The sequence below is a fragment of the Pseudorasbora parva genome, chromosome 13 (assembly GCF_024679245.1).
Source record: "Pseudorasbora parva isolate DD20220531a chromosome 13, ASM2467924v1, whole genome shotgun sequence".
NCBI lineage: Eukaryota > Metazoa > Chordata > Actinopteri > Cypriniformes > Gobionidae > Pseudorasbora > Pseudorasbora parva.
In genome coordinates this window covers 19,125,051-19,250,065 of record NC_090184.1, presented here as the reverse complement: position 1 = coordinate 19,250,065, position 125,015 = coordinate 19,125,051, and the positions used below count along the sequence as shown (strand labels likewise).

The 125,015-nt window shown below is 38.2% G+C and overlaps 12 protein-coding genes across 16 annotated transcripts; 8 read left to right on the top strand and 4 right to left on the bottom strand.

Moving 5' to 3' along the window:
* The first annotated feature begins 1,836 nt into the window (after window positions 1-1,836).
* Window positions 1,837-11,634, top strand: prkab1b (protein kinase, AMP-activated, beta 1 non-catalytic subunit, b). Of its 2 annotated transcripts, none has more exons than XM_067413379.1 (8): window positions 1,837-1,994; window positions 3,314-3,461; window positions 3,605-3,756; window positions 5,086-5,179; window positions 7,830-7,944; window positions 8,026-8,159; window positions 10,449-10,517; window positions 11,164-11,634. In XM_067413379.1, exons 2-8 carry the CDS (start codon window positions 3,321-3,323, stop codon window positions 11,239-11,241), a joined length of 783 nt encoding a protein of 260 aa, XP_067269480.1. In that variant the 5' UTR covers window positions 1,837-1,994; window positions 3,314-3,320; the 3' UTR covers window positions 11,242-11,634. The 2 variants fall into 2 exon arrangements, with proteins under 2 accessions (XP_067269480.1, XP_067269479.1); XM_067413378.1 differs by having other exon boundaries at window positions 3,314-3,464.
* A 2,063-nt stretch (window positions 11,635-13,697) lies between these two features.
* LOC137038133 (phospholipase A2-like) lies at window positions 13,698-24,744 on the top strand. Its single transcript, XM_067412577.1, has 5 exons — window positions 13,698-13,818; window positions 15,259-15,311; window positions 17,157-17,301; window positions 17,402-17,535; window positions 24,332-24,744. The coding sequence occupies exons 2-5, from the start codon at window positions 15,263-15,265 to the stop codon at window positions 24,544-24,546; spliced, it is 543 nt and encodes a 180-aa protein (XP_067268678.1). The 5' UTR covers window positions 13,698-13,818; window positions 15,259-15,262; the 3' UTR covers window positions 24,547-24,744.
* Window positions 24,745-25,042: 298 nt separating this feature from the next.
* On the top strand, window positions 25,043-29,895 carry pla2g1b (phospholipase A2, group IB (pancreas)). The gene is made up of 4 exons (XM_067413377.1): window positions 25,043-25,157; window positions 26,896-27,046; window positions 29,156-29,289; window positions 29,747-29,895. The coding sequence occupies exons 1-4, from the start codon at window positions 25,109-25,111 to the stop codon at window positions 29,863-29,865; spliced, it is 453 nt and encodes a 150-aa protein (XP_067269478.1). The 5' UTR covers window positions 25,043-25,108; the 3' UTR covers window positions 29,866-29,895.
* Window positions 29,896-31,454: 1,559 nt separating this feature from the next.
* Window positions 31,455-41,238, bottom strand: asgrl1 (asialoglycoprotein receptor-like 1). Its single transcript, XM_067413376.1, has 8 exons — window positions 41,127-41,238; window positions 40,561-40,644; window positions 35,260-35,343; window positions 35,040-35,132; window positions 34,888-34,926; window positions 33,679-33,818; window positions 33,480-33,592; window positions 31,455-32,257 (listed from the first exon to the last, which is right to left on the bottom strand). Exons 2-8 carry the CDS (start codon window positions 40,640-40,642, stop codon window positions 32,092-32,094), a joined length of 717 nt encoding a protein of 238 aa, XP_067269477.1. The 5' UTR covers window positions 40,643-40,644; window positions 41,127-41,238; the 3' UTR covers window positions 31,455-32,091.
* A 4,063-nt stretch (window positions 41,239-45,301) lies between these two features.
* si:ch211-170d8.8 (early activation antigen CD69) lies at window positions 45,302-51,106 on the bottom strand. Its single transcript, XM_067412576.1, has 7 exons — window positions 50,939-51,106; window positions 50,623-50,713; window positions 49,392-49,469; window positions 49,214-49,297; window positions 48,951-49,090; window positions 47,685-47,797; window positions 45,302-45,672 (listed from the first exon to the last, which is right to left on the bottom strand). The coding sequence occupies exons 2-7, from the start codon at window positions 50,690-50,692 to the stop codon at window positions 45,510-45,512; spliced, it is 648 nt and encodes a 215-aa protein (XP_067268677.1). The 5' UTR covers window positions 50,693-50,713; window positions 50,939-51,106; the 3' UTR covers window positions 45,302-45,509.
* An 11,256-nt stretch (window positions 51,107-62,362) lies between these two features.
* cox6a1 (cytochrome c oxidase subunit 6A1) lies at window positions 62,363-64,764 on the top strand. The gene is made up of 3 exons (XM_067412575.1): window positions 62,363-62,521; window positions 62,863-63,002; window positions 64,407-64,764. The coding sequence occupies exons 1-3, from the start codon at window positions 62,425-62,427 to the stop codon at window positions 64,494-64,496; spliced, it is 327 nt and encodes a 108-aa protein (XP_067268676.1). The 5' UTR covers window positions 62,363-62,424; the 3' UTR covers window positions 64,497-64,764.
* Window positions 64,765-65,163: 399 nt separating this feature from the next.
* Window positions 65,164-79,458, top strand: hps4 (HPS4 biogenesis of lysosomal organelles complex 3 subunit 2). Of its 3 annotated transcripts, XM_067413373.1 has the most exons (13): window positions 65,164-65,359; window positions 66,282-66,323; window positions 69,078-69,165; window positions 69,619-69,762; window positions 69,924-70,031; window positions 72,196-72,312; window positions 74,175-74,269; window positions 74,384-74,456; window positions 74,551-74,684; window positions 76,857-77,589; window positions 77,733-77,859; window positions 78,031-78,142; window positions 78,712-79,458. In XM_067413373.1, exons 2-13 carry the CDS (start codon window positions 66,289-66,291, stop codon window positions 78,881-78,883), a joined length of 1,938 nt encoding a protein of 645 aa, XP_067269474.1. In that variant the 5' UTR covers window positions 65,164-65,359; window positions 66,282-66,288; the 3' UTR covers window positions 78,884-79,458. The 3 variants fall into 3 exon arrangements, with proteins under 3 accessions (XP_067269474.1, XP_067269475.1, XP_067269476.1); XM_067413374.1 differs by lacking the exon at window positions 66,282-66,323; XM_067413375.1 differs by lacking the exons at window positions 65,164-65,359; window positions 66,282-66,323 and having other exon boundaries at window positions 69,080-69,193.
* Window positions 79,459-80,108: 650 nt separating this feature from the next.
* Window positions 80,109-82,622, top strand: si:ch211-170d8.2 (uncharacterized protein LOC571755 homolog). Its single transcript, XM_067412573.1, has 3 exons — window positions 80,109-81,114; window positions 81,662-81,806; window positions 81,951-82,622. Exons 1-3 carry the CDS (start codon window positions 80,691-80,693, stop codon window positions 82,315-82,317), a joined length of 936 nt encoding a protein of 311 aa, XP_067268674.1. The 5' UTR covers window positions 80,109-80,690; the 3' UTR covers window positions 82,318-82,622.
* Window positions 82,623-85,202: 2,580 nt separating this feature from the next.
* On the top strand, window positions 85,203-105,348 carry hnf1a (HNF1 homeobox a). Of its 2 annotated transcripts, none has more exons than XM_067413370.1 (10): window positions 85,203-86,182; window positions 88,759-88,958; window positions 89,060-89,240; window positions 89,654-89,856; window positions 90,022-90,170; window positions 91,340-91,481; window positions 91,869-92,051; window positions 92,151-92,266; window positions 92,946-93,030; window positions 104,935-105,348. In XM_067413370.1, exons 1-10 carry the CDS (start codon window positions 85,884-85,886, stop codon window positions 104,970-104,972), a joined length of 1,596 nt encoding a protein of 531 aa, XP_067269471.1. In that variant the 5' UTR covers window positions 85,203-85,883; the 3' UTR covers window positions 104,973-105,348. The 2 variants fall into 2 exon arrangements, with proteins under 2 accessions (XP_067269471.1, XP_067269470.1); XM_067413369.1 differs by lacking the exon at window positions 104,935-105,348 and adding an exon at window positions 98,011-98,289.
* On the bottom strand, window positions 98,327-103,325 carry c13h12orf43 (chromosome 13 C12orf43 homolog). Its single transcript, XM_067413372.1, has 6 exons — window positions 102,766-103,325; window positions 102,629-102,659; window positions 102,452-102,550; window positions 102,260-102,339; window positions 101,959-102,046; window positions 98,327-98,846 (listed from the first exon to the last, which is right to left on the bottom strand). Exons 1-6 carry the CDS (start codon window positions 102,863-102,865, stop codon window positions 98,507-98,509), a joined length of 738 nt encoding a protein of 245 aa, XP_067269473.1. The 5' UTR covers window positions 102,866-103,325; the 3' UTR covers window positions 98,327-98,506.
* Window positions 105,349-108,308: 2,960 nt separating the features above from the next.
* LOC137038644 (phenazine biosynthesis-like domain-containing protein 2) lies at window positions 108,309-111,984 on the top strand. Its single transcript, XM_067413368.1, has 10 exons — window positions 108,309-108,590; window positions 108,718-108,822; window positions 108,937-109,033; window positions 109,114-109,212; window positions 109,293-109,402; window positions 109,527-109,556; window positions 109,639-109,727; window positions 110,549-110,724; window positions 110,821-110,883; window positions 111,017-111,984. Exons 1-10 carry the CDS (start codon window positions 108,528-108,530, stop codon window positions 111,127-111,129), a joined length of 945 nt encoding a protein of 314 aa, XP_067269469.1. The 5' UTR covers window positions 108,309-108,527; the 3' UTR covers window positions 111,130-111,984.
* Window positions 111,985-116,416: 4,432 nt separating this feature from the next.
* On the bottom strand, window positions 116,417-121,718 carry unc119b (unc-119 lipid binding chaperone B). Its single transcript, XM_067412572.1, has 5 exons — window positions 121,397-121,718; window positions 120,914-121,027; window positions 119,199-119,307; window positions 118,647-118,819; window positions 116,417-117,209 (listed from the first exon to the last, which is right to left on the bottom strand). Exons 1-5 carry the CDS (start codon window positions 121,620-121,622, stop codon window positions 117,097-117,099), a joined length of 735 nt encoding a protein of 244 aa, XP_067268673.1. The 5' UTR covers window positions 121,623-121,718; the 3' UTR covers window positions 116,417-117,096.
* Window positions 121,719-125,015: the final 3,297 nt, after the last annotated feature.

Sequence of the window (125,015 nt, the reverse complement as noted above, 5' to 3'; positions counted from 1 at the left end):
ACCTCGGTTGCCCCCTCGCGGGAGGGACCGCCCTGAGAAGTCCTGCCGAGGCTAGGACTTCTTTGCGGCAGCCTTTCGCGCCTGAAGGACGTTCCTCAGATCGCCCTTCGGAGCGGAAGGCTGCTGTTGAGCGCGCCGCCTCTGTTGCCAAGCTCCCGGAGGAGGGGCTCTAGAGGCGACGCTCTCTTTTTGCATCTGACGATGCGAGGAGGAGCTGGTCGGCGGCTGAGGCTGCCCGCTAGGGCCAGCCTTCCCGGGCTTAGAGCGGCGAGGGAGGTACTGCTGGAAGGCCGCTGACTGTCTCTTCGCCTCCTGGTGTCTGGAGACGACGGAGTTAACCGCGTCCCCAAACAGACCAGAAGGCGAGATCGGGGAGTCCAGGAGGAAGGATCTGTCCTTCTCCTTTATCCCCGACAGATTCAGCCAGAGATGTCTCTCCGTTGTCACCATAGCTGCCATGGAGCGGCCGATGGCACGGGCCGTCTCCTTGGTAACACGGAGAGACAAATCCGCGACCTTCCTGAGTTCCAGTACGTCCTCCGGAGAGGGACCCTCGCCCTCATCCAGCTCTTTTAGAAGGTCAGCCTGGTAGGCCTGCAAGATCGACAGAGTGTGCAGCGCACTACCAGCCCGCCCAGCCGCCATATAAGCCTTGCCCACCAGCCCTGAGGTGTCCCGACAGGGTTTGGTGGGCAGCACCGGGGTTTTAAGGGACGATGCCGATTCGGGCGAAAGATAGCTCGCGAGAGCATCCTCCACCCGCGGCATCGCCCCATAGCCCGCCTCGCGTGCCCCCAGAACGTTGGAATAGTCCAACAGTGGGGGATTAGAGACACGCGAGGAATAGGGCTTCCTCCACGATCTACACACCTCGGTGTGCAGATCGGGGAAAAAAGGCAAACCCCGGCGCGGTGTTTGGACCCGGTGTGCGAGGAACCGGTCATCCAGCCTACTGGGTGGCCGAACTTCCTGTTCCTCCTGTGGCCACTCAATGTTGAGTTTAGCCACAGCCCGGGTCAACACCTCGACCAATTCCTCCTGGGCGGGCGGATGAGGCGATGGAAAAACCTCATCCCCCGCCCCGATGCCCGCGCCCTCCGGCTCCTCAGAACCGGAGAGAACGAGCATCGGACCCTCCGCCCCGGGGGAAGAAGCCGCAAAGCGGGCTTCCACACGGGGAGGAAGATCATCGGAACTGTCCGAGGAGGATTGGGAAAGTGCCGCAGCAGTCCCAAAGCCCTCGGACAGATCCCGCTGTGAGCCCCATGATCTGCGACGCCGCGACGCCTCAGCGACCGCGGGTCCAGAACCCTGGGGCTCACGAGGCTGGCCGGTCTCATCGAACACGGCCAGCCTAGAGCGGAGCAGCCTGAGTGTCAGCCGCTCACAGTGCTCACAGGCGGCTCCCTCGAGAGCCGCCCGAGCGTGCTGCACACCCAGACACTGCACACATAACAGGTGTGTATCCGATCCCGAGATGAAGCGGGGACACGGATGCACACACTGTCTAAATCCGCTCTTTCCTTCCATACTTTTACTATAAAGTTTTCACTCACACACACACTCGCAACTGGACAGACAACAGTAAATAGACAGACCAAACAGAGAGCGCTATGCTGAAGAGCAATAACTGCCGCCATTATGCGCCGGCTCCCCTTTTATACTTCCGGGTACGCCGTCACAATGACGTCATCACGCACGACCAATCGGATTGGACTAGTGTTTATTCAGGCTTCAGATTCGCTGATGCTTAGGGAGCATCCCCAAAGCGTTTCGACGCAGTGGGAAGTTCCCTCGATAAGGGAACGCCGAGTTGCAGGAGGTGTAACAACACTCCCCGTCTCCCAGTGGTTTGATTCTATACAGAGCTCGATAGTCCCGAACAGCGGGCGGAAGAGGTGTGCTTAACATTTAACCTTTTTGTGGGGCAATGTGAAAATGGCGTTATGAAAAGAAACAAAGTCGCGTGCTACGGGCAAATAAAGTTTTGAAAGGTAAGTTAGTTCTTCATAAGGGAAATTACCACAGTCCGCGTTAAAACGGATAGACTGCGGTCGATATGTAGGCGAGACCTGCACGCAAGAACAGGAACAACAAAGTAAAAAATACGACCAAAGAAACAACATCCAAATGTTTACTTCCTTTGTATTTTTAGGTTCGGTTCCTTAATCGTATATCGGCTATGTAACTCCAAACTGATAAAACTACACAAAAACGCAGTTATTAGATGTATCGTGTTATGTGATTACCAAAACGAACAGCGGTCAAAGCTTAACGTTAGATTAACGTTACTTCTTTAATCGCGCCTCTTGCATTGTTTGTGAACAGTGCGATTCATAACGAGTGTTGCAGACCTGTTGTAATGAACTTTAAACCCAAGTTGAATTATTTAATGTACACTTAAGGTAGTTTTAGGCTGCAGTCTGTTGCAGTTTGAAGGAACCTAAATGTCCATTTGCGCCTCTGTAATTTTAGCTAACCGACAATTATAAATACTTATATTTTTGTTATGTAACGTCGGTCTTTCATATTCATAAACAATGACTTGTCATGTCTAGGGCTGGGAATCGATTCCAAAAATTTCGGAATCGACCAGCCCTAGTCATGTCATCGATTACCATCTGTTGCTAACGCTAGCGTGCGCGTAGTAACAGTTAAATTACCAAATGGACGAACGGATTATCTGGTAACGAACGGTTACCAGATTAGTTCGCTCCAGTTTATTTAAAAATTTAAAGTGAATATCAGCCTTGTAACTAGTTAGTGGAAATTCGGAAATACTGTGAAACATAAATAAAATTGTTCTCGAACAAGAAAAAAAAAAAATTCTTATGGTGGGATTTTGATTTTGCCAATCTGGAATTGATTGGATCGTTGCTACTGATGATGTGATGTCATGTGATTGACAACTTTTCCCGCCCTCGTTACAGTAAACACGTCATCAGATAAGAAGTGTTGCAAGAGGGAGAAGACATTATTTTGGATTAAAGATTATTAAGAAAGAGTATCTGTCGCAGTTTGACTTTTGGAATGCAAACTGTCCTTTTGTATGCATTTATCTAAAAAACGATTATCTGGGGAAAATAAAATATTTTTGACATATTTGCCGTATGTGACGTCATGTGTATCTTTAATAAAATCATGAATAATGACAGTAGGCTTGTCAGGTTGTTCGACATCGGATAATAATCACAACAAGTATTTTATTTTAAATCAATGATATGCACAGATAAATAAAATCATTTTCAGCAATATTCCATTAAAACAAGTATTGTAAAGTTTGATTGCATGGTGACTTTAACATGAAAATAAGGAGCAGCATGGGCAACACCAGCAGTGAGAGAAGCGGAGCGGAGAAGACAAACAGACGAGAGACCCGTGGTGGTAAAGATGGAGCTCGACCCAAAATCCTGATGGACAGCGTGGAGGACGGAGACATCTTCCAAGCAGATGATGCCAAGGTGGTGTGTTTACAGTGAAACATTGATTGTAACAACATGTTCCTTAACCGTTTTTTTGTTGTTGTTGTTTTTCTGCTGAGATATCGCCGCTCTACCTCTATTTGCTGTAGACACCGCATGAATCTTTCTCTCTGTCTTTCTAGGAGTTTCTAGCCTGGCAACAAGATCAGGATTCAGATACTAAAGCCCTGCCAGAGGAAAGGCCCACTGTGTTCCGCTGGAGCGGTCCAGGGAAAGAGATCTACATGTCTGGCTCCTTCAACAACTGGGCCAACAAAATCCCCTTGACTAAGAGGTGAGTGTCGACAGACCATTAGATCATTAGCATGACATGGGAGACTGTGTTAAAACAAGAAACACAGCAGGAGCCAGGAGGTATCTACATCAGCCTAAAAATCATAGAGCTGAGCGTTCTACAATGTCCTCTAAACCAGCTGGACCTCAGTAGTAGATCTGTTCAGAGATTTGCAGACAGCGGGGGGTGGGGGGTTGAAAGCTAAATGCAATTATTAAAATACATTTAAAGGAATATTCCATGTTCAATACAAGTTAAATGGATAGTTCACCTAAAAATGAAAATTACTCCATTATTTACTCGCCCTCAACCCATCCTAGGTATATGTGACATTCTTCTTTCAGACTAATATTAAAGGGTTAGTTCACCCAAAAATAAAACTGATGTCATTAATGACTCACCCTAATGTCTTTCCACACCCGTAAGATATTTTATATTTAGTCCGAGAGCGTATCCAAGTGTATGCACACTATACTGTCATCGAAAATACATTTTGGTCCAAAAATCACAAAAACGACGACTTTATTCAGCATAATCTTCTCTTCCGCGTTTGTTTTCAATCCTCAAATAAAGATTCAAACGGTTATGAAATCAGCGTATCGATTCATGATTTGGATCGCGTGTCAAAGGCTCTGTCCCAAGTGGCACTCTAAACCCTCACGATCTTCCTCTGAGTCCGCACTTCCACGACGAAATGCCGCTTTGACTCCTGGGTAGAGGTCCTCTGCGTAGCTCGCAAACTTGCAGGCTCAGCTGAAGTGCGCATCGAGGGCGCATAGCAGCCGCAAAAAGGAGGAAACGTGAGCAAATTTTTTTAAGAAACCGGAAGGAGTATCTTGGACACAGAAATACTCCATCAAACGTCCATTTTTGTTCATGTTATGTCCATGTTTAGGAGTCTTTAACCGTGTAAAAACCTCAGTATGCATGAAACAGCATTTCACCCAACCTTTAAATTGTGTTCTGAAGATGAACGGAGGTCTTACGGGTGTGGAACAACATTAGGGTGAGTCATTGATGATATGCATTTTTGGGTGAACTAACCCTTTAAAAAAAGTCCTGGCTCTTTTAAGCTTTAGAATGGCAGCCCAAAATCTGAAGCCCAAAAAAGTACATCCATCCATTACAAAAGTAATCCACACGCCAAAAGATGGTTTGCGCTAATGCATGCTGTTAGTAAATCTGGCCCTTAGTGCTTGACACTTGCTGTTCTTTTACATGTTCAACACTAGGGGTCAGTGTGTGTTTAAAAGCAACTTAAAAGTAAACACAGGAAACATCCTTCTAATTGTTTTGCCATATTGTTTTTTCCTCCTTCTCTTTTAACAGTCATAATAATTTTGTGGCAATAATTGACCTGCCTGAAGGAGAACACCAGTATAAGTTCTATGTGGATGGACACTGGATATTAGACCCTAAAGAGGTGGGAGAGCATCTCTTAAAGTTTTCAGTTTTCAGCCATCTGATAATCCTCATTTACCACTACAGCCTTGTTCAGACTGTCCGTCCAAATCCGATTCTTGTGCATATCTGATTGAAATACCCCGGTCAGATTTAGCAAGTGTGAATTAATGCGATTTTTAAAAATTAGTTTCAAGCAACATTTATGTGGTTTGAAATCCTATTTAAATCTTATTTCTGGAAATCCGTTTCAGTCCGACTGCTCTAATTGGATTCCGCATGATTCTCACAGCACGCCAAGCGTAAATGGCAGATATTGTTATAGGAAACATGCTGAAAGTCATAAAATGACAATAAAGGAAACTTGTTTTGAGACCGACGGAGACGACAGCACCGAATAAAGCCACGCATCCCAGCCCCCTATGGTTCTAATAATGCAGTGCGGCAGCTACACATTATTATATTGTAAAAAAAAAAAGCCCTATTTACATCTGGTATTACGATACGTTTTGGTCAATCAGATCACATATAGACGACTTGAAGGGGGAGACATACACATTTACACCTGTTTTTTTAATCCTGGTGGGTGAATAAACAGACTTTCATTTCTATTGCTTCTGTTACACTTATGCGCAAACTAATCACAGACTGGCTTATTCATCTGACGCGATATTGGCGGGTTTAACACAATGACAGAGAGAGAAGCGATAGGTCATTGCCCGTTGATCACGCCTCTTGTGGTTTAATTGTTTGAAGGACGATCTAATTGCATACAGAGTCATTTGAATTATGCTCGTTTATCACCCCTCTTGTGCAGTACCAAGGGAGGCAAGCTTAAAACATTTTAGACCCTGTTTACACCTGTATCAGTGGGTGCGTTTACATGCACACCAGTAAGCTGAAAACAAAAAAAAATCAGCTTACTGAAATAATCAGTTTTCCCCGTTTACATGCAAACCAGTAAACTGACAATGCAAGTAAACCGCGTTTACATGACTTTATTAATAAACCGGGTTATTTCCTTGTAGTGGCGTCAAAAATAATAATTGGATCTAAATTTTTCAAATGTTACGTCAGTTGTGATGTTAAATAAAGCATGTCAGCGGGAGATTTACGCCTCATATTATCCCTCATGCAGTTCCAGATGCAGCGTTTTGACTGAACCTCTTCTACTTTTGCTAGATGAGAAAACTTCTTTAAAATTTTCTGGGTCTTAAAAAATATCTGCGTTTGTGATTATATGTCCTTATTTCATGCAAAACGCTAGCTCGTTCTGTCTGGATGCATTTAAATCTGCTCTAAGTTTGCGTTTTTGTCACCTATCACACATGCGCACTTCAATAAGCCGACAGAAAGCAGGTTCATTTGTTTACATGCAGCATGAAATCAGGGTAAGAGGCAAAAAACTACCTGTCCCGACCGGTTTATTTTTACGCACCCATTGTTGTCCACTTGTGATCCGATCGACCAAAACACATTTTAATACCAGAGGCCTGTTGCAAAAAGCTAGTTGAACAAACTCAGAGTTTCAGAGTAGGTTTAGAGTTGACAAATCCAGATAAATCCAACCTGGTTTAGATCAAGTTCAACCGTTTCTCAAAGCTTGGTATAAACTTTCTCTGTCAACTCGGGTTTAATCCAGAGTTAGCAATTAAATCTGAAGCGCGTACACCTGAAAGTGTGACACGTGCGGCAAACAGCCAATCACAGTGTCCGTTTGATTCACTTCTCTTCTGAAGATTGAGAGATCGTTTTGAAAATTATCATGAAATTAAATGCGTTTACAAAGTAGGAATAAACACTGCTGCTGTAGCGACAGTTTGAGAAGCAGCATAAAGGATATCTGAATATCAATGCATGACGTGAATCAAAGAAATATGCCTAATAATTATAGGTTCACAAAGAGCTCAAATGAATACACGTTGTTTAAAAGAATTATGACATGTATTATATTTACTTTTCGGCTACTTGTCAATCAATATAATATTTATATGAACATTTTATATTAATTCAAAGTGATTATAATTCATATAATATAAATATAATAAATAATTAGCACCAAAAGATTTTAGAGAATTTAAAGAATTAGCACCACAATTTTATTTCTAAAGTTTTTACATTATAAACTGCTTTCATTTGGAACGAGAGATACAGGGGGTGTGGCTTTATTGTGTCTTTACTTGTAGCTGATTGGTCCAGTTTGGGTTTGCGATCTCAAACCCAGCAGAGCAGGTTAGCCGTGTAGTGTAAGTTACTATGGTGATAAACACAGCTAAAAACCAATCCATCTTCTTGAGTCCGAAAAACCAGAGTTTGCTCAAACTAATCTGGAATTTACCTGGGTAACAACTGAAACCAACTTTGTGCAACAGGCCACAGGTGTAAACAGGGCCAATAACATCTGTGTTGCAAAAGCCTCCAAGTTCCGGATGTTGTTTTTTTTGTGTATACCTACCGGACGCAATGTTATTCTGACTGAAACCATTGCATATATTCCAGAAAACTAATCTGAACAGTTGCAATACATAATGTGGACATTCAATTTAGATCAGATTTCAATCGGATACACAAATAATCCAAATAACCGGATTTGGATTGACAGTGTGAATGAGGCCAACATGTTTTGAGATCTGTTCTTTTGTTGAGTTTAAGTATGAACATTTTTTTCCTAGCCTGTTGTGACCAATAAGTCAGGTGTGGTGAATAATGTAATTAAAGTGAGGAAAACAGACTTTGAGGTTTTCGACGCACTGAAGACAGACTCTGAGAAATGTGCCGACATGTCAGGTAACTCAATCAATATTAAGCTCTTCACTGTTACACAATTCAAATATACCACAGGTTCTGATCTTAAACTTCTTCTGTCAGACTTATCCAGCTCCCCACCCGGCCCGTACCATCAGGATACCTACTCGACCAAATCAGATGACCGACTGCGCTCTCCACCCATACTCCCTCCACACCTGCTGCAGGTGCTCCTCAACAAAGACACTGGAATCTCTGTAAGTACTGCTCTGCCACGTCCTAGACGCAAATCTTATGACAGCAGCTGATTTACCCAATTGTCTGGCTAGAATAATTTTTCCATCTTGTTCTCACCATTTTCATCCCACTTTATGCCCATCTCGCACATTTCTCGTTTGTGAACCGGCCCTGCATCCACCAAAGTGTTTTTTTCATGCGGCTGGCGTGTTTTTCCAATTGTTTTTAATCGGAGCACTGCGCTTTGACAACACCAGGAGGCGCTGAGCATCTATTTCACCCTGAGCGTTTCGACATTTTTTACTGGTGGCAGAGAGTTGAAGAATGTTTAACTTTGGGTAAAACCAAGCGGCAACCTCCCACGGTCTCTCTTGAAGCCAATACGGATGTAATTTAAACTGCAATTCCTCGACAGGCTCCAGAAGGGAGCAGGATCTCATTGAGCCCCATGTTAAAATTCCCAACTGTACAGCAGAAAAAAACATGTTCACAGCCTGGTGCAAATTGTGGTTTTGGTCTATACGGCTAATTTTACATTATATAAACCCCTAAAGTTCTGCATAATTAAAGGTGTGGTTACTTTGAGTGGCAGGTTGATAGTCATTTATCAGCCGTCTATAGTTATTGTCACAAGCTCCGCCCACATCCCGCCTCTTTGCCCATTTTCTGTTCGGAGGCTTGACTCGGGCTTGACTCGTGATGGCAACGGCCAGCTCGTCTCTACTTTACGCTTCACAATGGCTTATCGGAATCCTATGGGTGACGTCACGGACGCTACATCCATATTTTTTTACAGTCTATGGGTAAAACGCTCACATCATTGTCACTTTTTACCTAGCCATCCAATTACAGTGGAGGAGGGGTGGGACAAATTCAACTCAGGCCAACTGCCACATTCTGCTTGTACAACAAGCATAATAACGGAACAAAACTCATTTAAAACACGAGCCAGAGCAAATACTTTACATTGTATTGACATTTTATGTAGAAACAATACAGAAACAAACTACCTGTGACATGAAATACTAGTAACACTTCCACGAATATTCCATATCAAATCAAGCAAAGCGCCTCAACACTAAAAACTCTCTCAAACGCCCACAGCCAGGCGTTTTCAGCAGAGCGCCTAGTGTTTTCGGCGTTTCGGCAATAAATCAGAAATGAAATATAAATATTAGAAATTTTGCCTTTGCAACTAACTAAAGTAAAATAAGTTTGTTGAACTACTAAAATTGCTCATATCAACAAATCTAAATAAAATAATAAAGCTGTGCAGAAATATTTATAAGAAACAAAAAATATTAAAAATGACAAAAGCACATTATAAAAGGACTAAAACTTAAACTACAATTAAAATAAAAACAAAAAATATATGCAATTCATAAATATTGTATATATTTGTTGGGTAACACGTTCCAATAGGGTCTGATTAGTTAATGTTAATGCAGTAACAATAGATAAACAATAGATTTACAGTATTTTCTTAATCTTTGTTAACGTTAGTTAATAAATATAAAACTTTGTTAGCTCAGGTCCATAACATAAATTAATATAAATAAATACAATATTTTATTTCAATAATGCATTAGTAAATGTGGAAAGGGCATTTAGACTAAATGCATTTAGTCACTTAACATTGACTAAAATGAATAAATACTTTTTTAGAATTATTTTCATTGTTAGGTCATGTTGACTTATGTAGTTAACTACATAATCAAATAAACCTTTTTGTAAAGCGTTAATTAAAGCATTAAGATAAAGCATTACTACTTTTTGCAATTTAATATATATATATATATATATATATAATGACATTAAATTATTACTATTACTTAAACACAGGATATTAAAGCATTTTCATTCGGTTTTCTAAAGCACACAAAAGCAGATGGATGGAAACCCAGCAAGTGACTTGAGAGGAGGTCGAATTTTTGTAAATACTGTTAAAGCAGTTCCTTTTTTGTGGTAGCCGTGGCCTAATGGTTAGAGAGCCGGACTGTTAACCCGAAGGTTCAATTCTCAATATGAAATGACTGAGGTGCCCTTAAAAAAGGCACCTAAAACCCAAACGCTGCCCACTGCTCCGGGTTTGTGTGTCTACGGTTTGCAGTGTGTGTCACTGCTCCTAATGTGTGTGCACTAACTTGGATGGGTTGTATGCAAAGGACAAATTCCGAGTATGGGCCTTCACATGTCACTCTTAAAGAGATAAGAAAAGATAAAGCCCCTCTGAATGGAAACTGCTGAGTGTGGTCAGTTTTAGAAAGCAGTGACTTTCCCTAATATGTTCATATGTCTGCTTTGAACAGTGTGACCCAACCCTGCTGCCTGAACCAAACCATGTGATGCTCAACCACCTGTACGCCCTTTCCATCAAGGTTCAGTAACAGACTACACACACTTTAAGAAGATACTCATAGAAGGAAATTATCTAATAATGTCCACACCCTCAGTGATAGTTCACCCAGAATGACACACTCAATGATAAAAGCACAATAAAAACATCATTACTTTGATAGATATGACTTGTGTATTACATGGGGGTGAATAAATGAGTAAATAAGCTTTCATTTGAAAATTCTATCGTTTACTCTGCTTATGTTGTTCCAAACCTGTATACGTTTCTTTCATTTGTTGAACACAAAAGAAGATATTTCGAAGAATGTTGGTAACCTGACAGTTGACAGTAGCCACTGACTTTCAAAAATTAGAAAAAAAAAATTAAAAAAGGAAGTCAATGGCTACCGTCAACTGTCAGGTTACCAACATTCTTCAAAATATATTCTTTTGTGTTCAACAAAAGAAAGACACTTATACAGGTTTGGAACAACATAAAGGTGAGTAAATGCTGACAGAATTGAGATTTTTGTAGCAGAATTGAATTCTATCTGCATCATTGGAAAAGGTTATTTTCATGTTTATCACCGTAAAGCTTGGAAACAAAATGCATTGTATAAAGTGCTATTTAAATAAAGGTGACTTGAGTTGACTTGACGTGTAAATCTGTTTTCTTTCCTCACACAGGATGGTGTGATGGTCCTTAGTGCGACACATCGCTACAAAAAGAAGTATGTGACCACATTGCTGTACAAGCCTATCTGATCACAATCCAACTGTGGGACCAACACTATTCTCTCTGCCATATACTGTATAATTTTGCCCATCAAAGAAAGGGACCATACCTATCAAACATCACAGAATATGCGGTGTCTGTGTGAGTTTATATTTGTGTTTCTGAATGTCAGCTTCTGATTCATAAACTAGTATCTACAGTGTTTCTGTTTGCACACACAGTGTGATATGCTTGGCAAATCGAAAGATGTTTCTTGTCAGGCTTGCAGATATGTATAATTGTTTTGTGTGTGGCTTTTCAGTTTTTGATCATTCTGAGGACATCTGTGATGTCTTCTTTCTTTGAGATCTTGATTCCAGGGATGTCATTTAATATAAACTTGCACATCATCTTGCTTAATAAATATCTGCAAAACAAATGAACCGTTGATGAATGGACCATTGTGTAAATACAATCATTTGTGTATCATTTAATTACATGGAACAATCACACACTGAACTTTAAAAGTGTTGGATCAGCTTTGTTTTTTGATATATGTTTTTTATATTTTAATTTTGCTGCAGCTTTAATAGGACAATATGAGAATTGCATATAGTCTATAAGGGTGTGATGCATTATGCACATGTTTATCTTTCTGTCACATTTTGCTTGGAGGTAATTGAAGGTTTCTCCTGCAGATTAAATCATTTTTATTAAAAAAAAGTCTATATTTTCAAAATCCCGACACAAGTTTAATGGCAACAGTTTTAGCCAGTGTTAAAACATGATTAGGGTTGGCTGAGAGTGTTATGAGTGTCATGTGATGTAACCAGGCGACAATGTTGAAAGTCCTGCTGAACCGAATCAAATACGTGGTGTTTTTGTAGTGGTTTGCAGGAAAGCACTGATATGCAACTTATACAGCAGCCTGATTATTCAACTATTTAAGAGTGCAGAAAAAATATATATAATCATAATTTGTATATAATCGCAAATTTGTATGTATTAAATTTAATTTTACAGTAAAAAAAAAACTAATTTCATTAACAATGTTAATATACAAGCCTACTGAAATACTAAAATCTGTAACTTTATAACACTCTGACATCCAAAAAAAAACAGGTGGTAATGAAAAATCGACATGATGAATCAAAGTTCATCACAAGTAGATTTTTGAAAATATGAAATAAACGCTTTTCTCTAAAAATCATTGGCCATAATTATTTTCACCCTTTTATAAAGGGGACTGGGACAGACATGGCATTTTTGTGTTGATTTTGATGTTTGTTTTGAATCATTGTTCTGGTGGAAGATCCAACATAGACCCATTGTAATATTTCTAGCAGAGGCCATTGGGTTTTGATGTTTTATCTGTTGGTATTTGCTAGAATCCATGATATCATATATATGAAGATGTCCAATAAAAAATAGGCCCAAAATTAAAGATCCAGTAGTGTATTTAACCGTAGGCATTGAAAACGTTTTATCCCTATTTGAGTTTAATCCTTTTTTTCAGTAATTTTTTCTTAAAATCCTCCCAAACATGTGGTCATGTAGGGGTTGTTTCATTTGATTAGATTTTTTTTCTGACCCCAAAACTCAACTAATATTTGCAATTCTCCAGCTGTTACCTTTGAGAGTCTTTGGCCACTCAAACTCTCCTTCGTGGCATGCATAAAGACAATATGGACACACATCCTCTTCCAGGCAGACTCATTACATCTTTAGTTGACTGAAACTTCTTAATTATTGCCCTGATGGTCGAAATGTATATTTTTAAATGTTTCAGGTATTTTCTTACAGACACTTTCTATTTTGTGAAGCTCAACAATCTTTTGCTGCAAGTCAGAACTATCATAATGTGACCCCCCCCCCCCCCCCCCCCCCCCCTCTTTTACACTAATCAAAGGTTAGATTTTTTTATAATGTTTTGCATGTTATAATGCACATTTATTTTTACACCCATCTTTGACCATATTTACCAGGGGTGCCAATAATTCTGATCACAACAGTAGAAGATGAACAAGGTCTCATGCACAAATACAAAGCACCATCATGATAACTCACATAACACTAAAATAATGCAATAAACATTCATGTAAAATATAGGATGTAATATTAATATTAATCCCTATGTAAATAACTGATAACAAAAATCTAAGAAAAACTATCAAATTTGAATTATGGTTCTATGTTTAAGTGTAAACTGCTTTTTATATCAAAAGTTAAACGCATGGAGAGAGAAAGAAAAACACCACCTGTTACTGAAAGGACCCCAAATCTGCTGATAAATTTAGCAGCAACACTGTAGAATCTTTCTTCCTTTGAGATATGACGTTCAGTCAAAGTCATTTTTCTCAGTCATAACAGTATGTGACAGATTTAATGAAGAATGCAAAGTATGTTCTGCAGTTGACAGACTGGTTGATTGTACTAACAAACTGCTTGCATGTAAAAGAATATAAAAAAGTCAACAAAAGGAAGGCTGTTAATAAGAGAAGAGAGTGATTTGGTGCAAGTCTCTTGACATAGAGCTTTAACTTGCTAGTAAAACTGTACTACGTTGGAAAACCACAGCGGTTATTTCTTAACTGATTTAGAGGAAGCCCTTGGATAATTTTATTAGGGTAAGATGAAATAATCATTGTTTTATATTGACTTTAACATTACAGTGACAAGCAAAGGGTATAGCGTGCATTGTATGAGTATAACAGCCAAAAATAAATGTTTTTTTGCATCTGCTGTTATTAAAAGTCAGGCACTCTGATCATAAAATAATTAGCCAACATTTCGGTCATTTGTAAAGATTAAAATTGTAGAAAATGATGGTATTATGTAAATGAAAGGGAATTTTAACTTTTCCAGAATTTATACCACCTTGTTTTCAATGTGGCTACATTTAAATTACTGGTATAGATACGTACTCTACACTCTTAAATATGAGGTTCCTTTTTAGTATTTTGATGGTTCAATGAAGAACCTTTAACATCCATGGAATCTTTCTTTTTGACAAAATATTGCGTTTTGGAACCAAACTCTTATCTCTATATATATATATATATATATATATATATATATATATATATATATATATATATATATATATATATATATATATATATATAAGAGATAAGAGTTTGGTTCCAAAACGCAATATTTTGTCAAAAAGAAAGATTTTATATATATATATATATATATATATATATATATATATATATATATATATATATATATATATATATATATATATATATATATATATATATATATATATATATATATATATATATATATATAAATTTGCAGCTGTAATTTATGGAAGCCCATTTCTGCCACATAAGGGAAAAAAAGTCAGCTTTCATTATATATTTTCACACATATATATATTACTCTGGGTATGGGCCAAAAGTCAGATCTAGGAGCCTTCCCCTCGGACACACGAAATATGCATACATTTTATATCTCATTATTTGCGGACCATGTACACCCTTTTAAGGAAACGCTATTCCCTGGTGGCTGTGACCGCTTTCAGCAGGATAATACGCCCTGCCACATAGCAAAAATGGTTAAAAAGTGAACAGAGTAGCAGTATTTATTTGTTTAAATATTAAACAAATGAAGTGTATTTTCATTGTGAGTAGATGCCTCAAGGGAAAGGTGTGTTTTAGTTTACATGTGAAGCCATATCACACCCAAGCAGCCTTTATTTTCCTGCATGCCTTCATCAACATTTCATTCATTCAGAAGACACCTATACAGAAGGGTGAAATGTGTGAAATAAAAACAACATAGAGCACAGAAGTGCCATTTGACACAGAAGGTTGTAAGAGATGTGAAGTTTAGAAAATGTTTCATAATTGCAGGACAGCTTCTGAAATGAACATTTGGGCTGGTATATTTTAGGTTTCATGTAACTTTTTTTTAACTTTCTGCTAACAGCATCTCAGAGAGATATACAATAATATAGTATATACACTATAATTAACACTACTGCAAACTATTCAATATCTTTTAACAGAATGACAGAATCTGAACATATATGAAATTACTTTGCTTCTGTCTCACAGAGGTATGCATGTCCATCTCGCACTTCTGATCCTTACTGTCACTCTACCACCATGTAAGTATTGTTCATGATTTTATTGGCTCTGACAGTATAGTAAACATTGACATATATCATCTAGATACATCACAGCTTTTCCTTATTTTATCTGAAGTGATTATAAACCAAAAAGGTAATGTTTTTGAAAGAATCATCAGATGATCATCAAGGCTGCATGTATTCAAAATAAAGTGAAAACAGTACATTTGTGAAATATTATAATTAATTAATTAAAATAGCTGCTTTTTTATTATTATTTGCTTAATAAAAAGGGAAAAGTTAAACAAAATAAAAAAATTGTTTTGTTCTTTTTTATTGTCACTTTTGATTATTGCATCCTTGCTGAATCTAAATATTAAAACTAAAGATAAATTGTAATGGTAGTGTAAATAAATAAAAAAATGCAACAAATTCTAACATGCTAAAAATCATTATGCCTACCAGGTGATTTGTGTATTTTCACAAATTGATCCAAAACAGAAACAATGTAATTGAGATACATATTTAAAATTATCTGCTGTTGAATTTTGATTAAAAATCTGAATCTAAAGTAATATAAAGTTTGATTGCAAAAATACTATTTGACTATTATTAGGTAGAATTGTGCTCAGCATTATGCATAATTATGGTTAAAGTGGTAGTTCATGATTTCATTCATTACTCACCCTCATTTCGTTGGACACCCGTAACACCTTCGTTCATCTTCGGAACACAAATGAAGATATTTTTGTTGAAAGCTGACGGCTGAGAAAGGCTTCAGAAAGGCCTCCTTTGCATTTAGTACATTCCCACTGACCCTCTCTCAAGACCCATAAAAGGCACTAAAGACTTTGTTACAAAGTCCATCTCACTACAGTGGCTGCACAATAATTTTACAATGCAACGGAAATAGTTATTGTGCACACAAAAAGCAAAATAACAACTTTATCCACTAAGTTATTGACGTGAACTCGACGCATGCACGAGAATAGGAAGCAGCTCCACCGTTCGAATACATGACCCGGAAGAGGAGGAGTGCCGCTATCGCGAGTGGCTTTGTAACAATGTCTTGTGAGTGGGTCAGTGGAAATGTACTGAATGCCAATGGAGGCTTTTTTGAAGCCTTTCTCAGCCATCAGCTTTTAACAAAAATATCTTCATTTTTGTTCCGACGATGAACGAAGGTAGCCTAGAAATCTAGACGCACCCTAGCGGCAGCAAATTTAATCTGCCTGCAAGTGTCGTCTAGGAACTCTCAATACCCTTCTGAGCTGTATTCCCCTAACTCTTGCCGGACCAATCACATCGCGTATAGAGTCGGTGGGCGGGGCCATAATGACGACGGCCGAGTTGCGTTTGCGTGCTTCTAGTAAACACAGAAACTGGCTAACGGCGGCGGTCTTTCGAATCAGCTTTGACCGCGACTGGAAGAACAAAGAACGGCACTGAAGTCATTCTTAAAAAGGGAAGATGTGTTCGGGGTTTTGCCGACCGGATACGGCGAATGTTTAATCTATCAACAAGCTCTGTTTCACCTTCGTTGCTCTGGTTGGTGGTAGCGCTATCCTATAGCATGCAGAGGGAGTTTGAAAGACAACCGTTTATCCCGCCCCTCGGATTGAGCCCTGTCTATGGTGAGTTTCCAGACCAAACATCTTGATGTGGGTCTGGCTTGTCAGGCTAGAACGAAGGTGTTACGGGTGTCCAACGACATGAGGGTGAGTAATTAATTAAATCATTTTAATTTTTGGGTGAACTAACCCTTTATGTTTGTGTGTTATGTAAAGGCTGTCCCTCTATTCATAGATAAGAGTGTGTTTCCCTAAACTGTGGCCTTATCATAATTTAGCACTTGACTCTCTAACAGTAATATTTTCTCTGAAGCGCATCTGTACAATATGAAAAACTTGCTGCAATTTAAGAACATGATCGAGTGCATAATACCGAACAGTTCGGCACTGAACTTTGCAGACTATGGCTGCTATTGTGGTTTTGGTGGTCAAGGGTCGCCAGTTGACCAGCTCGACCGGTGAGTTGATTTTATTGTTGGAATGTGCTACATTGTTTTAATTGTGTTAATTAATAATTATTTTTGTTATAAGAATGTTTCCTCTCTTATGACCTGGTAGGTGTTGTTTTACCCATGATAACTGCTATGCCAAAGCCGAGACTCTTGAGTCCTGCACGTCATTGTTTGACAGTCCCTACACAAACATATATGACTACCAGTGCGATAAGAACACCAGAACGATCACATGTCTGGGTGAGTGAAAATTAATCTCAGGATTTCATCCCATATCAGTGACTCCTAAAAGGCCAAAAGAGGCATCCATTTTCAAAATTGCTTGTTTTTTGTAGGGTTGTAAGCAACATGTATCATTATAATTTAATTGGCTCTAGGCACTGAGAATAGTTCATTGTCAGCTCCAGCCCCTGAGTCCGCTCCATTGTCGGCTCCAGCCCCTGAGTCCGCTCCATTGTCGGCTCCAGCCCCTGAGTCCGCTCCATTGTCGGCTCCAGCCCCTGAGTCCGCTCCATTGTCGGCTCCAGCCCCTGACTCCGCTCCATTGTCAGCTCCAGCCCCTGAGTCTGCTCCATTGTCGGCTCCAACCCCTGACTCCGCTCCATTGATGGCTCCAGCCCCTGAGTCCGCTCCATTGTCGGCTCCAGCCCCTGAGTCCACTCCATTGTCGGCTCCAGCCCTTGAGTCTGCTCCATTGTCGGCTCCAGCCTCTGAGTCCCCTCAATTCTCAGCTCCAGCCCCTGAGTCAGCTCAGTTCTCAACTCCAGCCCCTGAGTCAGCTCAATTCTCAGCTCCAGCCCCTAAGTCCGCTCAATTCTCAGCTCCAGCCCCTGAGTCCGCTCAATTCTCAGCTCCAGACCCTGAGTCCACTCAGTTCTCTGGCCCATGAGTCCACTACATTGTTGGCTCCAACCCCTGAGTCCACTCTATTGTCAGCTCCAGCACCCGAGTCCGCTCCATTGTCGGCTCCAGCCCCTGAGTCCGCACCATCGTCGGCTCCAGCCCCTGAGTCTACTCAGTTCAGTGTCCACTCCGGCACCATGTTCTAGCTCCAGAGTCCGCTCCGGTTTACAAGCTCCCACCAAAAACATTTTGGGGAGAAAGGATATATGTCCTTTGTCTCTGTGGCCACATATAGTGTAGTTCAGTGCTGTAAATAAAGCTCACAATTATCTGCATTTCTCTGTCTGAAGGCCCTTTCACACTGGACGCGATTTTGACATGCAAATAATTTGTGCAATGGTTGTATTTTTTGATCAGCTCTGTTGTCTTCCACCGAACGCGAATGTGCTGCGGCAAAAAAACAAGATTTATTTTTTCCGTTTCGATGTCGATTTTTTTTTTAACTCTAGTGGCGACAGAAACGGCTTCAACCAATCACATACAAGGAAACAAAGGTGATGAAATGTCCAGTTGATGTCACGAGCTATTCACTCTACATTAACCTTTGCCAGGTAAGGCATTTCTCATGAGATTACAGCTGTAGGTCTAGTTAAACCTGTACACCTTCAGCTGTGTTTACCCACTGTATGCTACAGACAGCAATAACCTTTTATAAATCGTTGATTTTTTTTCTAAACCTTGTGTCCGCGATTATGGAAAGTGAATGTGTTGCCATCAGTATGTCTGTGGCACTTAAATGTTTACATTGTGACTCAACTGGAAACATCTGCTCCGGATCGATTGGTTCCCTGAAGTGCGCGGTTAGTCTTGTCAGATGCGCTGCTAACGTTACCAACCTCTGGAGGAGCTCCTCAAATTGTCCCAGAGACTTTAGAAAGTAGGTGCAGAACCGGCCACGATAAAATTTTAGCTCCTGTACAAGATTAGCATACTCCCCTTCAGACTCTCTTTTCTTTCACGACTGGGTGCACCTAAAACCTTTTCTGTCTTTTAAATAAAATGAAAAGCTCGTCTTCACTGAATGATGAAGTGTCCATGTTTTCTCAGCTATCACCGTGAACGTTTCGGAATGTCCCTGAAACGTCGCAAATTCGTGTCGCGGCTGATGTGAATGGTTTTGACGCAAAATATTTGCATACGAAATATTCGCTTATTCGCTACGATTTGTCGTTGCGCGTCCGGTGTGAAAGGACCTTGGGTCTACATTCTGTAACACCAAGGATGTTGAAAATATGGAAGACTTATTTTCAGCATTGTATTATAAGAGTTCCCTAAAAAGTAAATAATATATTGCAGTAAATATATTAACTTAAAATGTAATACTGAATAACAAATAAGTTAATCATAATCATAATCAAATCATAATCAAATACTTTAATTGTGCTTTAGTAGATTAGTCAACATATCAAAATAAGTGTCCTTCTTGAAACAACAAAATTTTACAACAATGATTTAAAATGTCCTTTAAGGTAAAACTTTTTATTTCAAGAAAAGTTGAATTTAGTTCACATTCAAAGGTGCACTATAAAGTGTATTTAAGCATATATGAAACATTCATGGAAGTGCACTCTCTTAAGTGACTTTTGATTCATTATTGTATTATCAGCAAGTAGTTTTGTTTAAATATACAAACCCGACACTGTACAAATTGTGAATAAAAACAGAATGCAATGAAAAAGAAATGCCATGTATTGCACTATACACATGTACAATGAGACTGAGAGCAACTCCTTTCCAATACCAGCAAGAAACATAACAACATAGAATTAAATAGTTGTGCAAAGGGAGAGATAATTAATTATCAATATTATTAAAAATATCACTGTTAAATATTGCACAGTAAGTCCGAGAGTTACGGAGTTAGACTGTGAAATCAGTCCATATGTGAGTTTAATGTGATTATGGCTTGTGGAAAAAAAACTGTTCTTAAATCTGTTGGTCCTTGTTCTAATGCACCTGTAGCGCCTCCTTGAGGGCAACAGGTTAAACAGATCAAAGCCAGGGTGAGAGCTGTCCTTGATAATGTTTTTCGCTCTGCTAAGGCAGCGGGAGGTATAAATATCCATCAAGGAGGGGAGAGGGCAGCTGATGATCTTCTGCGCTGCCTTTACTACTCTCTGAAGCCTCTCCCTGACTGCCTCAGTGCAGCTGACGTACCATACTGTGATACAGTACGTCAGTAGACTCTCAATAGACGAGCGTTAGAAGGTCAGCAGCAGATTGGAATCCAGGTTGCACTTCCTGAGAACCCACAGAAAGTCCAGCCACTGTTGAGCCTTCTAAATAGCCGCTGTGGTGTTGTCTGTCCAGAAGATGTCAGCAGAGATAAGGACGCCAAGAAACCAGAAGGTGAGGGCATTCTCTACACACTCACCGCTGATGTAAAGTGGGTCTAGGTTGGTGCTGCTCTTCCTGAAGTTGACAATGATCTCTTTAGTTTTATTGGTATTCAGAGCCAGGTTATTCTCTGAACACCAGACTGACAAGTTCAGAACCTCCCCTCTGTAAGCTGCCTTGCCTCGCTTTGAGATAAGTCCGACCACTGTGGTGTCATCAACTTGACAATCAAGTTGTTGTTATGGGCTGGACTACAGTCATGGGTGTAGAGACTCTACAGGAGAGGGCTCATCACACAGCTTTGTGTCCCCAGTGCTCAATGTGCAAGTGGAGAAGAGGTGGGGACCAAGTCTTACCATCTGGAACCGGTTGTGAGAAAGGGCTTTATCCAGACACATGTAAGAGGGGGGAGGCAGAGAATGAAAAGTTTATTTATGAGAATGTCCGGGATGATTGTTTTAAAAGCTGAGCTGTAATCCACAAAGAGCATCTGGACGTAGCTCTGCTGCTGCTCTAGGTGGCTCAACGCAGAGTGGAGAGCTATGGCGATGGCATCCTCTGTGGATCTGTTCGCACAATATGCAAACTGATGGGGGTCGAAGTCTAAGGGGAAATAACCTTTGATATGATGAAGAACTAGTCTCTCAAAGCACTTCATGCCTACCGGAGTGAGGGCAACAGGATGATAATCATTCAGGCTGGTAATGGGAGACTTCTTCGGCATTGGGATGATTATGGATGTTTTTAAACAGGACAGGATGACTGCCTAAGCCAGGGAGCGGTTGAGATTCTGGTGAAGAGGAGGGTGAGCTGGTGGGCACATGTTCTGAAAACCTTACCAGGAACTCCATCTAGGCCAGAAGCCTTCCTTGGGTTCACTGCTAGGAATACTTGTCTGACATCATGCTCCCTCACAGAGAGTTGAGTGGTGCCGAGACCAGGCAGTGATAGGGGCAGGGCTGGATTAGTGCAAGAACCAGATGGAGGTGAATGCGAATGCAGGGTTGGAGCAGATGAGTGCTGCTGTTTTAATGTTTCAAAGCGAGCAAAGAAGTAGTTTAACTCCTCTAACAGCGGCGCACTCAGATCTCCTATTGTTCCATCACAGTCTCTATAGTTTGTGATGTCTTGTATGTCCTGCCACACCTCCTGTATATTATTCCTGGACAGGTGGGACTCTATGCTCCTCTTGTGGTCCCCCTTGGCTTTCTTAATTCCACTTTTCAGGTCGGCTCGAGCAGTCCTGTACAGACCTGATGGCAGAGTCGCAGGCTTTGAGGAGTCACTGTCACATTTCCAATACAGAACCTGATATAGTCCAGTACTGTTCCTGCAAATGTGTCCAACTCCTGATGTTCAAATAAGTCCCAATCCATCTGGCTGAAGCAATCCTGTAGTTTGGAAAGTGGATTTCAGGCCAGGTTGTAACAGTCTTAATGGTAGGTCTGGCTCTGCGTCTAAGGGGAGTGTTGTCTGGGAAGAGTAGGAGAGAGAGATGGTCTAAATGCGCTAGATTGAGGAGAGGTATGGCTCTGTTCACGTGCTTAATGTTCTCACCTCTAGTAGGACACTTGACATGTTGGTAGAATTTCGGGAGTACAGACTCCAAGTTGGCCTTATTAAAGTCTCCTGCAATTTTATGAAAACCATCGGGTTGGACCTGCTGTTGTTCGTTTATCATGTTCAGTAGGAGAGCGGTGTGTTTACACTGGCATTGGGTGGAATATACAATCAATACTGTTAGCTCTCTGGGTAAAAAAAAGCAGATATCTTACATACATATACTCGAGATCAGGGGAACAGTGTTTATCTATAATTGTCCCATTATTACACCAGTTCTTATGCACGCACATACAGAGACTCGTACCTCTACTCTTACCAGAGTCCTCAGTCCTGTCCCATCGAAGCAGTGTGACCTGCTAGCTGCACACTAGCATCGGGTATCCCCATGTGAAACCATGTTTCAGTGATAATCAAAACACAGCAATTATGGTCATAGCGATTTCAAGCAAGTTGTAATTCCAAGTCATCCGTTTTATGCACCAGAGATCTGGCATTGGAGAGATACAGGCTCGGTAGAGGTGGCTTGTGTGGTTGTTTTCTTAGCCTTAGCATAACACCAGACATGCAGCCCTGTTTCTGCTTCCTCTCCCTCCTCCGTCTCTGGCGCCTCCTAACCCCGACAACAATCCACGGGGAGCTTGGCGGTGTTGCTATGTCACCTGGGATGCTGTGCGTGGAATTAAAAATACTCAAAATAGATATCTGATTCTTGTCACCAATGTCCAAGAGGTTCTGATGGGTGTAACGAATGTTATAAGAACTGATAGTGCACAAACAAGAAAGACAAAATGACAAGAAAGACAAAAAGAAGAACTGAAAAGAAGAGCCGTGTGCCGCTTCTTTTTATCTGTCTGCAAATGTCTGGGGACTGAGAAGACAATTTGCTTAAGTTTAGGAATAGGAATGTTGTCCCATTTATGTCTAACACGGGCTTCTAGATGCTCAATTGTTTTAGGTCTTCTTTGTCGCATCTTCCTCTTTATGATGCACCAAATGTTTTCTATGGGTGAAAGAGCTGGACTGCAGGCTGGTAATTTCAGTATCCGGATACTTCTTCTACGCAGCCATGATGTTGAAATTGATGAAGTACATGATCTGGCATTGTCATGTTGGAAAATGCAAGGTCTTCCCTGAAAGAGACGATGTCTGGATGGGAGAATATGTTGTTCTAGAACTTGGATATTCCTTTCAGCATTGATGGTGCCTTTCCAGATGTGTAAGCTGCCCATGCCACACGCACTCATGCAACCCCATACCATCAGAGATGCAGACTTCTGAACTGAGCGCTGATAACAACCTGGGTTGTCCTTGTTCTCTTTAGTCCGGATGACATGGCATCGCAGTTTTCCAAAAAGAACTTCAAATTTTGATTCATCTGACCACAGAACAGTTTTCCACTTTGCCACAGTCCATTTTAAATGAGCCTTGTCCCAGAGAAAACACCTGAGCTTCTGGATAATGTTTAGATTTGGCTTGTTTTTTGACCTATAGAGTTTTAGCCAGCAACGGTTAAGGGCACGGTGGATTGTGTTCACCGACAATGTTTTCTGAAACTATCCCTGAGCCCATGTCGTGATTTCCATTACAGTAGCGTTCCCGTAAGTGATGCAGTGGTGTCTAAGGGCCCCAAGATCACATTCATCCAGTATGGTTTTACAGCTTTGACCCTTAAGCACAGAGATTGTTCCAGATTCTCTGAATCTTTGGATGACATTATGCACTTTAGATGCTAATAACTTCAAACTCTTTGCAAATTTTCTCCAACAAACTCCTTTCTGATATTGCTCCACTATTTTTCACAGCAGCATTGGGGGAATTGGTGATCCTCCGCCATCTGGCAGAGACACTGCCACTCTGAGATCGTGTTGCCAATTGACCTAATAAGTTGGTCCTCCAGCTGTTCCTTATATGTACATTTAAATTTTCCGACCTCTTATTGCTACCTGTCCCAACTTTTCTGGAATGTGTAGCTCTCATGAAATCCAAAATGAGCCAATATTTGGTATGACATTTCAAAGTGTCTCACTTTCAACATTTGATATGTTATCTACATTCTATTTTGAATAAAATATAAGTTTACAAGATTTGTAAATTATTGCATTCCTTTTATTCACAATTTGTACAGTGTCCCAACTTTTTTGGAATCAGGTTTGTACTTTTAAGGTTTGATGTACACTACAAGTGCACATTCGATACAATTGAGCACACTTCTTTACCCCTTTCTCTCTTTTAGGCAGTAATAATGACTGTAATATGTTCATCTGCAAGTGTGACAAGGCTGCAGCGGAGTGTTTCGCTCAATCCCCATATAACGCCTCCAACAATCATCTGCCCTCAAGTGTTTGCAGTTCATCATCCAGAGAGATCAGCAGCTTTATCACCACCCTTGTTGCATTCATAGTGACTCTCACAATCCTTTACGGCAACAAAATAAGCTGCAGTCAGTAAAATGTGCATGCATAAAACAATGCAACATTAACAACATTATTGTTATTTGGTCAAAAAAAACCTTTTGTGCGCTGACAGCTGTTTTGTATGTACTTAAGAGTTTCGCAACGTTTCCAGCCTTTATGAAATTGTCATACTTTTTAGAGAAAACTGATTTCTTGTACCAGCTGTGCAAATTTCCAACACATGCTCATATTCCCAAAGAACAACCACACACACACACACACACACACACACACACACACACACACACACACACACACACACACACACAAACAAGTGAACATAAACAAATTCAACTTGCACAAAGCTGTAAAGGTCTCAACAACGTTTGTTTGTGTGTGTGTGTGTGTGTGTGTGTGTGTGTGTGTGTGTGTGTGTGTGTGTGTGTGTGTGTGTGTGTGTGTGTGTGTGTGTGTGTATGCGCATACTGTATACTAACATATCTCACATATTCATAATATTCACAAAGTTGGCTTATCAGTGAGCCCTGCCCATCAATGTTATGTAAATAATTTCTATAAATAGTCGCCAACAAACGCCTGTTCATCTGGTCTTCACCATGCACACCTTTCTGTCTCTAGTGGTCCTGAGTGTGAGTCTGCCCGCCTGTGAGTATACTTCAAATGTGATTTATTATTCAGCTGTACAGGAACTTATTGTTTTGATATAGCAAATATTTAATACAGATACATGAGATGAATTAATATATATTTAAAATAATTTGAAAAATAGTATTTACTAATTAGTCAAATAATTTTATGAGAATGCTGTAATAACGCTTAAAGGGCTACTCCACCCCAAAAATAAAAATTCTGTAATTACTTATACACACCCTCATGCATGCTGTCCCAAAACTATATGATTTTTTTTTCCATCTGTCATACATAAAAGTAGATATTTTGATAAATGTGTGGTTTTTTTTTGTTTCTGTTGTTTTGTCTGGACAATTGAAGTCAATGGGCTCCAATGTTTGGTTTCCAAAGGTTCTTCAAAATATTTTATTTTATGTTCCACTGAAGAAAGAAATACATACAGGTTTGGAACCACATGAGGTTAAGTAAAAGATGACATAATTTTCATTTGAGTATTGCTTTATACAAACCCTAATCCCAGAAAACTAGGTGTGTTAAAAGTATTATAGAGTGAAATTTGTGAAAGAACTTAAGGAAGCGCAGGGAGTGTTCTAACACATTTTGTAACTCAGACTTTGTTTTTTGTCTTAAAATGATAAATTGAAGTTAAAGTTCTTTTTAAACTACAACTCATCCCTGCGTGTACGTCAAATAAAAAGTGCTGTCATTACCAGGGTGAATTGTACTGACAGAAAACCATAAAAAACATAAAAACTGACATAGACACCACTATAATGTGGATTGACTGTTACATTTGACCATCGGGCACTTACAAGTTCACCAGGAGACAGATCACAAGATGTGCAGCAGAAACAACATGAAATTGCTATACACCTTTCATAAATATTATGCAAGGCAGGCGTTAAAATATATATTTGTTGATAAATGTATGCTACACTGTACAAAAAATGACATTGAATTGATGCAATTGAATTCACAGAAATTCAATTTGGCCAACAGAAAAATTTAGATGTGATCAGTCACTAGAAAATGTTCAATTGGAGACCTTTGAGATTTTTTTACAGTGTATATGATGCTTTTATTGAATAGTGAAGTGTACACTGCAAAAAAGTAAAAGAAAAGAAAAAAAAGTGCTTTGTGAATTGTAAACAATTGCTGCCTTAAATTAAGTACAGTCAACTTTAATTGTTAAGTAATTTCAACGTTAATCACATTATAAACTAACTTTAAAAAAAGAGGTGAATCTTGTATAACATAAAAAAAGACATTGTCATTACTTATTGTCATATCTTATAGATTTTTACAGTGTTGAATGGTGATCAGATCAGGTAAAAAATGTGACTGACAGATCATCCAAAAAAATTACATTTACCCTTATGTCATTCCAAACCTGTATGAGACTTTCTTCAGTGGAATACAAAAAGTAATATCCTGGCCTTTATTTTCCAATCAGTGCCATTGAATGAGGGCTGTCAAGCTAAAGAAAATCACTTTCAATGGTTCATATGAGCTTTGTGCCATATCTTTTGAATCCATGATATCTTTGTGTGAAACTGAAAACATGTTTTCCCTTCAGTAAGTATAGAACAGTGGATATATATATATATATATATATATATATATATATATATATATATATATATATATATATATATATATATATATATATATGATTACACAGTGCAATCTGTTGTTTGCATACTATTTTGATGCTAAGCGGTATTCGCACTGATAAATTGTCATTATTTAACAGTGCTGGCGACTTTAGACTACCGTGCGCTGTGGCAGTTCAGGTCCATGATCCTCTGTACCATCCCTGATAGCTGGCCTGCGCTGGATTACGCAGACTACGGATGCTACTGCGGCAAGGGAGGCTCGGGCACCCCGGTGGATGAGCTGGACAGGTTAGATTTACACATTTTTAAAGAGACACTGCCTGAAATCAATCATTTGACACAGCTTTGTCTGTCAAACTTCGGCCTGCTCAGACTGAAAAGTGAAAAGATTATAACTACAAATAGACCTACTGAAAAAATTGCACATTGCACAAATTAAAAATTGGCATGAAACAGAATGCGATGTATAATCCAAGTGAAGCGACTAATAGGGTGCGTCCTAATCAACTCCCTAATTCAGTCAGGGCCCTGATCAGGGAGTCATCCCAATGTTTCAACATTTAAAATTAATAATGTATTAACTAATACATTATTAATATCTTGTTATAGTTAATGAACTGTGAACTAACATGAACAAACCAGGAACAGCTGTATTTTAATGAAATAATGTTAATAAAGATGAACAAATACAGTAACAAATTTACTGCTCATGGTTAGTTCATGTTAGTTAATACATTAAAGGGTTAGTTCACCCAAAAATCTAATTTATGTCATTAATGACTCACCCTAATGTCGTTCCACACCCGTAAGACCTCATTCATTTTTATCTTCATCTTTCATGTTCATCTTCGGAACACAGTTTAAGATATTTTATATTTAGTCCGAGAGATTCTTTCTCTCCATTGAAAACGTATGCACAGTATATACTGTCCCTTTCCAGAAGGACCAGAACTCATCAAAGTAGAAAAATCATCAAAGTAGTCCATATGTGAAATCTGTGGGTTAGTTACAATCTCTTGAAGCATTGAAAATACATTTTGGTCCCAAAATAACAAACTACGACTTTATTCATCATTGTTTTCTCTTTTGTGTTTGTTTTCAATCCTCAAACAAAGATTCGAACGGTTATGAATCAGCATATTGATCCATATTTGGATCGCCAATGTCACGTGATTTCAGCAGTTTGACACGCGATCCCAATCATGAATCAATATGTGGAAAAGGTGGAAAATTCTCACTCAGCCTCAGCAGTTTCTGTGTGAACATAAAGCCCACCTACTCTGATTTGATTGGGTTTATCAAATATATTGACATTGATGAGCGACCAATGAAGCTCAGATTTACGCACACACTTCTGACGTGCGCTGCGCTCTGCTCAGAGCTATTGCGGATTAAGAAACACACAGACTAAAAGACGGGACGAAGCCAAAGCCTCCCGCCAGTTTCATGTTTTAAAAGTTACGTAATCACATATTTTTTAGGGGGGCTGAGGCTCCCCTAAAAAGTTCATGCGTGAACATAAGGTAGATAATTGATATACAAAATTATTAGATGAATTCTCAATGTAATTACTAAATCATGCGCAATATGCTGTGACATCACAATCAAGTTGAATTGTGGGATATAACTGCTTGAAGTTAGCCTGACAAGTCAGACCCACATAAAGATTTTGGATCTGGGAACTCACCATTGACAGGGCTCAATCCGAGGGGCGGGATAAACGGTTGTCTTTCAAACTCCCTCTGCACGCGATTGGATAGCGCTACAACCAACCAAAGCAACGTGAAGTGGAGCTAGTTGATAGATTAAACTTTTGCCGTACCCGTTCGGCAAAACTCAGAACACATTATGTTCTTAATGCCGTTCTTTGTTCTTTTCTCAGAGAAAAGCTTAACTTTGAAGTCTTCCAGAGTCGCGGTCAAAGCTGATTCGAAAGACCGCCGTTCGCCAGCTTCTGTGTTTCTATTAGCATGCATGTCTGCCGTCATTAAGTTAAGCCCCGCCCACCGACTCTATACACGATGTGATTGGCCTGACCAGTTTGGTTTTTACAGCTCAGACGTGTATTGATAGTTGCTAGACGACACTCACGGCAGATTAGATTTACTGCCGCTGGGGTGAGTTTAGATTTCTAGGCTAGCTTGAAGTGCACATCGGAGTAAATTCAGTCGGTCAAAACCGAAGTGACAAAGGCCACATAAACTTCTCTCGCCCTCTCGTGGAATTCACTTCAAAATGGTGGCAGAGATTCCACCGAGGGAAAGTACATAGGGAAGTTTGCGAGTGTATGTCTAAAAGTGAAGTACACACCCAAAGATTATGAAGGAACATTAATTTGTCCAGCAAAAAAGTGAGGGTGACGCACTTCATAAGCATGTCCACTCTATTCCTCTCTAGGTGCTGTCAGGTTCATGACCAGTGTTATTCAGACTCATGGCAGCATGATGACTGCTGGGGTATCTTAGACAACCCCTACACTGAAGTATATTCATTTGCATGCGACAAACCGGCAAAGAAAATCACCTGCAATGGTAAGTCCCAGGCCAAAAAATATATATTCTAAGAACGGTTTTCCAACGTTCCCATTATGTTATAAAAATGTTGTTCTCTGTCCAGTTTTTATTTCAGGGTTGCGAAATTTAAAAGGAAAATTGCATTTTTACAAACATATAGGAATGTTACCTTTGAATGTTCTTTTGAACATTATAAAACAAGTAGATATACATCCAACTAAAATGTTTTAGAAAAAAGCTTTCATTAATGTGTATAGATGTTTTTTTTATTAAAGACCAGATAACTTTGAACAAATGGAAGAGCATTTGTTCATTATTCTGAGAAAGCCTTCCCAGAACATTAGGGAAGCTCTAAGAATGTTCCCTGTTAGCTGAAGGACAGACTATCGAAAAAGCTCTGTTAGTATTTGAGACCTGAGCTGCATCTGGATCGTGAAACACAGTTAGACTGTTGTTGTTTTTTTGTCTCTTGCAGCTGACAAAAATCGCCCCTGTGAGATGTTCATCTGCGAATGTGACAGACTAGCAGCCGAATGCTTTGCACAAGCGGGTTACAACCCAGAGAACGAGCACTACCCTAGTGAAAACTGCTAATGACCTGACACTTGTTTCAAGACTGTCCTTAAAGTCTCATTAAACAAAGCAATGGTGTATCATGTAACTGTTTATTTTGCATTGATTCATTTCAGACAGTGGCTTGTGAATATTATTGCAATTAAAAAAATTTTTTTACTATAGTTTTATATAGTTATAGTTTACATTCTTAATATCTTTGTCTGTTTTCCAGTAAAAATGTCCAAGTTAGATATTAACCCTTGTATGGTGTTCCGGTCTGCTGGACCCGTTTTTATTTTTTATCAAAAGAAAAATGATATGATTAATTATTTTTTCAAACTGAGACTCATTGGCCTTGGCTTATTTTCTGTGAGGAATATTTATAAGAACACATTTTCAATGACCACACACTGTACACCCCCCCTACGCATTTATATTACACACAGGATGTTCGGGTCCACTGGACCCGGGGCTAAAAAAAAAAAGTGTGGGAATTGTTGGTCCTGTGTACCTTTACTCTGTCCTCCTCCTGTCAGGGCCTGCTGTTAGTGTGTGTGTGTGTTCATGTATATGGTTTATGAGGACACAAATGTGTATAATGACATGAGTATTACAACGTAAACATGGTTTATGACGATATCTGTGTCCTCACACTAAAACATACTAAATGGTGTTTTTTGAAATTCAAAAAATGCCAAAAGTTTTCTGTGATGGGTAGGTTTAGTGCTTGGGTTAGTGTCGGGGGATAGATTATACAGTCTGTACATTAGAAAAACCAGTGTGCCTATGGAGAGTAACCATACACCACATGTCCAAGTGTGTGTGTGTGTGTGTGTGTGTGTGTTTTGTGTGCGTGTGTGTTTGTGTTATGTGTGTGTGTGTGTGTGTGTGTGTGTGTGTGTGTGTGTGTGTGTGTGTGTGTGTGTGTGTGTGTGTGTGTGTGTGTGTGTGTGTGTGTGTGTGTGAGCCTGTTTATGTGGTTTATGAGGACACAAATTTGCATAACTACATAGGTATTACACTGGTATTACCCTATAAATGTGGTTTATGAGGACATATCAAATGTCCTCATAATTCAAATGGCCTTAAAAACATACTAAATTATGTTTTTTTGAAAAAGTAAAAATGCAGAATGTTTCCAGTGATGGGTAGGTTTAGGGGCAGGGGCAGTGTAAGGGGATAGAAAAGACGGTTTGTACGGTATAAAAACCATTACGCCTATGGAGAGTCCCTGTAAACCACATAGACCAACATGTGTGTGTGTGTGTGTGTGTGTGTGTGTGTGTGTGTGTGTGTGTGTGTGTGTGTGTGTGTGTGTGTGTGTGTGTGTGTGTGTGCATGCGTGTGAGAGAGAGATTGTGTGTAAGTGTGAGAGAAGACAATAATGAGTTTTGTTTCTACCCCTGCCGTTCCCACACGAGGTTGCAATTCTTAAATGTGATCTAACAAAGGTAAAGAAAAAATATTAACCACATATGCTGTTTATATTGCTTGTATTTGGGATGGAGTAAACATCTGGTGAGTATTTTAACATACATTTTTGATTGTGTTGAATTAAAAACCCAAAAATGCAGCGGGTCCACCAGACCCACGAACACTGGCTGAGTAACAAAAATATGAACACCACACAAGGGTTAAGTGTTGTTTATTAAGAATGGTTTTTAGAGGATATATGATCATAGAATTACGTTTATTTTCCTTCTCATTGGCAGTTATTCTTGTTTTATGAGGTTTATGCTTAAAACTAAAACATTTTGCCAATGAGGAAGAACTTAAATATTCTCTGAAAATAAGTAATATAATCGTATTTGCTTCTCAAGATTGTTTAAAAAGACATTGTGATAAAAACATTATTTTTTGCAAGATAAGTACATTTACATGCCATTATTGTCACAGAATCATTGCATAACCTTTTATAAATTAAACATTTTTTTTAAAGATTTAGTTGTAATACAGCATAGATACTAGTTGCCAAATTCATAAAAAAAAAACCATCTAAACATCCTTAAATTCACTTAAGAAGCAAAATGTCCTTAGATATTAATATTACGTTCATAGAGAATTTATCATAGTAAGTGAATGTTTTTTAATCTTACCCCATTGGAAAGATAATTTAAGCACAAATCTGACAAAGTCCATTATCTATAATTGTGCACCTTAAATAAGCATGTTTAGATATTTATTACTGGAAAAAGAGGCAAAAATACGGCTTAAGAAACTGCTTAAGAATTTTGCATTGTTTGAGGTTAGTTCTGTTAGTATTTATCAGTGGCTCTTGGGTTTGCCCTCACAGATGTAAGGGTAAGCGAGCGTACAGTCCGCATCATTCCACAGCCTCCGTGCTCCCGGAGTTATCCGAGTGTGGAGCTGCCCACAGTCCTCACCATTCACACGGACATCCCAGTCATCTGGTTGACCTATATCCCAGTGGCTGAAACAGACGTCAAGATTCAGATTAAAGTGCCCCTATTGTGCTGTTTTAAAGGTTCCTCGTTTTTTTTTTTGTTTCATATACAATCATTTTACAATACTATGTCGGTCAGTACAGAACGTAAGACTGGAATTACTGACGCCTCATTTCAAATTGGATCTTTAAGTTGTAATCCTGCATTGATACTAGTTGGCTGTTACATTCATAACTCATTTATTGATCACATTTTAGGGTCCAATTATCACTATTAACTGACGATTAACTACTTTTGCCTCAAAAAACTCCCAATTACTGTTATAGTTAGTATGATAGGTATTGGGTAGGATTAAGGGAGGTAGAATATGGTCATAAGGTAAACAAAATTTAAAAGGTAAACAAAGGTCAAATAACGTAAGTATACACTGGGACTCAGTTGTTTAAAAATGTTTTACATGAAATGACATGTATAGAAAAATACATGTATGATAGGATTTTTTCCATTCACCTTTTTTAAGATTTTTTTTTTAACCAAACTTTGTTTAAAAATTATTCTCAACTATATAGCGGAATTAACATTTTACTTCATGCAATATGTGGGTAATGACCATTCATGGGTTTTCCCATTCTGTGCAATGTATCTAATGTAATTTCTTTCTCTATTCTCTTGTTGTGTCTCCCAAAATGCCTGATAAACATGCTTCAAGTCGCGGTGTCCTCTATAGAGGACATGTATGAAATAGATGCCCTGTTTTGTAACAGAAAGTCATATTTTGATAAAAGATCCCATAACATTTTCCTGAGATGTTCATTTATAACAAATAATTTAAAAATGATTCAGATTTAAATGCAATTACAAAATATAATATTTCCATAAGAGTGCTAAATTTGATAATTGCGTCATTTTAAAGACTAAAGAGAAGCTGTTGTCTTGGTGAAACCTCAAAACAAATGGTATCTGTAAAAAGCCCTGAATGTGCTCTTTAAATGACATCGACTTTAAAATCACTATAATATAATGTCCTCGTACAAGGACAGCACCCAAGAGGTTAATATGTGCTTTATATAAGTACTAATAAACGTCATTTGCATGCTAATAAGCAACTAGTTTATTGTGGGAAGTGGACCTAAACTAAAGTGTTACTTGTAATATCCCCCACCAAAAAAACATAATAAGGGCACCTAATATGATACTTAGTGCATGTAGAATTTTGACCATCTCTTATTATTTTATGTTCATTCTTACTGTTCTGTAGCACTAAAGTCTGTTCCATCTACCCAGGACCATTTTCCCTCTTCTTTCTCAACAAGCCCAATCCAGTAGCTGTTCGAAGTCTTCAAGATTGAGGATAAAAAGTCCTGGTTTAAAAAGAGACCAAACAAATATATAACCTCACATAAGACTCCTACAAATAATTGTGATGCTGTGTGTGTTTTTGTCTTACAGTTTCAGCCAAGTCATTGACAACCACTAAGTGTGATCCTTTCTGGATACAGTTGTTCTCAGCATTTTGCCAGTTCTTCTTTACTGAAGACTGAAAGTAGCATGAGTCTTTATAAAACACCCAGCCTTCCTGGCAGGGACCTGTACAGTTAAATATGCATATAGTCAAAATCAATCATAACTTAAATCAGGCGGGTTTCACTGCCAAGCCAAATAGAAACATTTATCTAATGAGTATAGGTCCAAAAGTCTGAATCCACATTGGAAATCCGGGATCCGTTATGTTATTTAAAGCCGCAAAATGTAATCTTTCACCACTACACTGTAAAAAGTCCGTGAAAATAGGGCACAATGTACTGTATAAATATGAAGGAATTTTCTGTATTGTTTTTTTTACAGGTGCTTTACCTGTATTTTGAATTACACATTGCATTAGGTTGTGTTTTAAGGGTTAACGGAAATTTCCGTAAAATTACTGGATAATGTACTGGCAGATTTTTTTTTTTTTACAGTGTATAGTTCGCTTATTCAAAACAAATCCGTTTGCTTAATGATGCCTTGTTTGTGTGGCACTTTTGTAATACTGCAGACGACCGCTTCCACTTATTCCGATCATGCGTATGTAGGGTAACGCAGTGCTATTTTATCATATTAGATACATCTGAGTGTGTTGAAAGTTATGTAATAATGGCACTCTGCAATCGCTCGGTGACTACTATGAGAGGTTACTAACAAAGGTTTCTGTCCATAAAGGTATCCAAACAGTTGCACACATGTCTAATAAAACACATCATATATTAAAGCGTCTTTGGTGTTTCCATTGTTTGGGAAATAGAGGGTAAACAGATATGTCATTGATAGGCGACACACAGACACGGTCCTGGTAAAAAAAGACTTATTTCTCTGGATTTAAACATTCTTGGAAACAATTGGGACAATGTAAGTACACAAGTCAACAAAATATATAACACTGTTCTAGTGGTTTTGGGATATTTTAATCCAAAAATCTTACATATTGTCCCTTAAACCTGGAAATAGACCCATTATTCATTTTATATATATATGCATTTCAAAATGCATGTACATTTTTCAATTCAAACTCAAATTGTTATGCTGATGATATACTCGAATTATTAAATGATGCAAAGCATAGATGCAAAGAGACTAGTGGTCTCTGAATTTTGGACCCCACTGTCATGAAGAACCTCACCTTGCTCCGGCATCACACGCTCAGAGAAATGAGCATTTTCTGGGAGAAATAAAAATCACAAGTTAATATTACAGGCATTGTTAGTATATGCATACATCTATATAAAAATGTAATTGTACAAACATTTTTTTTTTAAATGGTTCTTTATTTACCAAATTGCACAGTTTTTGGGGCCTCTTTAATAGAGCCAACGAGGGACTCCACAGAAAGTCTAACTTCAGCAACCTCTTGGCTGATCTGAGAGACTTAAAAATCAGAAACAAATTCAAATTCCTTGGTTAAAAAAAAAGCCATGCAGTGGAGTTTTTTTTTATTTTATTTTTATTTGACATCAACAAATTAGTGGGTGGAAGAAAAATGCTCACAACATACTTTTAATTCCTACAGCCAGTGTCAGTATAAACACATAGAGGATGAGGACGCCATATATTATGTACATCTTTCTGTTCTGTTTACCTGTAGGGAAAGACTTAAAGTTATAGCATAAGATTATGGAACAGACACAGACTAAAACTACATTCTGAATTCCCAGCAAACAAAAATATGTTTCGCTAACAAAACATGTTATGAAAACGTTATTTCTGAATGTTCTCAGAACGTTCAAATCATCCAGTTATTTTGTATATTTAAAAAATGTTTTTTTTCTTGGTTAGTTTTGTAAACGTTAAAGAAAACATTAAGGGAATGTTCTATTTTATAATTTTGCAAATATGAAAGGAATTACATTCGGATGTTCTACAGAGAGTGCAGAATTATTAGGCAAATGAGTATTTTGACCACATCATCCTCGTTATGCATGTTGTCTTACTCCAAGCTGTATAGGCTGGAAAGCCTACTACCAATTAAGCATATTAGGTGATGTGCATCTCTGTAATGAGAAGGGGTGTGGTCTAATGACATCAACACCCTATATCAGGTGTGCATAATTATTAGGCAACTTCCTTTCCTTTGGCAAAATGGGTCAAAAGAAGGACTTGACAGGCTCAGAAAAGTCAAGAATAGTGAGATATATTGCAGAGGGATGCAGCAGTCTTAAAATAGCCAAGCTTCTGAAGCGTGATCATCGAAACAATCAAGCGTTTCATTCAAAATAGTCAACAGGGTCGCAAGAAGCGTGTGGAAAAACCAAGGCACAAAATAACTGCCCGTGAACTGAGAAAAGTCAAGCGTGGAGCTGCCAAGATGCCACTTGCCACCAGTTTGGCCATATTTCAGAGCTGCAACATCACTGGAGTGCCCAAAAGCACAAGGTGTGCAATACTCAGAGACATGGCCAAGGTAAGAAAGGCAGAAAGTCGACCACCACTGAACAAGACACAAGCTGAAACGTCAAGACTGGGCCAAGAAATATCTCAAGACTGATTTTTCTAAGGTTTTACTGTATAGTAAAACAGTAATTGCTAATAGTAAATGTTACAAATAGCCATTGGTAACATAAAAAATATTAGCATAATGTCCAACTTAAATGATTCAGAAGAACGTTCCATGAACAATGTATAAATCATGTTTTTGTGCTAACGTTATTAAAGACCACACAGCTTTAAACATAAATTATATTAATGTTAATGGAGGAAGATTTGGTCATAACTTTGAGAGAACCTTTCCAGAACATTAGCCAAAGTTCTGAGAACATTCCTCTCTGAAAACAAACAAAACAAGAAGTACAATGTACTTCATTTCTCTTTGTAAAGTGTTTGCATGCATATTTTACGTAATGTTAGTAAATTTCACATATGGAGTTAAAGGGGCACCGTGTAAATTTGAGCAGCATCTAGTGGTGTGGTTGCGAATTGCAACCACCCACCACTCACCCCACCCTTTCGGAGCATATAGAGAAGCTACGGTGGCCGACACAGGACAAAGATGTTATCGTCCGAGACAGCAGAGAGTAGCTAGCGCTCTGTAGAGCAGTGTGTGTGTTTAGGGCTACTGTAGAAACATGACAGCTCAAAATGGTGACTTCACTGTAAGGGGACCCGCGGTGTATGGAGATAGACATGGCTCATTCTAAGGTAATAAAAGCATAACGGTTCATTATGTAAGGACATTATACACCACTGAAAACAGAGTTATGTATATTATATTGCATTTCTGTCAATAGATCATCATTAATACTACACACTGCACCTTTAAGTAAACTCTACTTAACTAAGTTGAGTAAAATTAACAAAGAAAATAAGTCTTTTTAAATTTAGCCAGTACAAGGTTATTAAAGTAATTTCTACTTAGTTGAAGTTTCCTTTGCAATACAATTTACTCAACTTTTCTGATACTGGTGTTCCCACCATTCACCATTCCCACCACTGGGGTTTGAATAATTAATAATGTTGTTTTTTTCAGCTGTATTTACAATGTTTTATCACTGCTTTTGTTGTTAGGTCTTGTAACTTGCCATTTTGTGATATTTAGAGTTCTTTTTCTACTCAAAATGACACATTAATACTGAAAAAAACAATCCATCGAATGTTATCTCTGTGTATTGTGTAGGCTACTGAGCCTATTGAGGTCACTGTTCAGCTTTCACGTTACTATTATGTGGATGTATATTGATTGTGTTATTAAGATGTTTCTAAGTGGAACATACACATTAAAAGTGTAGTTTAGTTCAGTTTTACTTAATTTTATAACTGTGATATTTACACTTTAATTTCTACAAGTTTGAATTGAGTACTAATAGCCTAGATTTAACTAGTTTTTTTTTCATTCTTGCCTGAACTAACTTTTGCATGTATAAATTACATTTGTTTTATTTGTAGTATTTACGTCACCACAAAATCATTTTTATCAGTGCTTGTTAGTGATGCAAAGTCCGTTTCATTTCCGCGAACCGGTTCTTTTCGGACAGTTCAGCTCAATGAACCGGTTCAAAAAGCCGATTCATAGGTTCCTGACGTCATCATGCAATGATGCCACTATGCATTTATTTTATGGATTTTTATGCATTTCTCAGTGTCATGTTATATCAAGGAAACATTAAAATAAAGTAATCTGTGTCAATGAAACAATCAAAGTTATTAGCGTGAGTGCATTTGCTGATGATTGTTTTTCTTTCACTTAAAGGGATAGTTCAATTTAAACTGAAAATTCTGTCATCCTTTACTCACCCTCAAGTTGTTTCAAATCTGTATGAATTTCTTTCTTCCGCTGAACACAAGGGAAGATTTTTTGAATTTTTTGAGAATGTCAGTAACCAAACAGTTAACTGGAGCCATTGACTTCCATAGTAGGAAAAAAAATACTATGGAAGTCAATGGCTCCAGTTAACTGTTTGGTGAAGTTGAAACAACTTGAGGGTGAGTAAAGGATGACAGAATTTTCCTTTTGAAGTGAAATATCCCTTTAAGTTAATGGTGTTTGTGATCACAATCAATTAATTTATCCTTCACGTCGGATTCGACAGTAAATTGCACAACAATTTGGATGCCTGGATGCCAGCCGAACTTAGCCCCGTCCACAAAATTTTTAGGTCGGGCAGTTCGGTCTGGCCTCAGTCCATAGAGGAGTAATTATCCCCGAACAGAAACTGTTCGGACCAATGAAATCATCAGGGCGGGCTTCAGACGATGACGGACAGATGATCAACAGTAACGTAATCATCCACGTCATCAAAGGGGCTTAGATTATATTTGTTCGAATGGAGAGCTTGTTTGTATATGCATTCACCCTCACAATTTCTCTCAGAAATGATGATCATGTTGGGTAAGTACTCTGTGTATCATTAAATTATTTTATTTTTTTACAACACCGACAAAGATCGTTTATTTCAGCGCACGTGCAGACAGGGTTGCCAAGTTTTTACAACAAAACCCGCCAACTACTAGCCCTAAACAATAGCTTCTCGGGGGGGTTCTCCGGGGGAAAAATGCTGTTTGGGGGGTAAAATGTGTGTTATTTTGGCAAGGTTGCCTGCTAAAATTCGCACTCCATGGGTCTACATATCACATAATAGTCGCTTCATCTCGCAGACATAGAAAACAGCCTGCGGGGGGAAAAATCACGGACTTGGCAACAAGTAGACTGGTTGTAGGTCTATCCAATTGATGTCTTTCCTGGTTGGGTTGAAACACGCCCCATTATCACAGCCCAATGGAGCAGTTTCAGACTCATATTCTGACTAGAATTGAGTATGACCACGTCAGGCTAGGTTCAACCGGCTCTTTCGGTTCTTTTTTAGTCGGACGTAGGCTAATCGAATTGCTTTAAAGCTACACTGTGTGATATTTTCCCCCATCTAGCGGTGAAAAGGTATATGACCATCCAGTGAATATTAGTTTCTGTTCCTCTCAATTTCGATTTCGTTTCAACTCCTACGGTAGCCGATTTAGTCATGGCTTCCAGTTCGACCTCTTCGGTGAATGTTGCTTTAAGTGATGAGGTTACTTTTGAAAACTATTATAATTTGCAGTTATTTAATTTGCCAAATGATCTATGATCAAATTAATCTATGTAAAATGAATAATAGTTTTACGTTTTCGTTATTTTTTACCATTTCATTGCTAACATCAGCTATCAGGTTCCCAGACGAATGCAAGCTAATCTTAGTAAAGTAACTTTTATCAGTGCTATCATTATTCTGTATATTGTACGACATCACTAGCGTAAGGCAAACAAATTGAAATGCAATTAAAATATTTTTCTCATGTTATCCGTCACAGAACACGGATTTATGTTATAAGGTAAACAATACTTTTTCATCATTGACGCGAGGAAAACTATATCCTAGACGTCGTTCTAGTGTTATGCACAGCACACCATGATACAATTAGCCAAGCAACAATAAAACTTCCAATATACACAAATAGGCTGAATTAATATTACCTGTCGAGAAGAAAGCAGGCAACGTCGGCGTTCTTTTTAAAATCGTTGCTCCTCATGAGCTCTTTCCATCTTGGAAAGGCCACTCCAATATTTACTTTTGTCTTGTTGATTTGCCCGTTGCGTTGCCGTCTTAATTCTCTTTTCCGCTTCCTTGGCGACTCTGATACATATCCCGCAATGTTACTAGGTCCCCGACCCGGGTCGAATTCGGTAATCAATTCCGGGACGTGGTTGCTTTCACACAGAAGGCGACCCGGCAATGTTCCGGGAATATTGCGGGTCCGACGTGCAGTGTGAAAGGGGCTTAAGATCCTCCATCATCATATAGCAGCCTCAAGCAATCCCCCTCTTCACATTCGACACAGTGCCATCAAGTGTAAAAACGCGAAAAGCGAAGCTTGAATTTACGGGTATGTCCCTCTTTGGCTAATGTACTTTCAAGATGGAGGAGCAACATGGCGACCGCCATCCGAACCCTCACCCGTATGTATTTTCAATGGTATATTATAAAATGACGAGAATACATTATTACTTGAAAGAAGTAAATATACATTAATGAACACATTTATTTTTGAAAGAACTAAGTGATTTTAGCTAAGAATAAACAAAAAAAGTTACACAGTGTAGCTTTAAACCGGCTTAAAAGAACAATTCGTTCAAGAACCGAACATCACTAGTGCTTGTTAGCTGAGTTGTCATGGAGTGTCAACATTAATTTATTAAATAAGGGTTCACCATGGTATTTCGGTTACATTTTTTTTGGTTACTAAAATGTTTAGACTTTTCTCGATTATTAGAAGAGCACAATTTACAAACATTTCTTTTATAAATTGAAAGAAAAAACATCTTTCTCACCTGATTCAAGCATAAATTTCTGGCCAGTGTGATTTATTTCTGCCTCAGGTGTAGTAAACCGGTCATATGATACAGATTCCATCTCTGAAGATTACAGCAATGATGTGTTCAAATTAAATAATTCAAACAATTGAAATGATTTTCTCTCATTTAATGACTTTTGTCCCATATAAATATCGGTATAAGTAAAGAGACAGTCTGAATCCACTAATCACAAGAGATTCAAGGTCATGTAACAAAACAGTTGAATATTAACCTCTAGACTGACAAACTATTACTAAACTTATCTATCACAAACATGGAGAAGAGCAAATTAAAAAATGTCTCTCCACATATAGTTCAAAAACACAGCAGAATAAAGAGACTTTTGTATATAATTACCTGACAATATTATATACACCTGTTACCTGAAATTATTATTACCTGACAAAATTACTGTTAGTCAAAATACACAAAACTAAATCAAACACGTAAAACTTTCTCCTTTCTCAAAATTAGGATTTTACCATGAAGCTTCATACATTGAGGACATTATGCTCTCATGTGGAAATGCAAAAAAAACTTACTGTCAGGTGCAGTAAATGTACTGTTTAAAGCGAGTGTTTCTGTCGAATCTCCCTCCTCTGCTGCGGTCAGTGTCCTGATGGCTGTTCTCTGTCATTCTGTCCTTACGTAACTCCTAAACCACTTCCGAGAACGGAATTGACAGTCCTAACAATAACATCCTACTGGACTTAAAATTTGCATCCTCATGTATGTGAAATATGACAAAATATTCAGTCAATAAATTACTGTTAAATACACTGGCCAAAATTCTATTGTTCAGATACAGCTGGATGGGTACTCAGCATAAACTCCTATGAAAGTTAACAAGTATTCTTTATGTAGATAACATATTAGAGTTCCTTGAAGATATAATGTTCCAGCAAGTCTGCTTGATCAATTGCCAAAGAAGCATGTCAATATTAATCAGGAAAATAAGATTTTCTTACCAAATTTATAACATGTTGTGTTGTAAAAATGAGTACACTCTCCTGAAAGTTATGGAATAAAACTAAATAACAATTTTCTGGTGCAAGTTAAAGGCAATTTATGATCAACAGATGATTAAGTTGAGCCTTCAAAAAACAAAACGTAAAAAAAATCTTACAACTCCATGTTTTTGAATGCTAGTGTATGTTGTATGTCTAATGCATATGGCACCCAAAACTGTAAAGTACTTTTTTTAATATGAATATTTTACTGAATTTGTAGCTCCTCCGTTATGTTTATGAAAGAGTTAAAAAAAAAACATGCATACTTTGCAAACATTAACACCAATAACATGCAATGAATCCACTCTGTTTAATTAAAGAAAATGTCTCTTTTTGAGTAGACAGGCCTAGATTTATTGAAGTAGATCCACTGAAGTCTCCATCGTAACATCTGCAGTTATTCCAGCTCAACACCAAAAGGTCATCATCACTTCAGTTCTAATCGTAAGCTGATGATACACGGGGCAACTTGTTGAGCAATGTTGCCAGGCAATGTAGCTGAAAGATGTTGCTGTGGGCACTTTCCCATTGAGAATGGGCAACAGATTTCTATCTGGATATCCAAAAAGAAATGTGTTGGCCATTCTCAATGGGAAAATGCCCACAGCAACATCGCTTGGCAAAATTGCTCAAAAGGTTGGCCCGTGTATCATCAGCTTTAGTTGTGGTTAATTTACTTTCTTTGTCTTACCTGTATTATATTGTTTAGCTTGACTGTTGACTGTTGCTGACTTTGTGAATTGTTATAACAGTAACACTTTATTTTGATGGTCCCTTTTGAATGTTCTTTTGACTATAAGTGACTTTCCAACTACTTGTCAACTAACTCTCATTTGACTATTGACTAACTCTCTATCTGCTATTGTTCTCTTTATTGTGAGGTTCCCCAAACAGACATTCTACTGACAATAAATAGCCTTGCAACTACATGTCAACTTATTCTAAATCTACCAGTCTACTAAATACTAACGTTGGTGCAACATTGATAACACTATTTTAGAGTTCAATTCTCACTATGAACTAGTTGCTTATTAGCATGCATATTAATAGGGTACTGGCAGTTTATTAGTACTTATAAAGCACATATTAATGCTTTATTTTGCAAGAGCTTATTCTACATGCCATAATCAGTGTTGGGAAGGTTACTTAGGTTACATATGACCCTATTTAAAATGTAATAAGTAGTGTAATTATTTCAATTACTTTATTAAAGTAATGTAACTGATTACATTTGAGTACTTTTCTAAATTCCAGCACTGAAATACGGGGGTAATATTGTTGCTTTATTCCAAACAAATTTATTGTTATCCACAAATAAATGTAAAGCGATTCACAAAAATGAATTAGAGTCACAAATCAATAGAAGGACATTTGTGAATAACAACAACAACAACAACAAATCCACACATTTTTATGTCAAACACACACAACTCTGCCTTGCATAAGTTGCATTCATTTGTGAATCGCTTCCTCTGCATTTGTGGATCTCTTCTTGCACTAGGTAGGCTCCGCCCACCGTCTACTTAAGCCAATCAGATTACAGCCATACCGTGCTGACCAATCGTAGCACGTTCTCGCTCTAACCAATCACGTTTTGGCCAGTGCCGCTGAAAAACAGAGTTACGACCACTGATCTATATAAATCTATATATCTATAACTCTACATATCTATACAACTCTATATATCTATATAACTCTATATATCTATACAACTCTATATATCTATATAAATCTAAATATAGATCAGTGGTAAGGACACTTCCATAAGAACTGAGGAATGCAAAGCGTGTGTCACGGAGCGACCAATAATTCCAGCATTAAACACCATTCCTTTAACTGTAGGCACTCGCTCAAGTGCATTCGCTGGAAAATTGATTAAATGAATGCATATTTCAAAAAGAGTTGTAAAGAGTTGAATAAATTGGTTGCTCTGTTTTTTAAACACTATTTAAAACTCCTTTCTTGGGTAAATTATGTATATTCTAGCATCATTCCTTTATATTCATCGGTTGTTTAGCCTATGCTTTGAGTATCAAAATAACATTAGGACGTTAAAAACATTAAAAATAAAAATAAAACAGAATAGGAACACTTATTCGTTTATTAGCCTTTTTTTCTATTTTGAATGAATTTTTATAGTTAATCAAATTTATACCACTAAAATAAAAAATGTGTCACTTTTTTACTGGAATGTTAAGGCTAATTATAGGGAACATTACAAAGTCTAATGAAAAACAAATATCTGACTACTTCACGATAAATCTTTATTTAAATCATGTCTGTGCTGTTTGTTATGATGAGAGGAGTTGAAGATAGTGGGAAGATTCGTGTAAAAACTTGCACTAAAATTAATTCAGCGTTTTGAGACTGTATGAAACTTAAATGAAGATACTGAGAGGATTCTCATTCACGGTAAATGACATGATTGGCTATTATTTTCAATAGTAATGAGAATAAAAATTCAGAATAAAATGCTACTGTAAAGCCTTGGCGAAGTCAATGCACATATTGTGTTAATATTTGCCAAACATTGTTGAAAATGTAGTGAAAACGCTGTCTATCCTGCTTAATTCTATTTAAACAGATTGACAGCGTGGAGTTGTTTGAAACTATTGAGAGCTCTATGGCTCTGGTCAGCACAATACGGCCGTTATCTGATTGGCTTAAGTAGACGGTGGGTGGAGTCTACCTAATTGTGGATTTGTGTGAGTCTAGAGTAGACGCTAGAAATGTTTCAAAATCCACGCGATTTAAAAATGTGCAAGAAGAGATCCACAAATGCAGAGGAAGAGATCAACAAATGAATGCAACTTATGCAAGGCAGAGTTGTGTGTTTGTGACATCAAAATATATGTGTGGATTTTTTTGTTATTCACAAATGTCATTGTATTTATTTGTGAATCTAATTCATTTTTGTGAAACTCCCTCATATATTTGTGGATCTCATTCTATTGATTTGTGAAATAATTAATGTTTTGTGAATAGCTTTACATTTATTTGTGGATAACAATATATTTGTTTGGAATAATGCATCAATATTACCCCCATATTGAAATGCCTTTTTATCACTTGCCATGGTGGCAACTCTCAGACAGGCTGTAGCCTAAAGCTATCAGCAGCAATGTGGATGGATGTAATTGGCAGATGTGGTGTTCTGCGTCAGAATAGCATCGCTTTACTAAACAAAACAAAAACAGATAAAGCAACAAATTCTTATTATTTAACATATCTTATCTTTTTACAGAAAATATTCTGATGTAACCTCCTGTGTAATAAAGTAACTGTAATTTAATTTATATTAATTAAAAACATTTCTCAGTTATATTTAATTTGTAATTAAAATACATAATCTAGTTACATGTAACTAGTTACTCCTCAACACTGCCAATAATCCTACTTAAACCCACTTAACTTAAACACTACAAAAACCACCTTACTAACTATATAAGCAGTAAATTAGGAGTTTATTGAGGCAAAAGTCGTAGTTAATTGTGAGTATTTGTCCCATACACTAAAGTGTTACTGCAACATTGCATATAATCAACGGAATGTGTTAAAGGGACCATCAAAATAAAGTGAAACCGTGATTACTAATTTAACCCCTACTTATGTAACTTAGTCCTGTGACTGTCAGATACTTTATAAATTACGTTTTATAAATATATTTAGTCACACGGTATATTAGGTGTCTTTTAGTGAAAATTTATATAACAGGACTTTACACTTGAACACTATAAAACATGAGGCTTAGAGGAATAGCAAATATACATTAAATATGCATCAGTCAGGCAAGTACAGTTTAAAAAATAAAAAGAAAGAGAACATCTACAGTCATGTAACAATGTCAGAAGATGTGTGTCCAAAGCAGGATTTTGGGAGAACAGGCTATTGCAGCTGGATTATGGGTGAAGTTTCCTACCACATGCCTTTATCTAGTTTGTGTTCACAAATGTGATAGTGTTCGCTGTAACAGTCAGCATCATGGAAGTGCAAGTGTTTGCGAAGTGCTGTGTCGGTTCCTTTTAAGTGGATGCAGGACTCCATACCACCATGAGCAGATTGATTTTCATCCCAGAAACTGAAAAGAACACGAAACACAATGAATGTTTGTTCAAAATGCTGTTTCTTAATAACTTTTCAAAGCAATCACACAACATAAACACATGTTTCAAATGTATGGAAGTCAAGAACACAAAACACAATGATTATACACCGATCAGGTAGCCTGACGTGGTCATACTCAATTCTAGTCAGAATATGAGTCTGAAACTGCTCCATTGGGCTGTGATTATGGGGCGTTTCAACTGAACCAGAAAAGACCTCAATTAGACAGACCTACAACCAATCAGAGTAACGAAGCGACGTCAACAGAGCTCAACTGCACTGTGTTGCCAAGTCCGCGTTTTTTTTCCGCAAGTTGTTTTCTATGTCCGCGGGTTGAAGCGACTATTATGTGATATATAGACCCATAAGTGTGAATTTTAGCAGGCAACCTTGCCAAAATAACACACATTTAACCCCCCAAACAGCTTTTTTTTTTCCGTAGAACCCCCCCCGAGAAGCTATTGTTTAGGGCTAGTAGTTGGCGGGTTTTGTTGTAAAAACTTGGCAACCCTGTCTGCACGTGCGCTGGAATAAACGATCTTTGCACGGTGTTGTAAAAAAATTAAATAATTTAATGATACACAGAGTACTTACCCAACATGATCATCATTTCTGAGAGAAATAGTGAAGGTGAATGCATATACAAACAAGCTCTCCGTTCGAACAAATATAATCCAAGCCCCTTTGATGACGTGCATGATTACGTTACTGTTTATCATCTGTTCGTCATCGTCTAAAGCCCGCCCTGATGATTTCATTGGTCCGAACAGTTTCTGTTCGGAGATAATTACTCCTCTATGGATCGAGGCCAAACTGAACTGCCCAACCTAAACATTTTGTGGGCAGGGCTAAGTTCGGCTGGCATCCAGGCTACCGATCAGGCATAACATTCTAATATTGTGTTGGTCCTTTTGCTGCCAAAACAGCCCTGACCCTTCGAGGCATGGACTCTACTAGACCCCTGAAGGTGTGCTGTGGTATCTGGCACCAAGATGTTAGCAGCAGCTCCTTTAAGTCCTTTAAGTTACGAGGTGGGACCTCCATGTATATGACTTGTTTGTTCAGCACATCCTACAGATACTCGATTTGGATTGAGATCTGAGGAATTTCTGAATAATTTTTGTTTTGTTGCAGGTCGCATTATCTTGCTGAAAGAGGCCACAGCCACCAGGGAATACCATTTCCATGAAAGGGTGCACATGATTTGCAACAATGCTTAGGTAGGCGGTACGTGTCAAAGTAACATCCAAAATGGATGTCAGGACCCAAGGTTTCCCAGCAGAACATTGCCCAAAGCATCACACTGCCTCTGCTGGCTTGCCTTCTTCCCATAATGCATCCTGGTGCCATGTGTTCCCCAGGTAAGCAATGCACACGTGTCCGGCCATCCACGTGACGTAAACGAAAAAATGATTCATCAGACTGGACCACCTTCTTCCATTGCTCCGTACAGTTCTGATGCTTACGTGCCCAATGTTGGCACTTTCCGCAGTGGACAGGGGTCAGCATAACCTCTTGAGCAATTTGAGCTACAGAAGCTCGTCTGTTTGATTGGACCACACGGGCCAGCCTTTGCTCCCCACGTGCATCAATGAGCCATGACCCTGTCGCCAGCTCACTGCTGTTCCTTGTTTGAACCACTTTTGATAAATACTGACCACTGCAGACTGGGAAAACCCCACAAGAACTGCAGTTTTGGAGATGCTCTCTGCACAGTCGTCAAGCCATCAAATTTGTCCCTCGACAAACTCGCTCAAATCCTTATGCAACTTTGAGGACAAAATGTGCACTTGCTGCCTAATATATCTCACCCACTCACAGGTTCCACCATGAAGAGATAATCAGTGCTATTCACTTCACCTGTCAGTGATCCCAATGTTATGCCTGATCGGTGTATATTCAAAATGCTGTTTCTTAACCTTTAAAAGCAATCACAGATGACAAAAAACACATTTTTCAAATGTATGTAAGTACATGCTTTCTTACTGTGGAGGTGAATGATAATCATCTCCATTAACCCAGGACCATTTGCCCATGTTGTCCCTCTTGAGGCCTATCCAGTAGTCAGTCCGCTTCTGGGCAACTCTTGTAATGAATTCCTAAAATAAAGAGGTGGCAATGTGCTTTAATTATATGATTAATAAATAATTAATTAAATGAATAATGAGCGAGTATATCATTCTGAATCAATGAATCTATCTTCCAAACAGTGTTTTTGTCTCATCCTGAATCACTACAGTACACCTATAAGCGTTCATATTCTGACTATTTTAGACCAGGTGGGACGACAACCGCTGGGAAGGAGCTCACGCTGTTAAAAAAATATATACTTTTAAGTTCAATCAACTTGGTTGTTTAAGTCATTTCAACTTAAATTACATTAAACTGATTAGTGTAATCTTGTATAACTTAAACTGAAATTGCTTAAAGTTGCAGTCCATAACTTGTTGCAGCGATTAATAAACCCGAACTGCATGCGTCTTGCAAAAGAATATCGCCGCTGGAGCTACTTCTCTCTGTTTATGTCTATGGTGAGTCACTCAGAGACTGTGCTCCTCCGCAGCGGTTCCTACCAGACCGCTCTGAAATAGTCCCAATATAAACACTTATTATAAGTGTGCCTTAATGATTCAGGGTAAGACAAAAACACAGTTTGGAAAATGGATTCATGTTGTACATTCTAATTCTATCATTTTTGTTATCATCTTGAACAAAATAACTTAATTATTTAACTTATTTTGATGAATTAAAGCAATGTAAAAACATATAACTTATTGACCATATATATACATTTTTACAGTGCCTGTGTGACTAGTCATAGACATAAACTGAGAGTTAACAAAAAGTACTAAGCTTCAGCTACAATGTTCTTCCACAGTTCTGCTAAAGTGTGAAAAGTTAGATGTACCTTTAAAATGAATGTTTTCTATTTTAATATATTTTAAAATGTAATTTATTCCTGTGGTTCAAAGCTGAATTTTCAGCATCATTACTCCAGTCTTCAGTATCACGTTTCTTCAGAAATCATTATAATATGCTGATTTGCTGCTCAAAAATATTTCTAATTATTATTATCAATGATGAAAAGTTGTGTAGAAATTCTTTGTAACATTATAAACCTATTTACTGTCACGTTTGATCAATACAAGTATTCGTTTCTTTAAAAAAAGTATACTGACCCCCCACTTTTGAACGGTAGTGTAAATGAGGATAGAAATATATACAACAATATGTCAGTGTCCATGTCCTTACCAGCTCCTCCTCGCTGTTCACAACCATTAAGTGCGCCCCATGGTTGCGGCAAAAAGATTGTGATAATTCCCACGTCCCAAAAACATTCACTATCAAATAACAGGAATTCTTATATGAAACCCAACCGTCCGGGCAGTGCCCTGTATTTAAGAAAACAGAAGACACGACTATAGACAACACTTGCTTACCAATGTTAAAAAGGTGTTTATAATTATATAATTCATTAGAGCTATGACATTTTCTTTAAATTCAACATTTCTTACCTCTTTCACCTTTATACTGGAACGGGATAGGTGTAATATCATCAGAAAGAAGACCTCTCTGATCTTCTTGTGAATTATTCTTGACTTCAGCATGTTAAATTTAATTAAAAACAAGCCAATTACACATCCATTATAAACACATACAAAATTGACAGTTGACATCCTAAGTCTGACTTACAGTTGACGCCTGTTACGATTCCTATTACCAAGAATGAAAGGATGAGGAGAATCGTGAACATGACACAAGCCACTTTGCCTGAACACAGCATGGGGAAATAATAAATAGTAAATAGACTTTAAATGCCAAAATCAAACAGTTTAGAACAGACTTTAAATCAGGCATCTTAGGCAAGCACTATATATCATATGAGCTGACGTAAAGCCTGCAAAACCATATTTTACTGCAACTTGTCATTTAGTCACCCTCCTTTTGGAGCGTAGATCTGAACTTAAATGGTTGTAATTTATGAGTGTTTAGGAATACAGACCTACGGTTGGTCTCTTTTTAAAGGAATAGTTCACCCAAAAATGAAAATGATCCCATAATTTACTCGCCCACAAGCCATCCCAGGTGTACATGACTTTCTTCTTTCAGCCAAACACATTCTTTCTGAGTTATATTATAAAATACCCTGGCTCTTCCCAGCTTTGAAATGTTTTTAAAGTTTTTAAAGCTCCAAAAAGCACATCCATCCATCATAAAAGCAATCCATACGACTTCAGTGGGTAAATAAATGCCATCTGAAGTGAAGCGATGGGTTTTTGTAAAATAAAAAAATAAAAAGATAATAATTTAAAAAATAAAAATCCATATTTGCCTTGAGGGTGAGTAAATTTAATTTGGGATACATTTAATTTTTGTGTAAACTATTGCTCTAAAGAAGGACACGCTGAAGATTATTATTGGAAAACTGAAAGCTATTGACTTTTTAAAAAAAATGAAAGAGTCAGAAAGTTATAAAAGTTTAAGTATACTGTAAAGCAAATGTACAAAGCTAAAAAAAAATATACAAAACATATTTTATAAAATAATTCTAAAATTGCCATGTCTGACCAAATTGTGTTCCAAATGTGAACTTGTTATTGAGCCAGCTAAAATGTACCGTTACCCACAGGATGAATTTTAAATGTTTAAGCTATCAAATTTTTTCGAATGGTTAATAAAATATGTGATGAAAGGCAATAGAAAAGTGTGCCAAGTATCCCGTTACCAGGACAGCTAACAGGTAGCAATTTGTTATGCAATTAATAAATGCCCAACATACTCATAGGTACAGATGACGTCTTTTTCAGTTTTTAGATAACCCCTACCTGGATGGGACTTGAAACCTTTAACCAGTCTATGAGCAGCCAACGCCCATAGCCACTGCCTCTTCTATAATAAGCTACAGTGATACTACATTACTTGCCTTGCTGGTAGAAGGGATCCACCCTGTCAGGATTTCCCTCCACATCATCTGAGCGTTTGTTGGCCTGCATTCCTTGAGGTCAGCCTATAGCCTGAATGTAAAAAAACAACAAACAAAAAAAACATATTCAAGTGATTATCTGATAATATGCAAATGCCACTTCACAACGCTGAAATACTACAGAATCGCAATAAATCCGTGCAACATTACATTCAATACAAATGATGCAACTGTTATGAGTAGGCTAGCTACAAACACACGAGAAAGTTGTTGAATCTTCAATGCGTAAATAATCTTTAAGAAAACTTCGACTTACTGATCAACTTGTTTCCTTGCACAACACATAGAGTTTTCCATGGCACACAACAGGGAAAGTGGAGATTCTGTGGAATGGTTGGATGACGCCAGAGGGGCTGGTCCTCTCCAGCAGCCAAACCGAAGCTCTGGGCTTTCTGCCAAGAACATCCCAGATGCCAGAAATGCGTGACAAAGGACCTATAAAATATAAATATCATAGTAAGTCAGAAAAACAACTGAGCACGAGCAATTTACATGCGTTGCCCTATTAAAAGTTTCAACTCTAAACTAAATGACAGCAGTAGAATCACATAATGTGTTTCCGATGGGAATCTTATATGTTATGTTATTCACATAATTCTTACATGGCCACTGTGACTGGATTCGTTACAGCCACACACACACACACACACACACACACACACACACACACACACACACACACACACACACACACACACACACACACACACACCCCTATACAGCTAATTGAAAACAGGATGCGTTCTGCGTGGGCTACTGGTTGTCATGACAATAGAAGTGATTCATATATGCACTAACTGCAAGCGGCCAACCTCCCGCGATCTCTCTTAAAGCCAATACGGTAGTAATGTAAACTGCAATTCCTAAAATGGCCACTAGGGACAGGCTCCCCAAGGGAGCAGAATCTAATTGAGCCCCAAATGTTAAAATTCCCAACTTTACAGCAGAAAAACAACATGTTTATAGCCTGGTACAAAATGTGGTTTTGGTCTATACGGCTAATTTTTCTCTTCATGACAACTCTGAGGAAGGTAATTTTTTTATAACTCATTCATTTACATAAAGCCTTAAAGTTCTGCATAATTAAAGGCGTGGTTACTTTGAGTGACAGGTGGGCATTTATCCCCGGTCTAGTCATTGCGTCAAATATGCTCCGCCCAAATCCCGCCTCATCCCTGGACTGATGACGCGCTTGAAAGATGGCAACGGCCAGCTCGCACCTACACTTCAGAACGGTTTAACGAAATCCGGGTGACCTCACGGACACTATACGTCCATATTTTTTACAGTCTATGCTCTGAACACATCTTCCCTTGTTAAGAATGACTTCAGTGCCATTCTTTGTTCTTTTCTCAGAGAAAAGCTTAACTCCAAGTCTTCCAGAGTCGCGGTCAAAGCTGATTCGAAAGACCGCCAATCGCCAGCTTCTGTGTTTACTAGTAGCACGCAAGCGCAACTCGGCCGTCATTATGTTAAGCCCCGCCCACAGACTCTATACACAATGTGATTGGCCTGACCAGAGTTTGGTTTTTACATCTCAGAAGTGTATTGAGTTGCTGCCGTTAGGGTGCGTCTAAATTTCTAGGCTATAATCGCAGCAGCACGAATTACCTGACCAGCAACATATTTCTGTTCAAATATTGTGTGTAGTTAGCAGTGTGTTGTGGTTTTTTAGATTTTCTTAAAAATAAAATTGCATTTGTCAATCCCGCACTCGTATTCTGCCTGACAGAATGAAAAGCTCGCACTGAAGCGGTTTGACCAATCAGATGAAAGGGGCATTTCTGCGTCGCCCACGCATGGAAATTAAATATCGAACCCATAAACCAATTTGTAAACCACAAACGAAAATGAAAAATCTCTTTTTTTTAAACTAAATAAAAAAACGAATAAACATGCGATTTATCTGTTCTCGTTATTCAATTCCAAAGAGGAAATTAAAAGATCAAAACGTACACGGACCATTGAGAGTTGCTAGACGATACTCGCGGAAGTTTACATTTGCTGCCGCTAGTGTGCGTCTAGATTTCTAGGCTACTAACAGCCAGAGGATGGATCCAAAAACTAGATAACGTAGGCTACTTGGATAGGCTACTTGTTTCCGCCACGGAATAAAACTATAAAACAATTTAAAAGAAAATTGTGAATTGTTATCTCACAATTGCGAGTGTATGTATGTATGAATGCATGCGTGTGTATGTATGTATATGCATGCTTTTATTCAACCTGCCATATGAAAACCAATGCAGGCTATCTATAATTGTATATATAATAGATATCTATTATTTTTCGAAATTATTATTTAGATGTCAGGGAATGCAAAATCTAGTTTAGTCTTTATGGGTGAATCGTTAAGTAGACTATTCTTTTTTCCCTTCAGTTTTCCCTATGAGTTTTCCGCAAAAAAAAAAAAAAAAAAAAACCTTGTTGTTTCCCCTTTTGTTTCACTTGACCAATGGCTGTCGAGTGCGGGCTGTGGACACTAATTTAATTGGTTGGTCATACTGAATGAATACGCCCCTTTTACAGAATGATCGAAGGAGTCGAAGGCTGAACTGAAATCGCGGAAAAGACTCAAATAAAATTGAGTCGGAAAAGACTGGAAGCAACACAGCAACATCAACCAATTTAGTAATTGTCCCTTAAAGGGGGGGTGAAATGCTGTTTCATGCATACTGATCTTTTTACACTGTTAAAGACTTGGAATCCCATACTAAACATAGACAAAGTTTCAAAAGTTAAGGTGGACGTTTGATGGGAGTATTTCTTTGTCAAAAATACTACTTCCGGTTAGTCATACGTTTCGGCAAGTTTTTTGAGATCATGCGTCCCCTTTGACGTTAATGGGGGCGGAATTTCCTTGTATGGGCCTTACGGACAATTCTACCGGAAGCGCGTGAGAGAGAGAGAGAGAGAGAGAGAGAGAGAGAGAGAGGGAGAGAGCGAAAGTAACAGGCTACGCCCATCAAAGCGCTGGCTTGTAGGATGCTGGACAGGTGATGTGCACATAACAATGTCACCAAAAAAGTGCGTTTTTGGTTGCCAGACCAAGACAGTCCTGCACAGATTCCCCAAAACCCCGCGTTAAGGCAACAGTGGATGGAATTTGCTTTTCCGGATCAGCAACTGAGTTGCGCGAATGTTTATATCTGTTCGCTGCATTTCGGTGCCGACTGTTTCATAAACAAGGCCCAGCTCGACGCCGGATTTTCCCGATCGCCTAATGCTGAATGATGGAGCAGTCCCAACGTTAGAACCGCAGGCGGTGAGTGAGACTGCTTCAAATGTCTGTGTTTTTGCCTACGCTCATCAAGTAGCCCAAACATGATCACGTATAGTTAATTGATCAATGGAGCATGCGATGTGTAGTGCGTGTACATTTGTTTAGCTGGCCACTATATGTGTAACTTTATGTTTGTGTATTGTAAAAGCACTCCAAACAACAATACACAAAGAGGGGGGAAATATGTTGAACTAAATAAGCACGCTTCTTCATTCAAATGCGCTACTATTCCGTGTCTTTCTATGTAAACACTAACTTAACCTGCCGTGCAAAACCAGTCCGCTTACTGTCTACACAAACCACGCGTAAACACACAAACACACGTGCACAACTGCACTTCCCACATGTACACCTTCAAAGACAAAAATACGACGATATAATTCAAGTATAAATATGTAAATAACACAAGCCGCTAAGCATATTATATAGTTAGTGTATAACTTGTACCACATAGAGACGTCCTGCTCTAGTCGTTTTTGCTGCTGCTCCTGTTCAACTGCAGCCTCTGGGTCTGATTCCGGATCATAGATGTATGGCTGTATCTGATTAAAAGCCATATTTTTATTTTGAATAAAGTTTTTTTCCCGCTGTTAGGGATGACACAGCTTTACGACGCACTCGACTCAACACAATAGCAGCAGCGAGCACACGTCATTATTTAGCTCCGCTCACACGACACGCCCCCACCCGCTCGGCTTTTTTCGGAAAGACTCGGAACAGCGCATCTTTCTTATATAATTATAAAAAAAATAAAGACTTTTCGGAGATATGCAGGATGCAATGCTACTCTATAGGTACTCAAGATTGACATGACACTGACTGAAACTGAGTGTTTCACCCCCCCTTTAATTTCGTCACGTTATTCGATGGTGTTCCCAAGCTAGACATTGACAAAATGGCTAAAGAATTAGCCTACATGTGTAAAAATTTCACAATTAATAAAATAATTCAAATAACATAAATTACACAATTTAACATTTTTTGTAGAATCAATTTACTCACTCGTAACACCAAAAACGTTTGTGGTCCTTGGACGTTTCCGGTTAGTTAGCGCACATTCTAATTATTTCGCGACTTTAATCTTTAAGTGAGATTAAAATTACAGCATATTATAGGCCTACCTGTTTATGTGTTGATGTTAGCTGACTTTGTTTGTTCTGGAATACTGGACTTTGGATGAATAATCAGTTTATCCTGCCGTTTTAGAATTCATAAATGTTGTAAAATGTTAATTGTTCATGATAAATAAAACATTTACTAATTTAAGACCCTTTTTAAAGTGTTAGGGGGTAGTATGCAGTGATAATGCTGATAGCTAGCTAGTTTATTTATAGATATTTAAATATACACTCAACTGTTTGCATGAAGTTGCTAGAATGCCAATGAAGCTTTTATTATATGTTCATCATTAACCAAAGATTCTCTTGGCCAATGTCACCATCTGTCTTTAACCACTGATGTGTGAAATCTATAGCCTATCCCAATCAGGTTTTTCTATGTTTGTTTTTAGGAAACTAGGAACCCTCTAAGTCCAGACTACATTCCATCAAAGCTTCCTCACAGACCTGACACCTCCAGAAAAATGGACCGATATAAGAGATCTATGAAACAAGCATCAGAGGTCTCTGAGATGAGCATTAGAGCTCAGCATACTGAGGAAGTAGCAGAGGACATGGACATAGATGTTACAGAAGTTAAGTCTTACAATGACATGTGTGTTGGAACAGATCTCACTATGAGGGATATTGAAGATATGCAGAAACTGAACACATCTTACAAAGAGCAAGTAAGAGTCAAAGGTGCAAACACTCAGCTGTGAGAGGAAACAACTGAAATCTGATGTGGATTTAAAGGATAATCATGTCATTCACTTCTACACTGGCCTTCGCTCATCCAAAGTGTTCTTCACACTTCTGACATATCTCACCACTGCATGGAGTCCGAGAACACAGAGTCCTCCAACAGCTCTCAAATTTTACATAGTCTTAATGAAACTGAGACTTGGTCTCACTCATAAAGATCTTGCCTTCAGGTTTCATTGCAGTTGTGCAACAATCTCTGCCATATTTCATGACTCGTTGAACGTAATGGCACAGCGTTTCAGCTCTCTAATTCGTTGGCCTTCTAGGGAAGAGATTAAAAAGAATCTTCATGCCCTGTTCAGTGCCCCCCCCCCCCCCATTCAATTCAGTGAGGTGCATCATAGACTGCAGTGAGATCTTTATTGACTGACCAACATCACTCAATGCAAGAACAATGACTGACTCCAACTATAAGTCCCACAACACCATCAAATTCCTGGTTGGCATCAGTCCTACAGGGTCGATCGCATTCCTTTCCAAGTCTTGGGGTGGGAGAACTAGTGACAAAACAATCACCAAATCCTCTGGTTTGATTGATCTTTTGGAAGAGGGAGACATTGTCATGGCTGACGGGGGGTTCAGTTTCCCTGAGTATTTTGCTGCGAAAGGAGTCCGGCTACTCATACCAGCGTCAACTCGTGGAAAGACACAGCTTTCAGAACAGGAAGTGTCTGTGTCCCGTCACATGTCAAGGTTGAGGTTTCAAGTGGAAAGAGCTATTGGTCGCATTAAAAAATACTGCATTTTGCGACAAACACTCCCCATAAACTTGGTGAAGCGAAGATCCAAAGACACAGTGGCAACTATTGATAAAATCTTACTTGTTTGTTCTGCATTATCTAATTTGGATAAGTCATTAATTCAGTAGAAAAATACATTAGACAATGACAAGTGATTGTAAACCTTTTATTTTGTTATTGATTGAATGACTGTGTACAGTATTAACATTAGTGGCAGGTTTAACAAATGAAATTCTTATTACATTGTGTATTTCCGTTGTATATAGATTGTTCTTGGATTTGTTTAATCTATTTTTTTTTCTAACTATCTAGAATTTTTTAACAAAAACATTTGCTGTCCTGCTAATTAAATTAACTTTTAACAGATTACTAAGAAGGCTGTGTATGAGTTCATATTTATGTGGATTATGGTGAACACTGGTCATATAGTGACTAGATCCATAAATGCTTGCATGTATGAATAACAACATGCATGCAAACAAAATTCATCCTTGACTACTTTAAAGGGGTCATGAACTGAGAAAACAAATTTTCTTTGAGCATTTGACATATTAGAGGTCTTCATACTATAAGAATATCCTGTAAGTTTCGGAACTGAAAACTTCCTTGTTAGTCCAATAAAAGCTTTTATTGACGCCAGGCCCACCAAACGACACAGGTTTTTCAATTATGTCAAAGGGAGGCAAGCACCGCCTCTGCAGAAGAATATCAATGCCTACTTTATCACTGCCTGTTTAGCTCCGCCCACTGATTCACGCATGACATGATGCAATAGATCAATTGAGAGAACAGTACCAGGAAAGGTACATTTCACTGAAGGGGAAGGCCTTCATGACATAGTGACAATGAGAGAGAAGACATCACAAATTATACAATCTTATTTCATAGAACAAGAAAAGGATGAGGAACCCCAGAAACAAGCAATCACTTCAACAGCTGTGCGATTGATAAAAAGTGATATCAAGTCCAATGTCCCATCCGTTATGGATCAGTATCTGAGCACAAAGTCCTTTAAGCTTGACTCTGCCCTTTTGTTTGTTTCTGAGACTCTCTGTACACTTTGAATGGTCTTTTTGTGGGTAAGGAGACAAGCCAAAAGGTTGCAGGAATTGGACAGGCAATTGTCCAGGCAGCATGACCACATGCTGTTGTAGCTCCATTACAACTTGGCCTTGCAGTGCAGGCACGTCATATGGATCGGTCACAATTCCTGGTGGATACCCTTCATGGAATGGGATTTGCTTCATCAGGAAATTTTGCGTTTTGAAAAGAATGCAGCAGATTCAGTTGCTCCAGATATGTTACAGGATGACATAGATATGCTGGACATGGCACTTATTTTGCAGAGGACAATGTTGGACTATGTTGACCACAGCATCCTAACTATTGATCAAAGGTCTTCAACCATGCTCCTGGGAACCCACTGTCCTGCAAAGTTTATTTCCAACCTGCTTAATACACCTGCCTGTGTAATTTCAACAAGTGATCCTGAAGAGCTTGATTAGCTTCACCTGTCTTTGATTAGGTTTGGAGCTAAACTCTGCAGGACAGTGGGTCCCCAGGAGCAGGGTTGAAGACCTCTGCTATTTATGGTAAGGGAATGGGAAAGGGAATGGGAATATCCACCGAAGTAGCAATCACTCCAGGGTGAAAAAAGGACCGTGACAAACGGGTTTCTGCTCCCACATCAAGCAAAGAATATCATAGAGGACCATGGGACCAAGGAAATGGCAGTGTTGTTTGGCAAAAGGAGTACCAATTAACTTGCCTCTTTGCGCTACAACCTTTTTAGCAATAAAATAGTTACCACTAAATAATTTGTTACCCCAGAATGTCTGCCTCCAATTGAGTCTTAAACCAAATACCACTGCCAAAGAGTTTACTTGAAGATCATGGTGTGGATTGGAAAGGAAGGTGACATGAACACAGTGGATTGGGGATCGAAACTGTTGGACAGTAAGACCGCTGCCCCAGAAAGACTCCTACAGATAAATTAATGAGGCATTTATATAGCGCTTTCATAAGTACTTTCATTTCTCTCCTCAACCACCACCAGTGGGCAGCTCCACTTGGATGATGTGACGGCAGCCACATTACAACAGCGCCAGTGCGCTCACCACATACCAGTAATATGTGGAGAGGTGAGAGTGTGATAGAGCCAATTCAGTGGATGGGTTTTTTTTTAGGAGTCCATGATTGGTAAGGGCAAATGGAGGAAATTTAGCCAGGAAACCAGGCTTACTTCTCTTTACGAGAAGTGTCATGGGAGATTCAATAACCACAAAGAGTCAGGACCTCAGTTTTAATGTCTCATTCAAAGGACGAAGCTTGTTACAGTACAGTGTCCCATCTGGGGTGTACTGGGGTGTATACTGGGGTGTTAGGACCCATTCAGACCACAGGCCCAGGGTGAGCACCCCCTGCTGGCCTCACTAACACCTCTACCAGCAGCTACCTAGTTTTCCCAGTTGGTCTCCCATCCAGGTACTGACCAGGCTCAACCCTGCTTAGCTTCAGTGGGAAACCAGTCTTGGGCTACAGTGTGATGTAGCTGCTAGCAAATGATCCACTGTAAATGCACAACTGTCTGCCGAAAACAACGGTGCAGTTGCAGGGCATATGGACTACCATGCATGAACCACAGAAACCACCAACACTACACATTAAAAACCCCGATGTTAAATTAGCACTCCTCGGAGATTGAGTCCACACCCAGGAGTGTTAAAAGTAACACTTAAACAGTGTTAAAGTCAGAGATAATTAAGTGATTAATTGAGTAATGATTGGTTATGAACACCTGCTGTTAACAAGCAAAATCACTGAAGGGAAGAGTCACCTTTTTAGGTCACCATTATGTGTGCTTTAGTTTTTAATATAAGATTTTTTCTGTGACAAACCAAGAGAAAATCCAAACCAGGTGTTGTTGGTTATGTTGTGACATAAATATAATAAAAGATTGGGCTAAGAATAGTCCCAGTTAACTACATGATGATTATGTCACTATCAAAATATAATGACACCTGAAGACATTTTCTCTGTGCTTGCTTTGCCACAACACGTTTGTTTTTCTAAACACAGTTGAAGCATTCAGGAAAAAAAGAATGTTTTGAAAGTAAAAGTCAAAAGCTCAACTACAGCAAACTAATTACTATAATATGTGAATCAACTTGTTAACAACAGGTGTTCATCACTAATTGTCAATCACCACTCATCATTTAATTATCTAATTTACTTTTAGTTATTTTAACACACTTGAGTCTGGAGTTTGCTGTGTATGCTAAATTATATGAGAAAAGGAGAAATATGCAAATACTTAGTGGGAATTTTCGCATAAATATGCTTGTAACCAATTGCCTTAATATATAATTGTACTTGTAATCACTTATCTATCATGCAGATATGCTAATTAGAATATTACATGGCCAAAACATGTATCATGCACCAGTATTCCTGGTCTAGGAGGAATACAAATGAGTAATGGTCATTTTATGGACCGCCATTATGACGGCCGCCATTTTGAAAATGGAGACTTTCTTGGAGTCAAACTTTGGTAAACTTTTAGTATGTTTTTAAGTACATCTGATACTACTGTAAACCACTGAGAAACCTTTTGTTAGAATTTTTTGGGGGTCAAACCATATTTGCAGCTGACTAACATGCCATATTCGATCTGTGCCACAAAAAACCTTAGATAATGGCATGTAATGACAGTGTAATGTTTAATGAGGATTTGTGCTATTTAAAATATTTATTCTATATTTTATTTGTAGCCTATATTATTCTTAATATTTTATATTACTGTTGCTCTCTGCTATAGGTAATTTTATTTTACATATCTGATTGTAGGCTATATAAGCCTAGCCTAGGCTATTTTTGGCACATTTATGTGTAGTTTATATTGAAGTTCTGATAACTGATACTGTCATATTTTGTGCATAATTGTGTTCATTGTCTTTTGGCAATGTTGGAGGTGGAGCATGTGCACCTTAAAAAGTGTTTTTTTTCTGTTGGAATTGCACTAGTTAAATAACTGGGTTTTCTTAAAGGGACAGTTCACCCAAAACTGACCCACAGTGCAGCCAACATGTAGGTAAAAAATTATATAAATACGGCTCGATTTGTCACACAAACTGATTGTTTTGTGTCTTAAGATATCATGTCGTCATTAGCCACAGAGCTCTTTTTGCATGTGGTCTAAGCATGTATTTTTTTCTCTCTCTCTTGAATAGTTACCCATTCACATGCATTATGACTGGCACACAGCAACGGTTGGAGTTAAAAATCTTCATTTGTGTTCTATTGAAGAAACAAACACACCTACATGTTGTATGCACGGGGGGGGGGGTGTCTAAGCAGATGGGGGGGGTAAGCAGATTAAACTCAAATTTTCTTTTTGGGGTGAACTATCCCTTTAAGTGTGTTTTAAAAATGTTCTAAAGAACGATTCGTGGAATTGAGAAATATAATTGTTTTCAATTTAGAACCGCCACTGCCTTTATCGCTTCTCTCGTGTACGCACTCGGTCTCAACCAGATAATGGTACTGGATAAGTTACTTCAGGTAAAGATTTTACATTTTGAATGAAAAGTTGTCGCCTCAAAGTCTGACTTAAAGGGTCCAGTAGTTCCACGTTATCGTTTATTTTTAGTTTCTGTAAATACCTTATCTACTGTTCTGTTTTAACTAGACTTAAAAAGTATGCGCTAGTCAATTTGTTTTGAGAGCTCTGTGGCGCCACCGGAATTGCTTCAGGACCAGACATGCGCAGTAGCGTTCCAGCGCTTTGTTATTGTTTATGTGCTTGAAATCATAGATATGTATACGATAGAAACAGCCGCTAATGAGGCATCTACGGTATACATATATGCGTCAACGTGCCTGGAGCATTCGAATGAGGCATATGCGTATACAAATTAGAGCTGCGCAATATATCGAAATTATCGAAATAGCGCAAATGTATATTACAATATGCATATCGCAACAGCACGCAATATTTGAATGATTTTATAAGGCTACTTCAACATTGTGAAAAAGTGTATGTTTTTGAAGCTGCGACGCAAAGAAAAGACTGGGCTAAAACGCTTCTGGTAACTTTCAGAAGTAGTAGCGATGCTTTCTTTTCTCAGAAAGAATGTGAAACACAAATGGTATCATTCTCAGTTTTTTAATTTAAATAGATTTTACACACTAATTGCAATATCGTATCTGATATCGAATATCGCATTATTTAACATGGTATCACATATCACATTTTTCTTCAATATCGCACAGCCCTAATACATAGCTATACTTGAAATGGTCTGTCTGTGTGTGTGTGTGTGTGTGTGTGTGTGTGTGTGTGTGTGTGTGTGTGTGTGTGTGTGTGTGTGTGTGTGTGTGTGTGTGTGTGTGTGTGTGTGTGTGTGTGTGTGTGTGTGTGTGTGTGTGTGTGTGTGTGTGTGTGTGTGTGTGTGTGTGTGTGTGTGTGTGTGTGTGTGTGCCCTTGTTTATATTACATTGTGGGGACCAAGTGTCCCCATAAGGATAGTAAACCTGTGATTACCTACATTGTGGGAACCAGCCAACGGTGCCCACTCTTCAAAAGGCTTATAAATCATACAGGATGAGTTTTTTTGAGAAAGTGAAAATGCAGAATGTTTCCTGTGATGGGTAGGTTTAGGTGTAGGGGGATAGAAAATACGGTTTGTACGGTATAAAAACCATTACGTCTATGGAGAATCCCCACAACGATAGTGAACCAGACGTGTCTGATTTAAAGCCGTTGTTTATCCTCCCTGTCGCTAGATGGCGGGCGCGTCAATCTCCAGCACCAGCATTAAAGCTTCTTCCGCCCCTGTATCCCCCAGTCTCCGCGAAAATGGCCGCGATCGGACGATTATCCCAAAAGCTCCTCAAGTCCGCTGCGCTGAACCAAAGCCGTCAGCTTTCGGCTGTAGCTCACGGCGAACAAGCGGGTTAGTAACAACTGTAAACATCTTACAACAGACGCTGTAATAAAAGAGACCAACCGTTACGAACAGCCGTAACGCTACCTTTTGACCTTGCGGATGTGACACGAAAAGGCTGTGTAATGTTGTGTTGTTATTGACACAGATGGTAGTTTGGCATTTCGTTTAACCGTATTTATGGTTATTTAACGAAACCTGAATCAAAGACGTCTGATAACGATGTGTACACCAGATATAACGTTACACCTAAACGACCAGCCTGTCCGCCGGTTGATGTAATATAGAATTGTCTTACACGTGTAAAACAGATTTGTTTACAATGTCTCCTTTCTCATATGTTCATGTAGCCAAGACCTGGAAAATCCTGACGTTTGTGGTGGCTCTCCCGGGAGTCGCGGTGTGCATGTTGAACATGTACCTCAGGTCCCAACACCACCATGAACCGCCGGAGTTTGTTCCCTACAGCCACCTGCGCATCCGCAGCAAGGTGAAAACTCACTTTTCACAAATAAATACACCTTCATACTGGATTAGTGGGTATTTATGTTGTGTCAATAGTTACAGTGAAATCTGGTCATGTACATGGAGTCAGTTTTGTTTTAAATTATTGCAAATAGCGTTACCCCATTTTAAATTGGTCTGGTTATTATATGATTATACATTAACACACTTCCATTGGTCTCAAAAATCAATGTCATTCAAGATCAATGGGTCGTGCAAATGACCTCTACAAGAATAGCCATAGCGTGACATAATGGTAAAAATGTGCATTATTTTTGAAAGCCAAGAAACATAAAATGATTTCTCAAGTAAATGTGAGAGTTGCTGGTTTATCCTGACATTGGAGCTCTGTGGATCGTAATTGAGACCTTAGAGGGCCTCCAGGAATGAGGCTGTGACATCACACACTATAACCATATGCAATGCATACAGCAGTACAGAGAACAGTTGATCTGTTCCTAGTAGCACTGGGAAATCTAGCTAAAATATATATTGATACTTTTCAGCCTTTGATCATCTATATTACTTTATTCCTTATGTTGCACGAGTGCTCACTACTGGTGAAACCCTTGACATTTTTTCAAATGGGACACTAATGCTGCGTTCAAATTTGCCTATTTATACTACATACTAAAAGTATGTACTCTTTTGTGAAGAAAAAGTACATACTTTTGAGTGTGTAGCAGAAGAGTATAAGCTTTGGGACATACTACTTTGTCATTTATAACAGACTCTGTCGCTTCATTACGTACATCCCGTCACCGTTTAAACTGCCCTGTCAATCATCATCACAGTTCAAATCCTCCACATTCAGTTGGAGGAATACCATGTCAGAGAGAAATGTAGTAGCACGTTGATCTGGCATTTGTGGGTATAATGCAGAGACTCTCCTCATGTGTTTGCAGTTTAAATATAATGATGCATTTTATCAAAGTAATAAATCTTTTTTTAAATGGACTGCAGCTTTTAACATTTTGTCGGAACCTCTTTTAATATCTTTTGTTGACAACAGTTTTATAAATGTATTCTGAAATGCATAGCTGCCAGTTATTGGCCAGCTGGCAAGTAGGACCTTTTCAGAGCTATGTAAAAGCAGCCATTTTTTCCTCTAGATTTGTATTTCTATTTTTATCATTAAAATGACAAAATAAACAGGTTGTTGTATAGTCATCATTGAATGGGAAAAGCTGGTCACATATTTATACTAATAAAACAAGTTTTCCTGCATATTTTTAGTAAACCTTTTGAATATATGCAAAATGCCACATGGTGTCTCTTGTTAACCTATTTATGTATTAATAATTAAAGTATATGTTTGATTAAATTTTGTTATTCAAGCAAAACATTTCACTTCTATGCCTCTCTTCTCTCTTCCACACATTTGCATTAGCGTTTCCCATGGGGTGACGGCACCAAGTCGCTCTTCCACAACCCCCACGTCAACGCCCTCCCTGACGGCTACGAGCATCATGATGAGTGAAGGGTGTCAGGAGATCTCCCATAACTCCCCTGCAGGGACCAGAGGGCCCTCTCTATCCTCTCTCTCACATCCCTGGACGTCTGCCCAGGCCTGGACCACTCCTCAGTTTCTTTCAGTTTACATGACGTCTGTCCAGTTTTGTTGATCTTACCTCTGTGCTTTCCACACCAAGTGGAAGTACCATATGGATACAGTTACATTTACTCAAAGGACCATTGTATCACCATGTCAGCTTAAACTGAAAAATAAAAATCTATTAATTAAATTATTAACTGTCTGAAGTTTCATTTTTGGAGGAAGTTGTCGAAGTTTTCATATCCTAAGATGTTTTGCTTGTATTTGAACATAGCATTTAAGTAGCTTTTATAAACATGCCTTAGAACAGTTTATTGGTGGTCCTCTTGAGACAAAACAATAACGGTGACATTTTAATGTCAGTTTAAACAGCTTAAACGGTCACTTTAGTCTGGGACTAGACTTAATCCTTGTTTTTGAATTCGGGGAGTTTAGGGAAAAGTTAAAGGAAATATTTGTAAAAGCTGGTTTAGGGTGTATTCGAACAGTTGACTTTAAAAATACATAATCTATAAAATGAGAATATGGTGCCTTCCCAAAAAAAAAAAAAAAACCCGCTGAAGTGGAGGAAGTTTGTCCCTCTAGGCTTTCCGTACTGACAAGACTCTCTCACATGACTTTACTCTTGTGACACATTCCTTCTCAAATACGAAATATAATGGTTAAATGAAACGAGTTCTTTTTTTAACAGTATGAGTAATTACATGAGCGTGAGTGGGATTCAGTAAGGCAGCTGAAGTTTAATGACATGCGTGAAGTTTATCTGCTCTCCATTCAACACACCGAAGGTGAGTCAAAATACTGTTTGTATCGGTTCTTGTTTGGACCATGAACATCGAGGACCGGTGTGTTTGTCGTCTCATCTGAGTGTTTTATCAGTGACGTTTACACGCAAACAATGTCTTGCATATGATAAACGACTTTTAAAGTAGTTTCTTAATTAAAACAGGTCAGCAACACTAAACCACTAGTGCATGTTCATTATCCACCATGATTTGAGAACGATACAAATAATTTACTCAGTAAAAAAAATGCAAATGTGTTACTAAATATTTACCTATATTTCTTATGTTACTATTGACACTTAAGTGCAGCAATAAATGCTTTACTGTATTTACAGCTAGTATTAAAGGCGGCATGTCTGGCTCTGTATTTTCTCCGTTGACTTTGAAGTAACTACGCAAACCTTGTAAGGCATTAAGAAATCAGAAGTTAAAGTGAAAGCTATGTTTAATTAAACACCTTGTTTTTATGACCTGCAAAAAGTGTACCTTGTACTTTGGAGGCCTAACTGAATGGTACAGATTAATGTTTGCGTTGAAAATGTTGTAAAGTTTAAGAAGCCTAGGAGTATTAGTAGTAGCACATAGTGAACTAGATTACGCTCGTGTGTCTTTCAAAGTAATCAAGTACACGTGCAAAGCAGTTACAGTAACTCGGACAGTTCATTCAATATTGACCCAGACATGCATTTTCACATCCCAATGTTTTATTTATTCATCTATATTTGTATTTTTACATTTTATTACCAAGTTTAAATGGGAAAAAAAAATGTTCCAGATTTTTAATGTGGTCTCAGACCAATTGAAGATCATGCAGTGCTTACGTTTTTCCATGCACATTATTTTCTCCATTTATTCTCCCTTATAAACATAGTTAATCATGATTTGTGGTGTACCAAAGTTAACCAGATTGCTGCTCTCTTAACAGATCACCAATGGCTGCGACTGCAGCTTTGACTGAGTCCAGACGGTGAGAATAACATCCAGTTTATTAGCAGTGTTGGGGAAATGCTTTAAGTAAAAAAAATACACTAAAAAAAGTATTCTGACTGAGTAATTGATATTGCATTGTGTAATTAGGTTACTTTTTGTGTAATACATTTATTTTTATATTTACACATTCATATTTGAGCGCCTTAATTTAAAAAGTAATGCATGTTACGTTTCAGCTTTAGTTAATTTTTTTTTTTTTAAATGCTGAATTAAAATTATCTTCTCCATAACAGTCACTTACACAGACTTTCTCAGGAATAGACAAAAAGCACGAAAGTAGGCATCAAAGCATTACTTTCAGCTTTTAATACAGAGCGTTTTAGAGTTGGTAATATAACCTGTGATGTTTGGTTAGTCTTGAAATTAATTGTTTCTACTATGTATCACTATTTTTTACTCTCATTTTGTTTAAATTCACTTGAGGTTCAGAGTATTTTACTCAATTCCTCAATTCTACAAATAATACCCCATAAAATGAAGAGAAGTTTGTTTGAAATCTTTGCTTATCTTTATATATATATATATATATATATATATATATATATATATATATATATATATATATATATATATATATATATATATATATATATATATATTATATGGTATATCATATGTAGATAAGTATTCACAGCCTATGCTCATTACTTTGTTGAAGCATCTTTGGCACCAATTACAGCCTTAAGTCTTTTTGAGTATGATGCTACCAAGCTTGGCTTATTTTTAGGCAGTTTCTCCCATTCTTCTTTGTATTGTATTTTGTACAGGTTGGATGAGGACTGTCAGTGCACAGCCATTTTCAGATCTCACCAGAGATATTGAAGTCTGGGCTCTGGCTGGGCCACTCAAGGACATTCACAGAGTTGTCCCGGTGATGGGGCCAGGTTATTGGCCAGGTGATGAGTGGTGCCTGGTTTCCTCCAGACATGACGCTTACCATCCAGGCCAAAGAGTTAATTCTTTGTTTAAAAAAATCTGAATTTTGCGTCTCATGGTCTGTCGGTACTTCCGGTGCCTTTTGGCAAACTCCAGGGATGTCATGTGCCATTTAGTCACTTTACCATACAGGCTTGATTGGTGGGGTGCTGCAGCAGAGATGGTTGTTCTTCTGGAAAGTTCTTTGTTTTTCACAGAGAAATGCTGAAGCTCTGTCAGAGTGACTGTCAGGTTCTTGGCCATCTCCCTGACTAAGGACCTTCTCCCCCGATCACTCAATTTGGCAGCTCTAGGAAGAGTCGTGCTGGTTCCAAACTTCTTCCATTTGCAGATGGTGAAGGCCACTGCGCACATTTGGACCTTCAATGCTGCAGAATTTTTTCTGTACCATTCCCCCAGATCTATCTCTCAATACAATACTGGCTACGGACAATTCCTTGGACTTCATGGCTGGGTTTGTGCTCTGACATGCACAGTTAACTGTGGGACCTTATATAGACAGGTGTGTGTCTTTCCAAATAATGTCCAACCAACTAAATTTACCACAGGTGGACTCCAAACTAGTTGTAGAAACATCTCAAGGATGATCAGTGGAAGCAGGATGCACTTGAGCTCAATGTTGAGTGTCATGGCAAAGGCTGTGAATACTTATGTGCATTTTCTTTCTTCCCTTTTTTATATTAAATAAATGAGCAATTTTAGATTTTTAACAAACTTCTTTCACATTGTCATTATGGGGTATTTTTTGTAGAATCAAGGAAAATAATAATAAATGGAATACATTTTTTGAATAAGGCTGTAACATACAAAATGTGGAAAAAGTGAAGCGCTGTGAGTGTGAATACTTTTCGGATGCACAGTAAGATTAAAATATTATTAGATTTGTCTAATTTTAAATAAACACAAAAAAAGAGATTAAAAATTAACTTAAGAAATGTAGTTTTGGTCAGGTTAAATAAATATTTAGTGGTATCTTCCAAAGCTTTTTTTTTTTTTTTTGGCACAATTTTTTCTCTCTGTAGTGTTGATATGGCAACTAGTAAGTACACTAAGATTCGTCATCCTGGCATGAGTGTAAAGTTCTAAACCAAGTGTGTTAACTAAACTAGCTAAGTAGTGTGTTGGTTGTGCCCCACTCAACACCATACTTTCTTGGAACAGATACAATTAAAAAATAGTTAATATATCTGACTGCTTTTGTATTCATTGACGAAAATGTAACCAAGTGCAGTTTTTTCCCCCCATTGTGATACTGAATCAAATTGTTGGCATGATAATCATAATCATAATTGGTTTGAATTGTGAGACCAGTGATAATTCATACCCCTAATAGCTCTAGAGGTCAGGAAATATCCTAAATGATGAATAGTGTTGAATAGGCTGTGTTGGTGCCTAAAAGAACTTCATAGTAAAAATATACTGCAAGGACTGGAAGAGCCTTATCCTTATACGGGTAGCATAATTAGTTTTTGGGGGGAGTAACACAATATTGTTACATTACTTTTAAAGGACCTTTTCCCAACATTGTTTATTGTGTACTTTTTTGTTACAGTGATATTTTGTGTTCTGTACAAAACACAGCTTCTTAATCTGTCTTTAGAAATGCATTCCTTACAATGTGAACCATCAATGAAGTCACTGATAACAGAAAGGTCATTGTTTAGTGTATTATCATACTTTACGTCAATGGAAAACACTTCAGCATCAATTTCTTCAAGTTTTATCAGTAAGACTGGAAGACAAGAAGTTTGGTATAGCAGCTAGTTTTACCATGCATGTTTTGTTATATTTCCAGATGCTGTTTCTTCTTGTACGATAGTTCAAAGGTGCAAGAGGAGGGTGACCTGACTAGAGATGGGATATACTACTTCTATCCTGAGGATGTAAGACATAACACGCTGGCAGTGCTGGGTAGATTACTTACAAATTGTAGTTTTTATTAGATTTTTTTTACTGATTCTAAATTACATGACAAACATTGTAGTTTGTAACATAATCCATTACATTATCAGACTATTTCTTGACTATTTTAGATAGATTACCGTTGACCTAACTCTCTCATTGATTTTGTTTTGTAATTGCAATTTTTTTTAAAGTTCATATATGGTCAAAGAGGTTCAGCTGACAAAAAAAGACATCTGAGTAATAATTCAAATAATAATTCATGTGTTTGTCAGGAGCTGATTTGATATGCAATGTTGAGAAAACACTTCATAAAAATAGGCTTTTTTAGAAAATTTTACTGATAAAAAGAAAATAGTAGGAAGAATCAATGAATTATAAATCATTTATAGCCATTGTGAGAATAAAGTAATCAAGCAAGTGTGCTGTTGCAGACACCGATAGACCAACAGGAGCTGCTTTGTGGACAGCTGGCCGGTGTGTGTCGCTGTGTGTCAGAACTGTCCTCGTCTCCTGTACGCCTGCTTCGCCTGCGTAAAAGCAAATATGCAGTCCGCATGAAGGATAACTTCATCTGGGTAAGAGCAAATTTGTAGTTTTTTGTAACATGGGCTCTGTTAAAAAACCTAGTGTTTTGGTGCTTCCATGGTTTTCGAACAGAGCACTACAGACTTGGGTTTGACTGACTTTTTTGTGGTTTTTACAAGTCTATTGAATGGAATCTTTCTCTGACTTCCAGGCATTAAGCTGTGCGGTTGACATTCCTGACGTCAGTATATGTGACTTCCTAGATCAGCTGATTGCCCTCTTCTGTTTCTACAACGGACCAGTGCGTCAGAGCTACCAGGTGCATCATCACGGTCTACAGTACTCTTATGATTCACAGATTATGATTTAAAGAGGCCATTATTTTGTTTATTTGGTGTACTAGAAAAGGTTAAAATTCTTTAATGGTCAAAAAAACACATTATTTTTCACATGCTGTACATTACAGCACCTCTATTCAGCCAGTCTTTCAGATTGTGTTCCAGTTTCTACAAAACGCTCCTTCCGAAAAGCCTAGTGTGCTCTGATTGGCCCATCGAAAACGTAACGCCACTTACCATAATTGTGAGTTTCAGCTTCCCAGGCTTCTAGAGCAATTATAAATATAAATTGTTATTAATGTTGTTGGTTTTACTGTATCATTTCAAGCAGATTGTCAGATTCTGAATGTTGTCAAGCAAATCAATTGGAACCCACTTTTAGTTTTGGGTATCTAGATTGATACTTTTTAGGTACTGACCTAATTGCCTCGATAATATAGAGTATCGTAAACGTCTTGACATTCGATACCTAAGGGGTTCATCTTGTCAACAGCATGCAGCATGATTGGCTGTGGTGGAGCAGAATCTCATTGAGCCCCATGTTAAAATGCCCTACTTAAAAAAAAAAAAAACATGTTTACAGCCTGGTACAAATTGTTTTTGGTCCTATACGGCTAATTTTGCCCTTCATGACAACATTCATTTTTTTATAACTCATTTGTTTACATTATATAAAGCCTTAAAGTTCTCCATAATTAAGGGCGTGGCCACTTTGAGTGACAAGTGGATAGCTGTTTGTCTGCTGTCTGTTAGTTATCTGGGATTGACTCACGATGACGCGCTGCCAAGATGGCAACGGCCAGCTCGACCCTACTTTACACATAAATTATCTGAAACTCAGCCTCACAGACAAATAAATAGACCTATAGAAAGCTTGAAATATCTATGTTTAAACTAATTCAAATCAAACACAAATACTTTGATTATGTAATCCGTATGGAAGGTGCATTTCCCTATATAGGCGCGCGTTCCCTGCTGCGGAGATGACAAGTCAGCATCGTCAACAATTAAAAATTATGTCTCCATGCTTTTACATTTATAGGCTACTTCTGTCAGTGCTTTAACGGCTAGCTTTATGTGTGCGCTCAAACGCGAGGCAAATATTCCGCCCTCCAGTACCTATACGAGTCTGTAAAGAAAGATGACAAACTGAAAAAATGAAACCAAAGGTTTTTTTAGGTAATATAGTCTTGTTAAAACATAAAAATACATTTGGTTTTGAAAAAAAGTATTGTTCAGGAACCAGTATCGAAGTCAAGGTATCGTATGAATGAGGCATTTATTTAGATCTTTCATATGTACTACTGTAGCGCTTTACACTTATGTCAGGAGTCTCTACTCAACCACCACCAGTGTGCAGCTCCACTTGGATGATGCGACGGCAGCCATAGTACAACGGCCCCAGTGCGCTCACCACACACCAGCGATAGGTGGAGAGGAGAGAGGGTGCCAATAGAGCCAATTCAGTGGATGGGGATTATTGGGAGGCCATGATTGGTAAGGGCCAATCGAGGGAATTTGGACAGGACACTGAGGTTACACCCCTACTCTTTATTAGAAGTGCCATGGGATTTTTAATGACCACAGAGAGTCAGGACTTCGGTTTAACGTCTCATCCGAAGGATCACATTGGTATCGATATAGAACATTTTGAAACAATACCCAGCCCTACCCACTTTGTAAACATGACTTTAGCAGAACGTTTAAACACAGCATCTCAAAAACATGGCCACACAACACACAATTCACCGAAGCCTCGACTTCTTTCTTCGCGTATGTCTATGAGCGAGCATTATGCTAATATTTCAAATTGTGATTTTAGACATTTGTGGAAGTAATATGTGGACTTCAGTTGAGGTGTTTTGGGCAGGTCTGAAACACTGTTCTCTGTTAGCTCGAATAAATCCCTTAATGGGAGACTGTGAACTTTGTAACAGATTTTATACATGCACACACAGATACATTACACACTAAAGGTAAATGAAAACATTGAAGCATCATATGGACTCTTTAACATTATTATATATTTGTTTAACATATACCATGGGGCCCAAACCTTTGAACATACTGTACATATTTTTTTCATAAATTATTACACATTAAAAATGAAACATACATGTTGTGTTTTGCCCTTTTTCACCACAGTTGTTCAGTCGGGAGGAGTTGGCTCTACGATGGGGCAGATATCTGTGTCACCTGCAGGGTGGCTCCACTGAGCTCCACAGCATCTTCAGCTGCCTGAGGACGATTGACTCCACACACGTAAGAACGAGTGGAAGATGTTAAACCTGCTCTTCTTATTATGTTGACAGGTTGCCATGATTCATTCAGTCAGTACCGCAACAGCAAGCGGTACATTAAGTTCCATGTGGAAATGGACTTAGCTTTGTGATGTACTTCTCTACAAAGCTCACTAGTTTGTGGTTATGTATGTTTTTAATGTGCTTCTAGTTTACTGAACAACACTTAAATGGATAGTTCACCCAAAAATATAAATTGTCTTATTATTTAAATTTACCCACCCTCGAGCCAGCTGTATTTGACTTTCTTCATTCAGCCAACCACAATCGGTTATATTTAAAAAAATATCCTGGCTCTTCCAAGCTTTATAAAGACCTGCTGCCACCTACTGGAGGTTTAGTTTCATGTTTAAATATACTTTCCATCATTTCTTATTCGTCTATTCAAAACTACAAATCTCAAAACATTATTTAATGCAGTTGTAATTTTTCAGTGTAAATTATTTAATTTGATTGGTAACAGCCATTATAGTGTCTTTTTTAATTTAATGTATTGATCAAATTTAACAATATAAAATGAAACATAAAGCATAGCCTATATTTAATAAGATTAGGGTAAAATGCCCTTTATAAAAGGTAAAATATCACAAAGCTGTCAAAGCTGGTTGAACACTGGTGAGAATATTGCTTCAGAATAAATATCTACAACACACACATATATACACACACACACAAAAAAAAATATATATATATATTTAATTTATATATATATATATATATACAAGCTCATACAAGTAGAAGACTGATCAGAGATGCAGCCAAGAGGCCCATGATCACTCTGGATGAACTGCAGAGATCTACAGCTGAGGTGGGAGACTCTGTCCATAGGACAACAATCAGTCGTATACTGCACAAATCTGGCCTTTCTGGAAGAGTGGCATTTCTTAAAGATATCCATAAAAAGTGTTGTTTAAAGTTTGCCACAAGCCACCTGGATGACACACCAAACATGTGGAAGAAGTTGCTCTGTTCAGATGAAACCAAAATGTAACTTTTTGGCAACAATGCAAAACGTTATGTTTGGCGTAAAAGCAACACAGCTCATCGCCCTGAACACACCATCCCCACTGTCAAACATGGTGGTGGCAGCATCATGGTTTGGGCCTGCTCTTCTTCAGCAGGGACAGAAAAGATGGTTAAAATTGATGGGAAGATGGATGGAGCCAAATACAGGACCAATCTGGAAGAAAACCTGATGGAGTCTTTAAAAGACCTGAGACTGGGACGGAGATTTGTCTTCCAATAAGACAATGATCCAAAACATAAAGCAAAATCTACAATGGAATGGTTCAAAAATAAACATATCCAGGTGTTAGAATGGCCAAGTCAAAGTCCAGACCTGAATCCAATCGAGAATCTGTGGAAAGAACTGAAAACTGCTGTTCACAAACGCTCTCCATCCAACCTCACTGAGCTCGAGCTGTTCTGCAAGGAGGAATGGGCAAAAATTTCAGTCTCTCGATGTGCAAAACTGATAGAGACATACCCCAAGCGATTTACAGCTGTAATCGCAGCAAAAGGTGGCGCTACAAAGTAATAACTTAAGGGGGCCGAAATGTGGCAAAAGGTCTCAAAGTTCAAGGGGGCCGAATACTTTCGCAAGGCACTGTGTATATGTGTATATATATATATATATATATATATATATATATATATATATATATATATATATATATATATATATATATATATATATATATATATATATATATATATAATATCCTTTCATATTTGAAGGACCTTGCTTTATATGGTTATGTTCATTGTAAAAATGTGTTATTGGCCTATAATACCCTAACTGTGCACTTCTCACTCCTGCATCAGATTGATCATCTGCTGTTGTTGAAGGCTGCCCTCATTCTACAAGCATGTCAGCGATGTCCTCTGGTGCTGGCAGGTTGTATCCTCTACAAGGGCAGGTGAGCTTTCACTGCAGAAGAAATTTAGTTTACTATAAATATAATCCATATTTATAACAAGCATTGATATTTCCTGAGTTCATGTTAATTAGGGGACATTTCTGTGTTATCCAGGGTGGTGAGTACTCAGATGCCTCCTGCACTGACAGTGAAGGTGATGGTGTACGAGACGCAAACTTACAGCCAGGTAGAATCAAGTTCATAGTTATTCCTGATATTGCATATGCGCAACATACGCACAATCTTACATTTGTTGGGTTTCTCCTTATATCTCGATAAAGGATTACCGGGTGATGACGAATGGCCTGAGTTCTTCTGTGGGCTCACCCCCCTCATTCCCAGTCACCACACAGGTGTTCCTGACACCCACTGAACTGCACATGCTCCGTCGCCCCCCGGTGGATAGATCATGCAGGTACAACTCCAAAAAGCATTCAGAACTCTATTTTTAAATTTTCTGGGAAAGGATATACATCAGGGTCATAAATTATTGTGGGACTGTGGCAAAATGCCACTGAAATGAACAAAAATGTTCCCCAAATTCAAGATAAGAGGGCAAAAAAATGTCTGCACAATAAAGTTAACCCTTAAATGCATGACTTTTTCGCCAATCATTATTACATATTAAGGTCTTTAGCGACCCGGATCTATTTCTAACATGGATAGATTTCTACCTGTCGCGATAATATATAAAACTCCTGATATTAGAGTAAAGATTACAGAAGAATAAAAGCAAGCATATTTCGTCACCTTTTGGAGCTTGGAAGGGTTCAGTTTGAGCAGATGTTTTATACCATCATCATATGTCCTCATCAGAATTCGTTTACCGGTACATTCAGCATCTGGTTCATGTTCACGATCTCACGCGTATTCTCTAAAATTATTTTCAACATCTTCGAAATCAATATTTTGATAGCTGACAGCTTCTTTACTAGATCCATCATCAAGTGACGGTGACACTAATATTTGATTGTGTTCAGTATTTGCTCTGCAGGAAATCGCTGGGCCATTTCAAGTTTTGCAGATTATAATTATCATAGTTTATTTTCTGTCTGCAGTAACAGTGAGTGAAACGTCACTTCATCATTGCGTATCAGACATTGCCACCTTGGGGAAAAGCGCTGAATTGCACTTATTTCTTAGATTCATGTATTGTTGTGCAGAAAAAAATATATGTACAATCTTCCACACCTCGGGTCATTAGCAACCCTATACAATTTTTACAAAAAACCTAGTTAAAAAAACGGCATTCAATTATAATTTTGAGGAATACTAAGAAGATTGATGTCTAACTTAAAAAAATTAATGAGGAGGAGGGTAGTGAATGACGTCCCGGGTCACTAAAGACCAGAGGTATGCATTTAAGGGTTAAATATATTATGGCTTTTACAATTAAAATTAAAATGTATGAAAAGTGTTGATCGCAGCATTAGATTTAGATTTCCTCACGTTGCATCAGATTTGGTTTTCCATGTTATTTTGCAGCATTGAGTATTATATCACACATGTTACTGTTGAGCTTATGAATGCAATGGCCAATCAGAGGCTTTCAGATGCGTTATTTATTTGATTGGTAACAGTCTATAGTATTTGACATAAAAGATAAGTTATATTTAATGAAGTAATTCTAAAAATTATGAAATTTCGAAAAAATGTTTGTCCTTTCAATTCCGGGGGGTTAATTATAGAAAAGTTCTAATAGAAAAGAATAGAAAAGTCAATTTCTGACCCTAATATACATTACCATTCAAACATTTAGGGTCAGAAAATAAAAATGTGAAAGTCTCTTATACTCACCAAGGCTGCATTTAATTTGATCAAAAATACAGTAAAAACAGTGATATTGCGAAAACATTATTAAAGCTACACTGTGAGATATTTTCCCCCATCTAGCGGGGAAAAGTATATGACCATCCAGTCAATGTTAGTTTCTGTTCCTGTCAATTCCGATTTTGTTTTAACTCCTACGGTGGCCGATTTAGTCCAAGATTAACATGGCTTCCAGTTAGACCTCGTCCATGAGTGCCATCGAGTGTTAAAACGCGAAAAGCGAAGCTTGATTTACGGGTATGTCCCTCTTTGGCTAATGAACTTTCATGATGGAGGGGCAACATGGCGACCGGCATTCGAACCCCTCACCCATATGTATTTTCAATGGCATATTATAAACTTACGAGAATACTTTATTACTTAAAAGAAGTAAATATAAATTAATGAGCACATGTATTTTTGAAAGACCTAAGTGTTTTTAGCTAAGAATAAACTAAAAAAAAGTTACACAGTGTAACTTTAACAACTAATTTTCAGCATCATAACTCCAGTCTTCAGTGTCACATGATCCTTCAGAAATCATTCTAGTATGCTGATTTGCTGCTCAAATAACATTTTGTATTATCAATATTGAAAATGGTTGTTCTTTTTTTTGTAAACCATTATTATTTTTCCGGGATTATTTGGTAAATAGAACATTTTAGATATAAATCTTTTGTAAGATTATAAATGTTTTTACTCTCACTTGTGATAAATTTTGTGCATCCTTGCTGAATAAAAGTTTATAATTCATATATATATATACTTTCACTCTTAGGTCTCACTGCTATCAACCCCCCTGCCAACCCCTCAAGTCCCGCCTCTTGTCTCGCACTTTATCCGACACCCCAACCACAGATACTGACTCCTCAAGCTTAGACCTCACATGTCCCCCAACATCCTATCAGACGATGCCGTCGTCTCCTCGCTCCTCCCTCTCCGATGAAGCATGTCTCAGCTCCTCTCCCTCACGGGTCAACACTCCCGTTCACTCCAATCTTATGAACCAATCAGAGTATTTCACTCCTGAGTCAAATGACCAACACGTATCTAATGGAACTAACTTGTGTGCAGTAAAAGAAAACATTTTGACCGGGAGTCTGACAAAGCAGAATACAGATGCAAACTCTGAGTCAGAAACCAGAAGCGAAGGTTTAAATTCCAACCAGAGTGAAGAAATAAAAGCCGTCACTAATGGGTATCATGAGAACCACTCTGACCATGACAGCCACATTCAAAGTGAAGAAGATAAACTGGACAATCATGTGAATGGCAATAAGAATGGCAAATTCCAAGGAGAAACAGATGAAGAGACAAAAAAAAAGAGCAAGCAAGTGGAAGGAAGACTCAAGGAGAAACCTGAACCCGCAAGCGCACCTCCACCACATGAGACACTAGTAGACAGCTCTCTAGTGCCTTCATCATTATACCAGCATAGAGTCAGTAAGTTGGTCCTGGCCCTGCTGGTGGAGCCCGAGTTCAACACAGACCCTACGGCCGGAGAAGAAGTGGTGAGAAGCATGTGTGTGTGTGTGTGTGTGTGTGTGTGTGTCTACTGGAAATATTTTGTACATATGAAACTAATAAGAGCAGTCTAAGTTAAACAACATCTTAAATTAATTAAATGTTTTAAAAGCGTCTACTGTTATTGCAGCATCACAGCAGCTTGGCATCACTGAATGGGCTTGAGGCTCACCTGAGGAACACCTCACCAGGGACCCCCGGCCCACCGGGGCCCTACACCTTTGCCCACTATGACTGCATTCAAAACACACTAACTAGTAAGTCCTGTCTCATACATATATAAACGTACACACAGTATCCCAAAGGAAATGATTAATTAATGTAAACATTACTGAGGATCTCTGCCACATGAGTCTAAATGGTGACAGACACAAATGTTTGTGCATTGTATGCATGTTCCTGAAATAGTGACTTTTATTTTGTTCTAGCTAATGTATGTGGGCGCTCCAATGGACCCCAGGATCGTGCCTTTGTGAAGGCCACTGCACTGCTCCATTCACACTTCTCACACTTAGACACACTACAGGAGGCCATTGTCAGGTTAGAGTGTGTTTCACACACATTTTCTCTTGGATTTATTTTCCGTTTCCACCGAAATTACCCAGAACAGTTTGTCCCAGGAACAAACCTGTCGCCGTCTCATTTCCATCGCGGTCTAAAGTACCGTGAAGATTAGGCAAATATAATGATTTGGGACTGTGCGCGACTTTCCAGATCTTGCTGGATTTCATCCTCTGCATATAAGCTTAATAAAGCCTGAAGCTCGTTGTCTGTCCATCGTCACATTTTTTAAGCTACTTTGTTGATTCATATAGCAAACAACTCACTCATTGTACGCACCGCAAAATACTTGCTGGTTGAAATAAAATGCTGCGTGAACTCAACCAATCAGCATGTTCGTCACCCAAGTCCCACCCCCGAAAGTTCCTGAACTTTGAAAAAGTACTTCCTCGCCAGCAGGGATTTTTTGAAGGGGGAACGTTTACCCGGAATTTCATGTGGATCCTTGTCCCTGCGGTGGAAACGTGGTTTATGTAATTATATCTGTATGTGAGTTCAATCAGAAAACATTTCAGTAATGTTAACACTGTTTGTGTGCTGAATTACAGGAACGCTGGTGTGGCAGTGTATGGAACCCGTAGCACAGCCCAGGAGACGTATTTTCTCCAGCAGGGAACACCTGTCAGAAACTCTGGAAGTCCTGATCCTCAGGATAGTGCCTTCTCCCTACCCAGAAAAGCCCGTCAGCGGCTCCTTAAACATGGCGTTAACTTACTTTAGCTGTTTTGTTTTTTAAAGTTTTTAACCCATCTTATATCTCTTTTATTATTTCATAGATATCCACTATATTTATACTATATACTTTCTTATACTGCTCAGAATGTAATTAATGCTTTTTATATAATAGGCTGCTATTTGTTCATTTTGTAATAAAAAAGTAGAGGCTGAAAGTGTAAAATACACTGTCTTGCCAGTAATACTCCACATTTGGGACTAAAATATAGAGGAAGTGTCTCCCTCCTGAGAGACTTGTCTGCTGTAACCCTTTGTTATTTAGAGAACTGAGACCATTCAGTGTTACAAAGCTAGATATGTATAGTTTTTACCTTTTTAAATGTAAATTATGCTTGTGTTAATAAACGCCCTAGTTTGATATTGTTGGGATGGTTATATATTGCAGAAATATATTTATACTACTGTTCAAACGTTTTTACTTTTATTCAGTCAGGACACATTAAATGAATCAGTAGTGGCACTGAAAATATGTAAAGACAATGTTACATAGCTATCTATTGCAAATAAATGCTGTTCATTTATTTTTCCTTCTATTCATAAAAAATCTTGAAAAAAATGCATCACGGTTTCCATTACAAATATTAAACAGAACAGTTTTTTACATTGATAAGAAGAAATGTTTCTTGAGCATTAAATCAGCATATTATAATGATTTCTAAGGGATCGTGTGATACTGAAGACTAAAAATACTGCTTTGCCATCACAGAAATATAATTAAATTTATGTACATTAAACAAAAAACAACAACAACAAAAAAACAAAAACAATATATATATATAACTATATATATATATATATATATATATATATATATATATATATATATATAGAGAGAGAGAGAGAGAGAGAGAGAGACATTTATTTATATATATAAATAATTTTTTTTAATGTAATTTAATTTCTGTGATGGCAAAGATGTTCAATCTTCAGTATATCTAAACCACAATATTATTGTTTTTACCATATTAAAATAAGTGTTTTGTCTATATATTAGATTGGCCACTTTTTATGCAAAATATTTCAGAAAAAAATTGTTATAAAACAATACATGTTCAAAGTAAAGATGTTTAGACACTCTTTGGGTGCCACATGTTTATTTTTGAGAGGAACTACACCTGTGGTGAACCCCTTCTGATAGGACACCTGTGTGAACTTGAGAACTGAGTTTGTACATTTGCTAAACGAAACATTAAAACTGTACCTGGTTAAAAGTAACTTAAACTGTAAAGTTAATTGTGAGAAAAGCAATTTAGTTTGATTGTTTGTTATCTATGCAATTAAATTCATACATAAGCAGGCTATTAATGAATTACAAAGTGTAGCTTAAGTGTCCAAAATACTACTTAGGACCAGAGTGTGTGCATCCAGATGAATGGTTTCTATACTGCATCCAGGAAAGCTGCAGATTACCTCTCTGTCGGCTGTGGAGCTATTGTCAGGGTAGGGCACGTAGAGGAAAGTTTTATGCTTCCCTTGGTCCAAGTTGTTTCTCTTGCAAATGAGCAGCTCGTTGGTGATGGTGCAATGTTCTGTAATGAGGGTCATTAGGAGTGAGAATAAGAATGGACTGAACTGGCAGGGCTCTAGGCGCCTCATTATGCAGACACATTTAAAAGGTCGATGGGGGTGCCGATGGCTGCTTAAGGGTCCCAAACAAAACCAGGGGGAGGAGAGTCAGAAGCCAAAATTCAAATTTCACTGAAGAAACTGAGATTATTGTCAGAGCCGGGAGATTTACCCTTAGTCGTATCGTGGAGAACACGAGACGAGCATCTCCGGAGCGCAATATCATATGTGGATACTTGAGATGGCCACGGTTACGCGCACAAGGGTTCCACTGCTGGTCCTTGCTTTCATGGCCATTACTATAGGGGTACAGTGCCGATCGCTTCGGTCACAGCTTCGCAAGGTGACATCTTTTCAAGGAGAACGTAAAATCCGTATTGTACACGTGCATAGACGGAGCCGTCGCGAACCGGGATTCGAGCACGACCAGTGCGCCCTCCTAAACGCACCGTGGACGGAGAGCACCAGCCCGCTTGGTGACTGGGGCCAGATGTACCGTCTGAAGATATTATCGACGATGAGTGCAAGTCCACGTCGTGCTGTTTTTCCAGAACAGGCCCTCTTCAGATTCGTTAGACGGGTGTATCGGTGTTGTCAAGTGGGGTACCACTGTGGAAGTGTCAAGGGAATACAAGGCGGAAAAATTGGGGGTAAGTAGCTCTCTGTGTCGATAACCTGCTGAAAAACTGATGCTCAACATGGGATGCTGGTGTCCCTACCCATAAAACTCACGAGGAAGTTTTTTCTTTTCTTCGACTAGATAAAACTTCACCAGCTACAGTTTTGATGGTAAAAAGTAAATTAGGTAATTAAATCCCCAAATGAAGTTAAAACAAAAGGCTATAGGAGTTTAAATAAAAGCAGTGTTGTTCAAATTTAGTGAAACAAGAAGAGTACTTTAAGTAGCGTATTGTTAAAGTAACGTTAGCAACAGTATCATCGAGCGATATTATGTAGGCCTAAGGTGCTTTTGACAAAAATTGTCATTATAACTTTTATTTAGTTTAAAAATATACCTCAAAATTACTGTCAGAAATTCGCTTAAAAGGTAATTGAAAGACCAGAAAACCAGCCGTGTCTTTTCAACAGGTTAATACATAATTTGTATAATACTCCATATATTTTACAGTAGGTATGCCTATATTTACTGTGTGACAGCACTGTCTCTAACATAATGTCTTTTTCTGACTTGCGAAGACTCCAACATCGAGTTTCTGCTTGGTGACGATGTGCTGTCAGCGCCGCTGGAGAAGGCGGAAGTTCATTTTCACTTTTCAAACCCCCAAAACCTCAACATCCAACCTGTGCTCCCCTCGCTGGAGAAACGAGGGTTCCCTACTAGGTGAGGCAGAGGAACTTGATAGATGAAGTGAAAATGTTGTTATTAATTAACACTGTTCTCCAAGAAATTACAGATAAAAAAAAAAAGAGTTTCTGAAAAAACGTCTCCGCTAAAAAGTCCGCTATTGTCTCTTCCTCTCTGCAGGTACAGTGTCTGGTTGAGAGATGGTGTTGTGGAGCTGAGAGTAGATATGCTCGCCCTCTTCCAGGCTCTGCAGCTGGTGATCGGAGGATCCAGTAGAGGCCCGAGCCTGATGGAAATGCGTCGGGTGAGGGGCTTGACCAGACCAGGGGTCGTTGTCCAAAAGCAAAGACCCCCATCCCTTCAAGACACAGTGCCTGCATTGTGGGGGGAGGTAAATCAGGGCATTGATGATCCGGCCCCCCTGCAGCCCACTTTAGAGCTGGGACTGGCTTTACACTGCAGCTTAGTGGACCATATTGCACAGCCCTGTCAAAATTATGGTGTACATCTAGAACATGCACCCTTCATCGCTCTGACGTACAGATAGCAAGACCATATTGATCAGGGATTTAAGCAAATACATTTAGAACTGCTTCTGTGTGAAACCAAAGACTGTCAATCCCTAGCGCTCCCCCTTCACAAGTTCTTTGTGGCCATAAAGTCTCCGTCCATTCAGTCCACTAACACCTGGTGTGAATGTTCCCTGGATGGTTCGCTATTTTGTAAGAATTGCTAATGATTCCCATTGTATTGTGACAATGGTGCTTCAGCTCTAGAGAGCTTACTGTAATTCAGAGTGGCCTATGTTATATGGAACACTATGCACTTCAGCATGTAAATTGAATTTATTAAATTATGGGTGTTATTTGTGAGATAAATGTAAATAGTGTATAATTACAGTTCTATATATAAAAACGTTTTTTTGAGTTGTATCTAAGCGTCTAATAGTTTGTTTCTCTCTGTTCATGTTGCAAGTGTATTGTTTTGTCTCAATTCTAGGAGACATTTTGTCTCAACAAGGTGTTGAAAAGGATTGGATTTTAAAAACAGAACCAAATTTAAATACGAAAAAGGTCACACTGACATACTGAACATAAGAACTTACGGTCGGTTTCAGGTAAGAATGAGAATTCAAGAGAATTTTTGTCCCCCAATTTTTTTTTTTTTTTTTTTCGTATGTTGAGCATCCTATGCAAGTTAACTACCGATTCCTGTTCACTGTTGTGTAGTAAATACACTAGGAAATAACTACCAAATGCTTGTAGTTTTGTTTTTGAAGAATTGATAGTTTAATTCAGCAAGGGTGTGTTAAATTGACCAAAAGCAACAGGAAAGTCATTTATAATGTTACAAAGGATTTCTATTTCAAATAAATGCTGCTCTTTGTAACTTTCTATTAAAAATTGCACCAGTTTCCACCAAAAATATTAAGCAGAAAAAACTGTTTTCAATATTGATGATAATAATAATAATAATAAGCAGTAAGGATCATGTGACACTGAAGACTTGAGTAATGATGAGGGAAATTCAGCTTTGTCAACACAGGAATAAATTACGTCACAATATGTTAAAATAGAAAACTGTTATTTAAAATGTTTATAATATTAAACAATATTACTGTTTTTAGTTACATGCTTTAATTAAATAAATTAAGCCTGTTGCTGGGTGAGGCTTCTTTCATAAACATTTAAAATCTTACTGACCCCAAACAGTCATGTTTTATGGTTTATTGCAGGGAATATCTTGGCTTATGGGAGTTTTTGTCTTGAGTTGATGTTTTCTCTTTTTCGTTTGAATATATTTGACTCCATTTTCTACTTGTACTTTATTTTTACAGATTATGCCACTACTATAGCACCTTTTAAAGCACATTTTTATTGAGTCAGTCTTATTTTCACTAGCACAGTTCTGGAAACTTTATAAGTTTACTGCAGTAATAGTAAAATGATCATATATTTTATGGAACTTTGATGTGAAGGCCGAATTTGACCACAAACAAATACACTCATAAAAAATAAAATAAAAAACAGGATGGAAAATTGTATAATTTTTTGGTATTCCATCGGTTATGCTTTTTTAAGTTTAATTTGGACGTGATAGTTGCAAGTGAATAGTTATTTTTAAATGGAGTGGAAATGTGTGGGTTGTGATATTAAGCGAGAGATGAAGTGGGAGGACTTTTTAAAGTTTACTTTACCCCTCCTCAGCCTCTGATGTCACATGCTTGATGCAGGCGTAAAAGCTCACCGACCTGCGATTTTTGCTTTCGACAACCATTTATAAGGTGAAGAAGTTTCATAATACCCTTTAATCACCAGAAAAACTGACAGAATCTTTTGAGCTGGTCACATTTTTCAACTTATCTGACAGAAAATTACACATTTTGTGGGGAATAAAAGTTTATTTATAAACTATTTATGTAAAGTAAAAGGCGTGATGTCACGCAACTGCTTTTTCTGCTAGTTTCAGCCCAACGCAGTAATCATGTTAATTTAAAGGGCGCCTTATGCGCCTATATTTGGGAGCACAACAAGCATACACTGCTTATTACATACACAGAAAGGCGCAGCAGCACATAAACATGCCAAATTTTAAAAATAAAAAGATTCCTCTCTGGAAAAGCAGATTTCAATTTTTCCGCTTTCGAAATCCGTCATGGTGTAAGCGCAATTGGCTTTTAAAGGAAATGGGAGATGAGACTCTGATTGGTTTATTGCACGTTATGCTCAAAACACACTCATGACTCATTAAGAGACTACTCTTTTAGACTATGCACTGTGCACGGTGATTATTTTTCCCGTCATTAAAATAACAAAAGTGGAATCAGACATGCCCTAAATGCACTTGCGCCAAGCGCTCAAATTAGGTCCCTTACAGTGTTCAAATTGTTAGTCATGGTAAAAATTTGCATAAAAACTTGAGGGAAACCATGATTTAATTTTTTTTTTTTTTTTTTATTCTCTAAGATTAGCAGTTTTAAAAAATGGAACCAATGGAATCATTTCTATGATACACTCTAAAAAATGCTGGGTTAAAAACAACCCAAGTTGGGTTGAAAATGCACCGACCCAACAATTGAGTTGTTTTAACCCAATGGTTGAGTTGTTTTAACCCAGTGGTTGAGTTGTTTTAACCCAGTGGTTGAGTTGTTTTAACCCAATGGTTGAGTTGTTTTAACCCAGTGGTTGAGTTGTTTTAACCCAATGGATGAGTTGTTTTAACCCAGTGGTTGAGTTGTTTTAACCCAATGGTTGAGTTGTTTTAACCCAGTGGTTGAGTTGTTTTAACCCAGTGGTTGGGTTAAATGTTGCTTAAGACAACCCAATTGCTGGGTAAGAACAAATCACCCATTGGGTTAAAACAACCCAATTGTTGGGTCGGTGCATTTTCAACCCAACTTGGGTTGTTTTTAACCCAGCATTTTTTAGAGTGTAGATTTTCATGGAGTCTGGAACAAGGGTGAAACAATAAAATCTATCAAATAAAATTGAAGGGCTCCAATAAATGTAATAAATAGCATAATGAAAAGTTTCCACGTTTTAATGTGATATTTTTTTTTTAAGTTGCAAGTTTTCAAGAAAAAAGAAATCATGCCCTAGTACATAAAAGTGCACTTTTTAAGAAACGCCATATAACAGTCTCAAATGTTTCATAATAAAGACTCTCAGGCAAGATGACAGTGTGAGTGTTGAATGTGTTTGTAATGTTAATTTTCACTGAACAGTTAGACTCTACACTTTGCCCTCGACACAGGCCGAGGCCAAAGTTCGCAGAGAGAGGGGGAGAGAAAGAGAGAGAGAGAGCGACAGAGTAAGGAGGAGGGGATGAAGGGAAAAGCAAGTAGCAAAAAATCAGAATTCAAAGCAAAAGGACAACAGGTGTCTAGACTTAATACAGGAGCAGAAACAGAGGAACGCTGGAAAACAAGGAAGAGAAAAGGATAATGAAAATGAAAACAAGGACTGTCTCCTGAACTCAAACCCTGAAAATCAGGTGATTACAGAGCACGTCCGATAATTGTTTTGCCTTGTGTGTGTGTGTGTGTGTGTACGTCTGTTTGCACACGAAGTTAAAGAAGAACACAGGCTGCTAAAACACCTCCGAACACGAGAGATGGAGGGAGGAGAGGGGAGGAGAGCAGGAGGAGAACGAAGCAGCCGGCTGTCGGCCTTGCAGGAGCAGCTGGTGTGGTCTCTGCTCGGCTCGGGATTGTCAAAAGAGCTGCTGATCCAGGCCATGGGAGATCTGGAGCGGGAACGGGCCTCGGCCGGCGCAGAGAGGACCGACCGGGCTGACGGCGAGAGCTCAGAGGAGGGAGAGACGGACAATCCCCCTCCCATCTTCCGTGATTTGGAGAGGCTTCCACCAGAGGAGGCCGCTAGGCAAAGGGCTGAAGTCGACCAGCTGTTGCAGTAAGTCTCCAGGTGTCTTCTTATGCACTTTCAATCAATCCAAACTTCATCCAAAACACACATGCTGAACTATCTAATAACACTTCAGTGCCTCAAATGTTGCTCTTCTAAAGAAACATCATAAAAATCTACCTTCGTGGTCTCAACTTAGTATTTCACTCCACAAAATCCTGTTTAAACCTCCTTCTTTTCACTGGCTCACTCAGGTCTTCTCTCTTCTATTCCTTTTCATTGGCTTCCTCTCTCCACTAATGCTCAGCTTTCCAACTGATGGGGTGAATATAAAGGAGGTTCCACCTTTTTTAGTTACTAATTACCCACCCTATTCATTATTCTCTGGCCATTTCTATCTTTTTAATAAATGAGCTACATCGACTGGTTAAAATTAACAGAGTGACATCGCTCTGTGTGTGTGTGTTTGTGTACACATGACTGTGGTGACATTGTAAAGATAGTGCTGTTGTGAAGCGAGGTTTGTTTGTTTCCAAATATGTGGCTCTTTGAACAGTGATAAAGATGGATTTGTAATGCACTTTATTTAAACATTCAAGGGGTGCTTTATATGTGCGAGTGATTTGTATAGGTCAAATGCATTGCAGTTGGATATGTTTTTGTTGCGTTGTAAGGCTTTGTGTGTTTGTGTAGCTTTCACAAGGGTTATTCTTTTACTGGACTTTGGCCCTGTGTCTCTTGCCTTATCTTACAGTGTAAACATTGCACCCTCTCTACCTCTATATTATCCTTCCTCTTCCCCCTCACCCTTCTCTCAAAACATTTTTTAAGTGTTTTGTCTTAATCAAGATTTTATTTTATTTTTAAAATAAAATGTTTTGAATATTTCATAGGGTAATTTACAGGCAACAGTGCCTTCAGTGCATCAGTTTCTTCTCTCCACAAATGCTCTGCTTTCCAACTGATGGGGTGACATACATACATACATACATTTTGGAAAGATTTTTATTGTTTTTGAAAGGAGTCTCTTATGCTCCAAGGCTGCATATTTGATCAAAAATACAGTAAAAAATACTAAATAATGTAAAATTAATTTATAATTTCCTGTAAAAAGATAATTTGTTATTATTATCAATGTTAAAATTATTATTGTTATCAAACTTTACAAAAATTGAACTTTTATTTAGCAAAGGCACATCGAAAGGGCATCGATAAGAAAGAGTAAAGACATTTATTAAATTAATAAATATTGCAAAAACATTTTTTATAGTTCTACAATATATATAACAATACTGCAATTTTGAACTTTCTATTCATCAAAAAAAAAAAAAAAATCATGAATTAAAAAAAAAACATTTGTCTTGGCCATTATAGGAATAAATTATATTTTTAATATTTTTAAAACATTAAAACAGAGACCAGTTTATTTAAATTGTAATATAATCACACACTAAATACTTATTATATAGTATTTATTTTTAATGTAGAGTTTATGTATTAAAAACTGAATTTTAACTGGTACTAAAATGACAATTTTATGCATTCACAATAATGTTATATCTAATGTTCTGAGAAATATTAAAATATTAGACAATTTTCTGTGCATGAGATAATATTTAATGGAATGATATCAAAATAGTTTGACCACATGGTCCATAAAGAGACACCTTTCTCTTTACAGTCTTTATCAGTATTAATTATGTTTATTGAGCATTTTATGTAACATTGAATGTTTGCATTTGCAAGTTAATGCCATTATAAGATTTCTTTTATACTTTAAACATTCTTTTTACATAATACTAATACTGATATCAGAATTTTCTTGTTAGTTATAAACTACTATTATAAAGATTGGTAGATTTATTTATATTTTTGGGAAAAAGTATCACCAAGGCTGCATTTATTTGATCAAAAAATTGTGAAATATTATTACAGTTTAAAATAAGTGTTTTGTAATTTCATATATTTTAAAATGTAATGTATTATTGTGATGTCAAAGCTGAATTTTCAGCAGCATTACTCCAGTCTTCAGTGTCACATAATCCTTCAGAAATCATTCTAATATGCTGATTTGCTGCTCAAGAAACATTTATTATTATAATCAATGTTGAAAACAGATGTGCTGCTAAATATTTTGGATGAAACTGAGATAAAAAAAAAAAATCAGGATTCTTTGATTAATATAAAATCCAAAAGAACAGAATTTATGTGAAAATATTTTGTAACATAAGTCTTTACTGTCCCTTTTCATATATTTTATGAAATTAAATGACCTTTGAATAAATGTATTAAATTATTATTATTTTTTATTTTGTACTGACCTCAAAATTACCTTTGAATAAAATGATTAAATTATAAATAAATAAAAACTACTGACCCCCAAATTTTTAAACGTACCTTTTATCTCGTAAAAGTACATATAGAATACAGAAAATGTGTGAACGCTATAATCACATAATTAAGATAGAAAAATAAGATTCTTGAAAGACAATTAAAATAAATCCTGAAATGTATAGGCACAAATGGCACTATTTCCATAGAGTTATAGCATCATGCTGTTAATGCACTTTTACAAGAATTTGTTTGAAGATATTCAGAAATGTATTAATGTGTTGGTGTATTAGAGAGGATCCCTGGCATGTGGCTAAAGTGGTGAAGAGTTACATGCAGCAGCACAACCTACCGCAGAGAGAGGTGGTGGAGTCCACCGGCCTCAACCAATCCCATCTCTCCCAGCACCTCAACAAGGGCACACCCATGAAGAATCAAAAGCGTGCCGCCCTCTACAGCTGGTACATCAAGAAACAGACAGAGATCAGCCGACGTGAGTATGAACATATTTCTCTTTTACGAGATTTAGTTTTAGTACGGTTTTGTGTATTAGAATGAATAGAGTGAATTAATCTCTCACACTGAATTATGCAGAATTCACCAATGCCACTCGAGGTGTCATGTCAGGAGAGGAATCCGGAGAGGATGTGAGAAAGGGACGGAGAAATCGATTCAAATGGGGCCCGGCCTCCCAGCAAATCCTGTTCCAGGCATATGAACGACAGAAGAACCCCAGTAAGGAGGAGAGGGAGGGCCTGGTGGAGGAGTGCAACAGGTAAATGAACACAGGAGTGAACTGCCATAACACAAATGGATTTTAAAGGACTATAAAAGATATGTTTGTTCAAGTAAAAATTTAGTTTTGTCAACATATTTATTTAGCCTCATGCCTTTCCAAACCCTTCTGCTGAACACAAATTAAGATATATTTTTAAGAAATCTTAGAAATTTCTTTCCCTCCATTGAAAGTCTATTTATATGAAACTCTGACTTTTAAAAGGGTTCATTAAGAGATCCCAAAAGAACTCCATATGAACAGAGCGGTTTAATACAAGTCTTCTGAAGAGACACGATCGCCTTATATGATGAACAGATTTCATTTAAGCTTTAATTCACATATAATCATAGAGCTGTCAACTTCGGTGAGCGGAAGCTGGGTAATACCGCTTGAATGCATGTGTGTTTTAGAGCGGAGTGCCTTCAGAGGGGAGTTTCTCCTTCTCAACTGGCTGGCCTGGGCTCTAATTTGGTCACCGAGGTTCGTGTATATAACTGGTTTGCAAATCGCCGTAAAGAGGAGGCCTTTCGCCACAAACTGGCACTGGACGTGCCCTACAGCAGCCAATCCGCTCCCTCCACAGGACAGACACTATCATCTAGTCCTTCACCAGGTGCAGAGTCATTTAAGCTCATACCTATCCATATACCATCTGTTGACTGATGCTTTGTCATTTGCATACAACTTTTTTTTATTGTCAAATAAGTTGATTTTGGGAAGATTTCTTCTTAAATCTGACCTGTTTTACCTACCTTTCTCTTTTATTCATTCACTGAAGGTCTGAAGTACAGCCAGTCGGTGCTGTGTGAGAGTTTGGGCACAATGAGAAGCTCCAGTGGTGAAGATCGGGGTGGCGGCGGCCGTCTGGCCAGTCCAGTTCAGTTAGAACCCAGCCATACACTCCTGGATGCACACCATCACAAATCAGTGAGAATTAATTACATTTCTTTACACATCACAATAAATCATTGAGTTTAAAGAAACAGTCTGTGATCACAATAAAGCTAGGGTTAGGATTTTTTTTATAAACACGTTTTGATATACTGGTTGAAACACATCCTCACATTCAGATTTTTGCGTTTCTGTCAACACTATCAACGGCAAAATTAATCTGCAGCAGTCAGGCGGTAAAAATAAGAGCTCTCTAAGTTGTTTATGTTCACTATTATTGTAACGTTACGAGCTCTGGGACATTAAGCCATTTAAAGCATCTCTCGTGACACTTAGCTGACTTTGCTGTGTGTGTTGCGTTTATGTGTTTTGGCATGGTTTTGGAGACGTTCTGAAGGGAGGGAGGGAATTAAAGCTTACAAAGCCTTAAAAGGTTTAGTTCACCCAAAAAAGAAAATTCTGTAATGAATTACTCACCCTTATGTCGTTTGACACCCGTAAGACCTCCGTTCATCTTCGGAATACAAATGAAGATATTTGTGTTAAAATTCAATGGCTCAGAAAGGCCTTCATTGACACCAATGACATTTCCTCTCTCAAGACCCATAAATGGCACCAAAGATGTTGTTACAAAGTCCATCTCACTACATTGGCTCTAAAATCATTTTATGAAGTGATGAGAATAGTTTTTGTGTGCAAAAAACAACAATTAATGACTTATATAGAGATGGCTGATTTCAAAACAAAGCTTCGAACCATTATAATTGAGTGTATCGATTCGTGGTTCGGATCGCCAGTCACGTGATTTCAGCAGTTTGCTGGTTTGACACACGATCCGAATCATGAAACAATACGCTAATTCATAACAGTTCGAAGCTTTGTTTTGAAATCGCCCTATTACTATACAAGTCGTTACTTTGTTTGTTTTTTGCGCACAAACACTATTCTCGCTGCATCATAAAATTATTGTAGAACCACTGTAGTGAGATGGGCTTTGTAACGTGACTTTGGTGTCAATGAAGGCCTTTCTGAGCCATCAGATTTCAACAAAAATAACTTACTTTGTGTTCTGAAGATGAACAAAGGTCTTACCGGTGTCAAACGACATGAGGTAGAGGAATTAATGACCGAATTTTCATTTTTGCTTAACCATTTAAGGCAAATGGAAGCTGAAACCTGAAAGAGTTTTTATTTTATTTCCTAAGGTATCTGGTGGCGGCTCCTTACCTCCTGTCAGTACCCTCACTTCCCTGCATGGAGTGTCTGGATCATCCACTGCCCCGCCAGGACTGATCATGGCCTCCCTACCAAGTGTAATGAGTCTGGGAGATTCCTCACTTCTCATAGGTATAATGCATATTAGCCATCGTGATTTTGCCAAGTAAGACTTGCTCCCGGGTCAACATATTTTATTGATCCTTAAACAACATTACAGTCTGAAAATGTAATGCTAACGCTAAACCTATCCCTACCCATAACTTCTCCCTAAAATCAGAGGGAAATGATAGGTAAATAACACTGATGTAGAAGCACCTAACACTGGTTGTAAGCCTAAACTTTGACATATAAACTGTAAACATGGCCCTCTGATTGGAATGTTGTTCCAGGATCAACAAAGATGATCCAGGAACATATTGCACTTGGTCAAATAATGTGCATGCATATAGTGATCTACATTAACAGTTTAACACCAAAACACTGCTAAATAATGTTAACACATGTCTTTTACTGCAGGTTTGACGTCCTCTCAACCACAGACTGTCATTAACAACATGGGGGGAGGGTTTACTACCCTTCAGCCAATCTCGTTTCAGCAGCAGCTTCAAGCCTCACCTCAGCAGCCAATAGCACAGCAGCTCCAGTCTCACATTGGCCCAAGCTCCTTCATGGCAACAATGACACAGTTCCCATGCCACAGTAAGTACTTAATTAGTGGTCCATTTGAATGGACAAGAACCATGCAAAGACCTAGTTTGTCTTTACCAAAATTCTGCTTTAATTTTGCGTGTGTTTTAGTGTATAGCAAAGCAGACCTGAGCTCTTACCCCTCCTCCAGTCTCCTGTCCCAGGCTATGGTCATCGCAGACAGCAACAGCATCGGGACACTGACTAACCTAACAGCTGTTCGACAGGCAAGAACCAGACACAATTTCATCACACGACCATGTTTACATGCACGTCATATTAGATTAAAGTCCATATACTGGGCTTTGTTTATAAATAAAGTTTACCTGCTCCAGAGCTCACAGGCTTATTCATGTGAACGTGAAATTCAGCATATTCTGAATAAACTAAAACATGAATTTACCCATAATTCTCTTTTGAAGATACACTAGTGTTCAAATGTTTGCGGTCAGTAAGGTGCATTAAATTGGCCAAAAGTGACAGGAAAGACATTTATAATGTCATAAAAGGTTTCTATTTCAAATAAATACTTTATAAATAATTTTTTTTCATCAAAGTATCCTGAAAAAAAGTCCCTCCATTGAAAGTCCAGGTATCAAAAACTTTGAAGATCCAAAAAGTAACTTTCCATATCTGCCTGTAGCACCCAGAATTGATGTAAATTAATATACTCTGTAACAGACAATAATCCACATAAGGTATAACATAATACTGTCTTTGAATTTCTAGAAACTGTATTTGTGACTTAATCAGGTTGTCACATTTCCATTATGCTTGTGTGTGAATGTGAAAATGGCCAAGAGATAAAAATGAGGAATGGAACCGGAATTTAATTGCCATGTAAAACTAGCCAATGTGAATCAACAGCGATTCTTTTAAATTATCTATTGTTTTCCTCCTGATCAGATTCTCACTTCAGATCCTGAGGGTCATACAGACACTCCCATTGAAGAGGAGTCTTTACATCTACAATCCACTTCACCAGAACCAGGTACACACCCTATGCTTACGGTAGCCAAATTCAGATTTTACTACTATGAAACCATTGTATTACCCATCTATGATTCTCTTTTAATTAAAGATGAAGTATGTTGTTTCTGCGACACTAGTTACACCTAGCAGAATTACAAAAAGACAAAGCATATTGACTTAAACATCACAAACACAGCTCTTACAGGTGCTTGTGACAAGTGGTAGGCCTACTCACTGCAGGGTAATGAAGTCCAGCACCTCCTCTCTGGATGTATAATGGGATGGATGGATAGAGTTGTGGGTAGGGTTAGATATTCTAGCTTAGAATTTCTAGGTACACCCATTAGGCCCAAATTACATTCGCTCCTCCTCTCCGGACATCTAGCGAGGAGAAGTTAGATGTAAGCTCTATCCATTTGCTCTGCAGTGCGCAACCTCTCGCTTGTGGAGGCATGTCTTAAAGTCTCCCTAAATCCGGCTGTTGCCATCTTGGAAAGGCACGTGACTCCCAGATTACTGAAAATGGGCAAAGAGGCTCTATGTGGGTGGAGCTGAGGTGCCTGTTTGTGGAAAACATGTCCACTAAGCTTGACTTTAGTGGTAATCCACCTGTCACTCAACTGACCACTCCCTTAATTATGCAGAACTTTAAAGCTTAATATAATAATAATAGATTTTATTTATACTGCACTTTCCATTCCAAAGAATCTCAAAGTGCAACAAAGGGAAAAAATAACAAAAAAATTAAGTAAAATATAGAATAATACATATATTATATAATATTATTTGAACGGATGACATATGAAAAAAATCACCCCCTTCACAGTTGCCATTAAGGGCAAAATTAGCTATAAAGACCAAAACTACTTTTTGTACCAGGCTGTACATTTTTTTTCTTCTGTTCTACAGTCGGGTATTTTAAAGGACAACTCCGGCTAATTTTTAGGTTTATCTTAGGTTTATCTATTAATTACCGTTATGTGTCTGAAGTTGAAAAGACCGCCATTGTGCAGCTTTTACCTTAGTTTGCCGACTGAATTTCCGCGTGCGAGTGAGTAGGGGCGGGGCTAATTTGCATATTATTGATTCTGCATAAACTAAATGAGATAAGGGAGTAGAGTTACATTCAAGCTATTTAAAGGCACAAATATTTTTTTTACACATAAAAACACTTGTAAATGTAATGTTGGTGATTATTGACTACAGGGGGACTTTAACAGGTAAAAGTAGGCTACTTACAATAAAAGGTCCAATATAATAGGACATTTTTAAGCTGTGCAATGTGTCATAAGCAGTTGAGCTACCGCTTTCTGTAGTGTAAGTGAGAGCCTCGCTTATAATAATAAACATCCAAAATTTTCGGCAAATTTTTTGACACGGTCCACAACAGTTTGAAGCAGAGTACGCATTTAAAGGTGTACATTTCAATACCCTGTTTGCTTCGATGTGTTCATGATCGGTTTAATCTTCGGAAGTCGAATTTGGTCTCCCACTTATGCAAATGAAGCTGAATTTCTATTCCCGCGTAGCGTGTGCGTGTCTCTGTCATGGTCCTCCCGACCCGCATCAGCAAATACCCTTTAGCTCCCTCTGCTTTAGTAGCCACGCCCCGAGCTAGAAAGAGACGGATGCCAGGTTCACACATTGGGCCTACTCTGTTTGCAGTACGTATTTTCCGTGTCCAGGTTAATCGGTTAGACTAGCATTCACAGGGCTGCGGCGTGCCTAGTGCCAGGATCGATGCGGTGCAGCGATTGTTTTGCATCTGTGCTGCACACACAGAATTCGCATGGTTTATGTTCAAAATGAACACAGGTCGACATGAAAATGTAGTACCATAAGTGCGTACAATTAAAGGGGTCATGAATTGAGAATTCCCTTGAGCTTTTGATATATAAAAGGTCATGGTAATATAAGAATATCCTGTAGGTTTCAGAGCTGAAAACTGCATTGTTAGTCATAGAAAAGATTTTATAGACTACCAGGCCCAGAAAATGTTGTGTGAAACTTGATGTTACTGTTGCGAAACACCGCCTCTACAGAATAATTAGCACGTCTAATTCAGTAGCCCCGCCCACCAACTCATGGCGCTGTTCGGATCACGCTAGCCAGCAGCAATAAGACTGCCGAAGAAGATAGCAAGATATTGTGGAAGAACACAGTCGCTGCTTAAGCTTCCTTCGGATCATAATATTAGGAATGTGTGACACTTAATTTTGTTTTAATGAAGTTCCAGCTCACGTGGGCAAGACATGTACGACTGTTCGCTTCATTTCACTGTGGAATTGTTTGTAAACAAGTCTCAGGTCTAGCTGGATTTGCAGACATATTGAGATTAAAACACAATGCTGTACCTTCTATATTGGATCCGACAGGAATTGTGCAACACACTTATCTGAGTGAAATGTCTTTTTTATATGTAATAGTAGTCCCGGGGCTGTGTGTTTTCCAGACGGGCTACAAAAATGAAAGCCCGTCGGCAGGCCAGTGCATACCTGTCAAGTATCCCGTTTTGTCCGGGAAAGTCCCGTATTTTACCCTTCTTTCCCGCTGTCCTCCCGTATTCGTATTTTCCCGTAAATCTCCCGTATTTTAACTTGCGTTATTAAAAAATAATAATACCGGAGTAAAAAAACAAAAAAACATTTCCAATCTGAGCGCTGTAAATAATCTCGCGATAACTGCCATCTGCAGTAGCCTACAGGTGGCCGTTGTCGCGAGGTTAGTGTGTGAGGTCAGATGACGACGAGTGACATCGCGGGGGGAAACAAAACAGAGACGGATGATGGACGTAACTAACGATAGAGACGGAAGGCACTCCTGCCAATAAACCCAAACCCTCGTGTAAATACCGTGATCAATGGGACAGCCAATGTAATTTTTTGAAGAGGAGCAGGTGAGGGACAGTCACGCGTTTTGTAAGTTTTGTAACTGCCACTTCATCATGTGCGACAGCGGAAGATCTTTTAAAGTGACAGTATTCACTTATAATGCAATGTAAAGAACAAAAGTAATTGCTCACTAAATATGCTCTGCTCTTGAGTAAATAACTTCAGTACCTTTAATAATGATTAATCTATATATAATTCATAACTTATGCAGTGCAAACTGATAACAATTTATGTATATTTCCCACTTGATAAGTTGTTATACAGATAGGAAGAGCACAGGTACAAATAAAATGTATTATTATTATTATTATGGGTTTATGTGAGGATTTAACACCCCCCCCCCCATATCCCGGATTTTGATACCCAAAAGTTGACAGGTATGGGCCAGTGAATCTCAAATAGTGAAATAATGTTCATTTCTTGGGGGCACGCATGGTTCACGCTTATCCACCGATCGGGCGAAGTGCAATAAAAAAATAAAATATTCCAATCAATCGCAGGTGGATGAGAAATAAATCATTGTGTTTGTTTAATAAAGATGTTTACGAGCCCTGTGATCGAACTAATCATTCCGCCGCTTTCAAAACGTTCCCTCCCTCATGTGAACTGAACTGACAGGGGAGCTGAAACTCATTATTTATGCAAATCTTCTCCAATCCTAGCAGTGGGCGTTTACTTCCAAGTCTCCAGTGCTACACACCCACCAACACAGCATTCAGGGGAGCCTCAAAACCAGTGTAGAAAATAGCCTATGACTTATTCATTATGTTTTTGAATGTAAAAACCACACGAACATCCTTAAACAGACAGTTCATGACACCTTTAAAGTATTATACTATTTTTCACAGTAGCCTAATCTTATTGCTAAGAAAAGCAAAACACTTACCAGTTGCAGCAAAAATAACGAATGCGGTAAAAATGATACATTATATCTTTATTTTTAAAAAATGTGATACACACTAGTGTGCACCATGTTATGAGCAGTGTTGGGGAAAGTTAAATTTTAAAAGTAATGAAATACAATATTGCGTTACTCCCTAAAAAAAGTAACTAATTGCGCTGCGTTGTTACTTTTAATGTAATGTAACATGTTCTCACCTGGGCTGGGTTTGCTTGTTTGTTTGTTTTTTAATAGCAATATAAAAAGTTATATTTTTGGTATATGTAAAGGCCGTCATACCAAAAGTGAAATGAATAAGCCTCAGGTAAAAAAAAAAAAAAAAAGCAAACTTACACCTGTTCAGTAGAGGGCACAATAAAAAAAACATTCAGCTGTTCAGCCATACTGGATTGGTGCTTACCTTGGCAAATAAACTTTATTTATTTTTTTTACAAGTGAGGATTAAATTCTAAATCCACAATAACACACAATGCCTTTCCACTTATGATTTTCTCAACATAGAGTCAGGAGAGCTGTCAGTCAATAAATGGAAAAAGAAACTTGGATATTTACTTGAAATAAGTAATCTATGTAATTCAAGTTGTAATGCGTTACCCCCAACACTGATCATGTGACATGCTAGTAGTCGGCGAACTACTCGGAACAAGGAAGCTACAATGGATGACGATCTTCTAATCAGTGAGATGGAAAAACGCAGTGTTGTATGACCCCCAGGAATTTTCATATAAAGATTTAAACACGAAAGAAAAGGCACGGGAGACAATTTCTTCGGCTGTTGGTGTAGATGGTAAGTTAGTTTAAAGTATTTGTGATTTACTTAAGTTTTACGTAAGTATAATGTTTAGCCACATGCCTGAGCATCTTAATATATAAACCTACATAGATATGAATCGAATATTGCGTTGTTTATATTTATTGTGTTTAAAGCCGCGGACCACAGCAAACCAAGCATGTGTTGCTCCTACACCGCATACGTACTACAATATGTACAGCATACGCACTGCAAACGGAGTATGTGTGATACTGGCGTGAGACATCTGAGCTGACCGCACTCAATGTTTAGAAGGTGTCTCTAGAAGGCTCAGTGTTTACACTTTTGGGGGATATAAAGCCATGAATGGCATTCTAATAGTAGTCAATGTACAATAAACTGGATTAAGAGAATGTATTTTATCATAAATCTAACAGTTCACCTTTAAATTTCTAGGGTCTTCGGGTAGTTTAGAGCTCTACCCTCAAACCCAGACAAGTGAAACCCATCCTTCACACCTGCTCTCCTCTTCACCAGGGGACATCGACCCTTACATCCCTACACAGATGGTCTCTACTGCACAATAGCTGCAGCTACTGATGACAATACCACGCCCAAAAGCTGCTGGGCGCGAAAACGAAACGAATGATGAACAATGATCTGTCCTTGTAAAAATCTTAACTGCTATATAAGTATTTGCTGCCTACCCATGCTGATAATGTTTGTCACAAAACCTTAAATTATGCTCAATAAAAGGACAGTTAAGTTGTAGTAAAATGTCAAAATAAACTTTACTTTATTGATGATTTTTTTGGAGGTGTTTTATAGCATAAAAATGCTAAACTGGCCAGAAACAGGTTCTTTACACTTTGCATTTAACTGTTAACGCTCAATGAAAGTCCATCCAAAAAAGCTTTAACAAAATAATTGCTATTTAGAACAATTAAGTCTTTCATTCATCATTGCAATTTCTGCCCAGCTCCAACTTTTTCCTTTTCTTTTTCTTCTTTTTCTTCTTTGTCAAATTCTCTACCACAGTTGTTTGCGCTTCTGCTCCTTCTCCATTAGATTGTTTCTCTGACACATTAATACTTTTCTCCTCACTTCCCTTTGTGAATGTTTTTCTTTTTTTCTTTTTCTTCTTTGTGACTGTGTCCTCCTTTTCAGACTCTACATTTGTTGTACTTTTCTCCTCCGTCTTCTCTTTGAGGGTTTGGGCTAAAGGGCCCAGGATGTCTGCCACAGACACAGCAGCTTCTCTAAGCCTCATCTCCATCTCACTGTCACTGTCACTGCAGAAATACAAGAAACAAGAAGCTTTAAGCATAATATTTATAGTCATTAAAGGTGCCCTAGAATGATTTGAAACAATATGTTAAATTGTTCTCTGATATCTACATAGAGGGTATGTGGCTTATTTAAGAGCAAACATTGTCCAGATACAGTTTTACAGGTCCATTTACAACCCTACAATTTGTCCCTAGGATGTAATGCTCTGGTTTTGCCTTATTTGGAAGAGTCATGAATATTAATGTTGAGCTCTGCTCTGATTGGCTTATTTCAGCAACTCACAGCAGTTCAGTTGTTCAGCGAAGCGGCTCATGAGTCCTGACAGAACACAGACCGATTGAATGACACTTTAAGCAGAACATCTCAAATGGAGATTGATAAAATGCAGCCTACTTGTTTATTGGTGTTTTCAGATCATCTGCGCACGAGTAATTTAAATCCCCCCAAACAGAGCTTTTCTGTGAAAAGAACACGTACTATCTGGTGTTTTACCTAACCATGTCTAATATGGCAACCATATGCACGCAAGCTGTCTCTCTCTCGCGCGCGCATGGATGATCTGAAAACACCAATAAACAAGTAAGCTGCATTTCAGCAATCTCATTTGAGATGTTCTGCTTAAAGTGTCATCCAGTCTAAATTTTAGACTTGTCTCTTTTCGTCAACGATATTGCATGTTTATATAACGTTAGTCACAATGTAGGCTACGCAGTGACTGTAATGTAGCTTGCTTAAAATGGGCCGAACAAAGGGACGATTTTGAAATAAATTGTTGTGGTATCCAATTATAATAAACCTCAACCATGACTGTTGTCATATAAAAAGTCCAGACGTCCCCTGCACAAACTGAACATGACGTGTGTCATGAGAGCCATTTTTGCCATCCTCAGTTCCGCCTGACAATGAACATGTTTGGACAGATGCAAATGTTGGGGGCGTGCATATAAATGATCCCCAACGCTTGCGTCACGGTTGGGTTTATGTTGAGAAGCACTTATTTTTCCGTAGTGTTTTTGATTCACGAGATTTACATATGAAGGAGGAGGCAATGGTGTTTAAGACTCACAGTATGTTCATTCTAGGGCACCTTTAATGCAACATTTATAATAAACTTACTAGCTTGTTGATAATAATGACAGACAAATAGACAGCACATTAAAATAGCAATGAAAAACTACTTTTCAACCTTTTGCACTGTGACATTTATGACAATTAAAGGGATAGTTCACCCTGAAATGAAAATAAAGCCATCTTTTACTCACCCTGCTGTTGCTCTGATGCCCTATGTCCTTCTATCTTTTTTCGGACCTCAAAAGCAGAAATTAAAAAAAAAGGTCCTGCATGCATTCCTCTATATAATGGCAGTGAATGGTGACCAGGCTTAAACTTCACAAAAAGGATACAAAAGTATCACGCAATGATACAGTGAGATGCCTGCCATATATGGAATGTGTTCAGGAGACATACTATATGGTTTTGCAAGAAAGAAACCTTATTCAGTCAAAGTACTGAGCTCGGCCGTTACTCTATGCACGTTCCTGTGATTGCGTGCGAGCTGTCAGCAGCTGCTCATATTTACTATAACTCGCACTGTTGTCATGGCACCCAGAATAAGTGCACACCCACCATTTTGAGAAATCAGTCTCAATAGGAACAAACGAGTCCTATGATAAGTAATAATACAATAATACTACTAATAAGGTAAACCTCCTGAAGTGAATTGTGTGTGCCTGTTGTCATGACAACAGTGCGCAAGCGGCTGCTGACTGACTCGCACGCACTCACAGGAACGCACGCGCACAGAGTAATGGCCAAGCTCAGTATTTTGAATGAATAAGGTTTCTTTCTTGCAAAACCTTATAGTACGTCTCCTGAACACATTCCATATATGGCACGCAATACTTTTGTATCCTTTTTGTAATGTTTTAGCCTGGTCGCCAACTCGCCATGCACTGCCATTATAATGGAGGTCTGCATGCATTTGAGGTCCAAAAAAGATAGAAGGACATAGGGTATTGGAACAACAGCAGGGTGAACTATCCCTTTAAACCTATTCTCCCTCAGGCATTATTTACTTTATTTACTGTTGGACTCTGACTTTGCCTTAAAGTGTTAGAACAAACAAAAAACGTATAGTATGTCATCAATTACTCACCCTCTCATGTCATTCATCTTGGAAACACAAATTAAAATATTTTTAATGAAATCTGTCCTTCCATTGAAAGTCTATTTAACCAAAAATGCACATAGAAAGCCGCTTCCAAAAGCGCAGGTCTCTTTCGCGCTTGAACAGACAAAAAGACAAATAAGTATGTCAAAACGATCCGCTTTGTCGAGTTAAAAAGTTTTAAATGTTCGCAAAAAATTTGTGAGGACATCAGATGTTTCAGATCCGCATCATATGCTTCAGATATTAAAGTGACAGCAGCCTAATAAACCCACTGCTGTGATGAAAAAACAAAAGACAAAGAGAAAAATCACTCACTGCTCTTGACTGAACTTCTGTAGCTTTAATAAGGATTAATCTACATTTAATACATTATTTATGCAGTGAAGTGTTTGATAAGTTTATTCAGACTTTAAGCCTTTTTCCTACCTGATACTTTCAATATATAAAATATACTGTCTTTATCTTGTTTACTACATTCATTTGGAGATGCAATGTGTAATTATTACAATTTAAAATATATTACAAACTTTAATGTTAGGTGCAAATAATCACAGTTAACTACCGAAAAAATATGCAATTGATTATTTTATTTTTTTAATTAATTGACAGCACTATTGTTTTGCTTTTCGATGTAAATAATCATATTTCAAGAAATTCAAAACTATAATGGCGAGAGTATGCATCTAATGAGTCTCAGCTAAAGGAAATAATCCATTTATCGGCTTTAATACATCCGCCAAATGTTATCGGGATAACCATAACATTAAAAAATGTACATAAATCGTCCGATATTGATACGGTGGCTGATATATTGTACATCCCTTGTTTCCAAAACTATAGTCTTGTGGGTTTGGACCAATATGAGGGCGAGAAACTGATGACACAGCTTTCATTTTTGGGTGAACTAAAATCGTGTGTGGATGTTCTATCAGACTCAAACTCACCTAGAGCTGGGAATTGGTCTCCTTTTAGGAGGTGGAGGTGATTGTTCCATCCATTTTCCAGAGGCAGATGTGGAGAACAGACGGAAACCTTTAGAAAATGACATGAAACATTCAGCTATTTGAAATCCAGATATTTTGCAGAGACATATAGTGGATATTATGTATATTATTTATTGTACATTTGTCACTTTGTAACATTGCATGGCTGTTATATATCAATGTGCATATATGAAGTATCTTAGATTTAAAATACTTTTTCTTTACTATAAGATCTCTATTGGCAATTGAGGAGTTTGCTTACCTTCTTCATTCTCTTCATCTCTGTTTTTGGACTGACCAGGTTCTGAGTCAACAGGCTCAGAAAACACTTCTGAAATGCACCTACAGTTAAGTGTGTTTGTAAACGAGAGTGAGGAAGAGACATTGTACTGACTGACAGGCTGAGAAATAAAAGATAATGACAAATATCCATAACATTTTTGTATTGTCTCACCCGTCTAATATGGCTCCTAACTTTTTTGCCACATGGGATTGAAACTCCGGTGTTGTCCCGAGCTCATTCCCATCATGCTCATGCTTTGAAACATCGACTCTGTGTATAAAAGTTAACCAAACTCGTGACAAAGTCATCACTGAAAATCATTCTAAAAGCGTTTTAAATTCGACTTACCTACGACTTTGTCTGGCGTTGTTTTCTCCACCTGTGTGGGGTAAAAGCAGCACTGTTATGAGATATCCATGTAATGTCAGAGCTTAACTGCTTATTGAACACATTTCTTCTCATATTCCCTATTCACCATGAAGTACCTTTCCCATTGATCTTTACATCCTGTGGTCCAAAGCACCAGACAGCTTCTTTCAGTCTTGCAGAGGTCTCATCATCACTGCTGCTGCTTTCAGGCATCATCAAGGCTTATCCGCGTTTTAATTTATAAAAACATCAGTTTGTAGCTATGAAACTAACGTTACGCAGTTAAGACTTGAAGCATGTTATTAGTTTACACTGGGTGTGTGACATGACGTGTAAACGCAGGCACAACGACAGAGACACAACATTACCGTAGACAGTTTCGGGAGCAATGGTTAAAAAGTGACTGATATACAAAGTGTAATTATCCACTTTAACTTCACATATTCAAAAACCAAAACAAGTCCACACCAGCTTTCGTTCCACATGTAGTTAAAGTTAAACCGAACAAATGCGCTCAGGTTGCAGCATCAAGCATACGGTGCTTTACTGCCCCCTGCTGTAATGGAGCTAAAACATGTAATTCTGGGGACAGAAAGACAGACAGTTAATCAACAGCTTAAAGTATTACAAACTAAACATTATAAACTTATCTAAATAAGTTTATGTTTTATATACCAATACCCGATGTGATTACCCTACCACATAATAGTCCATAATTGAACCTTTAAAACAAAATAACTTTTTTTTTTTTGTATAGTAGGCCTATCATATTTGATGCTCAAGGTTTTAATGGTTCATATAATATAGAAGAATACAGAGCTCATAATTTTTGAGGCCCAAAATGAGCATTAATATGCAATTTTGGTGCAGTTCCTGATTTTTATATGGCCAAAAAAGTCTAAGAGCTTGTAATGTAGATCGATGAGATCTTTACGACAGTATTGCAGACTAGCTTACATACTCTTCCGAAAATACACTTAGTATGATATTTAAAATGCATTTATGATCAAAGCTCTGTAGTTTTTATTGCAGAGGCAAAACATATAATGCAATGCAATAGTGATGACTTAGAAATGTAGCCTACACTGTCAGAAAAAAAGGTACATTTCAGTCACTGGGGCAGGACCCTAAGGTACAAAACCAAAAAGGTACTAATATGTACCTTTAAGGTTCTACTATGTACCTTTAAGGTACTAATTTGCACTCTTAAAGTACTGATATGTACCATTTAGGGGTGAGTAAGATACAAAGATGTACCTTTTCACTTTTGTACTTTGGGTACCGCCCCGGTGACAAAACTGTACCTTTTTTTCTGAGAGTGTACAGATGTTCCTCAAAAGCCTGATGCGTTGTATTTGATGATCACATTTAACATGATTTTTCACAAATCAAAAAACATTATGTGATAAAATAAACTTTATTCCAGTAAAGTTTCTTCTTGAAATATTACTAACAATCAGTATTGGGGGTAACGCATTACAAATAAGGTGAGTTATGTAATCAGAGTACTTTTACAAGTAATATGCAAAGTAACTTGTTGTTATAAAAACAAACAAACAAAAAAGCAAGCAAGCAGTGACAAAAAGTAATTTATAAGTAACAATGCATGCATTACTAAAATGTACTTACAATTAGTTACTTTTTTAAGGAGTAACACATCACTTTAAAAACCCTTAGAATGCAATGAAACCAAGTATTGGGTGTTTTATGTATTTATTTTTCACTCAATGCTTTGAAATGTCTTTGCAGAACGATAAATACTGCTATGACCTGTTGTAAATATTAAGCATATTTAGAAAAGCAACAGTCACTGTAGAGAGATTATTAATAGTCCTTATAATTATCCTCATCGCTATCTAGTATCTTCATCAGAATTGTCCTCATCATTATAGTCTTCCTCATCTACAGTCTCTTTCCAATAATATTCCAGACCATTATAATCATCTTTATATCGATCCTCATCATCAAAACTATCTTCATCACTCTCTGCATCAAAATCTCTCACTATAGTCCTCATTGTCATCATATTTTCCTCCTTTCTCTCCATAATCCTCCCCCACCACTTGTTCTTCATATTCCTCTCCATAGACATCGTGATCCTTCTTACTGTCTTCTTCCTTATCATATTCCTCTCCATAATCATCTTCCTCCTCAGATTTTCTTTCTTTGTATTTTTCGTCTCTAACTTTGAGAGTTTTTTTTGAGCACTGAAACCTCTTGTGGAGCCTCCATACTTCTAACCTTCATACTTCTAACATTATCTTTTTTCTTCTTTTTGTTTTTAGGTCTGAGGGTTTTTGCAGATCTTTTTAGACGTGTCTGAAGCTTGGGCGCGCGACTGCCATCTCCTACAAAAAGAAAAATTCATCAAGCAAATTAAAGTGACAATGAAATAAATAAATGCAAATATTTTTTATGGAATATTGCAGTATTTATGAATGCACTCGTAATATTTTATCAAAACAACCTTCTGACGGTGTGTTTATTGATGCGACACAGCAAAATCCTGTCCTACATATTTCTTCGAGGAGACATTTCACTGCAGAGCTGATGTGAAACAAATGGATCTTATGCAAATTTTTGTGTTGACACATGTGGGAAAAAAATTCAATCTGTGTCAAAATCAGATTTTTTTTTTGTCCCAGTATAAACACAGCCTTGGCTCTGCAGTGAGCACCACTTGGCCGCACTTACACTGGTCTTAAAGGGGGGGTGAAATGCTGTTTCATGCATACTGATCTTTTTACACTGTTAAAGACTTGGAATCCCATACTAAACATAGACAAAGTTTCAAAAGTTAAGGTGGACGTTTGATGGGAGTATTTCTTTGTCAAAAATACTACTTCCGGTTAGTCATAAGTTTCGGCAAGTTTTTTGAGATCATGCGCCCCCATTGACGTTAGTGGGGGCGGAATTTCCTTGTATGGGCCTTACGGACAATTCTACCGGAAGCGCGTGAGAGAGAGCGAGGGAGAGAGCGAGGGAGAGAGCGAAAGCAACAGGCTATGCCCATCAAAACGCTGGTTTGTAGGATGCTGGACAGGTGACAATTACACATAGCACATAACAATGTCACCAAAAAAGTGGGTTTTTGGTTGCCAGACCAAGACAGTCCTGCACAGATTCGCCAAAAACCCCGCGTTAAGGCAACAGTGGATGTAATTTGCTTTTCCGGATCAGCAACTGAGTTGGGCGAATGTTTATATCTGTTCGCTGCATTTCGGTGCCGACTGTTTCATAAACAAGGCCCAGCTTGACGCCGGCTTTTCCAATCGCCTAATGCTGAAGGATGGAGCAGTCCCAACGATAAAGGTCCTAACGTTAGAACCGCAGGCTGTGAGTAAGAGTGCTTCAAATGTCTGTGTCTTTGCCTATGCTCATCAAGTAGCCCAAACATGATCACGTATAGTTAATTGATCAATGGAGCATGCGATGTGTAGTGCGTGTACATTTGTTTAGCTGGCCACTATATGTGTAACTTTATGTTTGTGTATTGTAAAAGCACTCCAAACAACAATACACAAAGAGTGGGGAAATATGTTGAACTAAATAAGCGCGCTTCTTCATTCAAATGCGCTACTATTCCGTGTCTATCTATGTAAACACTAGCCTGCGGTGCAAAACCAGTCCGCTTACTAACGTTACAATTGTCTACACAAACCACGCGTAAACACACAAACACACGTGCACAACTGCACTTCCCACATGTACACCTTCAAAGACAAAAATACGACGATATAATTCAAGTATAAATATGTAAATAACACAAGCCGCTAAGCATATTATATAGTTAGTGTATAACTTGTAACTTACCACATACAGACGTCCTGCTCTAGTCGTTTTTGCTGCTGCTCCTGTTCAACTGCAACCTCTGGGTCTGATTCCGGATCATAGATGTATGGCTGTATCTGATTAAAAGCCATATTTTTTTTTTGAATAAAGTTTTTTTACCGCTGTTAGGGATGACGCTCGACTCAACACACAGCGCGCTGCTGCACACGTCATTATTTAGCTCCGCTCACACGACACGCCCCCACCCGCTCGGCTTTTTTCGGAAAGACTCGGAACAGCGCATCTTTCTTATATAATTATTAAAAAAATAAAGACTTTTCGGAGATATGCAGGATGCAATGCTACTCTATAGGTACTCAAGATTGACATGACACTGACTGAAACTGAGTGTTTCACCCCCCCTTTAATGCCCAGTTCCGATTTGTTGACTACATTCTGATTTTTTTTTTTTTACATCTTCTTAGAAAATTGACCCATATATCTGAAAATATACTGACCTGGAAATTATTAGGCTGAAAAAGAAGTAAAAAGGTGGCTTGACAGGTATAACAAGGGTGACAAGTGACTGAGATGGAATCGATGGGAGTGGAGTCCCAGGTGAAGCTGAAGAGTTGACCGGACCGGACAACATCGAAGGTCCTGGAGGGCAGGGTGGAGGCACAGGGATAAACAAGCAACCGGGGCAGAGCCAAGGAACCAGAAGTCTGAGGTGAAGGAGGAGCGACCAAGGACCAAGGTGGAACAGGAGGGAAGGAGAAGAACTGGAAGTACTGTAGCAAGAGAGTTTTCTTCAGTGCTGTGATGTATTTCCAAGTGAAACGGAATATTGAACAGAGGGCAGGGTTTCACCTCAGCGCTCTTCCTCTCCATCTCTCACTCATAGCAGATGAACGGTTGAGGGGAGAGGTTACGCATTTTAAGACGCAAGTCATCAAACTGACATCAGCTAAGAAGAAAAGCCATTTCCAGACCGGAAGTAACATTTCAGATTTTGCTTAAAGATTACCACGACAAACTATTTTTTTCTGTGTATTAACTTGAACGGATTAATTGTTCACCCTATCTGTAATAGGCCCTATGTGCTAACAAAGTAAATAAGATCGATTTTGATTTCCTGAGCACTTTAAGTAGGCCTATGGCAAATTTTAGTTTAGTAAATATGTATGCCTACTTACTATTTATCTAACGGTTTAAAAAAACTTTTGTTTCGTTTTTCATAGGTCTATACAAATATGTATTTTAGGAAGGAGGTCCATAATAAAAAGGTTCATCATATTTGGGTCCTTGGCATCATAACGTTTAAACCCCTTAGCATAACAGACAATAAATTATTTTTATTTTTTATTGTATTTTTTTCTATTATAGAGCTGTACACAATATGAGTTAGAGCTATAGATGCCCTCCTTAACAACAACAATGTAGATTTACTTTCAAATTGTAACATATTTTAGATAAAAGTTTAGTGCAGTATGTTATGTTATTATAGAAAATAAATAGAAACATTTGCTAATTGTCTTGTTATAGCACAAAATGTCAAATATTAAAGGGGTAAGATAGCCCAAGCTGGGGTAAGAAGACCCCCGGGTTAAATTTTTACAGATTGTATTAGGCGACTTTTGATTTATATAATGTAAAATAATAAATAAACTATTGTGTTTAACGTTTTATTTCGACAATTTAGCAACTTTCTAATTTATAATAATTGAGCCTTTCCAAATATACGATGGGAAAAGGGAGAACAATTTCGGCAACATCGGATTCGAACCAGACTGTAAAAAAAAAAAAAAAAAAAAAAAAAAAAAAAATCGAACCCGTTCACTCAGATGTCAGTCGTTGTTTACGCTGCACTATAGTGCCCACTAATGGCGGTGTCATGAAATGGCCTGGCGTTGCAATAGCCTGAGTCGGAATGTCCTTGATCACTTGGAATCCGCAGTGGAGTAGATTTGTTGTTTGCCTTCTCACCTTCTCCCCTTAAGTATTTGTTTAATGCAGTACATATCTATTGAAGTAGACTCGCTTCCTCGGTCAAACTTTCACTCTAAAAGCGGAGTGGGACGCAGGCACGCAGCCAAAGTTGGCAGATATGTGTGGCTGTTTTAGGAAATGGTGCCATGAGGTGGAGCAAAAAGAAAAGAGCCCATTGGATGTACGTATAACGCAAGTAGAAGTGAGGTTTTACATTGAATAATTCAGATTGGCATCCTTAGCTTTATTGCATTTTCAATAGTTAAATCTCCTGCGACCTCCCCTCCGACCGTTTTGTTTTTGACCAGAACTTAACCACGGGCACGGCAATGGAAATTCCCATATTTACTGTTGATGCTTTTACTAATGTACCTTTCAAAGGTAATCCTGCTGCAGTGTGTCTTATAGAGAATGTAAGTACACTATCACAAGACTTCTAAATACGTTAAAGTAGGCTAGGCTACACATTAGTTATTCATGGCAATAGCATGTTAGCGCGTTAACGTTTTACAATATTTCTGTAATAGGAGCTGCAAGATGATCTTTATCAAAGCATTGCTGCTGAGATGAATTTATCAGACACTGCTTTCATCACAAAACAAAATTCATTGGATTTTACCTCAGGTATTCTGCTGCATGTTGAGATGCATGTTGAAATACTCAGACAACTCTTTTACATTTTGGATTTGATGTATTTTGAAAAGGTGCAAGGTTTGGGTTACGTTGGTTTACACCCAAAAGTGAGTATCCATTATGTGGACATGCAACCCTGGCTTCAGCAGCAGTGCTCTTTTACCTTAAAAGTAAGAAACACTCATCCTGACATGAATAACCAAAAACAATGGTCTGGTGACTATTCTAAGATCACAATATCACCATGCAGAGAATGTCAACCCTGTTGTGGTGTTTGAGACTATGAGTGGGGAGCTTATGGTGCGCCAGCATGAAGAATCTCTAATAATGGACTTCCCCTTAAACACACCAAAGCCCCAGGTATGACTAAAAGACCCCTCGTGGAACCTTTCTTCAACAAAACCAAAATGGACAGTTTTGATCAATTTTGATCTAAAGTAGTTGCTTTTGGTCTGAATTTGAGATTTGAATGTTTCATTTGCAGGATCAACATGAAATCAGGAATCTTTTGAAGGTAGCGCTGCCATTGGCATTTCTGTTTTTAGAATGACACAAGCAGAACTGTTTTGTATTACCATTTTTCATTATTTTTTTAGGCTGCTGTTGGAGAATTACCCATTCAGGATGTGTGCTACAGTCCAGCCATAAAAAATCTAATGATTTGTCTTGCTGACACATGCAACAGGTACTGGTGGACATTTCTGAAATTAACAAAGAAAATCACTTTGATAATGGCATTGTATTTGTGTGCATTAAATGAGCATTAAAGGATTAGTTAACTTTAAAATGCCACAATGATTTACTCCCCCTCAAGCCATCAAGCCATTATCACTTTCTTCTTTCTGATGAGCACAATCTGAGTTATAAAAATAAATATTCTGACGCTTCCAAGCATTGAACGGGGCTCACAAGTTTAAAGCTCAAAAAGTGCATCCATCCACTATAAACGTACTCCACGCGGCTCCGGGGGTTAATAAAGGCCTTTCTGAAGTGAATCGATGGTTGTTTCTAAGAAAAATAGTACATATATAAAACTTTGTAAAGTTAAATATCTAGTTTCCGCCAGATTGCCTTCCGTATTCAACTTTGCAGTTCAAAACTTACTTCGTAAGTTATGTGCGAGGCGGTATAGCAGAAGCTAGATATATTACTTTATAACATGTTAAATATGGATATTTTTCCTACAAACTTCACTTCAGAAGGCTTTTATTAACCACGTGGAGTATGTTTATGATGGATGGATGCACTTTTTTTGTTTAAAACTCGTGAGCCCTGTTTACTGCCATTTATAATGCTTGGAAACATCAGGATATTTATTAATATAACTCTTAATATATTTAATATATTAATATAATTGTGTTCATTAGAAAGAAGAATGTCATACACCTTGAAGTGAACTAATCCTTTAAATGTGAAAACAGCTTTTTGCATAGAAAAATGAATAATCTATTGCGAATTCTGTATGCTAATCATTCTGCAGTGCTGTTAATTCTTCATTGTTGGCAGGTCTGAACTTATGTCTTTGAGACCGGAGGCAGAGGCTCTTGTGAGAAATGAGACCACTGGTAAGATTAAAAGTCTCATTATTACAGTGAGAGGAACACAGACCGCTCCGTCTGGATATGACTTCTACTCCCGTGTCTTCTCACCCTGGGTTGGTGTCCCTGAAGATCCAGTCACTGGTGAGCAGAACACTCAATGTGAACCCACATGCACAAGAGAAATCAATGCTTACTGGCAATCATCAATGCATCATACTACAAATTTATTTCTAAAAGGGTCTGCACATACAGTCCTTGCTGGCTATTGGTCTGAGAAGCTGGAGAAAAAGAAAATGACGGGTAACAGCATCCTTTTCCTTTAATGCATGTCATCACAAATGGAAATGGAATGGGGAAAAAATCTGAATCTACAGTAGGGATCAACAATCTGCCCAGAATAGGACATTTATCTCTGCTGTATTTGTTTTTCTAGCCTACCAGTGTTCCAGTCGTGGTGGTGAAGTAAAGCTGGAGATAAGAGATGATGGTCGGGTGGACATCATTGGTCAGGCGCAGATCATTCTTCAGGGAACTCTTAAAATCTAGACAAACTTGCACAACCGATTCATTAATTTGCAATTTTGATGAAAATCAAGTGCATTTCATTTCCATGTTATATCAATGTGAAGGTGAATTCTAAGTTATGTACAATAACATTTACTCAATAGTTCATTCTGGTTCTTGATTCTGATTGGCTGAGAGCCTTTTTTGGCAATGAACCATTGATTGCCTACAGCCAAGTCACAGCCGTGCTGATATGAGCCATATCACATTGCCAAAAGTGTGATATTGCGTTTATACAACAGTTCAATGGCACAAGTGTGTAAATAAGAAACGGCAACCCAGTCTTTAAAGGAAGTGTATGCAAGATTGTGCAAAAACTGCAATCACTTTCAAATGACTGTAGAGCGGTGTATCCCCTCTCCCCCCTGACTCGAGGTTGCCAGATAGGCTGTAGGATCCAGCAGGAACGTTTGTAGCTGCAGCTGTGGTAACTAGAGCAGATCTGGCAACCCGGATCCCAAAACACTACTGACTTTGTGATTGGTAGATAGATAGAGGGTGGAGCTTTAGGCTAAAACACAACATGTCAACATCAGTTGAGGGCTGCAACAACAACTTTTAAATGACAATATCCTGGCGGGACTACTGTTGTCAGTGATATAAGTATTTGAAATTAACATGATTTCTTAATGTCTAGTGACATATCAGGGCCATTTTATGATTAATTGAAATACATTTCTTACATACAGTTCCTTTAAATTAATATTTTGTGCAGAACTACTATTTCTTTCCACCATGGATTCAAATCTCAAGCTGACAGTTTAATAGTTGAGCCCAAGCCTCTGTTGCTAATTCTATAACGTCACATTAGAACTTACAACAAAGGAACGCCGAGTTGCTTAAAGGGGTACTTCAGCGCTGGGAAGATGAATCTGTATTTAAACTGGGTCATCAATGCAGTAGAAATGTGAAATTATTTTTGAATTTGGTGTCTTCTAGACTGAGAAAAGACAGAAAATGTATTTTTGTCCCATGGGGATGAAAGACTACAATTCCCAGAATGCTTCGCTGCCCTGTGAGGCCATTCCCAACACCACCAACTTCATTACTGTGACTGAGTTAGAAGACACTACAATTAAAAACTGAACGTGTCTGTTCAATATAATGAGTGAGTCACCGCGCGAGTCTCACAGCACTGAGCACTAACTGCACGAGTGATGAGAGCTGAGGTAATCACGACTACATTCGCGGCATACATTCACACAGGAGTTCAGTCTGGCACGCATTTCAGTTCATGCCTTTGCAAGCTTAACTTTCATAGAAATGAATTTGAGATGTTAAAAGACTTACATTGCTCACCATAGCTCCGTTTAAATGATCCTGTCTGCAAGATGAGCTCTCCCTGCCAGCTGAGTGTAATCTCCCATCCCCCATGCGCAGATTCAAAAAATGCGGAAATAGCTCCCTCTGCTGGCTGTAGTCTTTAGCCTTTGGGCAAACATTCCTCCTATGATGCAAAAATCGTCATTTTGCATCATAGGAGGAATTTTTCCAGAAATAAAATGCATAAATCTCTCGTCTCAGGGAGATATGAGGGGGGAAAGCACAATAATTTGAATATTCTCCAGGGTTTCTACTGATACAAAGCCATATGCTAATCGCTGAAGTAACCCTTTAATTGAATATTGTATTTTATACAAGTTTGTTTTGGTTCTCGATTCTGATTGGCTGAGAGCCTTTTCTGATATTCTACATATATTTTTGTTTACACGTGGTTAAAATATGCCATATTGGAGGTACATGTATGTAACATATATTTATGTTTAACTAAAACCACAATTTTAATGTTTTAGTCCTTAACATGTCAGGTGGTAATCAGCAATAATTGTCTTGCAATTCTAGTTGATATTATATTTACACTGTATAAAAATAGCATTATTTTCTTTGCAATAAGTACAAATGGGTAGTTAGATACTATACTCAGTATTTTAGTACATTATAAAACCATATGCAATATTAACATATTGAGTGTAAATAATTATATTTATTAAATAATGGTAGCGGTTATTTGCACTTAGTTAAAATTGAAGTATTTTCTTAGTGGAAATGAAATATTGAGATGGGATTTAAAAACATTTGCTGCCATCTTGTGAAATAGTGTTGAATTTTTACTGTGAAGACAAGAATAAAACAGATTAAGTTTATAAAATGTATTTTATTTATTTCTCTGAACACCCCTCCCCCTTCATATTGGAACAGACTTCCTATTTTACACAGTATAATACAATGTTCCTTCCTTCATACAACCGGATAAGATTTTTTTTGTCTTCAATGCAGATATTCCTAGCAAATTCTTTAAAGGAACACTCCACCTATATTAGAAATAGGGCTTATTTAACTTCTTTCCTTCATTTAGATATGTGGGCAAATGCATTTTTGTCTCAGTGCATGCATTGTTTTAGTTTGGAGAATCACTTTTACTCGGGACATGCTAACTGGCAACATAGGATTCCATTCATTAAGCTAAGCTAGCGGCGACCCTGCTAAACTAAAACAATGCATGCACTGAGACAAAAATGCATTTGCCCACATATCTAAATGTAGGAAAGAAGTTGAATAAGCCCTATTTCTAAAAACGGTGGAGTGTCCCTTTAAACTGGGAGCATGTGTGTATGTGTATATCTTAATGGTCCCTGTTTTCTAAACAAGTCGTTTTTGTAATGCTCAAAGAGTATTGTGAATTTCTTATTTTTACAGATCCTGATACAGGCTTTATTAAACGAAAGGGGGGAAAAAACATTCTGACATGTGGGTTTCTGTAGGTTTTATGAAGGTAAATTTAAGATTTAAAGTAATGTTTTCTGTAAAACTGATAAAAATGTAACACGTTTATGATTTAAAACAGTCAACAGACAACAGTCCTGCGGAAGGTATTCATTTTTTGCAATGTATGCAAGATTTAAATGCCACAAATTTATGAAATTAAGATTTTTTTTGTGCTCCAATTTAAGATCTTAATTTGTGCAAGGGTGAATGAAGACCTGCAGAAACCCAGTAAATGGCTAAATCAAAAGACAAAAATGTATTCCAGTTGACTTATTAGGCTACACAACAAAATTAAAGCAAGAGCAGTATTCCTAAAACAGCCGCTATGACTAAATCCACCAGTGTTCATGATAAAAGAAACCAGCAAATGACAACTGAATATTTTAAAGAATATTAAAGACATTTGATCTCTCTCAGTAACTCAAATGGGTTAAACATAATTTAAGGAAAGTGAAAAAGGAGGAGTTAATAAAACCAAAACATTATCTGGACCAAAATCAGTGTAGTAGGCCAACTTACGCCATTCATGTCAACAAATATATGGTACCAATTATGGCTGGGTATTGACACAAACTTCACGCTTCGATTCAATTCCGATCCAGATTCAATTTGATTCGCTTGTATATACGTCTTCAGGTACATTGTTGCCACTTCGCTTGAACTGAGGCGATCACGTCACAACAAAGAGTGCCAAAGCGGCATTGTATGAAGTTCGTAATAAATTTGACATTTTGAAAGCTAGCATCTTGGTGTCATATCAAATTGAACAAATCCTATTTCAATTTATTGGATGAGAAACGTGCTAAAAATAGCATTTAGTTAAGTTTTGTTCACACATCAAACGAAAACAACAACCCAGCCAGTATTGTAAACAGCACAAGTATAAGGCATCAAACAGACATACAACCATAAATACTTCACAAACATAGGTCAGCTTCTCTCTTTTAAGGACACTTAAAAATGTAGCACTGTCAGCTTCCGGGCTGATAAATGACTTGTTTGGGAATAGATCGAGAGTTGATGAATGACTTTGTGAATTAATAACAATGGGGAGCTATTTTGCAACCATCACATGATTTGCTTTGATCATGGAGCTAATCAAATTAAGATTGATTAAATATGTAAAGTTAAGCATGTCTTGAAGCTTTTTTAATTTAGTTTTTCAGCCAATCGCATCGCCTAACTCACAAGCTCTATTAAACATAATGATGAATTAGATCAAAGGTAAACATCAAAGCTCTGATAGAGGCTAAACAGCTTGAAAGGTGCACAAGGACACCATGCTGGGAATCCTATCCCGTTCTGTGTGTGACACGAGTGAAAACACGGTTTCTCTATGTAGTCTATGCACAGCTGAGCCTGACATTAAAAACCCTCATACATGACAAAGACAGATGCCCTACAGCCAGACTGCACACCTATAAGAAAATTCCACTGTTGTTTTCCGTCAGATAAAGACATCACATAAAGCCGTTAGATGAAATCAAAACAAAGTACATTATAAAATGAGTGTGATCAGTGGTCAGTTTGGGGTAAGTTAGTTATTCAACAACAACAACAAAAAAACATTACCATCACAGGAATAACATTTAAAATACAGTTATTTTAAATTGTAGTATTTCACATTACTGTATTTTTGATCGAAAAGATGCAGTCTTGTGAGCATGAGTCTTCTTTCAAAAAGATAAAAAAATCTCATCTCACTGACCCCAAATTTATCACCTGTTGTCGACAATGAAGTACTAAAACTGGAAAAGTTGTCAAAACGATCGCCGTTCACACAGATCTGTAAAAACAACTAAAATGCTGTATTATTCCTGTCAGGCCAGTAGTTGGCGACGTCACTTTGTAAAGAAAAACTATGAGCTCATAGTCTGAACCAAGCGGCAACCTCCCGCGATCTCTAAAAGATCAAATACGGAAGTAATGTAAACTGCTTGACTGGACAGGCTCCAGAAGGGAGCAAAATCTCATTGAGCCCCATGTTAAAATTCCCAACTTTATAGCAGAATGTTTACAGCCCGGTACAAATTGTGATTTTGTTCTATACGGCTAATTTTACAACTGTGAGGGGCGTGATTTTTTTTATAACTCATTCGTTTACATTATATAAAGCCTTAAAGTTCTGCATAATTAAGGGTGTGGTTACTTTTGAGTGACAGGTGGATAGCCGTTTATCCGCCGTCTAGTCATTGCGTCATCTAAGCTCCGCCCACATCCCGCCTCTTTGCCCATTTTCTGTTATCCGGGAGTGACGCGCGATGAGGCGCAAGATAGCAACGGCCAACTCATCTCTACTTTACGCTTCAGAACGGCTTATCGGAATCCTATGGGTGACGTCACGGACACTACGTCCATATTTTTCCGCAAGACGTCAGTTAGTTTGGGACGATAACATTAAAACCCATTTTCAAACATTTGCATTTTCAGGCTCCCAAAAGGCTGCTGTCATGTAAATAAACGGCCAAAACACTTAGTGTTAAAAATAGCAACTTTCGTGTTAAAAACTGTCGTGTAAACACCCCCATGGAGGTACGGTGATAAAAAAAACAGATCACACCCTCTTTAACTGGACATACTAACCCTGTGATGATTTACACCAGTAATGCCAGTAATGAACTACAACAACTGCAAATCTGTGCAAAACCCCTTTTTGTTTAATAACCAAAGATATATGTGGCAGAATCGCTTCAATTTAGAACATTTAAAAAAAGCTGTAGCATAGAAAGACCCCGTTAAGATATTCAAGATTCAGTTTGGTAACAGGACTTTAGAGCTTTAAAATCTCACAAAACAAGACACAAGGTGGTGGTGGGTGCAGGACATAAGAGAACAAACGTTAGAAAACAAAAACTCCTCTATTGTAGTCGCCCTAGAGCAGGATGACAGGACAGGAATTCTTCAGTTCCGGCTAGTCGAGTGTGGCGGAGGAGAAAGGCTCCGCTAGATTTTGGCCAAACCCACAAGTAGTGCGTGCAGTCTGTGGAATGCAGGAACTTCATAGAAGGAATGGTCATTTCCAGTTGGGTGGGTCGATGGTGCCAGATCGTAATGCTGGTGACAACACCGTGTGTTGTTGGTAGCGAGGGGCAGTCCTGTATTTGCATTCCACGCAAACACTTTCCAAGCAAAGCCACACGGTCACTCCAACAAACAATGGTCGGGTTTCCTGCTGAGGCGGCACTACTGGCCCCCGTTGTAAGCGTAGTCTGCCTTGTTGTGCATGATGAGTTTGTTGTCCACAAAGTAGAAGCTGTCTGATCTGGTCTCGTACGGGTGTTCAATCATCAATCGTACTGCAAGAAACAAAGGAAGGCCGCAGTGTTACACGACACTTTAACAAATTAACACGGACATGTAACGCCCTGTGCTCTATCTGAGCATTGGCAAGAGAGTGAGGGCTGAAATTTGATACAAGCCTGACAGGACCCAGAGTGAGATGTCAGACAAAGGCAGGTCAATATGTTACTTGCAAGGCAATTGGTAACTCTTTTGTGCCAAATTTCCTCTCTCAGCCTTTAAGGGGAACAAGTCTAGTGTTCATATTAAGTAGTGTTCTATGTTCTATTATAATTATAGTATAATTATAATATAGGGACAATAATTTATATTATATATTAATTATATCTCATATATATTAATATAATATTCTATAATAATTTATTAAAAAAAAATATATATTATATATATATATATATATATATATATATAGTGTAATTTATTATAATTTTATTTTCATAAATTACAGATTATATTTACAACTACTACTGATGTTCACTGCAACAACAAAAAAACATTATTACGCAATATGTGACCCTGGACCACAAAATGATTGATATTAAGTTGCACTGGTATATTTGTGGCAATAGCCAACAATACACTGCATGGGTCAGAATTATCAATTTATCAAATATCCCAAAATCATTAGGATATTAAGTAAATATCATGTTCCATGAAGATATTTTGTAAATTTCCTACTGTAAATATATGACAAAAAATATTGGTAGTATTAATATGCCTAGCTAAGGACTTCATTTGGAGAACTTTGAAGGTGATTTTCTCAATATGTAGATTGTTTTGCACCCTCCGATTCCAGATTGTCAAATGGTTTCAATATTTGTTTCTGAGTTAAATAGTGTCCTATCATAACAAACCATACATTAATGGAAAGCTTATTTATTCAGATTTCACATGATGTATAAATCGCAATAAATAAATAAAAATGTATTTTCCAGTACAAATAATAATTAAACAATTATTTTAAAAAGATGACAATTTTTTCCTTCTTGTTTTAAGTATAAACTCACTTAATTTATATACTTAAAACCAGAAGAAAAATATTACGACATCAGGGTAAGAAAAATAAATATTTTTTCTTTTAACTACATTTATTTTTATGACCTCATTAAAAAAGAAATTTTTCTTGTTTTTCAGAAAACAAACTTAATATCTTAGGTAATTTTGCTTCAAGTAAATGTATCTTGATATAATATTTTACAGATATTTGTACTGAAAAAGGAGGAAAATTTAATAATTAAAAACACATTTTTTAAAATAATGTTGTGCAGTGTATTATTTGTTAAATTCAATAAAATAAAAGTGAAAGTGATATAAAAGTGAAAGCGAATAAAAGAAATCGCCAGGACTAAACATGACTGGTTTAATAGCTAAAAGATCTGTTATATTCATTACAGGAGTTTAGAGCTAGTTAAAATAGCAAACAGAACACTCACTGAGGTCATCTGGGAGCTGAGGAAACTCGTAAATATGTTCGCACGTGTTCCGACTGTTCGGGATACAGAAGCCGAAATCAAAGTCAAAATTCTTCAGGAGGCGGTCTTGAAAATAATGCCTCTCAATCATTCTGAAATTGGTAACTGGTCGATCGCCAACTGTGAACTCAACACTGAGGAGTGAGAAGAGATAAGAGACATTATACACCAATGCAATAAGATGATCAATCCATGCAATAAAAACCCAAATCAGTTCTGTTTGTTTATAGCTAAAAAAGTCTTTATGACATTAAATAACACTAAATTAAACACATGACAGTCAACTACACAGACTGAAGTTTGCTCATGTTTACTGCCCAACTAAAAGAATTACTTAGTCCAGCAGATCATGATTTATTCATGATTTCTGTGGGATTTGGCTAATAATGTTGCTCAAGTGTTGCAGCAGATGACACAAGCTCCTTTGTTTCAAAACATGAGAGCTGTTCAACTGAATTTCGTAGCCACTGAGGTTTGTTTACACAGCAGAATGCACATGGCCGACAGACTTACGTGGCTCCGACTGTGCGTAACTTAAGGAATGCTGGTGTGAACTGGTAGCGGACGAAACGCCCGGCACTGGTGTCAACCTCTCCGTTTTCCTCATCCTCCTCATCAAGGTCTGAATGCCACAAGTTGAGAGAGTGCATGAGTTAGGGTTATTATATCTTAAATTATTTAACTAAAAATAAACCATAAAAAAATAAATAATAATAATAATAATATATATATATATATATATATATATATATATATATATATATATATATATATATATATATATATATATATATATATATATATATATATATATATATATATATATATATATATATATATATTCATTACTTGAATAAAAATAAAAAATAAAAATCTATTGTAGCTAGTAGTAACTAAAAAAAATAAACTTTAAAAAAATAATAATTGGGGGGTTGCATGCAATTTCACTTTTTTAACTTTAGTTAGTGTGTAATGTTGCTGCTTGAGCATAAACAGTATCTGCAAAGTTACAGCGCTGAAAGTTCAATGCAAACAGAGATATTGTCTTTTAAAGTTATGGGACTTTATTGCCTACAAAAACGGCCGGTTTGGACTACAACAAGCTTCTTCCCGGATTGGTGACATCATCACCCTTGCTATTAACATAAACACTGCCCCAGATGTGACTTCTGCCCGTAATGGTAAGGGGCGTGGCGTTTCCGGACAACGTGAGCTTGGCACTTCAGCCAATAAAAATACATCAAACTACATTTGGCCATCTAACCAATCTAAGACCATTGGGTTTTTCAGAGGGATGGGCTTCATAGAAGCAGAAAGCAAACAAGCCGTTCAAAGGACAGTGGAGACAGCAGTGTGGAATAAAGGTAAAATATAAGAAAATGATGGTGTTTTTAAAAAAAAGAAGTATTAAAGGGATACTTCACCGCTTTTTCATATGAAACTATGTTATTCCCTTAAAGGCCCACTGAAATCAAAATTGAAGTTTTTTAGCTTTTAGCTGAAACATCCTCCCTACCATCTCCCCCTCCCCCTATTGAAAGAAATGAGAGAGGGAGGGGGAGATGTGAGGGAGGATGTTTCAGCTGGGACTTTTTACTGTGGCGAGTCGAAGTACTCTCAGAAGTGCTATTCCGCCATACATTATAGTTCTCCTTTTTAATCCGCTTAGAAAAGTGACACGTTTTATTTTATGTCACCATACTAGGTCATTCAACTATTCTTGTAATGCCTTTTGCAGTTCAAAATGCTTTGCCCGACATCATACAAGTTACAATTTTTTTGTTGACTACAGAAGGGGGTCTGGCGCACCTAGACACAAATAGGATTACTTGAGGGTGAGTAAATTATGGGGTAATTTTCATTTTTGTGTGAACTATCCCTTTAAACAGACTAAATGATTGGAGATGTCCAGCATACATCATTGAGCCTGTCGTTTTACTGCAAGATAGAATAAAATAAAATAGATATTTATTGCCACTGTCGTTAAAACAATGGCTGTTTGGTAGCTCACAAGGATTGGCAAAAACAAAACAAAAAAACACTAAGTATAAGACAGCGAGGTTAATGCATACAATAGTTTGTGTAAAAAAGAGAGAGAGTTATGACTCTATTAAACATGCACAGATGCATTTCACTTAAGTTAAAAGTAATACATTTTGTTATGATAAAAGAACCATTGTGTGAAGTAATCTGTTAGTTTAACTTGAAGACAAAGAAAGGAAACATACCACAGTGAGGCGGTTTGGCAATCTCAAAAAGGACAGTCCCCGTTTCCAAGTCTCTGATCTTGAAGCGTGTGAAGTCAATGTTGTAGATGTTGTCCTCTGGTTTACACAGATAGTCTGGGGAGGGAAAATGTTATATGCAACGTTACTTCTGTTATACGTGGGAGGAATATACTAGTAGCTCTGAATAAACATATGCACTGAGAAAGCTATGTAGCAACACTCTTAACATGATGCAGGATCCACACTGCTGAACTTAATTGGTCATGATTAAAAATAGACATCAAGTCAAAGTGCTCTCTGGAAACTCATTAAAATGTGCTGCATGGATTGGGCCTGTTACTATATAAAATAAGTAAACAAACACATAAAACAGTTACTCAGTAACGTTAGATGCTGTAACTCACAACATGTAAGTTAACACTGTGAGCATCTGAAGAGTTGTGAGATGAAGCAGGCACCATGGTGCTGTCCCACAGCTCTTACCGCGAGTGACTGCGCGGAGTCCCAAAACTTCATCCGGAGTGATGTCTCTCCCCAGCGCCCGCAGCTCTTCCTCCGTTACAGGCCGTCGGTCCACTTGATTTCGTCGCGATTTCAGCCTTTTCAGAACGCCGCCTCCGGTTTTGCGTTCTCGGGAAGCCGCGGCGGTTGAATCTGAGCCGTTAACGGCGGTGGCTGCCGTTTCGTTGCGGGAGCTCTGACTGTTCATCTCTCCTAAATTTCACTTGGTGTAGCGGCGAAGCGCGGACTCCGTCTCTATTGAGCTCGACGCTTGCTGAATGCAAGATGGCGTAGCGCGTCACTATGGAGAACCTACGCCGACAGGGCTGGGCTCTGATTGGCTGAAGGCGTTCGAAAGTTGCTATGGTTACCATAATTTCTGTTTACTTTCTTAAGTCTCACCTTTCACTTTCTCCGTCAATGCTATCAACTCGCGTTAAGGCTGGTATACACTACACGATTTTTAAAATCTGAACAGATTTTAGAAACACTAGGCATCATACACTTGCCGACTTTGTAAATGGTTACAGAGAAAAGCTGGGCATCATACACTACCAGACTTTAAAAACGTCCGTAACATAAACTGAAACAAGCGCCTGGTTGCTAGGAGACGCACGACAGACATAACCATTATCTGTGCACTGAGCAAAAAGGTAAGTGTAAGGTAAGGTAAGTGTTTTTCTGTGCTGATGAGTCAAAATATTGAGTCTAATCTGTAAGCGTGTTCTGTTCGTTTATTGTTATTTTATTTTATTTTATTGCAACACATGTAGATAGAGGACAGCTATATGAATAAAAAGATAATTAAATCATTAATTTATTTACAACGTTGAGTTTTTCATTTAAAAAAAAACTCTTGCTCGAAGAAGCACACATGCTCTGGCGTGTCTTTGTTTGGAACTACTTTCGTTGACAATATTTAAAGAGCATATTGCAGGTTAAAAAAAAATAGAGATGAACATATAACCTTGTATGAAAATGCCATATGAAAAGGTAATAAAGGATTTAAAATGTTTTTAAAAGACATAAGAGCACAAATTTAGCAGATAAAGTGGCCGTTGTGCCTTGGCTGTTTGAAAAAAAAAACGCAGTTTTTTTCAACACGCGTCATATTACGTCACGAGAGGGAGTCTGCCAAGTTCTGCATTGCCTCAGTGCAGAATAGGTTGATATTCTGTAGTAATCAGTGTATTTTCGGTAGTTTTTCTAGTTAAATTTATCATTGTCATGGAAAATTATTGTGTCCAGCCTGTCAGGACATTGAGTCCACAGGTTTTCTAAAAAAAAAGTTAGAAAAGCTGCATTGTGGGCGTTTTGTGCAGGTGAAGAGACGGTACTTCACTTCTGCATCTGCTTTGACACACACAGTGGTGTGTGTGTGTGTGTTCACTTTACACCGCGGATTATCAGCGATATGATGAAGTTTAACATTGCAATACTCATGTAGTTAAAGGATAATATTAAATTAAAGCACTCACACGCAATGCTCCTTGGTTATTGTTTTTACATGAATCAATTTCAACATTGATACAAAGTATGTAGGCTACGTAAACACAAATGCATAGTCTTACACTTTAAAAAAAAGTCGGGAATTATGTGCTGATAATGTATACATATTTTATTCAAGCCAACATATATATGTACATCGTTCACTCAAATACATACTCAAAACGTCATACATCCTCACACTACGTTCGCGTTAATCAGAGACTGGAGACTCAAAACAGAGACTCAATGTTGCTGCTAGCTTTAGATAGAAAACATTACTTGTGTGCAAATGATTTGAAAAGCATAGAACAGCAGCCCTTTCAACAGAAACAACCAGAGAGGGAGTGAGAGCACGCGTGCGTGCGTGCGTGTGTGTATGTATGTAAAAAGGCACTGTATGGTTGCAGCAAATGAGCTATAGCATAATAATACTCGTAGATCTAGCCTGTGATATTGTTGTGCATGATTTGGCAATAGGGGACAGCCATGCTGGTGAAAATCGAGCTGATTCACGAAATTTTTGATTTTGTATGTTTAAAAAATATCGTGAGATAGAGAGGTGCGAGAAACATGCTCGCCTCGTCTTGTTTTTCCTCACACGCTGCCAGCCACGACCATACGAGCATCCACAATGTCCACGCGAGGACATCTGGCCTGCAGCCATCTGAACACCCAGCCTGTGGATCACCTTGAACTTAAATGGCTGAAGAGCTAGATACCAATGGGTGATCCGCGCGTTGGTTTCTTTCATGCGGTGGAGCCACTGCAGCGGAGCGTGATCCAAACAGGAGATAACAGCGGAGGGTGAGAACAGCCCACCTGATAGCCAGACACTCCTTTTCAATGGTGCTGTACTTAGCCTGTCTCTTTGAGAGCTTGCGGCTAATGTACAGCACCCCCCCCCCCCCCCTCCATCTCCTGGGACAGGACGGCGCCCAACCTCCTGTCCGACGCGTCAGTCTGCAACAGAAAAGGGAGAGAAAAGTCAGGAGAGTGTAATAACGGCCCGCCACAGAGAGCAGCCTTCACCTGGGTAAAGGCCTGCTGGCACAGCTCTGTCCACTGGACTGTATCTGGCACCTCCTTTTTAGTAAGGTCAGTCAGAGGGCTGGTGAGGTCAGAATAATTTGGAATAAAGCGTCTGTAATATCTCGCCAGCCCTAAGAACTGCCTCACCTCCTTTTTGGTCTTGGGGCGCGGGCAGGTCGCAATCGCAGCGGTCTTATTAATTTGGGGACGCACCTGTCCATGCCCCAAGTGGTAGCCCAGATACCTCATTTGCACATGCCCAATCTCACACTTCTTTGGGTTGGCCATGAGCCCCGCTCCCCTCAGCGACCTCAGAACGGCCCTCAAATGCTGCATATACCGCTGCCAATCATTACTAAAAATAATGATATCGTCCAGATAGGCAGCTGCATATGACGCATGGGGCCGTAGGATCATATCCATGAGGCGCTGAAATGTAGCGAGTGCCCCAAACAAGCCAAACGGAAGGGTGACAAATTGGTGTAATCCAAACGGTGTTGTGAAAGCCGTCTTTTCCCTTTACAAAGCAGACAAGGGGATCTGCCAACAGCCCTTTGTTAAGTCCAATGTCGAATAAAAACAAGCCGTGCCTAGCCGATCTAACAACTCGTCAACCTGTGGCATTGGATATGCGTCGAATTTCAACACAGCATTCACTTTGCGGTAATCAACGCAGAACCGGATGGAGCCGTCCGTTTTCGGAACTAAAACTATCGGGCTCGCCCAGTCACTGTTAGATTCCTCTATTACTCCCATGTCTAACATCGCGCTCAATTTGTCCTGAGCCACCTTTTTCTTATGCTCAGGTAAACGGTACGGCCGGCTGCGAACTACCACGCCCGGCTCGGTCTCAATATGGTGCTGAATGAGGTTCGTACAGCCCGGTAGAGGCGAAAATACGTCGGCGAACTCCGCTTGTAATGTTGTTAAATCAGTGAGCTGGGACGGCGAGAGGTGATCTCCCCCCGGGGCCAGAGCGAGGGATTGCATTTTGATGTTCGCCTCTGGGCCGAGATCATCCTCCCCCCCGGACCACCAACACCAACATCACTGATTCTGCCTCAGTCCATTTTTTCAGGAGATT

Coding starts and splice junctions, on each gene's coding strand:
- prkab1b (XM_067413378.1), top strand. CDS start 3,321: ATGGGCAACACCAGCAGTGAGAGAAGCGGAGCGGAGAAGACAAACAGA. Junction 3,465..3,604: donor AAGCAGATGATGCCAAGGTG/GTGTGTTTACAG, acceptor CTGTCTTTCTAG/GAGTTTCTAGCCTGGCAACA. Junction 7,945..8,025: donor GAAATGTGCCGACATGTCAG/GTAACTCAATCA, acceptor TTCTTCTGTCAG/ACTTATCCAGCTCCCCACCC.
- LOC137038133 (XM_067412577.1), top strand. CDS start 15,263: ATGCATGTCCATCTCGCACTTCTGATCCTTACTGTCACTCTACCACCA. Junction 15,312..17,156: donor TACTGTCACTCTACCACCAT/GTAAGTATTGTT, acceptor TTTTCTCTGAAG/CGCATCTGTACAATATGAAA. Junction 17,302..17,401: donor CCAGTTGACCAGCTCGACCG/GTGAGTTGATTT, acceptor ATGACCTGGTAG/GTGTTGTTTTACCCATGATA.
- pla2g1b (XM_067413377.1), top strand. CDS start 25,109: ATGCACACCTTTCTGTCTCTAGTGGTCCTGAGTGTGAGTCTGCCCGCC. Junction 25,158..26,895: donor GAGTGTGAGTCTGCCCGCCT/GTGAGTATACTT, acceptor ATTATTTAACAG/TGCTGGCGACTTTAGACTAC. Junction 29,290..29,746: donor AAAGAAAATCACCTGCAATG/GTAAGTCCCAGG, acceptor TGTCTCTTGCAG/CTGACAAAAATCGCCCCTGT.
- asgrl1 (XM_067413376.1), bottom strand. CDS start 40,642: ATGGAATCTGTATCATATGACCGGTTTACTACACCTGAGGCAGAAATA. Junction 35,133..35,259: donor ACTGGCTGTAGGAATTAAAA/GTATGTTGTGAG, acceptor CTGATTTTTAAG/TCTCTCAGATCAGCCAAGAG. Junction 32,258..33,479: donor GACTTTAGTGCTACAGAACA/GTAAGAATGAAC, acceptor CGTCTGTTTCAG/CCACTGGGATATAGGTCAAC.
- si:ch211-170d8.8 (XM_067412576.1), bottom strand. CDS start 50,692: ATGCAGGCCAACAAACGCTCAGATGATGTGGAGGGAAATCCTGACAGG. Junction 49,298..49,391: donor AATCGTAACAGGCGTCAACT/GTAAGTCAGACT, acceptor AACATGCTGAAG/TCAAGAATAATTCACAAGAA. Junction 47,798..48,950: donor TGAACAGCGAGGAGGAGCTG/GTAAGGACATGG, acceptor TCTTTATTTTAG/GAATTCATTACAAGAGTTGC.
- cox6a1 (XM_067412575.1), top strand. CDS start 62,425: ATGGCCGCGATCGGACGATTATCCCAAAAGCTCCTCAAGTCCGCTGCG. Junction 62,522..62,862: donor AGCTCACGGCGAACAAGCGG/GTTAGTAACAAC, acceptor ATGTTCATGTAG/CCAAGACCTGGAAAATCCTG. Junction 63,003..64,406: donor ACCTGCGCATCCGCAGCAAG/GTGAAAACTCAC, acceptor CATTTGCATTAG/CGTTTCCCATGGGGTGACGG.
- hps4 (XM_067413373.1), top strand. CDS start 66,289: ATGGCTGCGACTGCAGCTTTGACTGAGTCCAGACG. Junction 66,324..69,077: donor GCTTTGACTGAGTCCAGACG/GTGAGAATAACA, acceptor TTATATTTCCAG/ATGCTGTTTCTTCTTGTACG. Junction 74,457..74,550: donor AGACGCAAACTTACAGCCAG/GTAGAATCAAGT, acceptor ATCTCGATAAAG/GATTACCGGGTGATGACGAA.
- si:ch211-170d8.2 (XM_067412573.1), top strand. CDS start 80,691: ATGTGGATACTTGAGATGGCCACGGTTACGCGCACAAGGGTTCCACTG. Junction 81,115..81,661: donor ACAAGGCGGAAAAATTGGGG/GTAAGTAGCTCT, acceptor TGACTTGCGAAG/ACTCCAACATCGAGTTTCTG. Junction 81,807..81,950: donor AAACGAGGGTTCCCTACTAG/GTGAGGCAGAGG, acceptor TCCTCTCTGCAG/GTACAGTGTCTGGTTGAGAG.
- hnf1a (XM_067413369.1), top strand. CDS start 85,884: ATGGAGGGAGGAGAGGGGAGGAGAGCAGGAGGAGAACGAAGCAGCCGG. Junction 88,959..89,059: donor ACAGACAGAGATCAGCCGAC/GTGAGTATGAAC, acceptor TGAATTATGCAG/AATTCACCAATGCCACTCGA. Junction 91,482..91,868: donor AGATTCCTCACTTCTCATAG/GTATAATGCATA, acceptor CTTTTACTGCAG/GTTTGACGTCCTCTCAACCA.
- c13h12orf43 (XM_067413372.1), bottom strand. CDS start 102,865: ATGATGCCTGAAAGCAGCAGCAGTGATGATGAGACCTCTGCAAGACTG. Junction 102,660..102,765: donor TGTAAAGATCAATGGGAAAG/GTACTTCATGGT, acceptor TACCCCACACAG/GTGGAGAAAACAACGCCAGA. Junction 102,551..102,628: donor AACGCCAGACAAAGTCGTAG/GTAAGTCGAATT, acceptor TTTTATACACAG/AGTCGATGTTTCAAAGCATG.
- LOC137038644 (XM_067413368.1), top strand. CDS start 108,528: ATGTGTGGCTGTTTTAGGAAATGGTGCCATGAGGTGGAGCAAAAAGAA. Junction 108,591..108,717: donor AAGAAAAGAGCCCATTGGAT/GTACGTATAACG, acceptor GTTTTTGACCAG/AACTTAACCACGGGCACGGC. Junction 110,884..111,016: donor GGAGAAAAAGAAAATGACGG/GTAACAGCATCC, acceptor TTGTTTTTCTAG/CCTACCAGTGTTCCAGTCGT.
- unc119b (XM_067412572.1), bottom strand. CDS start 121,622: ATGAACAGTCAGAGCTCCCGCAACGAAACGGCAGCCACCGCCGTTAAC. Junction 119,308..120,913: donor TGCCAAACCGCCTCACTGTG/GTATGTTTCCTT, acceptor TGTGGCATTCAG/ACCTTGATGAGGAGGATGAG. Junction 118,820..119,198: donor TTACGCACAGTCGGAGCCAC/GTAAGTCTGTCG, acceptor CTCACTCCTCAG/TGTTGAGTTCACAGTTGGCG.